This window comes from Durio zibethinus, chromosome 16, assembly GCF_047325235.1.
Source record: "Durio zibethinus cultivar Kanyao isolate XHJ-2024 chromosome 16, ASM4732523v1, whole genome shotgun sequence".
Taxonomy (NCBI): Eukaryota; Viridiplantae; Streptophyta; class Magnoliopsida; order Malvales; family Malvaceae; genus Durio; species Durio zibethinus.
Genome location: NC_143177.1, coordinates 24,203,078 through 24,309,473, shown reverse-complemented (window position 1 = coordinate 24,309,473; position 106,396 = coordinate 24,203,078). Strand labels below are relative to the sequence as shown.

General features: G+C 33.0%; 14 protein-coding genes and 2 pseudogenes across 33 annotated transcripts; 7 read left to right on the top strand and 9 right to left on the bottom strand.

Annotated features, from left to right (window-relative positions):
- Positions 1-2,221: 2,221 nt before the first annotated feature.
- LOC149514466 (glycerate dehydrogenase-like) lies at positions 2,222-3,936 on the bottom strand (annotated as a pseudogene).
- A 4,204-nt stretch (positions 3,937-8,140) lies between these two features.
- Positions 8,141-10,655, top strand: LOC111297978 (chloroplast protein FOR GROWTH AND FERTILITY 2-like). Its single transcript, XM_022892621.2, has 2 exons — positions 8,141-8,819; positions 9,608-10,655. The coding sequence occupies exons 1-2, from the start codon at positions 8,505-8,507 to the stop codon at positions 10,445-10,447; spliced, it is 1,155 nt and encodes a 384-aa protein (XP_022748356.1). The 5' UTR covers positions 8,141-8,504; the 3' UTR covers positions 10,448-10,655.
- A 133-nt stretch (positions 10,656-10,788) lies between these two features.
- Positions 10,789-13,453, bottom strand: LOC111297984 (CDP-diacylglycerol--inositol 3-phosphatidyltransferase 1-like). 3 transcript variants are annotated; one of them, XM_022892631.2, is made up of 11 exons: positions 13,309-13,453; positions 13,031-13,121; positions 12,851-12,935; positions 12,708-12,757; positions 12,443-12,482; positions 12,249-12,293; positions 12,096-12,161; positions 11,888-12,002; positions 11,742-11,798; positions 11,534-11,632; positions 10,789-11,251 (listed from the first exon to the last, which is right to left on the bottom strand). In XM_022892631.2, the coding sequence occupies exons 2-11, from the start codon at positions 13,095-13,097 to the stop codon at positions 11,192-11,194; spliced, it is 684 nt and encodes a 227-aa protein (XP_022748366.1). In that variant the 5' UTR covers positions 13,098-13,121; positions 13,309-13,453; the 3' UTR covers positions 10,789-11,191. The 3 variants fall into 3 exon arrangements, with proteins under 3 accessions (XP_022748366.1, XP_089601723.1, XP_089601724.1); XM_089745597.1 differs by having other exon boundaries at positions 11,969-12,002; positions 13,309-13,433; XM_089745598.1 differs by lacking the exon at positions 11,742-11,798 and having other exon boundaries at positions 11,534-11,608; positions 11,969-12,002; positions 13,309-13,433.
- Positions 13,454-19,906: 6,453 nt separating this feature from the next.
- Positions 19,907-21,481, bottom strand: LOC111298745 (putative BOI-related E3 ubiquitin-protein ligase 3). Its single transcript, XM_022893471.2, has 2 exons — positions 20,845-21,481; positions 19,907-20,739 (listed from the first exon to the last, which is right to left on the bottom strand). The coding sequence occupies exons 1-2, from the start codon at positions 21,202-21,204 to the stop codon at positions 20,164-20,166; spliced, it is 936 nt and encodes a 311-aa protein (XP_022749206.2). The 5' UTR covers positions 21,205-21,481; the 3' UTR covers positions 19,907-20,163.
- Positions 21,482-29,278: 7,797 nt separating this feature from the next.
- LOC111297967 (heavy metal-associated isoprenylated plant protein 26-like) lies at positions 29,279-30,823 on the top strand. Of its 2 annotated transcripts, none has more exons than XM_022892603.2 (2): positions 29,279-29,546; positions 30,255-30,823. In XM_022892603.2, the coding sequence occupies exons 1-2, from the start codon at positions 29,466-29,468 to the stop codon at positions 30,639-30,641; spliced, it is 468 nt and encodes a 155-aa protein (XP_022748338.1). In that variant the 5' UTR covers positions 29,279-29,465; the 3' UTR covers positions 30,642-30,823. The 2 variants fall into 2 exon arrangements, with proteins under 2 accessions (XP_022748338.1, XP_022748342.1); XM_022892607.2 differs by lacking the exon at positions 29,279-29,546 and adding an exon at positions 29,801-30,007.
- Positions 30,824-32,306: 1,483 nt separating this feature from the next.
- Positions 32,307-35,550, bottom strand: LOC111297944 (basic leucine zipper 23-like). 9 transcript variants are annotated; one of them, XR_016328795.1, is made up of 4 exons: positions 35,339-35,478; positions 33,976-34,797; positions 33,091-33,197; positions 32,307-32,691 (listed from the first exon to the last, which is right to left on the bottom strand). XR_016328795.1 is itself a non-coding variant. In XM_089745593.1 (3 exons), the coding sequence occupies exons 2-3, from the start codon at positions 34,751-34,753 to the stop codon at positions 33,190-33,192; spliced, it is 786 nt and encodes a 261-aa protein (XP_089601719.1). In that variant the 5' UTR covers positions 34,754-34,797; positions 35,339-35,550; the 3' UTR covers positions 32,848-33,189. The 9 variants fall into 9 exon arrangements, 4 of the variants coding, with proteins under 4 accessions (XP_089601719.1, XP_089601720.1, XP_089601721.1 ...); XR_002691127.2 differs by having other exon boundaries at positions 33,976-34,930; positions 35,339-35,475; XR_016328797.1 differs by having other exon boundaries at positions 33,091-33,194; positions 33,976-34,930; positions 35,339-35,475.
- A 2,765-nt stretch (positions 35,551-38,315) lies between these two features.
- LOC111297937 (uncharacterized) lies at positions 38,316-40,156 on the top strand. The gene is made up of 2 exons (XM_022892545.2): positions 38,316-38,824; positions 38,916-40,156. Exons 1-2 carry the CDS (start codon positions 38,434-38,436, stop codon positions 39,818-39,820), a joined length of 1,296 nt encoding a protein of 431 aa, XP_022748280.2. The 5' UTR covers positions 38,316-38,433; the 3' UTR covers positions 39,821-40,156.
- Positions 40,084-43,802, bottom strand: LOC111297927 (protein kinase STUNTED-like). The gene is made up of 10 exons (XM_022892534.2): positions 43,017-43,802; positions 42,835-42,908; positions 42,628-42,746; positions 42,423-42,538; positions 41,765-42,328; positions 41,431-41,679; positions 41,178-41,341; positions 40,870-41,097; positions 40,638-40,787; positions 40,084-40,558 (listed from the first exon to the last, which is right to left on the bottom strand). The coding sequence occupies exons 1-10, from the start codon at positions 43,150-43,152 to the stop codon at positions 40,334-40,336; spliced, it is 2,025 nt and encodes a 674-aa protein (XP_022748269.2). The 5' UTR covers positions 43,153-43,802; the 3' UTR covers positions 40,084-40,333.
- Positions 43,803-48,118: 4,316 nt separating this feature from the next.
- LOC111297910 (ubiquitin-conjugating enzyme E2 28-like) lies at positions 48,119-49,199 on the bottom strand. The gene is made up of 4 exons (XM_022892512.2): positions 49,009-49,199; positions 48,786-48,913; positions 48,579-48,683; positions 48,119-48,453 (listed from the first exon to the last, which is right to left on the bottom strand). The coding sequence occupies exons 1-4, from the start codon at positions 49,076-49,078 to the stop codon at positions 48,310-48,312; spliced, it is 447 nt and encodes a 148-aa protein (XP_022748247.2). The 5' UTR covers positions 49,079-49,199; the 3' UTR covers positions 48,119-48,309.
- Positions 49,200-50,113: 914 nt separating this feature from the next.
- LOC111297918 (rac-like GTP-binding protein 5) lies at positions 50,114-54,150 on the bottom strand. The gene is made up of 7 exons (XM_022892523.2): positions 53,850-54,150; positions 52,438-52,525; positions 52,240-52,349; positions 52,076-52,139; positions 50,918-50,982; positions 50,690-50,755; positions 50,114-50,600 (listed from the first exon to the last, which is right to left on the bottom strand). The coding sequence occupies exons 1-7, from the start codon at positions 53,946-53,948 to the stop codon at positions 50,496-50,498; spliced, it is 597 nt and encodes a 198-aa protein (XP_022748258.1). The 5' UTR covers positions 53,949-54,150; the 3' UTR covers positions 50,114-50,495.
- Positions 54,151-56,189: 2,039 nt separating this feature from the next.
- LOC111298416 (uncharacterized) lies at positions 56,190-58,801 on the bottom strand. Of its 2 annotated transcripts, XR_016328791.1 has the most exons (7): positions 58,486-58,801; positions 58,045-58,282; positions 57,270-57,964; positions 57,006-57,146; positions 56,834-56,898; positions 56,671-56,740; positions 56,190-56,582 (listed from the first exon to the last, which is right to left on the bottom strand). XR_016328791.1 is itself a non-coding variant. In XM_089745592.1 (6 exons), the coding sequence occupies exons 3-6, from the start codon at positions 57,095-57,097 to the stop codon at positions 56,456-56,458; spliced, it is 354 nt and encodes a 117-aa protein (XP_089601718.1). In that variant the 5' UTR covers positions 57,098-57,146; positions 57,270-57,964; positions 58,045-58,801; the 3' UTR covers positions 56,190-56,455. The 2 variants fall into 2 exon arrangements, 1 of the variants encoding a protein (XP_089601718.1); XM_089745592.1 differs by having other exon boundaries at positions 58,045-58,801.
- A 1,568-nt stretch (positions 58,802-60,369) lies between these two features.
- LOC111298744 (beta-galactosidase 13-like) lies at positions 60,370-71,111 on the top strand (annotated as a pseudogene). The gene is made up of 18 exons (XR_016328792.1): positions 60,370-60,921; positions 61,032-61,240; positions 61,347-61,413; positions 61,515-61,607; positions 61,677-61,820; positions 61,916-62,010; positions 67,772-67,880; positions 67,978-68,062; positions 68,146-68,264; positions 68,350-68,517; positions 68,620-68,795; positions 68,884-68,993; positions 69,105-69,214; positions 69,305-69,412; positions 69,492-69,596; positions 69,720-69,865; positions 69,972-70,317; positions 70,415-71,111. The product of XR_016328792.1 is annotated as a beta-galactosidase 13-like (transcript).
- Positions 71,112-71,866: 755 nt separating this feature from the next.
- Positions 71,867-81,147, bottom strand: LOC111297903 (E3 ubiquitin-protein ligase UPL3-like). Of its 3 annotated transcripts, none has more exons than XM_089745591.1 (19): positions 81,072-81,147; positions 79,770-80,761; positions 79,250-79,360; positions 79,023-79,139; positions 78,744-78,914; positions 78,499-78,660; positions 77,938-78,186; positions 77,733-77,854; positions 76,213-77,647; positions 75,897-75,992; positions 74,239-75,795; positions 73,904-74,128; positions 73,719-73,823; positions 73,496-73,576; positions 73,331-73,399; positions 73,100-73,228; positions 72,487-72,609; positions 72,168-72,397; positions 71,867-72,075 (listed from the first exon to the last, which is right to left on the bottom strand). In XM_089745591.1, exons 2-18 carry the CDS (start codon positions 80,655-80,657, stop codon positions 72,332-72,334), a joined length of 5,706 nt encoding a protein of 1,901 aa, XP_089601717.1. In that variant the 5' UTR covers positions 80,658-80,761; positions 81,072-81,147; the 3' UTR covers positions 71,867-72,075; positions 72,168-72,331. The 3 variants fall into 3 exon arrangements, with proteins under 3 accessions (XP_089601717.1, XP_089601716.1, XP_089601715.1); XM_089745590.1 differs by lacking the exon at positions 81,072-81,147 and adding an exon at positions 80,889-80,922; XM_089745589.1 differs by lacking the exon at positions 81,072-81,147 and having other exon boundaries at positions 79,770-80,922.
- A 2,877-nt stretch (positions 81,148-84,024) lies between these two features.
- On the top strand, positions 84,025-90,305 carry LOC111297886 (synaptotagmin-1-like). Of its 3 annotated transcripts, XM_089745586.1 has the most exons (13): positions 84,025-84,312; positions 85,195-85,293; positions 85,399-85,449; positions 85,553-85,676; positions 86,218-86,336; positions 86,449-86,550; positions 87,315-87,389; positions 87,726-87,802; positions 87,902-88,148; positions 88,222-88,572; positions 89,164-89,295; positions 89,948-90,081; positions 90,248-90,305. In XM_089745586.1, exons 1-12 carry the CDS (start codon positions 84,202-84,204, stop codon positions 90,074-90,076), a joined length of 1,617 nt encoding a protein of 538 aa, XP_089601712.1. In that variant the 5' UTR covers positions 84,025-84,201; the 3' UTR covers positions 90,077-90,081; positions 90,248-90,305. The 3 variants fall into 3 exon arrangements, with proteins under 3 accessions (XP_089601712.1, XP_022748210.2, XP_089601713.1); XM_022892475.2 differs by having other exon boundaries at positions 89,948-90,305; XM_089745587.1 differs by lacking the exon at positions 87,315-87,389 and having other exon boundaries at positions 89,948-90,305.
- Positions 90,306-90,346: 41 nt separating this feature from the next.
- LOC111297878 (L-ascorbate peroxidase 3-like) lies at positions 90,347-97,332 on the top strand. 3 transcript variants are annotated; one of them, XR_016328790.1, is made up of 11 exons: positions 91,442-91,716; positions 91,890-92,014; positions 93,163-93,212; positions 94,216-94,281; positions 94,355-94,403; positions 95,562-95,644; positions 95,736-95,815; positions 95,901-96,003; positions 96,373-96,441; positions 96,546-96,649; positions 96,824-97,332. XR_016328790.1 is itself a non-coding variant. In XM_089745588.1 (10 exons), exons 2-10 carry the CDS (start codon positions 91,604-91,606, stop codon positions 97,019-97,021), a joined length of 867 nt encoding a protein of 288 aa, XP_089601714.1. In that variant the 5' UTR covers positions 90,347-90,486; positions 91,545-91,603; the 3' UTR covers positions 97,022-97,332. The 3 variants fall into 3 exon arrangements, 2 of the variants coding, with proteins under 2 accessions (XP_089601714.1, XP_022748202.2); XM_089745588.1 differs by lacking the exons at positions 96,373-96,441; positions 96,546-96,649 and adding an exon at positions 90,347-90,486 and having other exon boundaries at positions 91,545-91,716; XM_022892467.2 differs by lacking the exons at positions 96,373-96,441; positions 96,546-96,649.
- Positions 97,333-99,955: 2,623 nt separating this feature from the next.
- LOC111298743 (myb-related protein 308-like) lies at positions 99,956-101,256 on the top strand. Its single transcript, XM_022893470.2, has 2 exons — positions 99,956-100,551; positions 100,672-101,256. The coding sequence occupies exons 1-2, from the start codon at positions 100,289-100,291 to the stop codon at positions 101,165-101,167; spliced, it is 759 nt and encodes a 252-aa protein (XP_022749205.2). The 5' UTR covers positions 99,956-100,288; the 3' UTR covers positions 101,168-101,256.
- Positions 101,257-106,396: the final 5,140 nt, after the last annotated feature.

Here is a 106,396-nt window from a genome sequence, read left to right as displayed (position 1 = left end):
GGCAAATAGCCATAGTTGCAGACTTGCATTCTTTGCAGATAAAAAGAGCTAAAAGTGAAATATACAATTTGAGCTTTGAAAGTTGAGATAAAACCCAGAAAAATCTGGTTGTTTACATGTCATATTCATTTTTCTAATAATTTTTTTATTAGTAAGAATGTAATGGATTGGTCCCTTAATCATTGACTAAGACTAAAGAAGGAAAAGGAATAAGAACAATGGCAACAGTTGCCTTTGGCAAAGACCCAAAACCCAAACCAAGTACTATATAATAAAATAAACCCAAAACTTAATCCATTGTTTCGTATTATTATTTTTTAAAAACTGACCCAAATGGTCGGTTTTGGCAAGTTTCTACACTTTCAGAATAAGACTGATATTCGCTTTATATATAAATTTTCTGATGGTCTGAGCTTCCATGTTTTGTCTTCTTCATTTAACCAAGGACAACAACAAGCCTTGGTTTCGGACAGGGATATTTGATGATTAAAAGAATATAGTGGTGTTTTTTTTTTTCAAAGTTTTCGATAAATAATTAAAATTACTTTTATCATTTACGACGATTTAATATATTAAATCGATTTGATATTATTATTATCATTTTAATTCGATTCTATATTAATTATTTTCTTAAAAAAAATTTTAATTTATTTATAAATATAATAATTCAAGCACCACAATAGGTTCATCTCACTTTTTTTCTCTCATTTCTATTTTTTTATTAACCTATATTTACTAATTTACGTATCAAAATACAAACGTGAAAAACATTATTTAACCTTGCCTTTAACCATTAATTATTTTTGTATTCACAAAAATATTTTTAAATTGAAGCTCCACACAATCAATTTTTATGGTACCATGTAGCAGTCCCTCGTACACTTCCCCTTTGTCCTTTTATTTCTCCCTTTCCAAACAATAATTCATGGGTTATTGGCCTAGATTCAAATTCGGCCAATTCATAATGAAAGTAAGATTTTCATTTTTAATCATTTAATTTATAAGATAATAAAAGTATGTAATAAAAAAAGTGTTTTCAAGTTACTGCTAATCTATATTAAAAAATATCAAAATAATATTTACGATCAATAAATCAATAAATTTATTCAATTGATTTGTAATTATTCAAAACTAATAATAACTTCTACTTTTACAACATATTGGAACATACAAAAATCAAATTGAAATAATAACAATGTTGGTTTGATTGCAAGGGTACTTATAATATTACTAGACATGTTAAATTTGTCCCCAAACTTTTAGCCTAATGATTAAAGGTGTTTGAAGGGATATCAAAATTTTAGTTTCGAATCAATTTTTTTTTCTTATTTGTATTAGAGTTTTACTCTCATGATGTAACCAAAAAAATATGTTAAATTTAAATTAAATTAGATATTAAGTGCATTAATTCACAATTAATTAAATTTAAGGATAGCATAGATTTATTAATAATTAAGTTCATTAATAGTTAGATTTATGTAATTAACTTAATTCGTAATCATATATATTATTTAATAGTAGATATGAATTTAAATCTAAAATTTAAATAATCATAAAATACAAAATACATTCATCCACAATTGAATTCATAAATATTATAAATTTATGAACGAATAATTAGATTCATATAACTTAAAATAAGTAATAAATAATAATCTAATTTTTTTTCAAATATTCTTTAGTACAATAATTTAGAAGTAAAAAAAAATGTAATTAATGAAACTAATCACACTATCACTTTCATAAGCAACATAAAAAAAAAAAGTCCAGCTTTTATCAAAATTTGATAAGTTAAATTAAGACGGGCCTAGTCTTGAATGCTAGACCAAAGCTAGGCCCAGAGGGATTATTTTGGGCAATGAAAGTGATTAATTTCCCCTTCGGGAATTCCTTGACTCTCAAGTTAGGTTAAGTTGGCTTTTCCTGACCTTCCTTGCTTTTAGCATTACATAAATATATAAATATAAAGTTATGGTTTGGGTTTGAAGTGTCTTACAGACTGCTAGTGAAGGAGACTGATCATGGCTGCCGAGAAGGAAGCAACCAAAACTTGTTTTTGGCTCGAGCGAACCTTATTAATTTGTTTGCTTTACTGCGCTGTCGAAGGTGAAAAACAACACTTTATCCTCGTGTTTGTTGGCTTGATAATGCGTGATTTCATAGTCTTCATGGTCAAGGAAGTTTACTCTCAATTATCTCAATTGAAGTTGAGGTCCTTTAATCAAGGGAGCCATCCATCATATAAGCCTGCCCTCGTGAACTCGTCTGCTTCAACAATTCTTCTAGCAGCTGCTAAAGACAGAGAAGTTGCTAGTTCTGCTGTTGTTTCTGTGAGTACCCCCTAAATCAAATCAACACTATCAGCACCAGTAGCTCAACATTTCTATCCCAAAATCACTGAACCAACTTGGTTTGTTGATTCCATTTTCCACTCAATGAGGCTTGTCAGATAATGGAACCAAATCTTTGCAATTCATTTAATGTTTTAGCATTAAAATCCATTGCTATGACCATACAATCGAACATATGATTAAACTGGGGCAGAATATAAGATGAAAGCATAAAGTTATCCGCAACTATGTAGAAAAGTAAACTTACAGGAATGTTACCGACTGCAACACCATACTTGTTGGCAGCATTAACATCAACATTGTTGTAACCAATAGTCATGTTACTAAAAGCTGTGCCTCCTGCTCTGCTTAAGCAGCAAACAAAGTCTCCCCCCAGTCTTCAGCTAACTATAACACAAATCCCAAACCTTAAAAACTAAGAAATAAAATTAAAAAAAAAAGAGGAGCCATGCTTTTGAGTTTTAAGTAGAAACAGAATCGCATGAAGAGAATACCTCTTCAATCACCCCATTGCACTTATGGCCAATCAATGCAATGATATCCTCAACGGACAAAATGGTTTTCCTCTCGGTGCAGATCTGAATAAAAATGAATAAAACTTTATAGGAAAATATTTAACCAAAAAAAAAAAGACGAAAACAGAGGATTTGGGGAAGAGAAAAATATGATTACTTCGACGCGGCAATCTTTTTCGATTAAGAGGTTGAGCCAGCGAGTTCCAGGCATAGGCTTAGTGCTAACAACTCTATATTTCCCGTTTGGGTTCTAAACTTCAATTGACACTGGCTTAGCCGTTGAAACCAGTCACTCAAAACAGAGTATGCGCAGAGGTTTTTAAATTTCAGTCACTCTGTTTCTTGGTTTTTAACGCAATGGTTTGGTGGGGGTAAGGAATACTTGTTTAAAATGGTCTTCACTTGAAAGATTGGTAAATCAAGAGGATCATAGATTCAAAATCATTGACTTTTGATTATAATCATGTGGAGCAAGATAAAGCTGTCGTTTGGTTGAACATGTGATTATGACCCTTTGGGATAGAGGGTGGTCTGATTAAGGGCTGACAATTGATAACATGGCTTCTTTAGCAGATGACACGTAAGAGAAAATCTATCCTTTTTTAAATGACGAAAATAGCCTCCAAAGTCAATAATCGTGGACCAACTGCGAGTTGGGTTTGGACCACCAATGTCAATCGTCTAAGCCCTAAGGAAAGGACTTAAAACAGAGCCATTAACCATTAAACGAGCTCAAGGCACTTGATTCACGACCTTGGGCTATTGACCCAATTCTTCGAGCAGGTGCGTGCGAGCATGTGCCGGGCGTGAGCAGGCGCGAGGAGCGTATGTGTCAGGCTGGGAACGAGCCGTGCGTGGCTCTACGCATGGCCCTCGAAGTGCCAAGTTGTGGACTTCATGTACTTTTGTTTTGGAAAACAATAAAATAAGGATTACTTTATCTGATAATGATGTCCGATACTAAGTCGCCCACAAAGTTCAAAACTCAAAGTCTCACAAGTGCTGCCAACTTCACCAACTTTGTTCCGTCTGCAGCCACAACTCAACCACCTCATACTCTCTCTTAACATTTTTAATTCCCGTCTTAATTGCAATTTCCATATTTATATTATAATTAAAAAATAAAATATACATTTTATTTTATTTATATATAATAATTATTAAAATTTTAAATTACATTATTTTCATATTATATTTATATCATATTATTATATGATATTTTAAATTATTAGATATAATTCAAACTTTCGCTCCTTTCACTTTCTCTGACAATTATTGTTGTCAATAATTTTCGTTACCAAAGTTAGCCCGTTCGGGAGCATAACTTGATCCAATGAAAAATTGGAAGGTCATTGCGCGTGCAGTGATGAGTCTTTTTTACTGCAACTCCAATTCCATCAAACAACATTAAATTTTTTTTTTTATAATTAAAATAAAAAATTTTATATTTTATTACATAAACGATGTTTTTTGCGTATCGGAAAGAGTTGCTTCCTAGAAATCTAGAGGATAAGGCCAAGGCAAGTCGAATGGAAAACGAAAGAAGGGTTGAAGCGTGAAAGGATGAAGACTACTCTCTGCTTAAGCAACTGCTTCTTTTATGAGCGAAACTAGCTTGCTATCCTAGTATTATTATTATTTTATTTAAATTTAAATAAAAATAAAAATTAATATTATTAAATTATTGATATATTTAAAATATATATAATATATAAATAATATAATTAAAATAACAAATCATAATAAAAATAAGAATTTTTTTATTTTGCAGAAAGTTATAAAAAAATTTATTCTATAATAATAAAGTTTTAATAAAATTCTTTTTTTTTTCAAGAATCTTAGTAAAATCTTTTATGATTCCAAGGTGTTTTTAAGTTAAAATATAAATAAATTTAAAATTAATAGTACTAATAAGATTATTTTTTAATTAATTATTTTTTATTTTATTTTTTTATGAATAATAACTTTTTTTATTTGAAATTATGTTATGTGTTTTACAATAAGAATATGAGTTAAAAAATTATTCACTATTTGAATGTACAATTGACACATAAATTTTTATTGAAGGCACATAACTTTATTTTATCAATTAATCAAAGTATTATTTTTATTTTATATGAATGAAAAATATTGAATAAACTAGTTTTTTTAACCCGCACAATATACGAGATTTTTATTAAGTTTTTATAATTTTAAATTTATTTTTTAATTATTTATCTAATATATAATCATATATTTATAAATGCTAGATTACAATTAAATGATAATTTATACATAATATATTATAAATGATATTATTCATCTAAAAAAAATCTAAACTTTTGCAAATTTTAAGAATTATAAAAATATTTTTTCATTAAAAAATATTTTCTTCAATTTATTTGCTAAATAATAAAAATTTTACTACCCTTTTTTTTTTGTTTGATAAAAAATCAAGAATCAATGTTTAAATAGTTGAAATTAATAATTGTTTTTATCATAATGTTGATTAAGTGGTGTATATATATATATATATTTGATTGAACAACAAATCACAATTATTAATTTTGTTATAATTATTTGCTTTCTATTAGTTTTTTTTTTTTTTTATATTTCAAGTAATTATTATACAACTATATTGGGTTAACAATTATTTCTATATATGTCAACAAAATAAAGTTATTTTTTAGATAAAAGGAAAACAAGAATTATTTATGTTATGCTTAAATTTTATTTTTTTTTATATATTTTTTTTATTTTTAATCATTTTTAATAAAAATGATAGTATTTTTTTTGAGTTAGATATAGTAGTGATCATCATTATTCTCATATCATTCATTGTAAACAAAGAAGTTTAACAACAAAAAGTATAGAAAAATAAAATAGAGAATATAAATTTATATATTATTTTGTCAGTATTAAATATATACAATAATAAAAGCAAATATGTTAATAAATTAACAAAAAAAACGCATTGAAGAAATTAATAAAACAAAATAAATATATAATATAAAAAGTTAATTATAATCAATCTAAGTAAAATTAAAAAAAAATTATGGACTAAAGAGAAACAAATAAATTAACCAAATATATACTATAAAAATATTTGAATTATAATATAAATAAAACATTATATTTGTTTTCAAAGCAAAAATATATTTTTATCTAACCTTTTTAATAACATTTAAATGTATCATATTTTCATATAAAGAAGTAAGCTTTTATTACTTTAAAAATAAATACTTTTTAGTCAATAATTCATTAACTTATCTAAAAGTATTAAATTTAAAAAATCTATTAAATGATTTTTAATTTTAATAGATTTTGATTTGAATTTAAATAATTATCTAAAAATATTAAATTTAAATAATTTATTAAATATAATTATTTGACAAAAAATAAAATTTTATTAAGTATATATATTTGGAAATGCCATTAAATTAAAAAAGAAATGATAAATTATAATTTAATATATTTAAATTCAAATCTTATACAAAAATTTCAATCTTAGATAGATATTAATTTCAATTTAAATAATTATCCAAAATATTCAGTTTAAATAATTTATCAAAAAATTTTATTTGATAAATAAAATAATATAAATATTATCATATGTGTCATTAAAAGTGATTATCCACTTAAACATCCACATAAGCAATTTTGATTATGTAACCTTATATGTTGTAATAATATATATATATATATATATATTAGATAATAAGTTACAAGATAAAATATATTACCTAATTGAATAATCCATGAAAAAAAAAAAAGATCTGTAGATTACATGAGTAAAAATATAAGAATATATGGTTTTTTAGTTTTTGTAGTTTTTTTTTTAATCTTATAGCTAAAAAAAATATTACAGTTGATTTTAAAAAAATCTTACATGATGAAGTGAATGGTATGTTTAGTGAAATAGTATCTCTAACTTGATGGAGTAAATAGTATGTTTAATGAAATAATACTTATCATAAAAAAAAAAAAAATTAGTTCCTACAATAATAATAGACTAATAAAAATAGAGACTAAATTAACGGTTAGAAAAAATAAGTTTAGTTTAGTGAGAGTTTGGAAAAGCTATATAATTAAGAACTACCAACAATTAAGACTTTTATGAAATTGTTACGGTATTTATATTTTTTTTTCACATTTTCAAGATATATTTAAAAGCTAAAGATAATGCAATAATTATTTATAAAAAGTATTAAAAATATGAAATAATATTTTTAAAAGTTGTGAAATTTTTAAATACTCATGTTAACTGTAGTTAAATTAAAAACGATAAATTATTTTAAAACTTGTTTTAAATTGAGATGATGTGAAATACAAGAAAAAATTTTCTGAAGTTGTTTTGATATTTATATATATATATATTTTTTCATATTTTTTTTGTGAAATATATTTAAAAGCTGAAGATAATGTAGATATTATTTATAAAACATATTAAATATATTAAATAATAATTTTAAAATGTGTAATAAATTTAAATATTCATGTTAACCGTAGATAAATTAAAAGAGATAAATTATTTTAAAATTAGTTTTAAATTATGATGAGGTGATATATAAGAGAATCTTTAGTAAAGTTACTATGATATTTATATTTTTTTCACATTTTATTTATGAAATATATTTAAAAGCTAAAGATAATGTAAAGATTATTCATAAAAAATATTAAAATATTAAATAATATTTTAAAAATTGTAATAAATTTAAATATTCATGTTAATTTTAGATAAATTGAAAAAGATAAATTATTTTAAAATTAATTTTAAATTGAGATAAGGTTACATACAGAAGAAAAATTTTTTATTAAAATTTAAATTAATTTTTGATTAAATTTTAAAATTTTAGATAATTTAAATATTTTTAAAATATATTTTTTATAAATAATTTGAGATTAATAATTATTTTATGTCTCATCATAATAAAAGTTTTAGAAATTATTTTACATGTAGAAAAAATTTATCTACATAAATACTCACATCAGTAATTATTATCTAATAATTATATATGTTGTAATATAATATATATATATGATTATATTTACGTATGTTTAAATCTTTTAGTATAATTTTAAATTTTATCATCATTTATAATTTTTTATTTCAATACTATAAGTAATTAATTATAATAAAAATTTATATAAAAGTTTACAACTTAAAAATATGAATCTTACATAATTTTTTAATAAATTTCATATAATATTAAATTATAATTAATTAATTATAGACAAGTAATATACTCTCACTTATAATTGAGTATTTAAGATAATAATCATCTATTATTATTTATTACTCCTAACAAACTTTTACAAAAAAAAAAAAAAAACAAACTTATTTTTCAAAATAAAACCTTCATTTCCCCATTTTCTTTTTTTAGAATACCAATTTCACCAAGTTTTTATTCTTCCACAAAGGAATTACACTGTTACAACAACAAACCAAAGGATTCAAGTGACTAAAGCTAGGAATTGGCCAAAATTTAATTATAAAGCCCACGAGAAATTTAATACTAATATAAACCCCATTGTCGATTTTCAGTTAACCTTTTTGGTTTCTCTCCGCCGGAGGTTTGTCTTCAACAAAACCGTCGACTCTCTTTGCTGAAATCTTTACCTCTTAAAGACTTCATTTTCGGAGAGACAAAAGGTAGCCATGGAAAGGCTTCTATACTCGTCTTCTCCAACCCCTTTGGAAATCTCTGGAAAGCCCTCTCCTTTGAGTTATCGACTCGCCAGATTCGACTATCCTAAACTCAATTTCCTTCCTTCACTCACTCGACCACAACTCAGGCGAGTTATCTCAGTTTCATGCAAATCCGAGAACCCATCTCGGTTTTCTTCTCCTCAAACCAATCCACGCAATGAATTGCCTTCACTCGGTTCTCCCCGAGTCGAATCAGCTTATGGGTCAACACCCAGTTCCAATTTCCTCAAGCTTATTGCAATTGGAGCTTCTGCCCAAAGAAAGGTATGATTTTTATGCAAGTTTTAGTAAAATTATTGGTTTTGAGTTAAAACAAAAAGAAAAAAATGGAGGCTTTTTCAGAGCTTTTTTTTCGTTTTTGTTTAGAAGAAAAGCATGATTTGGCAAATTGAGCTTAAGAATTGCGGAACTTTAGTGGTGTTTAATTCTGCTTAAATTAATGGTTGTCTTGGTCAATATTTGATTAAGGATTTATGGTTATTGGATGAAGAAATTTTGTATCCATAAGGTTGTCTTGTTCTTAAAAAAAAAAAAAAAAGAATATATGGGGGACTAGTGATGATGAGGCAAAAATGGACTTCTGATTTAAATAGTTGTTAGGATTGAAGAATGGTTGGGAGGGATATCTAGTGAGGGAGCAAGGGGCAACAAGCAATTTAGCTGAGTTATTCATCCATTATCATTCCATCTGAATTTTCTTATGTTATTGCACTTTTTGGTGTATCGTTTAATGCTTAAAGTAATGTAAAAAGTGAAGAATTTAAAATTACCAGGGAACTGGATATTGAGTTTCTATTAGTTCATTTTCTGGTTCTAGTTAGGGCAGACAACGATGGACTTGTTAAATGAATTAGGTCTTGCCAAACTTTGTGATAAGCCAAAGTAGAGTTCATGCTCTGCCCACGTAGACTTGCGTATGGAAGATAAAAAGTCATTCATGTTATTTGTCTAGAGGCTTACGATAATAATAAAATTCTGTGGAGATTGAAGGCAGCTAAGTCCTCTTTATTTACAAAGAGTAAAAACAATTTTGTATTCTATACATGTTTCAGGCAATCACAGCTGGGACGTTTGTAGCTCTCTCCGCCATTATCATGTTCTTAATCCAACCAATTTTTGCACCAGCAGCTTTTGCAACCTTTCAAACTGCTGCTAAAACCAGTGGAACTGCAGCTGCTGCTGTCGGTGGCAGAGTAATCCGCACTGAAATACTAAGTAGCGCATGGACTGGTTTCTTTGCTGGTTGCTTACACACTCTGTCAGGGCCTGACCACCTTGCTGCTTTGGCTCCGCTATCAATTGGTCGTACTCGAGTGGAAAGTGCTGTTGTTGGAGCTCTGTGGGGCTGTGGCCATGATGCTGGCCAGGTTATCTTTGGATTACTATTTCTACTTCTAAAGGACCGACTTCACATTGAAGTTATCCGGACTTGGGGTACAAGAGTGGTTGGCTTAACATTGCTTGCTATTGGAGCTACGGGTATAAGGGAAGCTTCAGAAGTTCCTGCCCCTTGTGTTGCCTTAGAAAATGGTGAGTGTGATGTCAGCATTTACGAGACAATTGAAAACCCAGCAGTTGGGAAAAAGACGATTGGTTTTGCTACCTTTGCCACAGGGATCATTCACGGGTTGCAGCCAGACGCACTGATGATGGTTTTGCCAGCACTTGCTTTGCCATCTCGCTTGGCTGGTGCTGCATTCCTTATTATGTTCTTGCTTGGAACTGTTGTGGCAATGGGAAGCTATACAGTGTTCATAGGCTCATGCAGTCAAGCATTAAAGGACAGGGTGCCCAGAATTACTGAAAAACTTACTTGGGCCTCTTCCCTTGTAGCAATTGCTCTTGGAATTGCCATTCTCGTCAGCCAATTTTTTGGATACAGTCTCTATTGATCTAACTGACCCAGCATCAAGATATGCACTTTGAGCTTCGTTAGCGTTAGGGAAGGTGTTAGAAAGGATATTCAGATTTGTTTACAGCAAAATTTAATCTGCGAAGCATCTTTGCCTCATTGAGAATCATCATCTTATCTTGTTTACTTTATCAGTAAAGCTGTTCGAAAAATTCTTTTATTATGGTTAAGATTTCATGCTTTTTTAAGCCCTAAGCGAGTTATATTTGCTTGAATTGTTCGATGCAAGTTCACATCAGTACAGTTGCAACACTAGCATTCAGGCATTACATTATAAATTCTTCAGTTTCATGTATGGATTGACAGACGAAGCATGCTGGATTTGATCAAAACAGTATTCATATTTGCCGGAAGATATAGAATTCATCACTTGGACTTTAGTTTCAGGAAAACTGAACCTACATCTCAAACCCAAAAGAAGAAAGGAGAAATATGATATATCAAACAAGTTTAAGCCCCGGATCCATGAACCACATTTTAATAAACATCATCATCAGCACCAAGCTGTTGATTTTTCAAAAGCAAGCAAGCCATGTCATGTGATCAGTTGCATCCACGTTTTTGTAGAACAGAAAAAGTTGGGACACACGTCACCCCATATGATGTTTATTTGGAGACCAGAGAAGTGATTTGAGTCACCACTGTCAACATCTATACCTTAATGTCATTAAGCACTTGAGCACAGAAACAAAACTCTGCTCTTGAAATGGAAAATTCAAATCAACTATGGCTTCTGCTTTTTTTCAGTGTCGTAAAGCACACATGCATCTGCTGCTGTCTTCATCTGAAACCACCAAATAAACTCCGTTAATATCCAGCTCATAAAACAGTTGAATTGGTGAATTGGTGTAACACTTGAGAAAAATAAGTAAACCACTCAACCAATTCATTGGTTAATTACGATTAACTAAAACAAGTTAAGAATGTTTTCTGTTTAAACTGGGAATCAGGAATAGAGTTCCGGTGCTTCTACCAGAACCAGCATCTCATTGAAGCAACCATTTCATTTCACACTGAATATTTTCATACATCCATCTAAAGTCGGGTATCAAGCATAAGTAGCTACCTGTATAACGTTGATGATCTGCTTGATTGAGCATCCAAATAAACTTAAAGCAACTAGAAAAGACAGAGGTGAACCCTGTTTCAGAGTAGTCATCATAACCTGAAAGGAAAATAACATAAAGCAAATAGAGAGAAGACAATCAGGATCAAGGTGCAAATGAATCTGCTCTTCAAAAGCGAAAGGAAACATTCCAAGAATCCAGACTTACATCAATCAAATTTTCAGTTTGGTTCCTCGCAATAAGAAATAAGGCTATGTAAAGAACCTACAAAGTCAAGATAGTTTATTCAAGATACAAGTACCAAAAACACGGCAAAGGAAATAGATGGAACAAGGCTATAAACATATAATTGCCTCGCAAGCCACACAACAATAACCCATAAACATTCGGTTCCCATAGTAAAGCTTGAAAAGCCAACTGGAGCTGTCTCTCACATCTTTATGAGTAGCCTTACCCGCTAGGAATGTACTGCAATTTATATATGAAAAGTTAACAAGACATATCCTAGAAATGAAACAATCAAGAGGCATGAAATATGTATTTCAAGGAAAAAAGAGCTACCTGTACATCTGCAGCCAGTGGCTAGCAATATCTAAGGCTAGCAATGACAGGAAAACCAAGCTAGGCCTGCATAAAAATGTGATTGATATGGCAGGATGCAAACATATCAATTTGGCAATATAAATGCACATGAAAGAATGGAAGAAAACTTACCTATAAACTTGAGAAAGTATAACCAGTAGACAAGCAGTGCTAATCCTGAATTACATAATCAAGCAAAATCACTATGGAAACAACTGTGTAATTCAAAATTTCTACTGAGATCTGTGTAAAAGGAACATACTAAAAGATATGGTAAGACAGCCTTAAAAGTTAATGTCCCTCTAAACTCTACAGAGATAGTTTACCTATCCGTCACCATGTCCAGAACAGCTCCAAATGTTGAAGCTGAAGCATGAAGAAAAAAAGGGAATGAATCAGATTGTGCACCTTACAGATGCCATTTTTACACGACATGTCCCATAAAGAACGGCAATTTAAGTAATTAAATTCCTCTATGTGCTATACTTAATTCTAAAATTGATGAACAAAAGCACACATGCCAGTTTGAATAGAAGTTTCAACTACTCTCATAATCATGAATTTGAGGATAAACAAGAGTACTAATCATACCTTGGTTGAATTTGCGGGCACACCAACCATCCAAAGCATCACAAACAAAGCTGCAATCCCAAAATTCAATCATATTTATGTCTATCAAGTTCATCAATCACAAAAGCAGATAAAGCATCATATATCTTAGCTAAAATACTCACCTTAGAAAATAGAGAACAGCAAAAAGTTTTTTGCTAGAAAAGCATTGGGCAAAGGCATAGCAATTTAAGAGAATTCTTATATAACCTACGATGACAAAAACGAAAACAAGTAAAACTCAAAAAACCCAAAATGAAGATGTTCACTATTACACTCAAAAACTATTAAGAAAAGGAACCAACCAATAATATTGGGAATGTAAAGGTAGACAGACAGTTGCCTTGGTCTGGGTTTAGGCTTGTCGGCCATTGAAACTTATTTATGAAATCAAACCTGCAAGAAAACAAATGGGTTAAAAGAAATTCAAGAAAAGAGATTAAGGGTAAGTGATTGGATCTAGGCACGGCCTGGGGGAGCCAAATGTTGAAGTTTTGGTGTGTGGAGTGTGGGTTTCTAATAAAAACCAAAACCAAATTGATTCAAGCAAAAGAGAAATGTGAGGATTCAGAAAAGCCCTTACCTTTGCAGCTTTTTACTGTTGCAGTGACGCTTTGCCAAAGTTCTTTCTCCACCGCTCTTGAACTGATTCTTTGCTTACTGTTTCGGCTATAGATTTTGTTTAGTTTAATCACAAAATTGGTGAGAAAATTAAAAAAAAAAAGGATAAAATATTATTATTTCAATTACCCAAATAGTCATTATTTTATCCATTTTTAATATTTTATTTTTTAATATAATAATAAGGGTCATGTTAATAATTATAACAATTAATAAACGAAAAGTCCACTTGAATTTTATACCAATCTAACATAAATCTCATATCCATAAAATAATAGCTTAGATTTGCCATTTTTTATATCTTTTTCCTTAATGGTTTGGGAAAAAAAAAACTTTCATAATATAAGTGTCTCTGACAAAAAAATTAAATTTATTTTTTTCAAAAATACTCGAAAAAGAGTAAATAATTATATAAAACTAAATAATAGTCCTTATTTTATTGAAAGAGTATAATAAAAATGGAATCCATATATATATATATATATATATAAGGATTTAAAGATTAAATAATGAAAAGGAAAAAAATAATAATATACATATTTATATAATTTAAAGTATTTAAATATTTACATTAATTAATTTCAATGATATTGAGATATAAAACTAATTCATTGAATAATAATTCATTTGTTGTCATGATTAAATTACAAAAAAAATAATGAAACCTAGCATAGTATTTCACTATAAAAAACAAAAAAAAAAATTGCTAATTCAAAATATTATTCACAATAAAAAGTAATTTTGATATTTAAAAGGAAAGCGAGATAGAACTCTAAAGTTTATTTAAGTTTTAAAAAATTATAGTTTTATTAACAGTTAAATATACAAAAAATATTTATTAATTTACAACATCTATGTACTAAAATTTAAAGGTAAATAAGTTATTCAGTCTTTCAGATTAATGTAAGATATGTCGTATTTGACAATTTAAGACAAGTGATTGCAAATCGTACATTTAAGATAATCCCAACAAATAACTACCTACGAAACTCAAAACCAATATTTTTTCGTCGAAAAAAACGATCTTAACCGATTGAATCAATCACTTTTAATAGTTTACAACATTATTTATCATAAAAAAGTGTTATTGACGTTAAATATTATTTCCTTTAACATTAAAAAATAAAAAAAAAACCTTTGAAATATTTGTATATATCTAAATTAACTTTAAAATCTCTGAAGATATTAACGTATCGAATTGATGTGATTTTTTACTAACCTTACTCTAATCTCATATTAAGAATATTTCATTTGATTTTGATTTGATCAAATATTAAATTATTATTTTTATATCCAACTTTAACCCAACACATATATGTATAACCTATGTGTAAAACTTACCTTTAACTCGTATCTAACTCCCAATTAATTTAATGATTTTAATTTAATATAATATTTATAAAATATCATTTTTAATCTAAATTACATTAAAGTTATAAATTAATATTTTATAAATTAACATCTTAAATTAATATATTAAATAATATTTAAATTAATATATATTAATATAAAATTAAATAAATAATATTTATATATATCTTAGGGGAGTCAATACGAAATACTTTAAAATTCACTTTTAACTTGATCTTTTTTTTAAATACTTGCCTCACCTTTGATCTGACGCTTAATTTAAAATAACAAATGATTCTATAGAATCGAGATGAGTCAAAATTTATCAAGTACAAATTGTTTTACTATTTTAAAATCTCTTTAAATTTAATTAAAAAATAAATTTAACCTTAAAAAATATTAGTCAAAATCTTAAACACCCTAATAAATGTAAGTTAAATGTCTATGTTAACCCTAAATATATAACAAAATATTACAATCAACCCGAAAATTGAATTATAAAATCATATTCCACCCTAATCATATAATACTATATCCTAATTGACAGTTAAATCATTTTCTCTAGCTATCTACAAAAGTTAATGCCAATTTAATTAAGTTGTATTTGATATATTTTACAATATCATTATGATAATGTAATTATCGAAGTGAGTTTATTTCCATGATGATATTATTATTCATAATTTGAAATTATTTTATTTAATTAATAATTATTAAATCTTATGAATAAAATATTATTATGTTTGGTATTACTAAAAATTGAATATTATTTTATTTAAAAATACAAAAATAATCATTTATATTATGATAGTTACACAAATTAATGATTTTAATTTTATTTAAAGATAATAATTTGTAAAATATTATAAATATTTTATTTGTTTTATGATAAAATATAATTAAATTATTAAATTAATAATATATTAATTAATTAATTGATTTTTATAATATAAATTGTGTAAAAAATTTTGAATTACAAAATAAAACTAATCTATCAAATTAATAATAAAAGAAAAAAATTATATTACATATAAAATATTAAAAACATCATGATGTATGATTTTATAGTATTTATTAAATACAATGACTTAATTATTATTTATAAATCATTATAATTTTTAAAATAATTATCTCATATCAAGATAGATTGAATATATTTAAAAAACTATAGATATTTTCCTTAAAAATCTCATGTTATACTGTCACGTGCTTAATTATTGAAACCAAGTCCGTGAACGATTGAAGCAGGGGAGGTTGGTTGGGGTGTGATGTGGCAGTAGCCATAGTCAATATCCACGTCAGACGTAACTTATCCAAAATCCGTTCCCTATAAAATAAAATAAGGAACTATACTAAAAGAATTTGATTAGAATTTGAGGTGAAATGATATATCCATTAATCTATTAATTATATTCTGTTCAAATAAAATTTAAATTTAATTTAATTATTATTAAATTGAATTTGAATTTGAGTAATTTAAAATTTTAATAAATAAATTTAAATATTTAAATATTTGATTTGAGTAATTCAAAAATTTAATAAAATTTTTATATTTTAATATATATTTTTATTTAATTTAATTAAAAATTATTATTTTATTTATATATATATATATTAATTTTAGTTTGAACTTGAGTTTTAAATACAAATAATGGAACAATCCAATCGAGTTCATTTTTTATTAGGTAAATAAATTTAATTGAGTGATTTTGAGTAATTAAATTATTATTTTGAATCGAATTTAAATTTAAAAATTAAAATTTAGTTGAGTGATTATAATTTTAAATAATAAATTTTAAGTTAAATTCAATTTTTCCCACTATATCAATTTGATTTTATTCAATTAAACTGCTAATTTTACCTACTATCACAAAATTGAAGTAAAAAGGTAAAAAATACACGGACAGTAAAATTAGGCAGAAAATAGGAGCCCATAGTTCACCGAGGCTTCTATTATTATAGAATTTAATAGAATTGAGTGTTAGTTTTTAACAAAGAAATCGAAAATATAAAAAATCATAAGTGTTAAAATTTAAAATTATTAATTGTTAATTTTTAAAAATAATTAATAAAACAACTGAGAAATGAAGAGGTTGAAGATCCTTCACCCCATGATTTCAAGCATGACGATTGATAAGTGCTTCATTTAAATGATGGTTGAAAAAATATTTTCATTGTGTGGTATTTTATTGTTTTTGAATTGGATATAATAAGAATCTTTTTTTTTTCTTAACATTCAAATGAAACATAATATATGATCTTACGGGTTTAACTTAAATCAACATAATGAAAGCGATTAGAAAAGAAAAAATTGAAAATTCATCATTTAAAAATGTTTTATTTTTAAATTAAATAATCTTTTTAAAAAAATTTATAACATCTATTGAAATTAAAAATTATTACAATGAGATTGAAATTAATAACAATAATAAGTGGGTTTCTAAGCAGAAGATAAATATAATGGAACTAATTACTAATGCATTATGCATGTTAGATGATAGCTCATTCGTACTTGTTATAACGTTTAAATTTATAAACCTAGCGTTGACATTTACTTGAAAAGTCATCACCAATCTTTTTTATTTATATGCGATTGATCACCTAATCGAATTTACTTTTTTTTTAAAGAAAAATCTTAAGTTTGGCTTAGGTATCTTTAAAAGGTAGATTCAATGTCTGTGAAATCATAACTAGGTCTGGGAGTATGGTTACGTGTGAAGAAGATTATAGCACTCTCATAACGCCCATCGAAAGATGATACCAGCTCAATTTCATGTTATCCAATAAGCCTACAAATTTTACCAAGTAATTAATTATTAGAAATTATTCTTAATTAACTCCAATACTTTTGACAGAAAATTAAAAAAAAATTCTCTCACCTTAAGAGTATACAATAAAACTACTGTTTCTCTTGTAAAAACTCTATTGTCGAATTATTTAACATTTAAAAAACTTCTAAAGAAATAAAAAGACAACATGAATAATGATTCGACTTTTGATATATATATTTTTTGTTGTTTTATAAGAAAATACTTATGCTTTTACACAAGTAAAATTGATACTTTTAATTTTTCTTTAATGCATTATAAGGTTTTTAGTTTCAAGAAAAATTGATACTTTCAACTTTTTCTAAATATTTTTTTCAAATTTTATTTTTAAGAAAAACTGGTACTTTCAACTTTTTATCAAGAAATGTTTTTTTTGAAAATTTTATTTAAAAAAAAATGATACTTTAATCTTTTCCTTAAAAATCCCTTCTTAAAATCTTTTTTTTTTTTTTAAGAAAAATTGATACTTTCAACTTTCTCTCAAAAATATTTTTTTGAAAATTTTATTTTCAAGAAAAATTAACACTTTTAACTTTTCCTTAAAAATCCTTTATTAAAATCTTTTTTTTTTTAAATTGATACTTTTAACTTTTTCTTAGAAATATTTTTTGAAAATTTGTATTTTCAGAGAAAATTGATGTTTTCAACTTTCCCTCAAAAATATTTTTTTAAAATTTTTACGTTCAAAGGAAATTGATACATTTAACTTTCCTTCAAAATTTTTTTTTTCAAAATTTCATTTTAAAGAGATCATTGAAAATTAAATGATATTTAATTAAATAAATAACTTATTTTAATTTAGTCAATAAATAAATAAGAAAAAAATTAATAAATAAATAATAAAACTAAATGAAAAAAAAAATCTTTGGCGCGGTTCAACTGAGCTAAGATAGAATGGCTCGACTTGAGGCACAAAAATCGGCTCAAACGTGTGGCTTGACAGTTGGGTTTGCGGCTTGGCTTGGCTGGAGTCAAAAGTTAGAGACGGGTCGAAAACAGGTCAGTGTTTCGGGTCGGGTTGTCCAGATGAAAAATACGTGAATTTTGGGTCTTCTTAAACACCAAAACGACATTGTTTTGTAGTACATAAAAGCTCAAGTTTCAGCCTATTTTTGTCAGAATTTTTATGCTCTTTCTCTCTCTACTTTCCTTTTTCTCTCTCTTTTATGTTTTCTCCATGTCTCTCTTTAGACACGAAAAATGCCAGTGAAATCTCGTCTGTTTTTTTATTTTATCATCAGAAATTGGATCTTTTGTCGAAAAAGTTATAGAAAAACTCAAATTTCATCGGATTCTAAAAATTTTTTAGAAATTTTCAAAAAAAAAATTGCCAAAAAATCTAGAAAATTTTCTAAAAAATGCTAGGATTCCTGTAGCCCTTCTAAACAATTTCTCCACTTTTGCTTTCTGTTTTCTCTTTCTCTCCGTTCTGTGTCCTCGATTTCTATGTATCAAAGTTATATTTATAGGGTCTCAAATCCGAGAACCTTAAACAGAATAGGACTTTAATCATTTTTGAGTTTTACTTCTGAGTTTTAACCTAACTTAAATTTTTTATACCTTTTCACGCAAATTCAACTCCTATTTTTTTGTTTTTTTATTTATTTTTATTTTTACAAAAATCAAATGTAAACTCCCGAACAGATTGAGGTGTTTATAGTAGTACCCAACAGATTTCGACTCAACTTGAATTTTTAAAGTCGTTTTTTATTTTGAAAATTAATTTAGGGTCAAGTTAAATTAGGTAACAGTAAAAAAAATTCGAAATATGATTTTAGGCAAACCTGCCTTGATCCAACTAATATATATAAAAAATTATATTTTAATTAATTATTTAATTTTATATTTATATTAAAAATAATATTTTATTAATTTCGAATTGAATTGAATTGAATATAATTTTATATAATATCAACTTGAATCGAATTTAAATATAAAAAGTAAAAAAAATTGAGTTGGATAAAATATTATGAGTAAAATAACGAATAAAAACTGTACCGTCTCAACTCGATATCCTCCTATTATTAGCAAATATTGCCTTATTGTGATTAAAAAAGCTGTTGCAACTTGGAATTTACTTTTTTTTTTTTCTTTTAGTTCTGAATTTTGGCAACTTGCTTGTAATTTCCTATTCAAACAAAATGGGTAATCAAGAAAAAGCAACAAAAGTCTAATATAAGAGTTGAATTGTAGTAGCAATAGTATGTGAAGTGTATATAAATATATATAAAAAAGATTAATTTACATTAATATAAATGTTATATTTTTTGAATTATTAAATAAAATATTAAATTTAAAAATATTATTTGATCCAATGAATAATCAAATCAATTTGCCATAATATATACTACCCATAAAAGGGTAAGGCAATGACTCCATGAATGGAAAAAAGATGCTCTGTCATATTCCTGTAAATTTCTGTTCAATTGATTTTTTTTTTTTTTTTGCTTGTTTAAGTGCACATTCAATCTAATTGAATCCCCGAGTACCTAAAACGGCAAAAAAAAAAAAAAAAGACCTAATTTCTGCCATCCACATGGGTTATGTTCATCCATCATTATCAGATTTTCTATTTTTATCCTTTTTTTTTTCTTCCTTTTTGTGTTTTTTCACTTTTCCAGGAAAATTTTTTATCGTGCTTAGGAAATCAAGGCCTCAATGCTAGCTTTCTTTGCTGTTCTACAAACAGGGCAAGAATCAAGAAAAGCTGCACAATCCTTGCATGAACAAAGATGCCTGCAAGGAAGGAACAAAACGCACGTACTTCGAGAATTGCAGGATTTGCAAACCATTGTCGTATGAGTCTTCTTTCTTGTTCTTTCTTCATCTTGTTCTTGTCCATGATTGAGAGCAACAAGCCCTGCAATGCCTCTGTTTTCCTCTGTTTCCATTCCTTCTCTGTCCACTTCACAGCATGATTCTGCATCATCTACTCCATTGTTGAAACAACAATAAGCTTGTTCTCGTAGTTGTTCGAGCGTGTTGTTTAAAGACACAACCATTGCTTCGTTTTCCAGTGCCACTCTTTGCCATACCTGGTTCTCCGTCTCAAGCTTCTTCAACAGATTTTGTAGCTCCATTGTTTTGTTTGTTGCTTTTAGTATCTCTTCATCCTTTTGCCTAAGTAAAAGAGATGCCTTCGGTTCTATTTTCTTTACCAAGACTGTAACTTGTTGCTTTCTTTGTTCTTGCAGTAACAATCTCAATCTCTCATTCTGAATAAAAAAAGAAATCAGGAAGCCAATTTAAAAAAAAAAAAAAACCCCAAAGAAACGATCTTCAAAGAGAAATCCCAATAAACATGGCTTTTTTGTTCTAACCTGTGATCTGATAAACTGATCAATCTCTTGTCTTTGATTCTCAAATTGAGAAACCATGCTTTGGGAATACATCATTGATTCACGATTGTTGCTGTTGTTGTTGCTGGTGGTGCAGGTGGAATTGAAGTTCTTCAAAGAGAAGGGAACAGGACTGTTGTCAAAATAAAGACTTTGATTCTTTGTCTGCTGATTTTGAAGCTGCTGCAACTGTTGCAGTTGTTGTAGCTGCGGTTTCTGTTGAAGACTGAAACAGAATTGATTAAACCCGCCACCAACACCACAACCATTGTCAATCCAATCCTGGGAACCCCACACTGGAAACCCAATATTATCTGAATACAACTGCGCCTGTATGGCCATTCTCTCCTTCTCTTCAACCAACAAAAAACTCCCTCAAAAGAACCAAAAGAAACAACCAAACCCCTAAAACTACCAAACCAAATCAAAGCAAATCAAACCCTTTTTCCTTTTACCAAATATCAGATAAAAAAACTCAAATGGGTTCTTCGGTTTTTCTCATTTGGATCAAAGAAACTCTCTATCTCCCCTTTCTTGCTTGATATTCCAGGTACATATAGAAAACCAACACCAGGCGGGGTGGGGATGTATATCTTTATAAGAGGGAGAGGATGAGGTCAGACATGTGAATATATATATATATATATAAGTAACAGAAAAAACTTGAAAGGTAAAGAGAGAGAGAGAAAGAGACTGCCTAAGGATGCTATTTTCTCATTTTCTGCCATAATTTTCTCTAATAATATATTAGTTTAAAAAGGCATTAAAGGGTTGGAGGGATGCAAGTGTGTGGGACGCGGTATGCAACGACGTCCACATGCAGATTTTGTGACTAAACTATCGGGTCAGAGATTTCACAGGCGTTTGTTTGTTTGTTTGTTTTCCTTTGAATGAACAAAAAAGAAAATTCAATTCCAAAGCGGATTCTTTTTCACCCACTTATTGGGTGGTAAAGACTTTAGAGAAAGAGAAAGTGACTGTCTTAATTGGTCAGTTTTAATTAGGTATAAATTGTGCTTGATAATATACATGAATTTTTACTTTTTAAGGATCAAATCATTGAAATACACAAGATCTCTAGAAACAGTTAAAAGGCAATTTTTTAGGGCTTACAGCAAAGGATATCTTCAAATATTGAGTTTATTTTTTGTGTTATTATATGTAGATTTAATAATTTTAAATACGATAAAATAATATGATATTAAAATAATATGAATAAAAGACACAAAGATGATACGACTTAAAATTTTAATAAAAATTATAAATAGATTTAATAAAATAAATTTTTTTTTTATATTTTTATATCGATACGAACTATAAGATATTATCTTCATATAAAATATGATATGAATATACGAATTATTAATATTTTACATTTTATAAATATACGAATTGCTAGATTTACCTATATGTAAAACTTTTGCACTATTATAAAAAATAGAATTCTACGAATGTTTCCTCTTTTGGATTCGAAGTTTGCAAAAGTATATTAACTTCATGTGTTAATTGAAGGCAAATATGTAGGGGTCAATTACTTGGTTCATGAATCCATGATTGCTGTTATTTTATATACATGCATGTTTATAAATGTAGGTTTAGTTATGGAACTCATTTACCCTAAAAATATTAACTTCCCTTCTCCAAAAAATATCGAAATTTTTTTTAATAGGATCCATTAAGATGCTTATAGATATTGGTTAATAATAATTAAAATATTAATTAAATAAAATATAATTTTTTACAATATATTTTTAATATCACTTTAATAGATACTTGTTAACAATTTTCTTTTTAATAATTATAAAAAGAAAAAAAAACAACTTCCCCTCCCAACATGGATGTCTTATCTGACAAATTTTTAAGGTTTTAATTGATATATATGCAGCCCATGCATGTGATAAAGGTTTCTTATGTTGTTCTTGTCACCAACGTAAAGATAATGATGTCTATGTGTCTCTCATAATTGAGTGCGTTTTGTAATAATCCAAAATTTCCTTCTTCAATTATTTGCTGTTTTAACATCAATAGAGATAAAAAGAACTCCTCAATTCAATTATCAATGTTTCAAATCTCAACATTCATAATTTTTATTTAATTATTATAAAATTTGACAGTTCATGATCTAATTAATTCTCAATTAAATGTTCCTTGCTTTTATGGCAAGAATCCATTATTATTGTTAGAATTTATGCTGAAATTAAGGAAGAATTAAATTAGATTTGAGAGAATCCAAAGAATTAAACGAGTTTGGAGAGAATCCAATTAAAAGAATTTGGGTTTGGGTTGATTTCTGATTTTTCGCCCGTTGAGTTGTTCACTTAACTTTTTTAATCCATATATCAACCGATGATAGCTATAAGTTCAAATTACAATGCAATTATCTTATCATTCTAATTTGAATTTCCTTTGAACAAAAAGTTTTGATCATCAATATCGGCAGTGAGATTAGGTAGGGCTTGTACTCATCAATTTATTGATAAAGATAAAATGGTCCAGCATTTGAATCAATTGTTGATACAGTTGGATTCAAATTCGGCTTTTTCAAATGAAAAAAAAAATTTCTGTATATAATAGCTTATAAGAGTAGGATTATTTCATTTGAAATAGATAATCTATTGTTCCGGACTAGGCAATTAGAATCCATAACTCTTATCCAGGAAGATGATCCACATGCAAGAATTTGCCAATAGAAAACCAAAAGTTCAACAATTTCCCTGTCTTTGAAGGGCCCCTACTGATTAAAAAGGATCCTAAATCACGGAAAATTTGCCCAATGTCGGCAAGATTCTCAAGGGGGTCCAACAATGTAAAGAGATAAAATAAATAAAATAAAGTCCATGGAAAAATCCTGGATAGAGTAACACAGATTCCTAGGCCCTTTTTTTCTCGAACTGTACTGTTGCATTTACATATCAAACAGTAGGGAAACCAGGTGTCGGATCTTTATTTTGAAAGCGTTGTTTCCGTTGGCTTTCGAGAAGGAAGCAGAGTGGAAACATATATGGTGAGAGCAATGTCACGTATGGAGTGGGGGTGGCACCCATGTGCTGCCGTGACCCCATGAAGTTCAATTCCCCCCTTCATCATCGCTTGTCTGGCTGGTTCTTCTGTATCCTTTGGTCATTCTGACAATGTGAAATTGTGAACAACACCAAGATCATCAACCCCAAGTACCTAGCTATCTCACTGCAATTCATTTCCCGGCTATTATTATAAAAAAATTGGGATTTTTTTTTTCTTTTTTTGGCGTGTTTGCAAAAATCAAAAGCCCATTCTCGTATTTGGTGCGAAGTGTTGCTGCAGCTTCCCCAACAACTTCTCTTTGTTTTCTTTTGCTTTCGGCAAAGTGATTCTAATATAGACACGATCTTGGGGGTTCTTCACTCCTCACTTCCCATAATGGAGTCTGTCCCCACTTCAAAAGTTGTCATTGAATGATGCATCTTAGGCCAAAACTAAAAGCATAGAAAGGGCCACCAGGCTTTTCTAGTTTCACGATGTTGTTTTCAAATTGATAATGATTTAACCTTTCTTTGTGTACGAAACAAGGTCATTGCTTGATCAGTGGTTAATATAATAACAATAGACAACCAACGTAATGGAAATTGACCAAAAAAGTGGAGGTGAAACTTTGAATTTGATGATGGACATATTTCAAGCATGTGTTTGTTAAGCATTTTCAGGCTACCTAAAACATCTTTTCGGGGTTTAGTGAAATAACTTGGAAAGAGAGGAAGAGAATCCTGACTATTGTTGTTATAATCAGTCTAAACTCTCAATGCCACCAAAGTTTGATTGAAATTACACTAGCTTTCATTTCTTGGAGCCAAAAATTGGTCAATACGGCAGGTGGGTTGTTTTTCTAGGTGCCTAAGTAAGCATGCATTGACACAAGCCCCTTAATTAAGGGGTCCAGACCCAGTCATCATTAGCTAAAATATGAAACTGGTGGATGATTAGAAATCTGTATTAAATTTCCTTGTTTGTTTCAATTTCTTCAAAACCATTGAAATGCTGACCAGTCTCAAATTTGAACGAATTATATGTATTCTGAAATTACCAACCGAAGATCTTGACAATTCAAGATCATATATATATATTCATATTCATAGCATCAAGGAAAATGCCATTTTTTTTTTTCATGGGGTAAAGCTTTTTGTAAAGTTGAGTTGGTTTTAATTAATGGGTGGACTCTGAAAGAGACGAGACGGTGACGTGAGGAGTTGTTGTTAGACCACCGAGGCTGCACCTAGCTGAGGGCCAGGGTCAGGAAAGATCCCATCCTATCTTGTGAATGAGATAGACTCTCTTTGCCCACAATTTGAGACTTGAATGGCTAGACCATTCAGGCATTCACAACAAAAGGTCTTTAAAAACCACGCAATGCCTCTCTTTCATGACATAAATTTGGCCAAAGAAAAAAGGGTTTTTAAGATAATCATCAATGCATGAACTGAAATGATTGTAACATTTTAACACTACAGCAGTGGAAATCTCCACTGAATTTACAAATCCCAATCTATGGTTGATATTAAGCAGTGGAGAGGATTACAATAGCTTCCCTATATATATGCATTTTGACTATAAATATACATAGAGTGTTAAATGTGATATATATAATCTTCATTGCATAGAAACTGAGTTGATATATAAATAAATTTATTTTACGAACTAGGCTAACCCTAGTGAGTATTGATTATTAACTTTTGAGTCTCGAGAGCGACATATATAGGGGGATAAGCAAATTGACCAGGAGTTTAAAGTATTAATGGTGATATCTTATATGATCTGGTGTTCACAGCAATCTGCTGTATTTGTTGCTTTCTTTGTCTCTTTTTGTGCAGCAGCCATGTATGCAAGCTTGAAGATTGTAACCACTAACCATATAATATAAATACAAAAACAAGCCACTGTTACAGGGAGAAGCATATGGAATTGGTGGAATGGAAACATATAAAGATATACATTCAATCACCATATCATAGGAAGCATGATGATATTGTATATATAATAATTGCAAAGACCGGATCCACTATCTATGCAGTCTGCAACTAGGGACGGTTAGCATAAAAAAAATCATTATTTGAAGGTTATAGTTAAATATTCACTCCCCTAGCTCCTATATTTAATCTTATTCAAATCAAAATTATCAAAAAGTCATTTGAGAAGCATGTAAATAACCATATATTAAGTTTCAAGAGCAGTTGAAGGCTTGAAGATGCAAAATTGATGGAAATTTTGATTATTTGAAGGTTAAGGTTAAATATTCACTCCCCTACCTACTATATTTAATCTTATTCAAATCAAAATTATCAAAAAGTCATTTGAGATGCATGTAAATAACCATATATATAAGTTTCAAGAGTAGTTGAAGGCTTGAAGATGCAAAATTGATGGATATTTAGGGTGAGAAAAAGAGGGTGAGTGATTTTTTTATTTTAAAAAGTTGAATTCATAACTAAAGATTCTCTTATTTATGCATGGGCTATGACAATGAGAGGAGTACAATTATATATTCCTTGTAAACGTAACCATCCATGGCAGCTAAACTTGCGCCTTGCATTACGAATCTTGGTTGCATAAACATGCAAATCTAATTTCACAAGCAAAAACCAGAGAAAATGAAAGCAATAACTTGTTCAAAACGAAAACGAAAGGAAATATGGGACAGGAAAAATCTTTCAAAACATGACATCTGAGGCTCTAATTTACTAACATACGTTTTAGACTTCTCCATTCCGCTCCATGATCAGTTTTCAACTCCAAATTGAAAATTGCAGCAGTTTCAGACGTGTAGTATATATCTGCGAGGGAATAGAGAATATATCCACCCTGAAATTAATTAAGCTTGATAAAAGAAGCCACTGGCTTTATAATTTGGAGATTAATACACCGTTTAATAAGAAAGACTGCATCATAAACCTTTAATAAGGTTTTGTGTGTGTGTGTGTGTTTTTTTTTTTTTTTTTTTTATCATTCTTGTCTCATTTTATCCTGTTGGATTTAAAATTATCTTATCAAATTGAAATTGCAGATGGCTAATCCGAAGTAGTGAACTGATCAGCTTCATCCTTTTTTCTGTTTTTTAGTTTTTTGTATCATGTTGCTCATCTCATGGGGGCAATAAATAATATATATATATATATATATATATCTTGAAATGTTCATCATCAGAAAAGAAAAGAAAGAAAAAAAGAAAGAGTGGGTTAACGTGCTCATGCAATATGTCAGGTGATTTCACATTTCTACATTGGAGACCAGTAACACACGCAAGTTGTCATTATCTCAGAGAAGAGTCAGAGTCGATCTTCATACATAAATGTTCACATTTTTTTTAATTCGTGAAAATTTTTTTATAAGTTAAAATTAAGAGATTCAATAGCTAAAATGAATAATAATTTATAAGCTGACGTGAACCATAATATTTGATATTGAGCTAGACTATTAGAGATATGTCAATCAAAATGATGGACCCTCATTAGAGTAAAAATAAATATTATAATTTTAGAGAAAATCAATGAATATCATATCAATTATATATTATAGTTAATTTTTAGATATAATTAATCATATTATTTTTAATTTATAAAATATTTTTTATAAAATAAAATCATAAAATTTAATTGATCAAAATAAAAAATATCTCATAAATTAATATAAACCGTAACACTAAGTCATATTTAATATAGAGTGGAGGAGTCTCATGCCTATCTTTTAATTCTGGTCCTTTCTCAATGCTATTCACAAAAGGCAAACAAAGAGAAAAAAAAAAGAAGAAAAGTTGCCATTGATCGTGCAACTTTGACTGCATAATTTTGAATCGAAGTGGTACACACACACTCTCTCTCTCTCTTGTCCTTATTCACTTTAGAAACATTGAACTATACCCTTATCCTTTTTGTTTGAATCTCTTGGTTTGGTTTGCAACGTTTCTTTAATGCTAGCAAAATCAACAAGATCTGCTTTTTCTAAATTTGACTCATTCTAGCTTCCAGGAAACTCACTTCCCACAATAACTAGCCACAAACGCAACATTGACCTTTTTTTTTTTTTTTTTTTTTCAGTCATGAGAAATAGAGGGAGTGTCTGGCCTGTTTCTCCTTTTGAAATTTGAAAATCAATCAGGAAATCACCTACTTACAATAAAGTCATTTTTGTAGATACAATAAAGTCATTTTTGTAGATAAAATAATTTGTGTTATGATATTATTTATATCATATTAATATATCGTATTTTAAATTATCATATTTATAAGTATGCAAATTCATATCTATTCTATTTGGCTTTGTTTTTAACTTTAAAAGATTGTATTGTAGATCAGGCAAGTTTTCATTCACAAAAAGCACAAACGAAACTCACCCTTTTATACCTTAAATTAAAAGTAAGATCTTATATTTCCATGGAAAACATGCTCAAGTTGGATTGCGTTTGTTATATTTTAGATAGGGACCAATATAAAATTGAATCATTGTGGCTTAATTATATCTTGGTATGACTTTACCAGGGGACGTTATGCATTGTCTGATGAAATCCCATTGTAAAGTACCATTGATGCATGCAAAGTGCTTCCTAATTAAGTTGTTTACATGATCTTTTTGTTGTTGTGGTGTTAAAAATAGTCTTACATGGTGAATCAATAGTCAAAAGTTTGAAACGAATTCCAATCTTTTGACTTGGAAACGATGGGCTTTGATCTATATATCTTTCTAGAAAAGAATAAAAGTGGGCTTGAACTTGAGACATTTCTGCAAAAAATGAGGCCTGCAAATCCTACTCCAACATCGGTTCTTGACATTGATTTACAATTCTTTCATTGGGAACCAATATGTTCCACTGCCCAATTCAGGGAACTCATTGAAATATTATAAGGCCCACGACTATCTTCTATGGGAATGGGAGAGTGGGATTTAGCAATCAGTAAGGTAAAAAAAATTGCTGTAATGTTTTCTTTACTCAGGGAAAAAAACACAAAAGAAAACCCATGGGGTCCATTGTATCAAAAATTCAAAAGGGCCCATCCACCACTCAGCTTACTGCCGTGCAGCACCCAACACAAAAGCCGAGGTCCCTATTCATTAATACTACTGCCAAAAGCCATGGCCATGGCAATGGATTATGGATGGCAGGCGAGATGGTGAGGTCCATACTCCACAATGAGTGGGTGGGACCACAAACCAAGCCAAAGCGCGTGGATTCATACTCAGATCTCGCGCCAGACAACAAAAGAAGTGCACCCCCCACATTACCGTCCCGACTCAGTGTTTGGTAGTCCCCTCGTTAAAATCAAAATCATAACTCCCTACAATCACCATGTGGTCGTTTGGACACGTGGCGCAAAACTAGCCGAACACAAGAATATAGATTTCTACGAGGACAGAACACACAACTTAAAACTATGTGAGGAGATTCCCAACTGTATAATAATCATACTGTCATAATCACTCCTGGGACGGGAAAGGACACCCTTTTGAAAGGATATTTTGGTTTGCAGCATTCTTATCTTGTGTATACTGAGAGATTCTTCTACTGTTACTTTTGCAGCGTCTTCTCCCTATCAAAAGCAGGTACTTTTGAAAACAATAGGCAAAGAGAAACAAAAAAAATGGGTGCTCTGGATCATGTTTCTGACCTGTTCGACTGTTCTCGAGGCAGTTCCAAGCTCAAGAAACGTAAGCAGTTGCAGGTACAACTCTTAAAACAATCAATCCTTTCTAATATCAGCGTTTTGGGTCTAAGCTGTAGAACAAAAACTGTAATCTTGGTAAAAGCTATATTTCATTGATTGTAGATCAAAGAATCTGCTCCATTTAAATATATCAAATAGCTAAGGAAGCTTTTTTTAGTTTGGGTTTTCTTTTTTGGTTAATAAATGATCATATTTAACTGGTTTATGGTTCAGATCTGCGAATCAGAATGTTAAATCTGTCGTGTGGTATGGGTTTTTCCTTTGTTGATCTAGTAAATCAAATCTGAGAAATCTAGAAGTACTACCACTTACTACTAGCATTTAACCTTGGCGGTTTCAAAAATGGTGGAAAGAGGAAAATCCAGGGAGTCAACACATCAAATCATTAAGTTTCTTGGTTTATTTTTATGGCAATTGGCTCTATATCTATTCTTGGAGAAGTCAGATACCGCTTTCCGGTTTGTATTACATTATTGTTTCTGTTTCCCAGCAATCAGTCAGTATAATTTTAGAAAATCACTGTAAACTTATAAAAAGTTGCCTACTGTTCTTCAATTAGATGGTTATTTTGGTACATTTACTTTAAAACATCAGACATACGGACAAAACACCGTAGGATGATCTTTGCCTTCAGTGGTTAGCCGTTTTTGTCAGTGTTCTAAAACAGTTAATAATCATCAACCAACGGTAACCTTTTTTCATCAGACGGTGGAGATCAAGGTGAAAATGGACTGCGAAGGATGCGAACGCAAAGTTAAAAAATCAGTGGAAGGGATGAAAGGTGTGACGCAAGTGGACGTGGAACGCAAGGCCAACAAACTAACAGTCGTTGGTTATGTTGACCCAGCGAAGGTGGTTGCACGCGTGGCACATCGGACGGGCAAGAAGGTGGAACTATGGCCCTACGTGCCTTATGACGTGGTGGCCCACCCTTATGCTCCTGGGGTCTACGACAAGAAGGCCCCAGCTGGGTACGTTCGCAACGCTGAGGACAACCCGCAGGTCTCGCAACTCGCTCGAGCTAGCTCTACTGAAGTTAGATACACCACAGCTTTTAGCGACGAAAACCCTGCTGCTTGTAGTATTATGTGATTGATTCAGTACAATATCAAATATTTTGTGGTAGTTTGTGAAATAATTTGTGTTGAAAATTTGTTGATTTCGTTATAAATTGTACTGTTGGATCTATTCTGTTTGTGTATTTTGGATATTTGGCCAGTTGTATCAAAATGTTTAGATTTGGTTTCAATTTAATCTATTTTTTAGAGGTCAAATGCTTTCAAGGGTGTATTTCTTTTCATCTTTATGTGGTGGTGCCGAGGGTGAAAATTTTGAAATCACAGAGTTAGTGATGATCCAACAGGGAAGCCACTGATGATGGTTCACGAGTCATTTTCACATTTACTTGGATGTGAAGTGGGAACATTCAGGTCACAATAAATTTAAGCTGCATAAATGGTATGGATCATAATGCCTACAATGGTCCACACTCCACAGCTTTGACCTGCAAAATAAAGTCTGAGAGTGAGGGGCTTTCAAAACAAGCTTTTAGTTCAGTAAGATTGTACGCGCAAAACACAACATTTGCTTCAACTTTCTAGTTTGTAACAAGACATACATAATTGCATGGTTTGGAAACATAAGAAAAACACTGGTTTTGGGATGTCGACTGGCAGATTGGTCTTGGATTTACATTTTCTTCCTTTCCATGCAACCCCAATTGGATACAATTCAAGAAGGTAGATGGTGGTTGGGGGGGCTAAACCCTATTGACTCGAAGAACAAGACAAAAGCAGATGTAACTCTCGGTTCGTTGCTGATTCTATCTTTTTCAAATACGTGAACCAAATATTAAAGCCATTTTAATAGCAAAGACGAGGGGCGAAGAGCCTTTTAAAGGTTATTTTTATGAGATCATAGAAGGAAACAACCTAGAATGGTTTTAAGACGTTTCCATTGATCGATGGAGAATTGCTGAACCAATGACAAAAATCTTTTGCCTGAAAGTTGTTTCCTTCAAAAATAACGTAGTTTGCTTCGTCTTCCAGGACGAGCCTCTGATACCGCAAACGTCCTTTCAATTTTTTGGCACATACAAGTTTCTCAAGAGCATGGAAATGTTGCGGAAGGATGCAATCATAAAGTTTCCCGCTACCCTACTTCCTTAATATCGCCCCTTCCCATATCTAGCTCCTATGATTTAAATGTATTTTCATAAAAATCCATAAAATAAAAAAAAAAAACCAAAAATTAAGCAGAGAAGGGCTCGTTTTCTCAACAATATTGAACTTGCCAACCTAAAAACTTCAAATTTTTTTTTTTTTTTTTAATTTGAAAGCCACATTTCTTTTTCCATTTTGTTTCAATTATAGACTTTAGCAAGAGGCAATAAACCTATTCAAAAATCAGACTAATCGTTAAAATCTAAAAGTTAATCTAAATTTTAAAAAAATTTAGACAAAAATTTAAAAGATTTAAGCGTAACTTTTAAACCGGGTTAAATTTTAGATTGGATTTTGAATTAAAAAAATTAAAATTCAAACTCCACTCAATTTGAATAAACTTTATATAATTAAAATATTATAATTATATAAATATATATATGAATTTTTATTTTTTTACTTTTTTTAAAATAATATTTTAAAATTTTTTTATTATAAATTAAATTTAATAAATAAGCTTAAAATTTATTGAAAATATTTTTTCAATTTGAGTCAAATTTGAAATAATTTTGAGATTTAAAATATCAAATTAAACTAAACCTAAACAAGTATAAAACTATTAATACTAAATATGAATTCGACCTGGTTCATAACACCACTAGAGCGCAGCTACTTTTAAGGGCAATTATCAGTTACAACTATGAGTTTTCATCAGACATTTGTTGATCAAAACCTCAGTTAAAAAACGGCACTTCCCCCTGGAGTTTACATCTCCAGCTTTCCTAAACAGATTGCTTATGGCAAAAGCAAAGTTCCTGTGTGCTTTGTCGATACCACGCAAAACTGGAATAGGAATGGCTGAAAGCTATGCAAGCTAATTTGTAGCTTCCCATGCTACGACGGCAGGCAGTAACACTTGTAACTCACCTGCTATGGGCTCACAGTATGGAAACATCAAAGATATTCCACCTTCCCTAATTCTGTAATTCAGCAATATAACAATTCATAAAGCTTAGAAAGATATAACTAGAACTCAACCCGGGCAAACTTCAACAAAGGCAAAAGATTAAAAGATAACACACTACTCCACACAAGCACTTACAAATTTTTAAGAAAATCAGCAAACCATAGCATCATTGATAGTAAGGCAATTTATTTAGTTGAATTTAGCTTGGCAAGAAAGCAGACCGTCAGTCGCTGCTTATAAATGCTACAGGCTACAATCCAGAAGTTTCAGCTTTACAAGTTTGTTCGGCCTTAAACCATAGACTAAGAACACCATCAACTCACCTTGAATAACCCATAAGTAGGGTTAACAAAATTTTTAAAAGAAAGAACAGGAAATGAAAAGGGTAAATAAAAAAAAAAGGTAATGCAACCTGAGGGAAGAAGATAGGTGATGCATCCTAAGAAAACCGCTTGTTGGAAGACAAATATGTACCCCACGGAACATGGATAATGCTTGTCTCAACAGTTCTTCAACCTGCTGTAGATGGACGAACATTTCCCAAAAAAATAAATATCAGAATCAGAGCCACAACATACTCAAAAGCAGAGTGTTACACATTGTATGCAGCTATATTCAGTTTGGAAACGGTAAATAGAGCTCATAATATTCAGAATTGCAAGAACAAGTTCCAATATCTGTGAAAAGGCCTCTCTCTAACTATGGCTCATACACCATAAGGACTTGGACATGTCCTTTTTCTCTATGTCTTTAAACATTGCTCAGTAATACAAGTGAACCCATTTAAAACAGAGAAATCATCAACATTTTTTGTTTTTAACAATTTATGTGGTTATGAAACAAGACCCACATATTCAAATGATGTTCTAACATTCATGTTGGTTCTTGTTTCTCATGTAAATCTTTTGTCATTCCTCTACTACTCATTCTAAACTCTAATAGTTAATGGGGTTATCAACCATAAGTACTGGATGGTCGATATGTTCAGAACAATAATGAACTCTATAGTTGCAGCAAGGAAAAATGTAATAACTTCATCATATACACACAAGAGAAAAACTACTTACCACAGCCCTAACAAGGTACAAGAAACACAAACTGAGCACAATACTTTTTCTAGAAGAATAAAATTTTTGATTGGAAGTTCCAAGCCAGCAACTAGTGAAGCAAATAACTACTGCCAACATTTACAGATGGTGATAACATAAACTTTGGATAAATCATATCAGAAATTAGCTTTCCAATATCCATCATAAATTATATGAAGAGATTAAGAGCAAGAACTCCTAAATTTTACCTTTCCTCCTTTTTGTCCCAGAAGAATTGCCATTGGCCCCTGCAGTTCCAACCCCACCTGTAGAGAGCTCCTTTGCTCCAGAGTTCTGATTTGCCAGACACTGAATATTGTCGAACTCACACCCATTAAATCCTTGTCCATTAAGTGCTGCAGCTTCTCCTGTTTTACCTTCCACCCCAGGGTGAAGGCAATACATCTGATCATTGCATTGCACGTTGCAGGGATTCATCACATAAGCACCAGGCAAATTCATCATGTTAACATTACCTGTTGATTTCTGATAAGGAAATGATCCAATCTCCCCTTCAATTCTTCCTCGAATATCCACAAGCAAACACTTAAGCCTTGCAATCTCAGCCTCCAGTGCAGCCTGACCCTGCAATCTCTTCAACAGCTGCTGGTTCACTGTCCTCAAGCTCACAACCTCATCCTCCAACGAGGCTGCTCGTGCCTTAACCTTTTCCCTATACTTCCTAACAGCTTCCCGATTACCGGAAGGACGTTTCTTCAATTTCTTCTCCCTAGACCCAGCGGTGTCATCAGTAGCAGCCTTATCTTCGGTTGGGGCAGGCACAATTTTGGTATGAACATGAAGACAGGTGTGTGTATGAGAGTTATCAGGGCCAGGTGGGTTGCAAGTGTGTGTATGGGTACATGCATGAGAATCATTGAGTAATTCATTTAAAAAGCTGTCCATTGAGCAACTGCTTGGAATATCACTCGTGTTATTACCGCAAAACATTTCTTGGTTCGAAAAATCAAGCTCCCCGTCGTCCATCACAAGTAGAAATCCCCACGAGAATCAAAAGGAAACACTTATATCTAGTGAAGGAGAGATAAATTTACGATTTTGAAACTGACCCAGATTATAAATCGTGCCCAATTAACAAGTAGCAACACCAAGAAGAAAATTAAGAATATGTGAAAATTCTAATAGTTCCTGCATATATTATACCTACAAAAAAAAAACCTAATTAGACCAATTCGATTACAACCCAGAACTTTTTGCAAAGCGATCATTACAAGATACTAAAAAAACAAAGATTTTCAACTGAAAACGAATCACACAGTTATCATCAGCAAAAAGAAGAAGAAAAAAACTTACTCAGGAAAAAAAACAGCAAGTTGAACAACGGGGATGACCCAGAAAATTTTATACAATTAAGGTTCAACATGAAACTAAAAGCACAATGAATCGAAGGAATGGCATCGTTATCATAGATTCGACATAATGGAACCCCAGAAAATAAGCCGCGGCTTTTTTTAAAAAAAAAAAGCGAAAAGACTAATGACTAATGAGAAGAAAGGTAAGAATTTAGTGATAAGAAAGTGAAATCTTTTACAAGGAAGAAAAATTCTTTACCTTTAATATTGCTGAAAAGGTCAATGAAAATAGTAAATCTATGGCATTTTGAAGATTCCCAAAATGAACGAACCAGGGACAAAGACAAAATAGAGTAGACCCGCTTTGCCTTTAGTTGCAGAGATTCCAGTGGCTTCTGCTTTCATGGAGTTTTCATTGATTTCAATTTATAGGTACTTAGGGAACTTCAGTGTAAATTAAAAAATTTACATGCGGTTCTTTGAAAGGCTACGGTGTATTGTTATGAATTCAAAGGTGTGCCCTGATGTGAATAATGAGCCACGTGGATGACGAGAGCCTTATAAGTGTTCGTAGCTCGGATTGGATTCGGATCTATACTGACTATAAATAGTTTATATTTTTATTCAAATTCAATTAATCTTTAAATTTTAAGTTTTAAAATTTTTTTAATTTAATGTAAATTAAAAAAAAAAAACTTAAATTTAATTTATATAATAAAATTTTTAAATAAATAAATAAATTATATTTAATAAAATTATATTTAATTTACATATATATATATAAAATTATATATATGTAAATTAAGATTAAATCTGATCAAATTCAAATTTTAAATATTTTATTTAAAATTTAAATTAATTTAAATATTATATCATAAATTTTTTAATAATTTTTAATTTTTTGTTTAAAAATTTTTAAAATTTAAACAAAATTTTGAGTTCAAATCGGTTCAACCCTTAATCAGGTAAAGCGATAGATAGATCTTGATGATATTGGTGAAGACGGTGGGTCTGACATGGATGAGCTCATCCCATTGGAGTTTCATGGATTTTTAAGAAAGGGTGAACCAGATAGAAAACACGTAAAATTCAAAGGAATTTTGGGTCATTTTCATTTAGTAGAAAAATCCGAACCAAGCTGTGGAAAATTGTGGATTTTGGGTTAACATAGAATGGATGAAGATGGATTGGGCCCTAACTACGAAGAAATTTAAGTCATTGGGCCCCATTACAAATATTACGAATCTGGATTTCATTAATGGTTTTTGTATTTATTATTTATTTTTAAACATCGAATTTTTTAATTTTATAAATAAATTAAAATATTGACACATATTTTATTTTTTAATATATCTTAAAAAATATGTATTATCCTTTTAATGAATTTATAAAATTTAAAAATTTCACTAACAATAAATAAAATAATTTTTCTTATTTTTTATGAGTTTTTACTAACGAGTGTTGTTTAACATTTACACTATTATAACTTTTTTTAGCAAAATTTATTTATTTATTTATTTTTTTTCAAAGCAATTGACAGAAAATTATACTAGTATAAACTTTCAAGTTTTAAATTAATGGCTTTGAAAACAATAACTTTCTTAGTCAATGTGGCATGAAAGCCAACTTGGGCCACTAGGGCTAACTAAGCATGTTCGTTGGGAAGCAGCAGGGACCAGCATGGTTAACCATGCTTATGCTTGTTCCTATCATTCCACATGAACGATTAATTCATATGGTGAGATTGGAACATAAAATTATAAAATATTAAATTTATTTTTTTCAATAAATCGAGACTTCATTGATTGTATAATAATCTTTTTCCCATATGATATCATGCAAATTGAGCTCTTTCTTTTGGTCCAAGAGCATGATTCCCTACATGTGTAGCATGAGTTCTTTATGTTTCTAAACTGTGTTTTTCCAACCATGAGGAAAAGATAAATCAAAACCTTACGTACAGTTCATGTTGTTCATGCTATATCTTTTTGAATCACATGGTATCATCTTCTTGCAAACTTCTTGTGTGTGAAATAAATATTTGGCATTTAATTTTAACATGATGGAATCCATTATAGGTGAAGTGCAGTTCCTATATGCTCATTTTATTCAAAGGACGCTCTTTCACCATTCTCTCCCGTTTCTTTTTGGTACACAATTCAAGTATTAAAATCGAAATCCTCGAGAATTTTCCAAATCCTCATGAATTTTCTGTTAATCTCTCTCAAATTCAAAGCTATCTCTTTAGATTTTCATTCTTCGCCTCTTTTGATTAATGTAATAACGAACAAAATCTGAATATCAATCAAAATCTCTCTAGATAAACTTCAAAAGACACCCAAATAACTAGTAACGGAAAAAAGGAAAAAAACTCTGTTTTCTCTTCGATATTTTCCCGGAAAATTTTGTTTTCTGCATTTAAAAGACTGACCACATTACTGGGTATTTGGGTTTTTATTTCGAGAATGTCGAGGTGCTTACCCTTTCCTCCGCCGGGGTACGTGTGGAATGGAGTTAGTGGGGAGGCTCTTTTGGAACTGATTAAGGTTCGTTGTTGAGCAAACTTTTGTGCTCTCTTCGGATCTTGATCAGTTGTTACTAGTTCTAGATATGCATTGAAGTTTAAGCTTGATGATGGGTTGTTCTTTTAGTTCTCTTTCTCTTAATTTAATGGTTCTGGAACATTTATTTCCCACCCTTTTGAGGAGAAGATCAACATTGTTAAAATCGAATGTCAACAAGGATTTGATATGCTTTAATATCCTTGATGAAATTATTGAATTTACTATCGATTTCCACGGCTTTCTTGCATGATCTGTTACCTCTGCATCAATGGCACTAAGGGATTGTCTTCTAATTGTGGGTCTTCTAAAAAGTTTCTTCATAGCATGAATAATTGGTATGAATCATGCTACTGATCTGTCAAGCCTAACGAGGATATGACTGGTTTAAGACATTAGTCTGGTTGGTGAATAAAGAATCAGTCTTTAGTTAAAAAGTTTTCGGGATATCTGGAAGATAATTGAAATTATTTTAACAAAGGAGGCCGTGCTCGGGATAAAGAAAGGGTTGAGATTTGAATTTTAAATATGTTAAATAATAATTTAAATTAATTAAGTTTAAATATTAAAAATGATTGAATTTATATGTCGTAAAGTACCATATATGATCATTTTAAGTTTAAACATATTAATTTTAAATTACATCCGATTTTGTGAAATTTTATTCTAGTGTGTGTTACACCATACAATTATACCATAGAATTAATAATGAAATTGGGTTAAACACACTTCATTGGTAGCTTTATTTTTTTCTTTGCTTAATAATAAGATTTATTATGCTTTTAGTAGATTCATGCCCTATTTTAGCTTGATATTGGTCTCTTCCTCAACTTTCTTTGCATATTTTTTGCAGGTTCAGAGAGAAAGAGTGAAGGCCGAAAGGAAAAAGAAGAAGGAGAAAAGGAGAAGAAAGAAAGAGAAGAAGAAAGAAAGTGAGCAAGGAGGGATTTGGAGGAAAAAACAAGGTCATCATAAAAGGGATAAGCGTTTGAGGAGCAATGAAGGTAAAGAAAGAAGTGAAAATCAAGGTAAAAGTGAAAATGAAACCGAGGAGATGGAGACAAGCAGCCTCACGGAAGAATTTGAGCAGCCTATACCGGAAAGCCTCTACGAATCTTCAGACAACAGTCAAAGCATCCGAAGGAAGAGGAACAGCTTATCCTGCAATGAATGCCATAATCATGGTTAGTGAACATTTTTCTTCTTTATTTTCTAGTTGTTTAGTTATCTTCTGACTTCTGACCATGATATCCTCTCTTCATGTTATCACTGTAGGAAGCCTTGTTCAGATTGATTTCCAGCTGGAAAAGCATAAGACTTCTGAAGCCCTACCCTGCAAACCAGACTGCTCTACCAGGATGATGGATTCTGTAGTTCAGAAGAAGCTTGAATTACATGTTGAAGAGCAGTTTTATTCAGCTTCTATTATGCCAGCTACTGATGTCCAAGAATTTGTTCCACCAGCTTTAAAAGATCTCTGTCATTCCTCTCAGAGAGCTAGGCTCAATATGGACGAGAAATCTGAAATGACTCAGACATCATCACAATTCAAAGAGTTAGTTGTGAACTGGATTCCCCCTTCTTTGCAGATTGAGCACTTTGATGTTGGCGATCAAGAGTGGCTCTTTGAGAGGAATCCACCCAGAAGCCACATTTTGAAGACATCTAAATCTAATGTTAGCAAAGATGTCTTGCATCATGGAAACTCTATGTCATGTCACTATGATTTGTTTTTGCTCCACTATTCCACAATGGATCCTACACCTGTCAAAGAGCAAATTTCATCTGCGTCTAGTGTGCCTGATACTGACGCCCAAGAATTAGCTACACAACCTCTGAAAGTTCTCTGCCATTCTTCTTCTCAGGGAGCTGGGATTGATACTGGTGACAAGGCTGAAATAGCTCCGACGTCCAGCTGCTCTGAAATTGGCTTGCTGCAGATAGAATCTCAATTCAGAGAGTTAGTGGTGAACTGGCTTCTTCCTTCCTTGCAGTTTGAGCCCTTGGAAATTGGAGACCAAGAGTGGCTCTTCAAGACAAAGCAACCCAGGAGCGACACAACAGACACGTCTACTGCTAGTTATGATGCTTTACATCAAGGAAACTTCACTCGGTACCCACATGCTCAATACTTGCCTCAGGCTAACATGTATGCCTTGCCATATACAATACTATACTAAAACTGTTAGAGAAAATGACTTGTGTACAAGTGCAAGACATTGATTTTCCGTTTGAGAATACACATATATGTGAAGTAAAATTGTTGGTTTTGGAATGTGTAACATGCTGAAGAATCTGGCCAGAGGAACTCATCTTTCATATACTCCTGGTTTCACTCTTTATCATTACATGTAAAAATGCTCATTTGTGCATATGATTTTTATTTATTATTTGATATTTCCAGTTTCAAATTAGAACATAGTTGCTGTTGGCTCCATGTATACTATCCCTTCCGTAATTTATGTATCTACTGCACTTCAGTTTAAAGAGGTTCAATCACATCATTATTTTATTACAAGTATCTACTTCTCCAAATCACACCTCAACATTGGGTGCTTATGTTCTTTTCTTTTCTCTCGACAGTAATGGTACACACATATCCCAAAATTGGGTTTGCGGTAAACTTTGTTTTAAAACAGCTTCAGCATGCCAAAAAGAGTAAAAAGAATCTAATTGAAGCTTGATGATCTGCATCATCTTTCTTTCAAATATTCCTCCATAAAAAGATTACTGCTTTGCTCCATGCTACTAAATGATGTCGAATCGTCATCGACATCAAGCATTGCGAGACTTAAATGTAACTCTGCGCTTGAATTTGGATAAACTTCATCATCATTATGGTCTTGGCTTTCTGTGTTCTCATGTTGTGTCTCTGCCCATTTTTCAACAGTTTTTTCCCCTCTTAAGAGCTCCAGAATCTGGCCAAAGGAATGCAAAATGTAAATGAAATTTCAACCGGTTCTTAAACGTTTTAGTATGATACAAAGGCTTTATTACCTCGCTCATCTTTGGACGGAGTCTAGCTGACCTAGTTATGCAGAGGGCTGCTGCTAGAACCATTCTATGCATCTCTGTCTCATTGATATTTCCATTCAAATTAGGATCCAGTAGGCCTTTCACATCCCCACTCTCTATTATTGGCTTTGCCTGAAATCGATGTGCCTCATTAGTATAATTGATGCACATCACAAGAAGTTGAAACGACTTTTTTTTCAGACAAGATTCTTACCCACATGACCAAGCTCTGCTGGCCCTTGGAGTTTTCAAAGCTTATTGGTCTTTTTCCGGATAGCAGTTCAAGCAGAATAACACCATAAGCATAGACATCAATCTTGTTGCTAAGCTTACCATACATAAAATATTCAGGAGCTAAATACCCAAATGTTCCAACAACATCAGCTTGAGTCAGGAATGATGAATCAGTTGGTCCCCATATGGCTAGCCCAAAGTCAGATAACTGTCACATGTAAAAAACAAAGGCCAGGTGATGGATTTGTGACATATTTCACTTTCAAGTAACGATATTTCAATAATTACCTTTGGTTCAAACCCATCCGAAAGAAGAACGTTTGAAGACTTGACATCTCTATGGATAACAGGTCGAGAATACTCATTATGAAGGTAATTTAGGCTTTCAGCAATCCCAACGGCAATTTTATATCTCATTTCCCACGACAAGGCATGTTTTTCTTTGTTCTTCCCTGCAATATATGTTAGCTTGTATCGGTATGGATTAATGAGAACTTTTACGAAGCAAAAAAAAGAAACACTGATCTCATGGAAGCTTTACCATGCAGAATTTCTTCCAAGCTTCCATTAGATGATAAATCATAGACAGATATTAGATCATAATCTTTAATGCAGACACCGATTAGAGGCATGATGTGCTTATGCTTCAGTGAGGAGATTATTTCAATTTCATTGGCAAAATCCTTGCATGCCTCTTTTGATGACTTCAGGATCTTGACTGCAACAACCTTGCCATCTGGAAGGGTACCTTTATAAACACGGTTGCTCCCTCCTTTTCCAATCAGATTCTCTGCTATGAAACAGAATTTTAGCCAAAGAAAAAAAACAATAAGAAGTAAAAAAAAAGAACACATCAGTGGTTGCAAGGCAAAAACCTGAGGAGAACTGAGCAGTTGCAGCTTTTAGAACTTTATAAGTGAACCACTGGCAATCGGATAAATTTGTTTTCGGGAGTATCTCCAAGCATTTTTGCAGCTCATATTGCATAGATGAATTGATCCTATCATTCTCACCTTCACTGCCACTCAGTTCTATTTCCAATGGGTTTTCTTTGATGGTTGAACATTGAGGAGCATGATATGGGGAACGACTTGGTAAGTTCATTACCCATTGGACAACTGACATAGTCCTGGCAAGACTTGCTTGTGGTGTTGCCGAACTAGCCATCATGAGGAGGGGCCAACCAGGCAAATAGTCCATATTTTCTCCTGCAAAAAGAGAAATTGACCGCGAGGAGATTTTCTTGCCTTCATGAATAACACTCAATATCCCACTCTTTGAATCTTCACTACTGGTTCTTGATCCATCTTTGGAGTTTCGGATCCCTTCAAAACTGGATATCTCAGACCCTCCATCAGAGTCACCATATTCTGATTGGCATTCTCTACCAGCAAGGTTTCCAATCAGACAAAGACTTGGTCTTGGATCACCTTTAAGACCTGACATAATTAAAAGTAAATCTATGACTTTTGAAGACCACAGTAGAAACTAGAAACCGTTTCTTTCTTATTCCTAGGACAGGAAAAACCAAACCTGATAGTTGATTATTGTTGAACCTTCTGAAAATAATTTTTCCATTGTTGATGGCCAGAACATTGGTAGTTGTTGGCAACCGCCTTGCGCAATATCTAGCAATGGAAGTCCAACCCCTGAAAATGATTTCTGTTTTTAGAGAAATCAGAAAAGAATCACACCAATTTGAACAACTAAAAAGATTCAATCTTTAACTGCTCCTTACCCAAGAGAACTATGCTTTCTTATACCCACAACTAAAGCTACAGCAGCATAGTTCCTTGCTTCTCTAATCAAAACTTTTCGCCTCGAATTTCCTTTAAAAATCTGGCCTTTAAGATCTACCTGAAACCGAAGTATGAAAAATCTGATTATAATCAATCATGTTTTCATTCTTTGAAGTTAAAATGCCGAGTTGTTGACAATGAACCACCTTCTTTACAGAGCACAGGCCTTCATATGCTTCTAAATAACCGTCTAACAACAACTTCTCTCCCAAACCATGATCTACATTGAAATTTCATATTAGAACAAAAAACCTTTTAAAAGAAAACTACTTAATGAGGAAACCTTTCACAACATGTAAATTGGGTGGTAAGTAATGAAAGGCCTTACCAGAACTCCGGGAAACATGAACTGCAACAACAGAATCTCCAGGTTCTGCAACATTTACAAGAGACCACCTAAGCAAATCCCTGCTTTGACCATCTATTCGAATCCCAACCAACACATTTCTCTTCTCACTAGGCATATTTTCTTCTCTTCTTGCTCAGTTACTACCTCAAATTCAAGCATATAAATATTCTTCTAAATTCTGCAAATCAATCCCTTTTAAGAACCTTACCAGCTTCTGAAATATTCATTTTAATCTCGGCATAGAAAGAACCACCATCACCATGGTCACCCAAAAGCACTAGGCACTTTACAAGTTAACACTTTATGATTATAAGTGGAAACCCCATTAACATATTTTTATCTGAAAACCCAAACTCTTCAAGAAAACAAAAACTCAGGTAGAAGAGATAGAGATAACCATAAGCTATTGTTTGAATCAAAGAATAAAGATAAACAAAAGAAGACAATTGAATTAGTAACTAAATTTTGTACCAATGCATTCTTTGTATAGAAAAAAATGTTTTAAAAATTTTATTGCCGCCAGATAACATCACCCTTTTACCTGCTGCAACCAATTTCAAGACTCATTATACATATAAAGAATTGGGTGATGATAAAGATATTCAAGCTACTTTTTTTTTTTTTTTTACATGTGAATTTAATTCTAAAAAAGGGTTATTAGTGACGAAATTCTTCAGATAAAGTGTCGGTAAAACAAGAGAAAAAGGAAAGAAGGAATTCCCGCGAAGAATGGGCAACGAATTCCAGTGTTGAATTAAAGATAGCAGAAATAGGGACAATTTTTTTTTTATTAATTTTGAGTTCGTTAAAAGAACCGGCAAATTTCGCGCGAAACCCATGGTCTCAGGTCGTTTTGGGGACCAAAACCAAGCAATGAAGTGACGCAAGCGAAACTTTTACCGGCTATTGCGGGTTGACAAGCACTTACTGTTGACTCGTGCTTTTCTACTTTCCATTGCCAACGGTAATTTTATTTTATTTTTGTAGAATTCAAAAAATAAACTAGGTTTTTGGCTTATTATTACTTATAAAATTAAAAATAAAAATTTTAATTAAACTAAAATTATAATTAAGAGCATTCAAACGGTATTTTTTTTATAATTAAAACTTTTATTCTAATTAATAAGTGGTTGATTCAATTGGTTAAGATTCTTTTTTTTCGATGAAAAAATTTCGGATTAGAGTTTTGTTGGTGATCACTTGTTGGCGTTATCTCGAATGTATGACCTATCGCTACTTATCTTAGACTATCAGATACTATATATTTTTATTCTGATATGAGAGATTGAATAGCTTATTTATATTTAGATTTTTTTTACCAAAAAAAAAATTATTCTAACTATAAAAAGTTTGTTCTTTGTATCATGAAATTAAAATAGTGGAAAATCATATCATTATTTTTTATATTTATTGTTCAGTTTTTTTTTAAAATGGAATATTTCAGTGTTTCTTAATTATAAACTATACATTTTTTTTTTTCAAATAGCCAGTTTAATTTCAAAAAAAAAAAAAAATTCATGAACAGACTAGTTTAAATTTTGAATTTTTTTAAATGAAATATTCAAAATTTTATAATTACAATTTTTTTCTCTAAATAATTCCTAGGATGCGTTTTTCTCGATTTAACCTTGATTTTCATTTTCTAGACAAAAATTGATAATTACTTCTCGTGCTGGAGGACAAAAAAAAATTATCAAATGCAAAGAACATTTCACAATACTTCTTTTTCTCAATCGATACGACATGAGAATCATTCTTTATCTGAAAAATAAAAACAATAACGTTGATGTGATTGTTCTGATTAAATATATAAAAAATTATCAAATACATTATGAAAATTTTAAATTTCATGCATGAACGATTGCATATATTTTTTAAAATATATTTTAAAAATTGAAAAGTTAATTAAAAATAAAAAGAAGATATGAACAATTTTTTTTTGGCCAAAGGGTTTTAATATTTGAGATAAGTCAATGAGGTAGCTAGTTATTAATTAATTAGGTGATAAATGATAATAGAAAAGTCAAGAACTAAATTGAATTAAAGCATGTTAATCGTAAGTTTTATAATTATCAAAGCCCTAGTTACCATCATTACATGACTTAGATCCTTTTGGACTAAATAATTAACAATAAATTCGTATTCATTAATCACATTTAAATTATTTTAAAATAAATTTGAGGTCGAAAAATAAATATACGATTGAATTTAAATTTTATTTTAATTGATTTATTTAGTTGATATAATATTCGATAAATTTAAATTTTATATTTTTTTATTTTTATATTACAATAATCAATTTTTTAATATTAAAATAAATAATTAAATATATAATTTAAGTATGAAATTTAAAAGTGACATGAAAAAAGAATCTTTAACTTGAAATAAAGGCAAATCACATTTTATAAATGAGGAAAACTTTGGATGGTGAGGTGACATGACATGACTTGTTATTTTCCCAATTTAATTTTCATCACTCTTAAGCAGGTGGCAAACCTAAGCTAAGTAGCATTTTAAATTTTTTTTTTTTTGGTATACCTATGTATGTATGTAAAAGAATTTAATTTCTTGCAATAATGTAAATGGTGTTAGTACTTTTAATTAAATCGAGTAGATAATACTCTATCTGTTTCATTTTTTTATCCATATTTTTTTTGGAAATATTCTAAAATTATTTTTTTAATATTTAAAATTCTTAATTTTTTATATTTTAAAATTATTTTTTATGATTTTTTCTACTTTTTGATATTAAAAATTATGAAATTTTAATTTTATAAAAAAATTTTAAAATTTAATATTAAATATATTAAAATAAAAAAATTTTTCTTAAATTTCATAAAAATTGATGAATATTTTGAGGGAATAGTATTCAATTTATTTAAAGGCAGAGAAAGAGAAAAAAAAAATGATGACTAGACATTGAAAGAGTAGTGCCAACCACTTGATGGAAAAAACAAGAATCACACGTGTATTTTGCGTCAGCAGATCCGCCGACTAATACCCCACAGTATGCCACGTGTACTTCAACATAAGAGTCAATGCTCGGGAAAGCTAAGCATAATTAATAATTTAAAGCACACAGTTAATGATCAAATTTTTAGGTTGAAAATTTACATAAAAATCTTGATGAGAAAAATAATATAAAGAAAAACCATCTTCATGAACCTTAATCATATTATAATACTTGTATTTTTCACTTTTTATGCTTAAGTCTAATAAAATAATATCGTCTGATAAAATTTTTTTTTATTATGTTATCAAATGAATCTTAAAATGATCAAAAATAATTTTATGCTTAAAAAAAAAAAAACTTTCGTTGAAACAAAGAGAAATAGTATTGAAGTTTTTGTTGATAAAGTATTAAATTTTTAATTTTAATGATAATATTTAAATTTGATAATTTTGAATAAAAAAATGAATGAAGATTAAATTTTTAATTTTGTTATAATCCATGTGGGCATGGAATATATATATATATATATTTATAGAAAAGGATAAATCATTTTATACCAAAAAAATTTACTTTTTTTTTTATAATTATTTGTTTTAATAGATTCAAAAAATAAGATTAAATTGTTTTTTTTTTCATTTTTACTTGTCTTGATTCTTTCCCTATGAAATCGTATATGAATGTTATGTTAATTAATTTGAATACTTATTGGTAGTTTCTACATTCCTATCAAAAATAATATAAATCGTATATTCTTTTTTATAATTGAATTTATTTGAATTTAAATTTTAATCACTGAAATTAAGAATTTAATATTCTACCAACAGATCATATGACCGTCAACACATAAATTATAAATTCTAATCGACAAGTGGTAAAATAGAAAATAAGATTTTCAACAAACCATTCTATGTATAATTATATAGCATCCATGATTTGAGTTTTTGGCTTGTGTTATATAAAATTTGATGGACCAACTACTAGGATACGTTGGGTACTTAATTAGGCATAGTATCCTGAATTAGGAGGAAATGACTCTCATTCCTGAGACTGATAAAGACTGGAAATTTTGGATTTCCTTCTCATTTCTGAGACTGATAAAGACAGGAAATTTGAGTGGTCGTTTGCATTCAAATTGAATAAGAAACAATCATGATGTAAACTGGAAAAAAGAGCATATATATGCTTTTCACTAGGTTTCTGATTGATGAAATTCAGTCTGAGAATGAAGCATCAAATCATGATATTCACTGTATTTTTTCCCCTCAAAGACTCATAAAAATAGCTCCAATGTCCAATTGCAAGACCTGTCAACAAGCTTTTGCGAAGACCATGAATTTTTTTCCCTAACTATGTCATATGCAACTGTTTTACCATAGAGAATATATGGTTCACTTCTCAACATTGAAAACATTCTTCAAAACCTAGTTCTGGGCCTTCTGGCAACTTCGAGAGCAACATCTTTGTCTTGGTCGAGATCAATTAAAAGTTTCATTGACTGATGATGGCAGCTGGCTCGACAACGTGGAGGCCATGTGAGAAAAGAACTTGGTTAGGGCAGTGGGTAATTACTAATTAGCTTAGATTTATAGTGAGTCAGCGATTAGAACGTTCTGAAAAAATAAGTTAATTTGGAAAGAGTCAAAGAGGCAGACTTTTCTTGCTACAACATTACAGATATGATATTTCTTTTCTGCAAAATTTTTCACGGCTTTAGTAAAAGTTAGTCATCTTGCATTAACAATTGGAGTGATGATAACCGTTTTCATTCATGTTGAATGTGTTGATAGTTCTGCGGGATCATTTCATGATTGTGGGTGTGTTTTGTTTTGGCCGCAAATCAGTGTGATTTTGTATCAAAGTCAACGTGCTAGTCTTTCTGAACACAGCAGAAACATAAACTGATCCATTAATTCAGGTTTTTGCCTCTTTTTTTGGTTTTAAATGAGCAGAAGATGAACAAAGAGATCCCCAAAGTTGGCATCAGTTCATCTCATCTCTTTCAATCATTTAATTATCTTAATAAGCACAGCTGAGTAACTAAACAAGACCTTGACCAAAGAGCCAAATAAGAAATCACTGCATTGGCAGCATAAGCCTGTATAATAAGCTCAGAAGAACTGCCAGACGATTTATTCTAAGCAAAGGGGCACTCAATTATTTCAGAACTTACAGCCTCACAACTTTCTTTATTAATGAACTTCTTTTTGTTTGATAATATACCAGGAATACTGGAACTCAAGTAATTAGCTACCTCCAACAAAGTATAGTAGGCAAGAAAATGATGTAGACGAGGAAGGATGTGCAGGTATGGCACCTAGTTCAGCCCATGGCATACTTCTGGGTCCAGCTCCGAGCTGTCGATTCGTACTTGACTTTGTCAGTTTTGTACATATGAGCAATCTCAGGAACAAGAGGATCATCAGGGTTTGGGTCTGTTAGCAGTGAACATATAGAGAGCAAAACCTGGAGGTAGATATAGCTTTCAGTTTTCAAGATTCATTCTTCTAGTTTTGAAGTCCTTTAGATATATGTATTACTGGTTTAAACTTTGTGCAGCGTCAGAATCAACTAGCAAGCTTAATTACTACCTTGGATATGGTTAGCGCAGGACTCCATTGGTCTTTGAGTATGTCTAAGCAGATATTGCCATTGCTGTTTATGTTTGGATGGAAAACCTTGGTCCTGAAGGCAACCTGAAAACAATTTATTGTTGGAAAAGGTAAGGGTGATTGTGCATTCATGTTTTAACTTGCATTAAGTCAATGAAATTGTTCCATTTTCTTGACAATTTATACCTTGGGAGGTTTAAAAGGATAATCAGGTGGGAAATGGATGGTAACAAGAAAAACACCACCAGCATAGGGACTATCATTTGGACCGATAATGGTTGCTTGCCAATGGAACACATCCTCAGCCACAGGACCTGAAATTGCAGCATAAGTAGTTATTTACCCTTCATAAAAGAATGAATTAACTGTTATGGCTAGGCTCAGAAAGACTTTTCTTTTATCACTCTACCTGCACTGCATGAAGTTGGGGGATCTCTCTGCAAGTCCTTCAGCTCCTTCAATATTCTTTTCGACGCCATTAAGAAAATTTCGGAAATGGGAATTCAAGAGGGCGAATGAAAATGTGAATGAAGGGAAAATACTTTATGGACGACCTCTAAAGGGAAGACAGATAGTGCATTTATGGAAGGAATTGCCAATATAGAGGTCTACCATTGCTTTTCGTACTGATGAAAGTGGGCACAGCATAAATTCCCGGAGAAAAAGCTAGAAAGAATCAACTATCAAGAAATTTAGAAAAGGAGATAAAAAGCTTGGTAGATATTTTTCCTTCGGATTGACATTTTCGGCGCACTGAAACTGAGTAATCATTACTTGATCAACGTATCTCTGTTTACAGTTGACCTTTGTTACAACAGACAGATGGCAACAGTAAATCATCTTGCTTAGTAATCTATAGTTTAAATGAGACCAAAAAGAATCATTTGTTTCCAAGTCCATTTAAACTTTCTCAGTGAACCAATTTCATTCCACAGAATTCACCTTTTCTGTTGATAAATTTGATGCCTCAATAGAAAATTAATCATGATGATAGTGATCATATTCGTATAAAGCAGCATATGACAGCAACAAACATCAAATGATTATAGTTCTAAATAGAACCTCCCTCGCCAAAATCGTGCGATGACCAAAGTTTACCATCAAAAAATGAAATCCGATGCTACATCCAGGGGGCATCTTGGAAACTGCTGCTAGATTGCCACTACACTCCACCCAAGTCTCGACAGGAAAACGATTCGTTCTTAGCTAAATTGACTTCTTTAGTTAAGCCTCAAATACCCAAAAGAAAAAAAAAATTCTTTGGTTGAGAATCTGAGAAAGCAAAGAAGCTGACGGGTCCAAGAAGCATCATGGAATTTGATCATTAACAAAATCTTCCAAGAGAATATATGTGGATACAATATTCATCCGGCGTAATAAGGTTCACGGACATGATATTCTGTCATCTAATTCGATGTCCCTGACAACCTTAAATTCAATGGAAGAACAAAAAAGCAAGATCAAGTAGGGGAACAAACAATATTCATTCAAGTAAAAAAATAACCACAAATATATATTAGAAAGATCCTTAAAATATACTAAATCAGATTACATCACAAAATACAAGAGGAAACAATTTTGGTTGTTCTTACAGAGGGGTTCTTAGCATTCCAGTCAATAGGTCATGCAAATCTAAAACCGACAAAACTGAAGGGATAGTTATAACAAACACTTTAAAGGGCCATTAATATACAAATTCAAATACAATGGAGGAGAAAAAGGCATATATTTTGATGCTTATAGAGAGTTTCCCTAGTTCTGTCAGTTCATACTACATACCAAAAGGAGCTGTTTTCTCAAGGTGAGAAGAGATCATAGATGTGGAGAGAGACTAACAGATTAAGTGGCTATTTGGTCATGGTACCAACTTGGCACCCATAGCTCTTCTTTCCATGATCACAATATTGAGCAGGCCTTTTGTGCCTTTCTCTTCTTTTTCTTCTTCTGCTTTGGAGGCTGGAGAACCACTTTGATGGCCGCATCAAAGACAGCTTTCACATTCTGTATTTCAGGAAGTAATTAACACAAATCTCTTCATCGACTCAAAAACAAAAGGCTGAAGATAATAAATTACCCCAATATTTATGTACCTGCTGTGTCTTTGAACTACATTCAATGTAAACAGGTGCTCCAATTAGCTTTCTCAGTTCCTCCCCCTTTCAGTGTGAAAAGAAAAGAAAAATAGAGAATCAAAATTAGGATATGATGCTCTCAAGTAAACATGACACTCTGGTCATGAACTACAAATAGCAGAATGATGAGATAATGCGAATAGCTTAGTAGAAGTTGTTATTACAATGAAAAGAAGCTATGAGTACCTGGGCTGTGGTAATGGGTACTGCACCAGGGTGATCTATGAAGAACTGCTTATCATCCCGAAGATCTACAGTAACAAAATTTAACAGCTGTTCACAAATCATACACTGACAGCTTTAAAGATAAATTTAGCTGTTGTTGATGCCATATCTACTGGGAAAAATGTTCCAGAAGATATTTCCTGGAATATTTACCAAGAAAATTAGGAAACATTGGGAAAAGAATCGAAAATTACAGGTTGAGAGATGGAGTGCTTTCATTAGCTGTAGAAACATTGCTTTTCTTGTTATTCATCTGCCACATGAATTTTTTTATTTTTTTTTACTCTTTTGAAACTTATAATGGGCTTCTTTCCTCCATGATTAATGATTCATGCCATAGGGATTTTGACTATTTAACTAGCTCAAGATAGAGTGATGAACTCATATGGAAGTAAACCCAGGAATACAATTTCAAAGAGAGAACACACAATAGGCCCCAGTTTAGAAATTTTGGGCTTATTTTCTTTCTTTCCCATTTTCTTCGAATGTCTTCCTCTTTTATTGGGTTCATGTTCTACTTCAGCATCTCATAGGATAAGTTCACATCACTTTCATATAATTCCCTAAGATTTCCTTAAAACCCATAAATAATGGTCCCAAAATGAAAAGCTTTTCTGAATAGTTGATAGAACTTTTGTTTCAATTTTGTTTGGTCCACCAGCTAGAATGGGTGGGGGTGGGGAGGACACGAGCATCTAGATTATTCAACAAACTTCTAATATATCCAAAAAGATTACTTTTGATGACTCATTAGGAGAAACAATTTACTGGAAAATAAACAAAATGCAACCGATTATAACAGGGTCTATAAGTTCTGCAGGACTAAGCTAGTAAGTTCCCAAACTTGTCCTGTGAAAGCATTATTTCAAATACATTAGAAAACATACTAATTCAAGGCAAAGTCATAATGGACTGGCTGGAGTATACTCTAGGGGTAGATGCGAAGAGAAAGGTGTCGGAAATATTGTAAATTTACTAGGATTCATTGGCCTTAACAGCAACATATTGTATGACAGCAACATATTGTATGAGGAAAAAATGAAAATTATTGCAGTAAGAGCTGAGGGAAAGGATCAGATAATCAATAAATTCAAAATAAAAGTTGGAGTATAATCTAACCAAGCTTAGTCCCAACAAGAATAATTGGAACACCAGGTGCATAATGCCTCAACTCAGGAATCCACTGAGCATTTGAAACAAAAAATGTATTAGCAAATCAAGTAATTTGAAAGTATCTCACTAAAAAGGAGGTGAAATTTTTCTATAAATAATAATAATCTCACTTTTTTAGCAATATTTTCATAGCTGGCTTTGCTAATGAGAGAGAATGCCAGCAGGAAGACATCTGCTCCACGATAGCTCAAAGGTCTTAATCTATTGTAATCTTCCTGGCCTGTTCCATGATAGAAAAACAAAATCAAAACTACCAAAATAAATATTCCAAGACATGAATAAGGAAGAATTATGGAGTTGAAACTTACCAGCAGTATCCCACAATCCTAGATTAACAGTGTTTCCATCCACAACCACGTTTGCACTAAAGTTGTCAAATACAGTAGGCACATAGTCCTGTTTCCCAAGACATTGCAGAAGACGTGGGGAAAATGTTATAATCACCCTCTACAAAAATCATCTTAAAATAATCGTAAAAATGAAGTAAGAACTAAACAATCATGATTACAAAATTCACATCAATAGACTCTATATGGAGTAAGGTTTACCAAAAAGAGAAAACTCTTAGCACAAAATTTTTTTATGCCAATGAAAAGAACACAACAAAACCCCAACATCATGGCCACCACCCAAGATTCACAGTCATGCAAGCACCTATCATGAAAAATCTCTAAATGGAACTTTCTACCAGCAATAGTTTCAGATATAGCAGTTTGTTTTCGTTCCTCTCTTCCTAGCACAAAACAGGAGAAATTTCCAGTTTTAACCATTTTTTGGAAATCACAATAGAAAACAATTGCACTGAAGATATAAAAGGTTAAAGTTTCAAAGGTTCATAGCATATGTATTGCCAAGCATTTGTATCTTGCTGTTTCAAATAAGCACTAGAAGTCTAAGTCGCAGGCCCAAGAAAAACTGGAACTATTTTGCAACTCCAAATTGACAATCTAATCACATCTGAAAAATGGTAATGGGGATATAAAATGGCAGACCCTCCCAAATTCCTTCCACTTGTGTCGCAAACCGAACACATCAAGACAACTAGGTAAGCTTCTTAGCCTTATCAATAAATTTAAATGTGAGGGGCATGGATTCAGTCTGCATAACACACTAATCCTCTCTTTCCAGAAGGTGAGCTTGATTTTGACATGTTAGGAGTTGAAGATTTTCTTAGATTTCCAGTTTTAACCTTAACTGGCAAATTAACATAAAAACTTACAAAAATAAGCTTCCTTTTCCTAAGATGATTCATCAAAACTCAAACAGACCAAGTAATGATAAGTTATAAATTATAAAAAGTAACAAATTTCAGCAAGTTTTTTATCCAAAAATCCCCAAGAAATTGTTCACTTGAACACAATTTATGAAGAATGATTCAATTATTCAGAATAATATTCTATACCAAATTCAAGATTGTAAAGATAAGTATAACCAAAGAGAAAAAAAAAAAAACAAAAAAGCCAATAAAGAAGGCAACTTTGTTAAAAGGTCAGGAACACCAGAAACCAGCATAGGCTCCGTTTGGTTGCCCATAAAAGAGGGGAAACAAAAATGAAAAAAAAGACCCAACCCATGAAAACCCAAGTCAAAAACATTCTTTTACTTCTTTCTTCATGGATCAACTCTCTTTCCCTTTCCTACATTTTCTCAGGGACCAAACAGAAAATAGAAACCCTAAGAAACAAAAAAAAAAAAAAAGGATGGTTTGTTTTTAACTTACGGTAGGGAAAGTATTGCTGGTGTAGGAAATGAGCATGCAAGTCTTGCCGACGGCACCGTCACCGACTGTGACGCATTTTATAAACCTTGAAGCACTCATTTTTGCGCCAAGTGTAACCGGCTAAAGTGGAGAGTACGGTTAGAGTTGTTCTTCTCCCTACAGGCTAATTCTTTGTTTGTTGTCCAAATAGTGGAAAAGCAACGCAAAGCCTACTTCTTGTTGTTAAGTCACGACATTTTTTCTTATGTTGAGTTGGGAAAAAGACATGAAGTGATCCGAAGTAAACTGAAAGACAATGTCTGAAGGAAGGAGAGAGAGAGAGAGACGATTTAGGGATCGCAAAGACAGCTGTCGGACAGCTATAACGAGGAACCGCTGAAACCCGGGCCCAAATTTCAACTCCTAACTTTACCCACCCTTTCACTTTCTCTTCTATTTTCCATTTTATTATTATTATTATTTAAACATGACAATTTAAAATACCGATAACAATTGAAATTCAGCGATTCAGCTCCTATGAAAGAAAAAAAAAATGAAATTATTGATTAATTTATGAAAAAAATTAAGTGTAAATTTTTTATCGAATTACTATTATAAAAAATTATAATTATAATCAAATTTATATACAATAAAATTTAAATAATTTTTTTATAAGATTACTATCAAATTGATAAGTTCTAAAACTATAATTTACATGATATTTGAACATTTATTTCAATAATAAATATAAGTAATTTTTTAAAAAATTAAATTCAAAATTTTGTTTTTTAAAACAATAAAAAAAATACATTAATAGTGTGGAATAATTATTAGGAACATAAAGCATAATATATGTAGCTGCAGAATTCTTATGCAGAGTCAAATCAAACTCAATTACCCAGGCCACAATCAAGAATGTTAGCAAGTTGTGAATTTTTTTTTTTCTTGATGTAACCATGGAGTTCTTCACTTCAGTCCCACAATCACAAAGTTGGTGGGAGAGCTTTCCCATCTTCTGAAGTTTCCCTTCTTCTGAAGTAAAGTTGAAGAAAAATAAAAAAGTGGGGGAAAAAAAATTTAGAGATGAGAGAATCTTGGTTTTCAAGGAGTCTCAAATAGTAATATAGTCGCTTGAAATGGGGCACCCATTTTCATTAAGAAGAATTGATCAGCTTTGTCTGGTATAAAAATATATTATAATTATTGTAACCTTGGATCTTGTTCAATTTCTTGATAGATTAATATTTCATGTGCATGATTTATAAAAATTAAAATAAAAATTATCATATCATATTATCGTATTATTTTAAAATTGAGCACTAAATCGTTTAAGGGTAGTTGTTAAGTTGGTGAAATTAAACTTCGTCGGTCCATCAACTGCGACATCCCAACAAAGAGGCATCATTATTCGGGGTTTCGGCCAATGGTTTAGCTTTTAAGGTGGCCTCTGGGTGCAACGGTCAAACAAATTGGAGACTCCAGGAGACAGGACCCATATTTTCATTTGTTGTTAGTCTGAAAATCTGTTTAAACAATCGTTAGGTCTACACTTAATCATAAATTGGTTACCAAAGCAAAAACCATTTATTGCAAAGCTGCTATCACAAGTCATTAACAATTCATCACCAATCCACAAACACTTTGCCTTAACCTCTCAATATCGTATTATTTGCCTAATCAGATATAACCTATTTGGGTTTTTGCTGCCCCACGGTTCCTTTCTTTCTTTCCTCTGTAATATGTACTGAGCCAACCTTAGGTCTTTGATTTTATAAATTACTTGAGAATATCTTTCTATAGTAATAAATGAACATATCTATATATAGGAAGTAATTTAGGATTTTGATCTTTAATCCCTGACCATTAAGTTAAATCTTGGTGATTAAAAAGATTCCAAATCATCTAAAATCTGGAATTGGGCCAACTAACAGTATAACTATAACAGTAAACATTAAATTTCTCAAAGCATAGGGGCCGGTTACCACCAACTCCATGTGCATGAATAACCAATTTCCTACTGCTCTCTTTTCTCAATTCAACACCATTGTATCTGGCACTGTCTTGAGATGAGATGCCCTGTCCCCTAATTGCTTGTTCCTACCAATCACCCCTGCAATCAATTTCATACAGATAATACTAATAACAATAATCATACTGTTTTGTTCCAAATATAGTTAGGGCAACTGGATCCCATTTCTCCCTAGTTATGCTTCAATGACTGTCTAACTGTGCATGTGGATCTGGGATCCCATAATTATCATGTTTGATTAGATTCTGAGTTTTATGATAAACTCCAAGTGAAAATAATGTATTTAGTTTCAACTAGAATCATCAATTTTAAGAAATACTAGTATGATTTTTAATTGAAGTAGAAACAGACTGACAACAAACAAAAAACTAAATTAATAGTTGTTCAAAGAAATGAAAACTATAGATTAAAGAGTTGACCTCAGAAAGCAAGAATTAGAAACTCAATTGTTCACGTCCCTGCATGGCCAACTCTGCAACCTACTATGGAGATATGGAGTACTTGAGCCGAAGGATTGTTTACATCAATGCACCAAAGCACTGAATATGACCATGGAACACTCCACTACTCCTGCCTCATCTGAACTGAATATCTTAGGTCAATCATACTTCCAACGCTGATTCCAATTGTCTTCCAAAGTTTTGCCCTGCTCTATTTTCCTTCTTTTTGTATCCAGCTGCTCGTTTCTTTGTAGAGATGTATCTTGTTTTACAGTAGATACTTTCCTGAGAAGTGATGGTGACTCTTTAAAGTAAATGGAAATAAGGCCAGAAATTAAAAATCAATAGCAATGTGCGAAAATGTGTGATTTACCTCTTCTCTGAGGTTATTTTTTGAGCAGACATCTTAGATGCTCCATTAGCAAATTTGGATCTCATTTCCCCTGCATTTACAAAGCATGGACACACATTTTAGGCTGATTCCAATTGCATAGATTTGCAACCAGCATGAGTAGAGAGGGTTTCTAATCTAACACCTGTAACTGCATTAAGAAATCTTATCCCTTGGGAGTGTCTACTTGTTGTCACCTTATCTCCATTTCTGCTCATTCAAGTACAGTTCAAACTAATCAGTTGTTTCTCTATTTTGTTCTATTTTTAAATGGACATGTAATTCCAGAAATATAATTTAAGCTATCCAACACGCACCTCAATGCCTGTTTGAGTGCTTCCACAGACAGTAGTTTGACTGGCTTCTTGGGCATTTTCAAGTTTTTTCTATCAGATAGAGGATCAATCATATATATTCCTTCTCATCTAAGAGGATTTCTAAATGCCGTTTTCAAGTTCCTGTAAGATTAGGGAAAAAAAAAGAATTGTCATTAATGAGGATAAAAAAAAAATAAATGAAGGGAGCAATTTAATTGGACAACACTAAGGACTCAAAAATAACATGGATCATTTGTCACCTACCCTCCCATTAGCTCAGCCCGCTTTGTGGAATATCTTTCCGATGCTTTCTACAAAAGATAAAAGAAAAGACTTATCTAGAGGTGATTTACTTCCAACTTCCAAGATGTTGGTTAAATGAGATAAAGATACATTAATCTCATGCCTGCCAATTTGTGATATTGGCAGTAAGCACTTTGACATCTGAAATAACAGAATGGGTTAAAAGTTAAAATATAAAGAGATAAATTACAAACATTCAGCATAAACCAGACTCCTCCGACTTGATGAGAGTTGAGCATTTTCTGTTCTTCTAACGTGGCAGTTAGACACCATACACTACAAGTAAACTGCAAACAAGGTAATGACTGATATTGCATGGAATTTTAAAATCTTTTTTAGTTTTTTTTAGCAATAATATCCAGTAGAAGCTTGTAACTCTTATATCGCTTAAAATTAAACATTTAATATATACCACTTAGCACAAAACAGATGTTTCTCTCAATCCCATTTCTTGATCAGGTAAAGTCCATGAGAGCCATTGTGCAAAGACAGTCAATAAACAAAAGCACCTTAAGGAAGACAAATAGCATACTTATTTATGACAAGTGTGCAAGCCATTCCATCCATTCTCTTTCCCTTACAAAATCCATAGTCAGCAGAAGCGCCAATTTTTAGAATTTGGTTGGGTGCACTGACACTCAAAGAAAATCCTGATCCTAAAATATGATGCCAAAGGTATTAGTTTCTTTATTAACAGTACACAACATAAGCCAATTAACAAACGAAAAGTTGATACCTTAGTGTCTTTGCGTACGGTGCAACTGAACAATGCAAAGACTGTTCCAGCCTGCTCGTTACAGTTCTGTTGATAAGTGTCACCAAACAAGAAAAGAGCAACAATATTTTCATCTAAACACCCAATTTTCCATATGTTACAATTCTGCCCAATAGAACTAGTCTTTGGATTCCCCTTTTCAATTAACACTCGTACAGTAACCCAACATCCACAAAAAGTGTCTCCCGCCAACAAATTCCTATAAAAAGTAAAAATATCTAGTCACGTATTCCATCGCAGTTTATATCTAACTAGGCTTCATTCAGAGCTTTGCAAGTAAAAGTCTAGCTAAGAACAAACTTGAAGGGAACTCACTGTCCAAAAGCAAGAAAACATCTTCCAAATTTTAATTACTTAGCAATAAAAGCATATATTACAAGCAGAGGAAGAACAATAACAAACTTTATAGTTGATAGCCGAACGAAACGAATATCAGACAATTGCTCACTTAGCTCTGCGGGGCTGACCAATTGCTTCCTGAAAACAGAAGAAAAGCACAAAGTAAACATGAAAAAAAAAAGTTCTGACAGAAAACTATCAAGGCATTTCCATTTAGTACATTTGGCTAGTTTGCTGAGAAAGTAGGAAAGCAGGCATGAAAAAGTGAAGTCTTTTAAGTCATAGTTTAACAATGTTTTTGCCTCCAATAATCAGAAGAGTCACCCAATTCAATCCAAGTATCGTTAGGCTATTGTAGAAGAATTGGAGTTGAACTTGGTTTTACCTTATACGCAAACCTCAAATCTTCTCAACTTGAAGATCATTTGAACTCTTTGGCTTTGACTTGGCAGGTCTCTCAACTGGATTGGGTTCATAATCACGGCAATCTTCGACAACATTCTTGAAGATAGACAAGTCTGGCTTCCCTCTTTGCCTTGCCGATCCGTCATCTGATAGATACCCTACAAATTTAGGCTAACTAACTTGTAAGAAGAAACTGAGAGATACCCATTATCAATTTTGAAAGCAAGACAAAAAAAAAAAGCGAAAACCAGATGAGAAACTGCAAAGAAAAGGAAACTGGGAAGTGCCGAGGCAGAGGCAGAGGCAGAGGGACAAACCCAGATGCAATCAGGGGAGAATAAAAGATACAGAGAAGGGTTTTTCAACGAGCGAATCCGAAACCAAAACAGCCATGAGAAAAATGTAGAAAATTTTCACTGATGAGAAGGAGAAAGCGTGCACGTGCTTACCTGGGGAATGAGAGTGGAGATTTGAAGGGGAAGCTGAAGGCGTTTCCCAGACCCTGTTTTGAAGAGAGAGAAGACTTGTCATCGGTAAATCTTGTTTAAGTAAAAGAAATTCAGTGGTCTTTTCAAAGTAAAAGAAACGATTTTGAAGCTCTCTTTTTATCAAATGAAATGAGATGATTGGGAAAAAGAATCCATGAAAACAAATGCAGGGTTTTATGGTATTCTGGAGGGAGTCTTGAAAGACGTTTTGGAGGGAAATAAGAGGTCCGCCGTTGGCCGCAACTTCATTTAGCCCAAGACAAACGCAGCGTTTTACTTAACTATTACTCCATCACTTTTTTTTTTCTCATTATTTTGACTCTGAGGATAACCTTTTTTTATGTCATCTAAATAATCTCCGAAAAATATATATTTACAAATTTCGTAACATTAATAATATATATTTTTTATAAAAAAAATTGTAGTTTTAGATTAAGAAAAAAATTATAAATGTAAAAATTTAAATTCAAATCTATTAATAAATATAACAATTTATAAATTTATGTCATGTAAAATATTAATAATTCGTGTATTCATATTTTATTTTATATAAAAATTATATGTTACAATTGCGTCAATATAAAAAATATTAAATATATATTTTTTATTAAATTTATATATAATTTTTGTTAAAATTTTAATTTATATTACTTTTATGTCCTTTTTATGATGTCATTATATTTATTTTAAATTATCATATTGACATGTTAGATTTTTTTAAAAAATATAGTATAAATTAATTAACTTTTTTAAATGATAAATTAAGTTAAATATAGACTTTATATTAATAATATATTTTCTCTCCATCACATTCCAAGTAAAAAAAACAAAAAAATTTGCCACAAACATTTTTGTCCTATACATCATGATAATATAATATAAAAAAAAATATAAAAATAATGACTTAAAATTTAAAAAAAAATTATAAATAAATTTAATGAGATCAAAAAATTATATTTTATATATTTTTATTAACTCAAATTTTAATATATAATTTTTATGTAAAATATGATATAATATAAATATAATATTTTACACGAAACAAATTGCCACATCATTGCAACAGATTTACCAAGACCTTTGACTCTGCCCCTCTCCTTCTAAGTTCAAATTCTTTCAGGAATAGCAAATTTCCTCGACAGGATTCGGAAGTCAGTAACAACCAAAGGTTAAAAATAGTAATGTCACAACACAAATCCCCAATTCCTCCGAGACCATACATTCACCGTGTCTTTCCCCTATATCATTGTCTTCCCAAGTCTTGTCATTTGAGCTTCCCCTGCATCTCTCCTGTAAGGTAGAGGCTCCCCAAAGACGGCTCGATTATTTCTGGTTTCCACAAAGATTTTTTTCCTTTGGATCAAAAAAGTTTACTGAAATAGCAATGGTAATATCAGGCCGTGTACTGTTGATAGCCTTTTTGTCGACCTTGCTGGTTACCTCCAGCTTTGCACATGACAAGAAGGATGATGACGATGGGGATGACAATGAGGTTGAACAAAATGCCAACCAGGGCGTGACATATGATGGAAGGTCTGTGATTGTCAATGGCAAAAGAGAGCTTCTCTTTTCGGGCTCCATTCATTACCCTCGTAGCACCCCCGATGTATGGTTTTTGTGTGTATATGCATTGTCAAGTTGATTACTTAATTTATCAGGGACCTTTGATTTTAATGGATGCAATGTAGAGCTAATTTCTCAAGTGACGTTACTCAGGCCTGGGCCAACCTCCTCACAAAAGCTAAACAAGGAGGTCTGAACGTGATTCAGACGTATGTTTTCTGGAACGGTCATGAGCCAGTTCAGGGCCAGTTCAATTTTGAAGGAGAATATGACTTGGTGAAGTTCATCAAGATGATTGGGCAGCATAAAATGTATGTAACTCTCAGGGTTGGCCCGTTCATCCAAGCTGAATGGAACCATGGGTAAAGATTGAAATTTCTTTCTATTTTTATTGAATCCTCATTTCTTCAAAGTCTCTTTTTCTCCATCTATCTGCTTATCAATGGAGTTTTTCAATGTGAACTTCAGAGGATTACCATATTGGCTAAGAGAGGTCCCCAACATCACATTTCGTTCTGATAATGAACCATTCAAGGTAATGTGTCTTCTCCAATCTAATATAGTGGATGCGACTTGGTGAAGGTTTCTATACAAATGATTCAAGATTTGATTTGAGCAAAATTTTACCTTTTGCAGTACCACATGAAAAAGTTCATTACCATGATTATTGACAAAATGAAGGAGGAGAAGCTGTTTGCTTCACAAGGAGGCCCTATCATTTTATCACAGGTTTGGTTGATACACTCTTCTCCTCCTAATACCTATATCAATACGTTTGACGTCTGAGAAATGTGACAGATCGAGAATGAATACAACACTATTCAATTAGCATTCAGAGAACTCGGAGACAATTATGTTCAATGGGCAGGAAAAATGGCCGTTGGCTTGGATACAGGAGTCCCATGGATCATGTGCAAGCAGAGAGATGCCCCTGATCCAATTGTAAGTTTACCTGGTAAATTCTTTGATTTTCTTTGCTTTGAAGAGACCAAACATCAATTTGTAATAGAAAATCTTGCAAAAACTTCGTCGTCAAGATCAATACATGCAATGGAAGACACTGTGGAGATACTTTTACAGGTCCAAATAGGCCCAACAAGCCATATCTGTGGACTGAGAACTGGACTGCACAGTAAGCATGACATTATAGAAGATGTTCACTCGAAAATTCGAGTAAGTTGTGTGTATATAGGCTAATTGTCACTGACTAAGCTTTCTCTCAACAAGCACTAGCCCGTGTGGCATTGAATGGACGCTTCCACCCAAATCAGCCTTCAATAGATCGAGATCTGAACAAATAACCATAAACCATGTTTAGTCTCAAGCATTCACAATAAGGCACAATATATCGAAGTCAATCTCAAGCATACACACAACAAGGCACATTCACATCGAGGCAACAATCGGGCATTCAATCGGGGAATTATATTATAAATGGGAATCATACATCGGGACCTCCCACCATCACCAGGGCCAGGGGGGCAGCCCTTGGTGGGTGGCCTAAGCTCGCATAGCACCCGGTGAGACAGCCCAACACTACGCTGCCAGCTCACCCCCCTTAAAGAGCCTTAGAACTTTTAGAGCTATGCTACCAGTAACCGTTACAATGTTTGAAATGGGGACACTTTTCCTAGCACAAGGGATCTACCCGGCCATGGCCCTATACATGGGTGGCTCATGGCAACCTAAGTCCCGGTCATGGCCCTATACAAGGGTGGCTCATGACATCCTCCCCCACCTATTCTATCGACGTCCTCGTCGACTTGCTGGCTTGAAATTCTTCAATCTTCCTTTGAAATCTCTGGAGGTCGTGTTCTCTCTCCCAGCTGATTTTTTCTAGTCTTAAGCCCTCCCACTTCACTAAGTATTCTCGAACTAGTCTTCGAGATATCTTGGTTTCCCTGTCAGCTAAGATCTCTTCGACTCGACGCTCTGAGGGTGGCTTCATGGTGATGGCGGCTCTGGTTGGCTCCCTTCGGCTAATATCTGTAGGATCTGCATGGAAAGGCTTCAGGTTGCTTACATGAAATACTGGGTGCACCTTCATCCACTTCAGTGGGTCGATTTTGTAAGAAGCGTTCCCCACCTTGGAAATGACCCTTACTGGACCTTCATATTTGCGCACCAGTCTACGATCTCTCTTTCTTAAGAACCTGGTTTATTCTGGAACTAGTCAGACCAAAACCAAATCACCAACTTGGAATTGCTGAGCTCTGCGATTCTTGTCTGCCCATTTCTTCATCCGCTTTGATGCCTTCTCCAGGTAAGCTTGTGCAATCTCTGTGTTTTGTTTCCACTCCTTGCTGAAGTTGAAAGCTCTCGGATTCTTTCCTCCATATTGTTCCAAGGAAGTGTGGGGTAGTCTTGGTAGTTGTCCAGTGACCACCTCAAATGGGCTCTTGTTAGTGGAAGAGCTCTTGTTGGAATTGAAGCAGAGTTGAGCAACGTCCAACAATGAAGGCCAGTCTTTTTGGTTGGCTTGGACAAAGTGCCTCAAATATTCCTCCAACAATCCATTGAAACGTTCCATTTGGCCATCAGTTTGAGGATGGTAGCTCGAAGAGATGTTGAGTTGGGACCCCAAAATCTTAAAAAGTTCCCTCCAAAAGGATCCCGTGAATCTCGGATCTCTATCACTGACGATGTTTTGAAGAAGGCCCCAATATTTGATCACATGTTTGAACAATAGTCGAGCTGTCTCTTCTGCTGTACAATACTTGTGAGCGGGGATGAATGTGGCATACTTGGAAAACCGATCAATTACCACCAAGATAGTTCCAAGATCCCCAACCTTGGGTAGGCTCGAAATGAAATCGAAGGAGATGCTTTCCCATGGTTTGGTGGGTACTGGTAATGGTTCCAGCATGCCCGTAGGTTTCCTCTTTTCGACTTTGTCTTATTGGCAAATGAGGTAAGTCTTCGTGTAGTCCATCACATCTTGTCGCATGTGGGGCCAATAGTATCCTTGTTTCAGTAACGTTAAAGTGCGTTGCCAGCCTGGGTGTCCCGCCCATAGGGTGTCATGGCATTCCCTCATTAGCATCTGTCTCAGCCCTCCTGCTCTCGGCACAAATACTCGCGGCCCCTTGGTCCACAAGACATCATTTTCTTACCAGAAGTATTTGGATTTCCCTTCTTCCACTAGCTTCAAGATGGCACAAGCTTGCGGGTCCTTCTCTAGATGATCTCCAATCAACTTATGAATGTCCGTAGTGGCTCTACTGGTTGCCATTGGGGCCATTCTTCTGAGGGCCGCCAACTCTGGTCGCCTGCTCAATGCATCCGCCACTTGATTGGTCTTTCCAGTGGTATGCTCAAAGTGAAAGTCGAACTCCGCTAAGAATTCCTGCCACCTAGCTTGTTTTACCGTAAGCCTTGGTTGGGTGAGAAAGTGACTAACGGCTGCATTGTCCGTCTTCACGACAAAGTGTGAACCCAACAAGTAATGTCGCCAGGCCCTCAAGCAATGAACCACCGCCAGGAGCTCTTTTTCCTGGGTCGTATATTTCCTCTCTGCTTCGCTTAGCTTTCTACTTTCAAATGCTATCGGGTGATGTTGTTGTAAAAGCACACCTCCAATAGCAAAATCTGAAGCATTCGTCTGAACTTCAAAAGGCTTTTCAATATCGAGAAGAGCTAAGATGGGATCTTTCATGATAGCATCTTTCAATCTTTCAAAGGCCTCTTGGCACTCGTTGGTCCAACACCATTTATGCTCCTTCTTCAGTAACTCCATGAGGGCCGTGGTCTTGTGAGAGTACCCTTCCACAAACCTTCTATAATAGTTGGCTAGTCCCAAAAATGAGCGGAGTTCACTAACATTCTTTGGTGTAGTCCACTTTTTAATGGCCCTAACCTTTTTCATGTCCATTCGAATGTGGCCACGTTCGATAATGTGACCGAGAAAGTGGATTTGGGTCTGAGCAAACGTGCATTTCTCCCTTTTTACATATAACTGGTGGTCCTGCAGCCTTTCAAAAACCCGGCATAGGTGTTCTTGATGTTCTTCCAAGGTAGAGCTGTACACCACTATATCGTCTAAATAAATGACTATAAATTTGTCAAGGTAGTCATGGAACACCTGATTCATCAATGTACAAAATGTGGCATGAGCATTAGTTAGTCCAAAGGGCATAACAAGAAATTCAAATGCGTCATATCGTGTTACATAAGTGGTCTTTAGCTCATCTCCCTCAACGATTCTGACCTGATGGTATCCAGATCTCAGGTCCAGTTTGGAGAAATACTTGGCCCGGTTCAATTGATCAAATAAGTTGGCTATAAGCGGGATAGGATATTTGTTTCTTACGGTGACTTTGTTCAGGGTCCTGTAGTCAACACATAAGCGCAAACTCTCATCATGCTTCTTCTGGAATAGCACTGGCGCTCCGAAAGGAGCCTTTGAAGGTCGGATGAACCCGGCTTGTAGAAGCTCATCTAACTGTTTTCTCAGCTCGACCAACTCTGGCGGGGCCATGCGATAGGGAGCTCTAGCAGGGGGTTTTGCTCCTGGGATGAGCTCAATTTCGTGGTCCACTGCTCGTCGAGGGGGTAGAACCTTAGGCAACATCTCTGGCATCACCTCTCCGAATTCTTCCAACACTTTCTTTATGCCATCGAGTATTGGTTCTACTTTCGACCCTTCTTTGTAGATCGGCATGGCCACAAACGAGGGTTCCCCTCTCTTTACCCCTTCTTGAATTGCAAAACCGAAATCATTTTCTTCCCACTCTTTGGCAAGATATTGGCTAGCACCACATATGGGTGTTCCCCTAAGAACAACAAGCAGCTAGCAGCGGGGATAATGATCGTCTGAGCCAATGTCATGAAGTCCAATCCGAGAACGACATCAAAGTCATCCATAGGGGATACTGTGAAGTCTACCTTCCCTTCCCATGGCCCCAATCGGGTTGTCACACTTTTCAAGCTTCCACTAATCGCAAAGGCTGGCGAATTGACCACCTTCATTCGCCCACAGTCTTTACTAATCTGAAGACCACACCTTTTTGCTTCTTCTGGTGTGATGAATGTGTCGATTGCACCCGTATCCACCATGGTCTTGGTGGCTTTCCCATTGATCGTCAAGTTCACGTACATCAAGCCTCTACTTTGCTCTTTCTTTATAGTGTTCAATTGGGTGCGGAGGGCACTGAGGAACCTTATTGAGCCCATCCTGGCTGGCTCCTCTTCATCTTCTTCAACGCTCTCTGGCGCTTTTACGGACTCTTGGGATGAGGTTCTTAAGGCATTAAGGGCTCCTCGGTGCGGGCATTCAGCCATTCGATACGGTCCCTTGTAAAGAAAGCAAGCTAGCAGTTGTCTGGGCCTGAAAATCCCTGCGTTGTTTGTCTTGGGCTAGGTGCTATCTCGCCCAAAGGACCTCCTGTCTGATCCCCCACTGAAGGGTCGGTCCAACCTAGTCATCTTTCCTCCACTCCCAAGGTTAAAGCTACTGCCAATTGATGAAGGATTTTTCCGTTTTAGGGAGCCATCATTGTAATCATGAAGACGTTCCGCTGCAACCATGGCCGTGGCCACATCTTGCACTTTCTGCCTTTGTAGCTCTGTCCTCGCCCATGGCTTGAGGCCCTCAAGAAAATAGAACATCTTGTCTTTTTCGAACATGTCCCGAATATCTAACATCAAGGTAGAAAAGTTCCTTACGAACTCTCGCATCGTTCCGGTTTACACCAACTCTCGAAGTCTCTTTCGAGCCATATACTCCACATTCTCCGAAAAAAATTGGTTTTTCAGCTCTCGCTTCAGATCCATCCAAGTCTTAATCAGGCACTCGTCATCGATAAACTTGGAGCGCCACCACAACTTGGCATCCCCTGCGAGGTACATCGATGTCATTGTCACCTTGTCTTCCTTTGAACTTGTGTGTACAGCTCGAAAGTATTGTTCCATGTCAAACAAGAAGTTCTCAAGTTCCTTAGCATCCCTTGCCCCCTCATAGCATCGAGGCTCCGGCACCTTGGGCCTTTGTCCCCTGTCCATCGAGCTTGAACCCGATCTGGCCACAGCCATTTGTAGGATGCTCACCTGGGCCCTAAGCTCCTCAAACTCCTTTTAGAGAATGTTCAAGGCATCTCTAGCCTCTTCGCTCACATTGTGGAGAGTATCGGACAACTCTCGCTGGGTTGTCTCGATCTCCCTCACTCGGTCTTTTGTCACCATATGAGTTTTCATTGCGGCCACCGCGGCTTCTAGTTCCTCAATTCTCTGTTGATGATCCGGTCCACCACTTGTGGCCATCTCATCCATTTCTCTAGCACTTCTCAACCGTGCTCTGATACCACGTGTCACTGACTAAGCTTTCTCTCAACAAGCACTAGCCCGTGTGGCACTTGAATGGACGCTTCCACCCAAGTCAGCCTTCAATAGATCGAGATCTGAACAAATAACTATAAACCATGGTTAGTCTCAAGCATTCACAATAAGGCACAATATATCGAGGTCAATCTCAAGCATACATACAACAAGGCACATTCACATCGAGAAAGAAAAAAACACATCGAGGCAACAATCGGGCATTCAATCGGGGAATTATATTATAAATGGGAATCATACATCGGGACCTCCCACCATCACCAGGGCCAGGGGGGCAGCCCTTGGTGGGTGGCCTAAGCTCGCATAGCACCTGATGAGACAGCCCAACACTACGCTGCCGGCTCACTCCCCCTAAAGAGCCTTAGAACTTTTAGAGCTATGCTACCAGTAACCGTTACAATGTTTGAAATGGGGACACTTTTCCTAGCACAAGGGATCTACCCGGCCATGTCCCTATACATGAGTGGCTCATGGCAACCTAAGTCCCGCTCATGGCCCTATACAAGGGTGGCTCATGACACTAATGCTGTGGCTGTCTCAATGTGTTTTAAACAATTCAGGTATAGAGTATTCGGGGATCCACCATCTCAAAGATCAGCTGAAGATTTGGCATACTCGGTTGCTCGATTCTTCTCCAAAAACGGAACTCTGGAGAACTACTACAAGATAGTTGGCTGTCTTCTCCGAGTTCAATTAGTATCTTAATTGGCACTCTTTTTAGACATAGCTCACTGTTTTTTCCTTTTTTTTTTTTGTGTGTTTGCAGTACCATGGTGGCACAAATTATGGCAGAACAAGCGCAGCTTTTACAACAACTCGATACTATGATGAAGCCCCTCTTGATGAATATGGTAGGATTAAGAATATTTTTATCTGATGATCTGTGGATTGAAGTCCTCTATACAACCAATTTCACATGCTGTAAATGCTGTAGGTTTACCAAGGGACCCAAAATGGGGTCACCTCAAGGACGTTCACAGGGCCCTAAATTTGTGCAAGAAGGCTCTGTTTTGGGGGTCTCCTGTTGTCCGAAAGTTGGGTCCAGACCAAGAGGTAAGCCTGTATATAAGACTAATTAGGTGGATTCAGTCAGAGAAATCGATATGGTTTCCAAGAGTTCAGCTATTGTGCAATGCAGGTTCGAATCTGGGAGCAACCAGGAACTTCAAACTGTGCTGCTTTCTTGGCCAACAATGACACCAAGAAAGCACAAACAATCCGTTTCAGGGGTAATGAATATGGCCTGCCAGCTCGCTCCATTAGTATCCTCCCTGACTGCAAGACCGTGGTTTACAACACTCAAATGGTAAATTCCTGACCCTTTTATGTCTGATATCTCCACTTCTAATAACTACAAGCTGCCTTGTGCTTTATTGCCGCTTAACTTATCTTCTGATATTTAACACAGATCACAGCACAACATAACTCAAGAAATTTTGTAAGATGAGCAATTGCAAACAGGAACTTTAACTGGAAGATGTACAAGGAAGTCCCTCCTACAGAATTTGGATTTTGGTCCAAGGAACCATGGGAGCTTTATGAATTGACCAAAGATACAACGGACTACGCTTGGTACTCAACAAGGTAAGATAAAACTTTAGAACATTTAATTGATTTTATCTGCTAGAGAAGGATATTGAAATTTGACTTGTCTATGAAATTCTTGTTGCAGCATTACATTGGGTCAACGTGACTTACCAATGAAAAAAGAAATCTTCCCAGTTTTACGGGTTGCAAGTCTTGGCCATGGACTCCATGCCTTTGTAAATGGTGAATACATAGGTAAGTTCAGCATGCATACAGAGAGGATCAGACATTGATTCAGGTTCATATAGCTTTGAAAACTTCTTTTTCATAGTTATATGTTTATCTAATCTTACTGTTGTTTCTCAGGCACTGCACATGGGAGCAAAGTTGAGAAGAGCTTTGTCTTTGAGAAACCTGCAAAGTTCGAGGAAGGGACTAACCAAATTATTCTCTTGGGGGTTTTAGTTGGACTTCCAGTAAGGCTGCTGCAGTTCTGCAACTTAAGCACTTTTGGACTTGAACGAAATTTAGAACAGCTACTGATTAGATTTTCTTTATTGATTAAGGATAGCGGAGCCTACATGGAGCGTAGATATGCTGGTCCTCGTTCTGTCAACATCCTAGGTTTGAACACCGGCACACTTGACATATCATTAAATGGCTGGTGGCATCAGGTATCAATGGATTTTGACTTTCTATAGTAAGTTCCACGCAAATAATAGTTGATGAAACAGATTTGGTGCCTCTTTTCAGGTTGGACTGGATGGAGAAAAGAAACAAATATATACCAAGAAAGGCTCAAAGACAGTACAGTGGAGAAAGCCTAGTGGCGGAGGAGGAGCTTTAACATGGTACAAGGTAATTCCTGGGAAATTTTATGGTAGAAAAATTCTTTCTAGATGTACAAATATATATATATATATATATATATTCATGTCTAAAACACAAATGGTTGACAATGACATATGCCTGATACCACAGGGATTTTTTGTTGCACCTGAAGGAGAAAACCCAATTGCCATCAGGATGACTGGTATGGGGAAAGGGATGGTCTGGATCAATGGAAAAAGCATTGGCCGATATTGGATGTCTTACCTCTCTCCTCTTCAACAGCCTACTCAATCCGAGTATGTAAACCATGATCACTGAACTATATAACTAGAAAGAAATCTGCATCATCATCAGTAAAAATCAAACTAAAATAAATCCACTTCATTTGTACATCTAATTCAGGTACCAAATCCCAAGATCCTACCTGAAGCCAAGGCAGAATCTCATTGTTATATTTGAGGAAGAGCAAGGTGATCCTAAAGATGTTGAGATCCTATTAGTTGATAGGGATACAATCTGCAGTTATGTAACCGAATATCATCCACCATCAGTGAGGTTATTTGAAAGCAAAGGTGGTAATCTCCGAGCCAAGGTGAATGACTTGAAACCAAAGGCTGAACTGACATGTCCGGACCAGAAACGAATCGTTGCCGTAGAGTTTGCGAGCTTTGGTGATCCTTTTGGTGCTTGTGGAGGCTTCTTTGTTGGAAATTGCACGTCTCCCGTATCCAAGGACGTTGCTGAAAAGGTAAATCTCGCTTTCTACATGTCGTTTATTTACAAATACTTAATTACTGTTACAATAATGCTTTATGTTACTAAATTGCTCTTTGGTGTTTGAACAGTTTTGCTTGGGAAAAACCAACTGCCAAATTCCTCTGGACACTGTCCTGTTTGAAAATCAAAATGATGCATGTCCAGATATGAAGAAGGCTTTAGCCGTCCAAGTGAAGTGTGCTCGGAAACGTTAGACCAATGGCTTGAATTAAGCTGAGACAATTAATTTCTAGGACAAGTCAAAATTATTATTCAACGTTCATTGTATTTCTCAACAATAAATTTCCAACGGGATGACTGTGCAATTTTCTTTTTCTTATTATTCTAATATTCCATTTAAGCAAACAAAAAAGCCAAAAAAAAAAAAGAAAAAGAAGTAGCCATTTTGCATTGGTTATTTTCAAAAGGATTTTTCTTTGGAGACAAGAGTAGACAAGAGTAGCCAAACTCACCAATTACCAAAGGCTTTTTGCACTAGGTTTTTGGTTTTCAAAAGAATTTGTTGGATCCACCCAGCCAGACCTATCCATCTACGTCCTAACGTATTTTTTTCCAAATAAAACAATTTCAGTACATACATTGGAACCCTTACCCTCACTTTTGGTTCACTGTACTAATGAAAGCACAAATCATAATGATTGGTTAAGAGTAAGAAAAAAAATGAAAAATTCAAAAATTATTTGATTTGAATTGATTTTTTTTTATTGAGTTTAAATAAAATTCGGATATTAAATGTATATATTAAATTTGAATCGAATTTTGAATTAAAAGGTGAATAATAAAAAAAATCAAATCGAATCAAGTTATATAATTTTTTTAGTTTTTATATATATTTTAAATGTTTATAAAATAAAAATAATAATTTTATATCAAAATTTATTTAAATGTAATAAAATTTTATATTAAAATAATATATAAACATTTAAAAAAATTTAAAAATCGATAAATCAAATCAAACCAATAAAATTTAATTTAAATTAAATAAAAATACTATTCAAATTTAAATCAAATTTTTAATTTTTATAACATTATATAATATCTGAAAAAAGTTAAATCAAATTCGATGCAAACCCTGATTGATTTGCTGCCATGGCTTTTGCTAACATATTGAATCCACTCACAAAGAAATACGGGCCCAATGAGGAGTGACAGTCTCCAACCATACTCTATGCAGAGTCCGGTATCCATGAACACTTTCTTAAAAGAGAATTTGGGCGAAATAGCACATGAGAAAGGACATCAGAAAAGTGAATCAAAAAGGTCAAGAACATGTTCAAGAAACTCAAAAACTTATCCATTGATGTAAATAAGATTTTTGTAAGAGGGAATCTAAATTCTTTAAAAAGGAAAGTCTTTAGTCTTTACTCTTGAGAGAAGAGGAAGAGGAAGAAATGATAAAAACGATTTTTTGTGTAATAACTCGGGAAGATTTAAGGATAAGAAATTATTGGCTTCAGAAGGATGAGTCCTACAGGAGAATGATATTATAATATGTAAACCCTTTTTTCCTTCTAAGATAGTGAAAATAAACATCAATTTCTTCATTTATTCATATTTTCCTTCCGCAATTTACGCCATGTATGTAAAATATATCTTGCCAGCCAATAAAATTGTCAAACCAACAAAAAAAATTCCTATTTATATACAAATCACTAGCATCTGAAACAGTGCTTCACAAAATACTCCTTGCAATTTCATTTCTTCGTTGTGCTATAATCCCCCGATTCACCTGATCAGAAGTTAAACCAAAAATGTTCACAAATTAAAAAAAGGTTAGGAGGAAAGTTTGAACAGACGTCCACCATTAAAGTAGTAACGAACCTTGCCAATGCCACTGGTATGGAAGACCAGGGAAGAGAAGCCATTATTTGAGCCAAAATAATATGCCACTTTGAAACATCAAAAACAATCGCAGGTGAGAAAATTGACCCAGATTGTGTTGTTCAACAAATATACATGGGTCTGTTTTGGTTAGTCTTATGAACTCATGATAAATCAAAAGATCCTTGCCCTTCGCTGATTGCATATAGCAATTTCTTATACATAATTTCCTGTTCAGATAGCAGCAGTCGTCAATGAGGAAAGATTATACAAAAGGTGATATGGATAATCATGAAAAATCAATCTATACTAATCATACCTTGGTAGAATATGGGGGAAGCTTCAAGTAATTAGCACAAGTCATGACACTGGGCAAGTCATCATCTGCTGATTCTGACGGTCCAGTTCCATTGGAAGCAGCAGCACTTGGGGAAGAAGAATGCTGCATTCAGACAGATAAGTATTAGAATCACGAACATGCTGAAAAAAAAAGAGCTCTGGACACAGCTAAACTGAATGAAACATTTACTGTGAAGCTAAAAATAGTAATGACCAGACACACACCATTAACAGAAATTCCATTGCTGTGTTAACCATACACCATAGAAAGAATAACAGGATTATTTTTAGAGACAAGTAAAATAAAAAGATGCCTTCCCCTATGCCAGAACATTCCCATAGCATTCAAAGTGCAATTCTTGCTTTAGTAGCGATTTTATAAACAGTGGAGCCAATGCATGTAATGAAGACAATCTTCAGATGCGCTTTAAAAATTTGACATAAATGAATCAATATGTAAATACCATTTCCACCTGACTTTCAAAATCATCTTAAAATTTTTCAACTACAGGATGTCATATATCAACATCAAAACAACTAATGTAAAAGAGAAGAAACTTTGATAGAAACTTTTTCAATCAAACTCCAGTTACCTTTCTAACAATGGTTAGCTTAGGATTCAGCACTGCCAGACCGCCAGGCGGAAGTCTGGGCGCTCCAGTAACAAATTGGCAGAAGGCCCGCTGCTGTTCTGCTGTAAATTCTCCCATAATTTCAAGTAACTATGAAATCACAAAATCAAACATCATTATGGATCAAATAAGGATTAAACCAGTAGTTAGATTTCAAAATAATTAAATGACAGTGTTATGAAAGAAACACACATTGATGATTGCAGGGCTCTTTGCGGTATACCCATGATCGAATTTTATGTGATCCGCAAGTGTCTCAGCCTGCATAATTAGAAGTTAAATGTTAAATCAAAGTTGACAACCAATTCTAATCCAAAAAGTTAGCGATATTATCCCACAATTCAAATGCCACAGTACCTCCCACAATTCTCTGCGACCACACAGCAAATAGTCCAACTCGTGGGGAGTAAATATTTGTAAGGATGCAATATCAAAAACCTGCTTGTTATATAACAAATTTATTAACATTGCAATGAATCCCAAAAGCAGCTCTTACGCGCAAAGAATTAATAAGGAAATCCACAATGAACATCAACTGGTAGTTAATCAAGAAAACTCAGAATTAAGAAAGCAACTTGACCTGATTAAATCCAGCCCTAGATGCCTCCATTTGCCGCATAATTCCAGTCTTGACTGTTGCATCAACCACCAAGGATATGTATTCCTCTAAGTTATTGATATCCACCTGATATATTTAACGCAAAGTTAGAATAATCTATTGACAAAAAAAGGCAGGTGGAATAGAATGAGAAGTTGAAGATATACAGTTTCATCCCCTGGCTTCAATATGTAGTCTGGATAGCCTGGAAGAGTAAAATCCAAACAGAGATCTTCTATCGGGGCCCCACGGAAGCATAAATCAGCAATCACATCACTATTGTCACCACCCATTGATTCTAAATATTGCTTTCTACAAACAAGAAGATGCAATTCTTGCAAAGTTTTCCCAAGCTCAACATCAAAAGACATGATATCATGCAAATCAAGCTCCTGCAATGGATTATAAAATGCATCTTTAGCCAGAAAAGTCCTAAGATCATTATGGCAATAATAGGAATTTTATAGGTATTCAAATATGCAATCTAATCCAATCATCTTACTTGACCAAGCACAAGTTTATAAAATGATGTTGACAGAGGCAGGTCTAAAAGCCGTCCATCTTGAAGAGCTTTTGCCATCACACGCCCAACCAGCCGGAAATATTCAATTACTTTAAAAAACTGGCTGCCTTCAGAAGCATCAGCATTTGCTGGCCAAGGTCGAGGGAACAACCCCAGAGGAGCTTGGATCATATCTCCCTCAACAGTAGCAGAACCAGCGGTTTTTCCGTTTTTCTCTTCATCTCCATCAATTTCCATTAATGAATTATCCCATGTAGAATTCGACCTCCACATTCCAAGTCCAACCTTTTGCAAGTCATGACTTAAAAGTGTATAGAACTCCAAGGTCGGACCCAATCCAGTGCCAACTTCTCCAAAATATTCAACTTCAAGAACGGCTTTTTGGCTAGAATACATCTCCATTACTTTTGCAGCAGAATCCAAAATGCTGTTTCGGGAGACACGAACCTTTTGCCGCTGTAATCTTCCAACCCTCACCTCTCTTTCATTAGTTGATCCATGCCCATCGGCACCCTGCTGCTGCTGAAGACGATATAATGCACGAGACAACCCGAAGGCAGTTGAATAAAAGTACTGCCTTCGTGTCTCAAAAGGAAATAAAAAAGGGCATGCCTTTGTCAACTGGTAACACCAGGAAGGAAGACTTCCACTGCAAAGAGCAAGGGCATCCTGCATTTGCCGAGCCAGTTTAGGAGTAAGCTTACTATTAATAAATTCCTCATAAGGAACTCTAGAACCGGCGATACTCAACTCATCCACATTTAAAATTTTTCCCTCAGCAAAATTGTCAGAAACTATCTGAGCTCTCAAACGAGGAGCAAGCTGATTCAAACCGTCTAACACACGCAACAGAGCCAATATAGTGTAAGTAGGATTAGATCTTTCTAGATCACAAGGAAGTTCCCCTTGCAAGATGCTATCTAAAAGTGACATTCTATGAGTTTGGGGATCAGAGTTGGAGTTGGAAGAACCAGATTTAGCAGATTTAGATGCAGTAGCAGAACCTGATCCCCCTACTGATGTTCGGTCAGCTTGACTGTCTGCCCTCTGATATGTTATTGTGTAGATATCACTCCACAGCCTGCTTCCATCACTAGATATAAAATCACTACCAGCATCTCTTTCATCATCGTCCTCTTCCAACACAAGCTGTCTTTGAATGGCCTGATAGATTGTCAAATGCCTGTTGAGCTGCTTACCTCCAGCAGTAAATATCAACTTTGGAGGCTCATTAGAGCTGCCAAATGGAGGTCGTCCTTGTCGATCTCTACCTCCCCTAATACCTCTACCATTCGCAGATCCAAACCCAGCCATGGCAGCAGCCGCAAATGACATTGCACCCCTTGAGCCATAAGCACTCCTAAAATCAGCATCCAAACCCCTAACAGCAGCAGCTCTGCTGCTAGATCCTGAAGCTGCATTAGTTTGGCTATCACTTACGGCTGGGGCACGTGTGCCATCTTCAGCTGGATCACCTAATTTAACATCCTGTACTTTATCTGGCATGCAAACAGGAAGAGAATCATCTCTGAGCACCTGGGAAAGAACAACGGTTCCATCAAGCAATAGTAAGATTCAATGAAGTTTAGTATCAACAAGAAAGGTCTTTGCATTTATAAAGGCGCAAGATAACTTACATCATCATGATCATCATCTTCATCATCAGAAATATCATCATCTTCAATCACCAAAGCATCATCAATCTCCACAGCAGACATATCCAATTCTTCATCCTACCAAAAAAAGGGGACAAAATGATCATCATGGAACAGGAAATAGGGGAAAAAAAAGGCACAGCTCCATGCAAACAACAGAAAGGAAAGCACAAGCCAAAAATAGAGTCTAATGTCAAATCAAATGATCATCGATTTAAACTGACTTCGGTATGTGCGCTTATAGAATACAAATAACTCAGCCATGTGATAATTCATATCTACGGATGAAAAAGCAGACCTCAGAAGTAGAGTCACCATTTACAGGCTTCATTGGAGAATCTTTATCCATAGAAGCTCTTCTACGAGCAGCATTTCTTGTTTGAGGGCCTCTTGACTCCTCTTGTGCAGGCTTCAAAACAGCCTTACCTTTGCCCTTGGACGAACTTGGGCTTTTCTCCCGTGATGATGATTCCTTTCTGGCCACATCTCCAATATTAACAGATGATCTGGACCTTGAAGAATGACGCCGAGTGGTCAAAGCAGGAGCTGAGGTAAATGGAGAAGAAGCACCAGCGCCACTAGGTGTATTCCCAGACTCAGAATTTCCTACAGACATAGAGGGTTTCTGAGCAGTTTCACCTCGTTGAACTCGCGGCCAAAGAAATCCTTCAACAGCTGCTAGACTTGCTAACGGGTCAATCAAGACAACACTTGAAGAATAATCACGAAGAGATTTCTCTCCTTGGGCTCGGCAGAGGCGTAACTTAAAAGGCTGAGATAACGCACTTAATCCAGAAGAGAGGCGTGAACTCCCACCAGATGACCTAGATGAGTGGCTAAGAACTACAGGGAAACGCTCTACCGATGATAAAGCATTTTGAAGCTTCTGAACCAGGACAGTCATAGGAGCAATACTTCCTTCATCCATACCTGAAGGAAGTGCAACAGCAATAAATGATTTGAATCTTTTAAGGGCTTGGTGACAAAGCTTTGGCAGGTTTACATCTGAAATTCTCTCTTTGGAGAAGTGCCCACAAGAAAAATAGTTTAACAAGGCTGCAACAACACCACTACCACTAAACTCGAAAGTGGATACACCATCCCCCTTGCTTAGCTCTGCTAGCATCTCAGAGATCACCCCAATCAAATACTCTTCCTTGCTAGCAGAAAAATCAGCCAATCGAGACCCTGAAGTCTTAGATTTTCCTTTTGCCTTAGTCTTTTGATCATCAACACCAGCATTTAACTTCATGCAAAGATTTTTTAAGTGTAAAAGATCATCTGTTACACCAACTTCAACAGCCCCAGGATCAGAGGGGAAATACTTATCTTTAAATGCTTTAGCACATGCGCTTACTGCAGTACGAAGATTGGAATTGGCTGTAGGAATTTCAACTGAACTTGGAGGTGAGCCAATATTTACAGATGCTGGATTATTGGACTCTTCCACTGAACTTCCTTCAGGATTTGAGTTACCACTGCGTCGTCTGTAACGCCTGGAACGCAATGACGTTCCAGATATAGAGTCATTATCCTTTTCAACAGAAGATGCTTGAGCAGGAGTGGTATTTTGATTAGCAATTAATACAAGCTGGTCCACAGCATGAACCACACCCTCTCTGACAAACATTTTGGAGAAGGTTCCAGGAAGCTTTTCCATGAGGATCTCAGCAATTTGGAGGGAAGGAACCAAGACGTATGGATCTTTCCATGCTAAAACACCAGCCAAGAAGCTACAAGATCAAACATCATAGTAAGTTTCTATAACCAAAAGTTGCATGAAGATGTAAATTGCTCTGTTTTACTTAAGGTGGATACCTTGATATGTTTGTCACGCTCAAAAGATTCTGAATCATCTCTGTACTGCTGAAGTACATAAGTTTTCCAATAACTGAGAGACATTTGTGGCGAACAGGGCTATTGACACTGGAACCATAGATCTGCTTGACAAAAAGATAGGAGATCCTAAGTACCAACAAACCAAGAGAAAACCAAAGAATTACCATCTGCAAAGAAAACTTACCTGTATGAGAACAGGAAGGAGATCCATGCCAAACTGCTGAAGAAGTTCAGGTTGATCATTCAACAATTTCTCTCGGGCTGAAACCTCAGGAGCATTTCCATTGGTGTTGTCTAGCTTTCCAGCGCTGCTAGCAGAAGACTTCTTCATGATAGATCCTTTAACAAATATATTAGAGCTGGCAGGGAGGGAGACAATTCCTTGTGGCAATGGAGGAAGAAGCTCATTTGCCAGATTGACAATCTCGAAAATCTATATGATAAGATAAGAATTACAAGGCCACCAAACAAATAGGGGTAATGTGCATAAGCCATTACTATGCCCATGACAAAATAAAGTGAAAGAAATAAACAGAAATATTCAAAACAAGCGACTTTTAACCGCAATAAAAAAGCATGGACATGCAAGGTTTACATAAACCATCTAAAACTAGGATACATTGTGTCTTGAGGGTTATACCATTTTCCTTGGCACTGCTTGTATTAATATAACTACAAATATGACATGTACACAGGTACAAGCAACAACAGCTACCATCTCTTCGGCTTGAATTAAAAATATTACCTGCTCAGCTGGTCGGCTTAATGCTGGCGGAACAGATGAATTAGCAAAAATGCCAGAACCTGATAGTATATCTTTAAGTATGCCACTGATTCCAAGCAGAAGTAAAGTTTTTGCTCCCAGAGGAGACCCACTTGCACACGTTGAAAGCAGTCGGATTAATCCCTGATTCAAAAACCCAAATGTCATGATGTTGCACATAAAATGCATTGGCATACAGATAAAAAAAAGGAGTAACATCTATTCACCGTATATGTTGGTGTGCTCAAAGATGCCTGTCCACCGCCAGAATTACTTGTGGATATGAGAGATGCAGCTTGAGTAACCAATCCATGATTGCATAGCTCGTCTAATTTATCCGGGGAAGATGCAAAGGCTTCAGCTATGCGGGTCAAACAAACAGAAGCATGCTCCAACACCTACAAACATAACAAAATGTACAAGATGAAGAAGTAACACAATTTTAACACAAACTAAATGTCATTTTTACAACTAAATAATTGTCATTAATATGACGTTCAAGTTACCTTTGAATCATGATACTGCAAAAGATTTGTTAATAGTGGTACAGCTTCCATGACGTAATCAGCTGCATCTGAAGGGAGTTTCTTGCACATATTTGCAGCAGTAGATAGTGCCACTCGCTGAAACAAGGGATTAAATAGAAGAAACAAACTCATAAGATTGTATAAAGCAAGAAATTTTCTTCACTCCATGTATCATTAAGACTAAAAAGTTTTCACAAAATATTTACCTGAACCCCAGTAGAGAAGAAATCCAGGTATGAAAGCACTGCCATGAGAGCACCAGCTCGCAAACAGGCAGTTGGGTCTTCTTGAGATATCTTCTTTAAAGCTTGCAGAGACTGTTTCCAGCATTTCAACCAGAAAGATAAGAATGCAGACTAGAGTACACCTATCATTTTGAACTTTCTAATTCAAGTCTACAGTTATGAACAATGTAGTATACACTTTAGTATGAGCAAATCCCACAACAGTGAATTTTTATTGGTTAGTTAGAAACAAGCAAATTTTCTTAACACAGGCTGTCAGCAAAATGCTTAATCAACTATCTCAAATTGATCTCCATTCACGTCAATTGGACCCAATTCTAGTATAATTAGCAAGTCGAACTCTAGTTTACAATGACATGCAAGATGCAATTGAGTCAACTCAAGGAAGTTCACGTTTAATCACATATTCAATTACAATCATTTTCTAATAATATCCTTTAATCATATATTATTTCCAATATAACCAAAAAACAAAACCAACCTGTTCAGCCAAGTCCATATACTCTATAGTAAGCAACCTAGCACAAAAACACGACACCGCACCATAATGCACCACAGCAGCACAAGAAGAAGGCAACACATCACACAAATGAGTAAGTGCCCTAGCCGCAAGCAGCATAATATCAGGGTTACTCTCGTGATTAAGCAATCCAACGAGCACGGGAACAAACGAATCCACAGAAAATGTGCTCAAGGACTCCTCAGTCCCAATTGAAAGCATCTCGCACAGCTGTGTCAACGCGTCCACTTGCTTCCCTTCATCTCCATCGGCACGCAATCCAGACAGAATCTTCTTCAACTTCCCGCTTTGATGAGACGATGACGCCGAGCCCATAGCCGATGAGGGCAGCAAATCATCAAGCCCGGCACCAAGCTTCCTCAACAAGCCTTGTAACGCGCTGCTTGCCGACGTCACATTCTGGTGGAAAATTCCCACGCCGCCTTCGCCGTCATTATCATCCTCATCGCCTCCGGAGGTATCCATATTTAACCCTAAGCTTCTCTCCGGATGATTAGAATTGTTGTTGTTGTTATCTATATTATCCCTATCTCTCTCTCTCTCGCGAATCCTTAGATCATGCTCCTTTTCTTTGCCTTTATTGGAGGCCAGATTCGGACTGTCACTTGTTGCGGTTTGGTTAGCTTTGCTGGCACGACGATCGCGGCGGGAACCGGAAGAAGACTCGGTTGTGGTGGGGTCCATTAAGGCAACAGCAGCGCGTGGTGTGCGAGAGCGAGTCGTGATGGCGGCGGCAGCAGAGGAGGAAGAGAGACGAGCGCGTTTGTGAGAGCGAGTGGTGGGACCAGAGGGAGAAGATGAAGGGGCAGCTGAGGAGGCCTCCGCCCGCTTCCGGCTCCGAGTTTCCATACAAAGGGGACCACCGCCCCTGATTATCAGACGGTCACCACGAAAAGATCAGACAGTTCCTGGTCCGATTATTCCTTGCATCCAAACAACACCTGCTCGAAACCCTATAAAATAGAAACAGAAATTCACACTCGAATAAAACAAAAACCCTAGAATTAACAATCAGAGAAACAAGGCCTTTGTCTAGTTTTTAACGAAATCGAAATTGAAATTCGATGATGAAACCAAAACCTGCAACCCTAAGTGAAGAAGAAAAGAAGAGAACAAGTCATACTAAATTTTCTTCTTATTATATAAATAATTTATATACATAAATATTTTCAGAAAAAAAAAAAAAACTTTTTTCTTTTTGGATTCTAACATAACAGTAATAAAAAAAAATAAAGAAATAGTAGGAGTAGTGTAGAATAAAACGTGGATTCATTCTCCGCTTGAACCGTCGCTATCGGGTAATGGTTTATGAGGTGCCACGTAGACTTTCGCTCTTCTTTTTCCAGTGTAGGGATGTCGTACATACATAACAAAATAAAATGCAATACACGTATTAAAGTAAGTTTAAACAATAACAATCTAAACATAAGTAATAAATCTATTCTATATTTATTAAATATATATAAACAAAAAAAAACTTCTTGTTTAAGTAATTATAAATAGTACATTTAAAATAATTCAAACAAATAATTATTAACAAAACTCAAGATAACTCAAATAAATAATCATCAACAAAACTCAAATTTAAAATTTTTTTTTTTAAAAAGATAAATTTAATCGATTGAATCAATTAATTGTTAATTTTTTTATTCATATTATAAAAGAAGATGTTTGAAATTTTATATCTTCTTTTATATATTTTAAAATAATATAAAATATCAACACCAAAAAATAATATAAAATATTTAAGTATAAATATTCTTATTTTTATATATTTTAAAACAATATAAATTATTTAAATATATGTATATATATACATACCTATATATGAAAATATAAAAATCAACATTTATCTTTTAAATTGCTTAACCTTTCGATTTAAGTATTTCAATATTGATTTTTAAAGTTATTAGTTGTTGGATTTTGTATATTTCAATCAACTTATATCATTGGAATTTTAAGAGACGCTGACGTTTGTAATATATTATTCTGAAGATTTTAAAAATAAATTTAATTTTTTATTTAATAAAATATTTGTAGCTATCTATCGGTGTCATATATCCTTGCTTTTTAAGTTGTGGCCGTGACACTGGACGAATGCACTAACACTTTAAGCTTCACCCCCCCCCCCCCCCCCTCATTTTCTCGTATTTTCTAGGTAAGTTTGTCTGTAACGTAAGAAAAAGTAAAAGGGTGTGATAAGGGGTGGGCTTTCGTATTGAAGTTATCATGGACCCCTGGTCGTGATAAAAAGGGGTCCACTTTTCAGGCATGGTGGATTTTAAACCCAGTTCGGCTTACTAGTTGGGCTTCGGTTTGACATTTGTCCCATTATGAATTTTACAAATTATTTGGGCTTGGAGATATTTATAAAAGAAAAATAAGAGCAAATTTTTTTGAAACTATAGTGATCTCAGAAATAATAAAATTTATAAAAAATATTATATTATTAATAATTAAATAAATTAATTAACAAATTATAATTTAACTAGATAATCAACATATGCCTTACTCATAAAAATGCAAGACTAGGCTTCTTTGCCTGTTGGAGTTTGTTATATTTTTATATTTTAACAATTATTTATAAATTGTTAATGAAATTAATTGAGTTAATAAAAATTAAATATTTTGCTTGTAAAATATAAGTTTATTTTTGTTTTCAAAAATTATTCATTGATGGATAATTTATAAATCTAATATAAGTATTAATAAAATCTAAGGGTATATCCTAATCTTAAAATGAAGTAATCCTTTTTTATTTATATATAATAATTTAAATTACGATATAATTGATATAATTAAAAAATATAAAAAATAATATAAGAATTTAATTAAAAATAAAAATTTTAATATTTAATATATTAACATAAATTATAATAAAATAATTTATATATTTTATATGTATTAAATATAAACGAACAAAAACTTGATATGTAAAATTGTATATTAGGGTTGGTAGCCCAACTTATTTTTGATAGGTTCTGACCTGATTTGATCTCATAAAATTTTTTTTTTTTGAAAATTTAGTTTCGGGTCAAGTTTGATCAAATAATGTTAAAAAAAATCGAAGTCAAGTTAAATTTGGATTTTAGATAAATCTAACATGATATTATATAAAAATTATTTTTAATTAATTAATTATATATAATTATATAATTCTATTTAAAAAATAAAAATTTTATATTTAAAAATAATATTTCATTAATTTCAAGTTAAATCAAATTGGATACTATTTATATAATATCAGTTTGGATCAAATTCATATATTAAAAAAATAAAAAAATTTAAATTAAATATATTTTAAATTTTATGAATATAAAATTAAATCAAATTTAAAATAAATAAAAATTTATTCCGATCAAACTTATTATCATTCTTACCCTTAAAACTAAAAAAACATATATAATTTGTCGAAAAGTTTCCCTACTGCCTTGCATTAAAAAATGCACAAATTTTTTAAATTAATTAAGAAAAAGAGTAAAACAAAAAGGGATCTCGGTTTACGATAGTGACCGATTGGGGAAGATTGATAGGGAAAAATAAAAAATGAAGGAGACAAACTAGATAAGAAGATACGTCAAACGGTCAAAGTTTTAAATGCAGAAATTTTAGACAAACTATATTTCCTTTTTAAACTTTTTCCCCCCTTCGGAACCATCCAATTATTGTTGACTTTTTGTTGGGATGCACTATTTGGTGTTGAAAAGACATTCACACCCATGTTAAATTTTATAGATTAATTGAATCAAATGGGCAATTTCGGTAACTTGATTTCCGCAGTCGACAACCCGTGGGCACGTATTTTACGCGGCTGGGCAACCGACCTCTTGATAAGAAAGGTCCAATCCATGTGACATAACACGCGTCAAACAATCCATCCATTACAAGTTCCAATCATTGCTCCATCCAATAATTTATCGCCACGTGTAATGCTCCACTGGACGGTGGTTCCGACAATTCAAAATTAATTATACCTAGCTTTGATCATCCGTCACTCTCCACTGTTTAAGAAACACCTGTCGGAAGACTCTGTTGCCTTTTCACCTTCATTTCCTTCGGATATTCACAATAAATTACCGTTAAGATACAAAAATAAGTTGATTTTATTTTTAACTTTTGAAATATAGATCGGTGAAGGACAATTCCGTCAGTCCAAATTTTCATAATCTCGATTTTCGTTTTCCCTATTTTTTCTCATTAGATTTGATTTGGCGGTGCGAACGGTGAATTCTTTAGGGAACACGACGAGTTTTCATCGAAGAGAGTCATTGATCCGAAGAGAGTTGTGACTTTAGGGATTGTTTGACACAGAGGGGAACTTAAAAAAGAAAGAAAAAGAATTACCGTTTGTGTTATTCCTTTTGCTGTTTTTTTTTTATTATTATTTGAATTGATGGGCTTTTTGAGTACTGTGTTGGGTTTTTGTGGATTCGGAGTTGGGATTTCAGCGGGTCTTGTAATCGGTTACTCCTTCTTCATCTACTTCCAGCCTAGCGATGTCAAGGTAATGATTGTTCTATGTTCTTTTGTGATCAAATGCAGTAGTTCTTATTAGATTGAAGTTGTTTATATTTGTATATTGTCAAGGTAATGATTGTTCTATGTTCTTTTGTGATCAAATGCAGTATATAGGATGTTTTAAGCTTAGAGTTCTTGTTAGATTGAAGTTGTTTATATTTGTATATTTATGTTTGTTTTAATCTTTTTGGTAACTAAACGCAACATAGTCTGATGTTATGCATGGATTGCATATATTTGTATATTTAGATTGAAGTTGTCTATTAGATGATTGATAGATACTTATTAGGAAGAAATGGCTTTTGAAAAATTTAAGATTGCATAAGAAAATAGCATGTCAATCACCAGACAAAAATTTGACTAAGGATATGATTTAATTATGCAGATTTGATGCTATTAGGTTGACAGTGCATGAAATGGTTTCTTTAGCGGTTTTGCATCAGGAATGAATGGATTAACTAGTTAAATTCTTCAGTCTGGTAATGGGTGGGAATCTTAGCGATCAAATTCAATTCAAATCATATTAGATTAATCACATGCATATGCATATCTTCTTTGAAATTTGCAATCCTTGTTTGAGTTTTGAGGTTTTGTTATAATTCCAGTAGCAGGGTCCTCTAGAGCTTTTTTAACAAAAAATAAGCCAAAATGGGGTGACTAGAAATCAGGGTACCTTCCCCCATTTTCTTGTTGCTAAGGAAAATAATCAAAATTTTTGTAATTTGTTCTTGATAAATGGGGAAAAAGGAACACACAGGGAGAGTTGAAGGAAAGAATGTTTGATGTACTGCATCATGTGAATAATTTATATCTGTCACCTTTGTTTTCATTTTCTCGAATTTATTTATTTACACATTTGCCTTATCAGGATCCTAAAATCCGGCCATTGGTTGATCAAGATTCAGAGACATTACAAAAGATGCTTCCAGAGATACCTCTCTGGGTAAAAAATCCAGACTATGATCGTGTATGTAAATTTCAATAGTGTCTGTCACATTCTTTCCATGTCCGTTTCCTGCATTGAAATCTTAAAACTACCCTTTTTTTTTTTTTTGTTCTGGTTTATGTGAAGGTTGATTGGATAAACAAGTTTTTGGAATATTTGTGGCCTTATCTTGACAAGGTTTAGCTTCTAGTCCCCACTAACGTCTATCTTTTCTTGGTATCTTCTCGCTTCTTTATATGTTTGTTCTTAGCTCTTTTCTCGTTTAATTACCCTTTTGTAGGCGATTTGTACAACTGCCAAGAATATTGCCAAACCCATAATTGATGAGCAAATTCCAAAATATAAAATTGATGCTGTTGAATTTGAAACACTTACATTAGGATCTTTGCCGCCAACTTTCCAAGGTTAGTCAATCAATTACTCTTTAATGGTTGTTCTACCACCAGCCAATGCTATGTCACTTGTCTTTTTTTCGGAAAGGCGTCTTCAGGAGAAGCTGAGTAAATTTTGAGAACTCTGCTTGGTAATCTTGAATAGGTATTGAAGATAGCATAAATTGTATTGTATTTAGCATGAATAATTTTTTTTGGAACGCCACTTTCTAGGATGTGGTAAATTATTTGAGAAGTCAGCATGTCACATAAAAGACGAGGATAATGTATTTATCTATATTAATTGAAATACTTTGCAATACAAGATAGATTTTGGGCCACACAATAAAAGGTAGTTGCCCTTTTTCCTGTCTCCCCAAACTAGAGGAGTAGCTCCTGGATGTTTAGATGTGGGAGTAGCATATTCTCACCCAAATGTTTGGTGCCCAAGTCATTAGACCGGAGCCTAGATTTTCAGATCAAAAACCATATTTGTGCAGTTTTGATGCAGTTGATTTCTTTTATTTTTCTTCAGATTTCTCACTGATCTTGTCATTCTTCTTCTCATTGATAGGTATGAAGGTTTATGTCACAGATGAGAAAGAGTTAATCATGGAACCATTAATTAAATGGGCTGGAAATCCTAATGTTACTGTTGCTGTAAAGGCATTTGGTCTGAAGGCAACTGTTCAGGTTGTTATTTTTTCCTACCATAACAAGTAATATTTTTCTTTTACACTGAACTACTTGTGTTGGAGAACTGAGAGGAGGTTGTTTGTTAATTGTGTTGCTTGGATAATTTCAGGTTGTGGATTTGCAAGTGTTTGCTCTACCACGTATTACCTTGAAGCCTTTGGTCCCAAGTTTTCCATGTTTTGCAAGTATCTTTGTGTCCTTGATGGAGAAGGTTTGTGATTATGGATGAAATTAAATATTCTATTATTTAGATGTTTGATGTTTCAACATTTTAATGTGATAAATTATTTTTTAAATTATAACTACAAATTTGTGGCTATCAACATAAAATATATGCCAGATGTGCCCTTTCTCAGACACATATTTAGTAGGTAAGTAAATTAATGGAAAATGAAATAGTTTTCAATATGCCAAATATAATGGTAGCCAGAGTACTCTCATCTAGCTTCAGGTAGAAACTTTTGTACACTACTAATGAGTTTTCACTTTAATATATCATGTTTTTCAAATTTCATGCTGGAAATGTTACTGAGTTTCAGAATGATATTTGAATCTCCAAATTGATAAGATAATTTTTTACTTTGTCACCTTTTTGGTATTCAGCACTTGATATTTTGAATTTATGACAAACTAAATTAGCCCTTCAAAAAATTAATCCTTGCTTCCCCTGGGAATGCTTTCAACGCCATCTTTTATCTGTAGGGATGTTTATGTAATATTCATATGTTCAGGTACTCTCATAAAAGCATAAGAGGAATTTGTATGGATTACCGTCAATGAATGATTTAAGTATTCACATGCAAAAATTATATTTGTGAAATGAGAGAACCTTTTTTTTCTTCTAGTTTATTAGCCTATATATATAGTAATAAGTTTGCTTTCTTGCTTTTGGATGTATTGCCTCTTCCTCTCTCACTTTTAGATGAATAGCGATTAGTTCTTTTCTTTTTTAACCATATCTCTTCTAGTCTGCAGCCCCATGTTGACTTTGGGTTGAAGCTTATAGGGGCTGATCTCATGTCAATACCTGGTCTCTACAGGTTTGTCCAGGTAAAATGCCATATAATGTTCTGTCTCATTCTCAATTTTTTTGAGTTTCTCACCTGGCAGTTGCTAAATGAGGCTTTATTAAATGTTTCAAATTGCATTTCTTTCACCAAAAGCTCAATCTGTTGTAGGCACCTTTTCTTTAAAAAAAAATGCGCAATTTTTATCCTTAGAAGTTAGTGGGCCTCTCTTCAGTGGTGGTTTTATCTATGCTAACTTCTTGAAGGATGAGACCATTTTTTTTCCAGCTGTCAGAAAAAAATTCTCCTCATTAATGCCTCAACTGGCTTTGTCTATATGAATCATAGCTTTGAATGTTAATGAAGCAATGCAATGCAGGAGCTCATCAAAGATCAGGTTGCAAACATGTATCTATGGCCTAAAACCCTGCAAGTACAAATTCTGGATCCAGCAAAGTATGTTTCAAGATGTTCTCATATTTTATTATGAGTTATGTTCTCATTTTTTACTTTCACTTTTTTGGTCGTGGCTTAGAAATCCAATTGAACTTGCAGAGCTTTTAAGAGACCTGTAGGAATGCTCCATGTGAGAGTTGTAAGGGCAATGAAGCTAAGAAAGAAAGATCTTTTGGGTGCATCAGACCCTTATGTGAAACTAAAGCTAACTGAGGATAAGCTCTCATCTATGAAAACCACTGTGAAGCACAAAAACTTGAACCCTGAATGGAATGAGGAATTTGATATTTTTGTTAAAGATCCTCAAACCCAGGCCTTAGAGCTTCGTGTTTTTGACTGGGAGCAGGTAAGTTTTCAGAATTTTTTTATTGATATGGAGTTTTATGTTTTGTTTCTATAATATTTGTTCTCTTTCTCAGATTGGCAAGCATGAAAAGATGGGTATGAATGTGATTCCTTTGAAAGAACTTACTCCTGAGGAGCCAAAAGTTATGACCCTTGAACTCCTTAAAAATATGGACTTAAATGACACACAAAATGAGAAGTCACGTGGCCAGCTTGTGGTGGAACTGACATATAAGCCCTTCAAAGAAGATGAAATACCAAAATCTTTTGAGGAGTCAAAAACAGTGCAGAAGGCTCCTGAGAATACACCTGATGGTGGAGGTGTGCTTGCAGTCATAGTCCATGAGGCACAAGATGTTGAAGGAAAGCACCACACTAATCCATATGTGCGTGTTCTCTTTAGAGGCGAGGAGAAAAAAACTAAGGTATATTATGACATTGGCATTTAAAATTTCTGTTTTCTTTGACAAATTAATATCTCTCTTTTCGTTTGTTAATTTATTTCCAACTATCCAGTATTTTGCTTCACATTCATTTGGTCCTGGCAGTTTGCACTGGGGAGCTTGCTGATTCCTTCCTAATTCATGCCTCTTATTTTCTATTACTAATTATATCTTCTATGGAAAAGACTCAATGATGGTGGTGATAGCTATCTTTTGCTGAAAGATAATCAATTCAACTGGATGAAGAAAATATTGAACAGCAAGGAGACATTAGTGGAAGGAATCCTTTTAGATATTCATGTTTTCCTTTAAGGTCGAATAATTTGGTTACTGAAAGTCTTGAAAGAATCCTGAGATTTTCTTTGTCTTTATTTGGATAAATCAATTTTTTTTTTCATCCAAATAAGTAGGCAAAGCCTACTACAGTTATAACAGACTTCCAAACAGCAGCAAATCAGTTTGAGTACATCAAGGAAACAAAATAAAGAAATACAAGCATCACACCAAGATCATTTCCTTGTCAGTTGTTTGTCTTTCCTATAAATGACATGTTTTGTAATTTAATTGGTGCAGCATGTAAAGAAAAACAGAGATCCAAGATGGGAAGAGGAGTTTGTATTTATGATAGATGAACCCCCCATTAATGAGAAATTGCATGTGGAAGTTCTCAGCAATTCATCAAGGATAGGCCTGCTGCACTCAAAGGTACTGTTTGCACTGTTACTTGCATGCCATGTAGTACTCTTTCAACTCATCTTTCTTGCCAAATTTCAGTTTGTTGCTTTACATCCATAGTTATGTTAACCATGTGGCTTGGACTTGGATTTGGGTGTTGGACATGGTCCCATGGACCCATGTTTGTCTTTGCTGTGCAATATTTCATACTTCATTTCCTTGGACTTGGATGATTGTACCTGAATGCATGTCTATTCCCAGGGATGCTTTGTGGATGTATGGAGAGTTCAGGTCTATGTAGATATTAGATTATAAAAATTGTCATCGTTGTTTATTGTGTTTGAACTTTGAAATGTTTTGAATGACATGGATTGTTGTCTAGAGACTGGATTCTTTTGCTGTTTTATTTTCTTTACGAAAAATGATAAGCTGACACTTATTTTCATTGGAGCTTGGTTGAATTTTGTGATGTTGTTAGATAATGATGATTGTATTTGGATATCTAAGGATTTTTACAGTTTCAACTCCAGAATCATATGTACAAATATATACATAACACACATGCATATATGTTTGTATTTTAAATGTGTGTGCATGTTGGTATTGTTTTTCGGTATTCTGGGTCTGTTTTCAAAGTTTGCTACTATAACTTACTATTAACCATATTTCTTCCCATTAACAGGAATCACTAGGTTATATCGATATCAATCTTTCAGATGTTGTTAACAACAAAAGAATCAATGAGAAATACCATCTCATAGACTCAAAGAATGGACGGATCCAGATTGAGTTGCAATGGAGAACAAAATAAGCTTAGTGTGTTTCTTTCTTTTCTTACCTTGAATATTGTTGGACTTTTATGAATTAAGGATACTGCATCAAAGGAAACCATTTCTCAATCTGTCATCAGATTGAAGATTGAATAGGTCATTTTATTTGTTTGTTTCTATACATGATTGTAATAATAGCACCAACGACGCAGGATTTCTAGTTCTCAAGCTTGTAAGATAGAAATGAAAACAGTTATGCTTTGGACAATATATGACGGTTTGAGGTCTTCATAAAAACGCTTACCGGATCAGGGCTTGACCACCCACAATACTAATGGTTCCTGTTGCGGCACGTAAATGCCTGGTTTTGGGCCGAGATTGGCAGGTCGCTCCACCGCAAGCCTGCTTTGCTCGTCTTCTACGTAACTTTCTTGGGAGGTACAACACAAAGGTTAGGCAGTCTTATAGTCATAAGCGAAACATTTTTTTAGCTCTATTCGTGAGTCTTGATTGGAAGATTATCGTTGAATTAAATATTATAGGGTACATTTTTGTGGTTGAATTTTTAAAAATTTAATCATAAAATGCAATCCATCTAAAAAATGGGGATAAAATTTATATGAAAATTTTTAAGTAAAATTGGTGAAATTTTTTATTAAAAATGATTTAATAAAAATTTTAATAAAAAATTTAAATCGATAACTTAATAAAGCTTAACATGAATATCAATAATACGTAAAAAAAAAAAAAATTATTAAAAATATTATTTATAATTCAAATTGAATTGATATTTAATTAACGGTAAAAATTTTATTAATATTTTTATTAAAAATATTTATATCAAAATATATATATATTAAAATTTATTAAAATTTTTACACTAAATTTATATAATGAAAATTTTTAATATATTGATTTTATTTTTTATTTTAGTTTTGTTTAATTATTTTTAATAAAAAACTCGTTTCACCTAAAATTTGTTGTTTGAGTCTTTCCCAATAAATGGATCTTAATAATACTAACTATTTACCATTATAATTTTTTTTTTTTATAAAAAAAAATTGCAAAAATCAGTTTACAAGAATTTGTTGAAAATAGGGTTCAAATGACACGTTATGTGAGATATGTAGGTTTAACACACTTGGTTTGCCAAACAAGAATAAAGTAATTTTTTTTTAATTTCATGGCTAATTTAACGACTAGATAATTTGAGAAAATGAAATTAACATTGGCAATTTAAGGACGAAATCTAGAATAGGAAAACTTAAGTAAGAAGCAAAGTCAAGCATTGGAAACGTTGTGAACTTACCAATCTTAGAATGAGCTCGATCACGCGTAACGATCGCTCTCGGCCTCCGAAATAGTCCAACCCATTTATACCATATCTAATCCCGTTTGATTGGCTTATCTTCGTCTTCCAAATCCCCAAAAAAAAAACAAACCAAAACAGAACTATTCTTGCAGTTTTATCCTAACATTGAGTCTTGACCATTTCCTCACTTTCTGCAGTTGATAGTTGCTACACTGAAGAGAGAGAGAGAGATAGAGAGAGAGAGAGAGAGATTTCAATGGCGTTTCCTGTTGTCGATACCGAGTACCTTAAGGAGATCGACAAAGCTCGTCGCGAACTTCGCGCTCTCATCGCCTTCAAGAACTGCGCTCCAATCATGCTTCGCTTAGCGTATTTCTTCTTCTTCTTCTTCGTTTGTTTCCATGAAAGACGCAAGAAATATAGTAGGAAGGAAATCGAATTAAGAAAGAACAAATAGAAGCAAAGGATTACTATTATTTTTAGTAGTTTTAATGATAATTACTTTTTGAATGGATTGATTTTCCGTTATTGTTTTCTTGAAGGTGGCATGACGCAGGCACGTACGATGTCAGCACCAAGACCGGTGGACCAAATGGCTCCATAAGGCATGAAGAAGAGTACACTCATGGCTCCAATAGCGGCTTGAAAATCGCTATTGATTTTTGCGGTCAGACTCTAATTCCTTTTCTAATATCTTTGCTCTTTTATCTAAGTATCTAACCATAAAATTCGTGTAAAATGTTTATGCAATAGTTGACTTATCTGCAAGATTGGAAAAATATAGATCTTCTCCTTACAACATAATCTTAAGGATTATTATCCTATCTACAGTGTTGGAGTCTGAAAACTCCACATGGGACTTTTTACATTTCAACCATTTGTCTGTTTTACTGTAAATGAGGGAATTGATGTTGAATGATGAAGTTAATGTGTTTAATTAAATGGACATGTGTCAAACATTTAAAATCACTTGTTGAGTTTTTAGATTCGACTATCCTAGATATGATAGTTATTATAATTTTAAAGGAATGAGAAATTTGAGTTGCATTGCTATTACTTCAAGTTCATTCATGTTGATAGAGCAATTTCGGAATCTGGAATGCTGAAATAATTTTTAATATTTAATTTTTACTCACTGGAAAGGGGGTTTTGTTTTCTTTGTTTTAAAGGTTAGAAATCTTATGAGGTGGAAGCAGGGCCTGGCAAGTATGTTGGTTAGTGTGTTGACATAGGGTTTAACAGAAGAATCATTTGCTTCAAAATCTCACATACTAGCACGGCATGATTATTTGACAAGGATTTTGGAAGATATGCTCAAATTGCTTAGTAAAAGTTTAAATCAGGGCAACATAATCTGTATGCCTGTTTTGCAGAAATGGAAGATATTATTAGCTCAATGTGATTGTAGTGATTTTATTTTGATCTTACAGTATAAGGTTGAACTTGCATGGCTCCATAAGGTTTGAGCCATTGAAGTTTGGGTGGTACATTGTTTGTTGCCTTGGTTGACAAAGAACCATCCCTTTTAAGGTGAACTTCTGTTGTATGGTAGTCAGTTGTCTCCTCCATCAGAAGTTTGTGGTAGAAAGACATCGATCTTCACAATTAATTGGTGCAAATGTTGTAACTTCTATCCAAGTCTGAATTGCTAACAAGTTTTTGAATATATTTTAGTACATTTGTGTTTTCATGCATGTAACATATCTTCCTATGTATGGTTTGGTAGTTTATGTTAAAATATTCTTCTAAAAACTAAAAATGTTTTTATATTTTTATTTATGTTGACTAAAGAGTATTCTCTTTGAAACATTTCAGAGGAGGTGAAGGCTAAACATCCTAAGATCACACATGCAGACCTATACCAGGTGATTATGGAGTCAAAAGAGTTAGCATGCATTTTATTTGAGATTTGATTGCATCACTAGGGAATTAAAAAGTATATAGTGTTTTCTATTTGATTTTATTGAAAGAATTCTGATATGAAAAAAAATTAAAGATGGATCTATAGCATTAAGAAATCATGATTATGTTGCTTGAGAAAGTTTTTAAAACAATATCTAGATCTTTTGCCAAAGGATATCATTGCATGCTTCCTGCAACTGGACTTATACGAAAAAGGGCTCTGCTACTGTCTTGCTATGAGTATTAAGAAATCATGATGCTGTTGCTTGAGAAAGTTCTTAAACAATATCTAAATCTTTTATCAAAGGATATCCCTGCATGCTTCCTGCAACTGGACTTATATGAAAAAGGGCTCTGCTACTGTACTTCTATGAGCACATTGGGGAAACAAAGAAACATTTACACACTGATTAGATCCAAAAACTTAATCTAAAATCCTTGCTGGAGTTTGAGGTGAAGGCCTCTGGTTTAGGTTCTTCAGATGAAGACATTTTGTTTGTTTACTTAAGTAGACTCTCTCTGTAATACATTATGTGGATTCACTATAATATAAAACTTATATTTAGCTAGGTTAAATGATTGGCCTGATAGAATTGTTTTATGAAAGATCTTGGAGAGTTAGAAACAGAGAGGATTGCTGGTACTTAACAAGAAAGAAGCTATTAATTGTAGTATCATGTTATAACGGCAAAAAAAAAGGGCTATATATTTGATTAAATTTTTGTGATTTGTAAAAAAAAATAGATAGAAACATTGAAACCCAAACTGCATAAGAAATTACTTGAGTTGAGAGGTGTTGTAGATTTTGAGACTGTTTGTTGCACTTACAGTAGCAACTCTTGTTTCTTAACAGCGTGTGTTCTTCATATGCCACACCACACAAATGACTGCACTTAGATTAAAACCAAAGTTGTTGATTTTTTGTTGAATGATGAATGACCCATGATTTATCATTTTCATTTTCAGCTTGCGGGTGTTGTTGCTGTTGAAGTCACCGGAGGTCCCTCTATTAACTTTGTACCAGGAAGAAAGGTATGTTTTTTCGGCTTATTCTTGCAAATGTAGCTTGTTTAGTTCATTTGATTAAGTATGCTTTGTTTAATAGGATTCAAACATTTGTCCCAAGGAAGGTCGACTTCCAGATGCTAAAAAAGGTAACATAATTTCTGAAGCCATTTATTTGAATTTCTGATTCCACACACTAAGAACTGTAAATTCTGATTTCTGGGTAATTGGGCACTTTAAATATTTGTAAATTTTGATGCTTAGACGATCTACATGGTTATATCTAGTCATATCTTTTGCTACTTTCAGATTTCTTTCGTTATGTGTTTCCTCAAACTAGATGGAAGATATAGAACTGAAGGCATTTGGAATCATGCTACTATTGTCTAATGGCTAATATTTTTGTGACCTTTGTGGCTTCTTACATTTTCTGTTTTTTGCAGTTCTAATGAACTAATTATGAGATTCATAGAATACGTTATGAGTTATGACTGTATTGTTGTCATTACCTGTTTGATAGAAAAAGCCATTTACTCTAAGCTTTTATTTCTGTCAGTTATCAAAGTAAAAATTCTCTTGAAGAATTCGTAGTTTGGATGGAGCATAGGTTACTCTTAACTGATCAAAAGATTATCACTGTGCCACCTTCTATTTCTTTATCACAGCTTGGATCTTTAAAATTAGATTGGCAAATAAATATCTGGATTGGGATCGTTGACCACATGTTCATCGCTCTCTTTTGGTGGTTTTAGACTCCTCTAAGAGAAACGAGTCCACAAGTTAGTGGTCTGGTTTTTCTGTCAAGTTTGTCTGTCTAGAGCCAGGAATGGGAGTATTGGAACGTAGTTACCGGAAGCCTTCATAACAGCTGCAAACTGTTCCCTAGGAGCCTCTTCTGTACTGGTTGGGTGACACCAATTAGATTTTTTAACAATAGTTACATCTGATCAGTATTCTATACAAGGAGAGATTGGCTTGGTACTTGGATCCATGCAATTTTGTTCATTGACCAATCATTCTGTTGGTTTTAGAAACTACTATAGACAAATTCCAAGAACTTTTGTTTTTTTTTTTTCCTTGGTCAAGAGTTCTGGAGTAATCATGTAGTCAATTGTTGCACCTAATAAGGTATCCGTGGAAACCAAAATGAAATTAATTAATCTATTAGTTCGGCAGACACTTTTGAGTATCCTCTTCCACATGTTTATCAGCTTACATTCAAATGCATATGTAATCTTATGTTTCTATTGTCTGGAGTTGTGGACTCTAAAGTTTGCATTTTTTTTTTTTGTGAATCCTGGTGTTAGGTGCACCTCATCTGAGGGACATCTTCTATCGAATGGGCCTATCTGACAAGGATATTGTGGCATTATCTGGGGGTCACACTCTGGTACTTTTTTTTTTACATGTTTTTGTCTATGCCTGAGTTTGTTGGTTATAGATTCAACATCAGACCTTTTGTGTTGGCTTTGGTGTTACAGGGAAGGGCTCATCTAGAGAGATCAGGTTTTGATGGCCCTTGGACCAATGAACCGCTGAAGTTCGACAACTCTTATTTTGTGTAAGATTAAATCTGTGATTTGCAAGCTATTATATTTCCTTCTTACTCAGAATTCATATGAATTCATTTACTATTATTGTCCCAGGGAGCTGCTAAAAGGGGAATCAGAAGGGTTATTGAAACTTCCAACAGACAAGGCTTTGTTGGATGATCCTGTGTTCCGCCAGTATGTACAGCTTTATGCAAAGGTAATAGTTTAACCGAATGGCTTCCGTTTGTCTTACCTGTACATCCAGAGAGATCAAGGGGACGTTGCTAAATTTGTAATGTAATTACTTGAGTATTTATTACGGTTTTTTGTCTTCCATTTAGTAGACCCTGTTCTTGGTAGATCTTTATCTTTATCTTTGTTGGTATGTTTAGTGCACAAGATTATGATAAGATAGAATGTTGCTTTCATTGTTTCTGATTGGGCCACTTGTGCACTGATAGAAATGTCAGAATTTTATCTAGAGCCTATCCTGCAAACCTAATTGAAATAACTAGATTCAGATTAAACCAATATTTGAATAGGAAATTTTTTGTCCTCGTCTAACTGAATTCAACCTTGCTTCAAGTGGGCTTGTGCTGTTATAAGGACCCTTTGCATACCAACCTGAGACTGGCCTGTGCTTCTTTCAAATTAGGTAATTCGTTGGGTCTATATGATGTTCCTGTGCAATCCTGGTCTAATCTTAGCCAAACTGAGTCAAACACAGGCTAATGCCAACTACTATCAAATATGCTGCAGGAAGCATCTTTTTAGGTGATATAAACCAATCTTGGATTGAGACATTATGCAAATAAATATCTGTTCTGCTATGATTCCTGGACTACTAAATGCCCAACTCCTAGGTTGGTACATGGTTAAATTGATTGCAGTTGTTGGTTGGCATCCTCCAATGCTCTGTTATGATATTTTCTTCAATGAGGCTATCATTACCATTCTATTTCTTTTGAACTTCATCTTTCCATGTGATTTTTTTTTTTTTTTAGAATTTGGCCAATCTTATTTCTGGCATTTGGCAGGATGAGGATGCATTCTTCAGAGATTATGCAGAATCTCATAAGAAACTTTCAGAACTTGGGTTTACTCCTAGTTCTTCTCGCTCCAAGCTAATTGTGAAGGACAGCACCATATTGGCACAGAGTGCTGTTGGGGTTGCTGTCGCAGCTGCTGTGGTGATCCTAAGCTACTTTTATGAGGTCCGCAAAAGAATGAAGTGAAGCTAGATTACAAGGTCTTTCTACAACAGAACATCCATTATCAATTAGCAGAACTTGGTCCGATCATCTGGCTAGCTATGTAGTTCTTGTTTCTCTGACGTGATATCCCCTCCTACATGCCATAGTTATTGCCATCTAGACATATTGGTAAAAGATGAAAATACATAAGTTGTTCCATTTGAAGTAAAATAACAAACACATGGATAAATTCTCCAGAGCCACTTCAATCGTGGCATTTCTATTACAAACCATTCTCTTGTACTTTGGTATGATTAACTTGGCGGTTGCTCTTCACGGTGATTGGTTTTCAATGCTCTCTGGTTTTCAATGCTCTCTGGTTTTCGAACTCTTATTGAGCCACCTCGTTGAAGCCCAATCAGGTCTGGGCTGTGCCCCATGGTTAATGTAACCAAAATACATGGAAATAAGGAAAAAATTTTTAAGGTAAGGTGTGGATTTGGATTGTCTGAAACTGATCTTCCGCCAAGGTTAAGAGTCCCACATGGTGGGGGGGGCAGCCAAAAGAGAAACGAGGAAGGTAGGTTAGGGGTAAGGGTCTTCAGCCTGTTTAGGACATCTCTCCTTATTCCTCAAGTCTTGTTCAATGCCTAAGCACGTGACATCCACGGGGCGTCACCAACAAAATCTGATTATTGACAATCCCAAGTCCTAACCAAGGCCTTAACCCACTTTTATGACCTCAACTAATCACCTAATTATAAAATTCCATTGCATTCTTTCGAGTCTTTATCTCTCTATATTTTTAGGGCAGCCATGTTGTTGCGTAGGGGAAGGCCGGTGAGGAAAAAAACTTGATAAAAGGCCAACCTAACTGATTGCGATGATGAGAGCCATCTGATTGAAATAGGTGAGGAACCATTCAATTCATGGGTGTAGCTATATGTTTGATCCATCATTTTTTAGGAGTAAACAACACATTGGTTTCAAATTTCTTTCTCCTCCCACTCTCAATTTTTTTTCTCTTTTAAATGTACTGTTTGTTCAAAATTTGAAAGGCAAAAACAGATGGATAGGCATTAAGTGGGTTTTTCGTTTTTGTTAAAAAAATTAAAAATAATCGAGTCGTGTCGATAAATAAAATCTTAATTGGTGCCCCCACCCAGACGGCTCAACATCAAAGTGAGGCCAGCGTTGGACTAGTGCAAGGATAGTCAAAAAGGTTAAAAAAAAGGTGGGTGAAAATACAATACAGATTGTTTCATGGGTGGACCTCTCCCTCCTTCCCTTGGAAAACAACTTCTGCTCTTACCATTCAGTCGAATTTCATGATGAGAAAAGAGGGAGAAAGAGAGAGCACAAGGTGGGACACTCTCATGTGCGGTAGCGCGAGGGAAAGATTGAAGATAACAACGAAAAGGTGAAGTGAATCAACCTTTCCCGTAACCTTTGCTGCCCTTTTTTGTTGCCTAAACTTACACCGCAAGATCAATAAATAATGATTTAATTTGTTAAAATTTATCCTTTTCGATAAAAAAAAATTAAATTTAAATTTTATTGATAATTACGTACTAAAATTATTTTAAATGTATAATTTATAATTATTTATTTTAATTTATCAGATATAATATATTTTATTTTAATTTAAAAAATTAAATTATTTATCTATTACGAAATTTATCCTAATAATAATAATAATAATAACTTACTCCACAAGGTTTGGGAGACGACAAAAAACCAAAACAAAAGAAAAGTGGAAGGTGAACCACAGGCCACATCCAACCACAACCACACCCACACATATGATATTTCTTTTCCTATTCTTCCCTTTTCTTTCGTCATCCCGCCAATGACCCAACCTCGATCCAAGTCTTCTAGAAGCTGTGTCACTCTCTCTCATGCATGAATACTATACCAATAGAATAAAGATCCGCAACCACCATGATCTCTATATTATGATTTACACCCAAGAATTACCAATTATCCTTGTAATCATATTTATGATATTTGAAAATTATAGATTTAAAAAATTTAAATACATAATATTTTTTCAATCAAAGATATAACAAGACAAAAAAAATTTTTAAAAAAATTAAAGACCTGAAAAAAATAGCCATTCAATCACCCGCTACAGCTAACAATATAGCAAGATTATTCATATTTTCTCACAAAAAACACACCGACGTGTACATATGCATATGCATATATTTTCAACTTTAAATTTGCTTTGATTTTTGTGTAAGCCAAAACTATTCAACAATTAGTTATATGTAATATTATTTATAATAGTGATATCTGTTGATAAAATATATCTTATCTTACAGACATATGATTACAGATCGTGCATTCGATATAATCTCAATAAATAATCATTAATATAACTCAAATACAAAATTTTTTCGTCAAAAAACCAACCACTTATCAGTTTATACCTTATAAATTTCAAATATTTGTTTGAGTCATGGTAATTCCCTCTTATTTCTTTTGCATTTACAAAATTCTATTAACAATTACAAATAAAAAATGCACTTTAGATATGAAGCTCGGGTTTATAAGTAATATATATTTCTTATTGTGATTGAATAATTATAGTATTACAATAAAAAGAATTATAGATGAAATATTTTTCGAAATTAGGTTGATATTTGAGGAAAACGGATAAGCTTTACATCGAAAACCTATCCTAAGGATGTAATTAGTTTCAATAACATAATAAAAATATAAGTTGAATATGAATTCTGGTACATGTTGTGTAGTGAAGTTGGGGGAAAGATTATGAAAGCAAACTAAATTATTAATCAAAAGTAGTACAGGTTTAGAGAAAGGGGCAAAGGAAGAAATTAGGGGACCAAATGTCATACTTTGTCCTGCCCACACTTTAATTCCTTACTTTACACCTACCTGAAGGTTACCTACAGTTAAGATATATAGCCCTTTTAACTTATTATTATATATGATTGATGGTAATATTATCAAGAGAAAGGCTCCACCAGCCACTCCCTCAAACTTGTCTCACCAACTCATATCTAGAAGCAAAATTTGGTTCACTGCCCTCTCTCTTTCTTTATCTTTCTCTCTCTGGGTTTGTTGGATTAATAGTCAAAAGGCTATAAAACCACATCTAAAGTTCTCTCGAAGGGCCGGCCTCCATGTTCCAGCAACACAGAAAACAAGTCCTCCATTCCATTTTCCACCCTCAATACTACTTGTAAATTCTGAATTTTTTGGTTATTTATAATACTATGTACTATTGAGAAACATCCAAGCGAAGGTACTTTAGTGCTAGTTTAGTAGTTTTCCACAACTCAAATGGGAAGGTCTCCTTGCTGTGAGAAAGCTCATACAAACAAAGGTGCATGGACCAAAGAAGAAGACGATCGCCTCATCGCTTACATCCGAGCCCATGGTGAAGGTTGCTGGCGCTCACTCCCTAAAGCTGCTGGCCTTCTCCGCTGTGGCAAAAGTTGTAGACTTCGCTGGATCAACTACCTAAGACCTGACCTTAAACGTGGCAATTTTACTGAAGAAGAAGATGAGCTCATTATCATGCTGCATGGCCTTCTTGGTAACAAGTAAGTATATACATATTCAACTTTCCTATTGTCATATGTGTAGTATTTGAAAATCTTGATTGGTTTTTGATGGTCTTAATTTTTTTTTTTTTGGGGGGGGGGGATTCTTTGAATTTATAGGTGGTCTCTTATAGCTGGGAGATTACCAGGAAGAACAGATAATGAGATAAAGAATTACTGGAACACACATATAAGAAGGAAGCTATTGAACAGAGGTATTGATCCTGCAACTCACAGGCCACTCAATGATGCTGCTCGGGATGTAACAACAATATCTTTCAGTGGTGCTAAAGAAGAGAAAGAACAGAGTAATAACCCTAGTGGATTTGTCAACAAAGATGATGAGAAGAAAATCCCAGTTCAAGAAACGTGTCCAGACTTGAATTTGGACCTCAGAATTAGCCCTCCTTACCATCAAAGCCAGGCGCCAGAGCCATTGAAAACTAGGGGAAGGACTCTTTGTCTTGTTTGCAGTTTGGGAGTGAAAAACGGCAAAGGCTGCGCTTGCAGCATCGGTGGTACTGCTGGTAGCAGCAGTAGCAACAGCAACAGTGGTTATGATTTCTCACGCTTGAAAACTGGCTTCTTGGATTATAGAAGTTTGGAAATGAAATAAGAGGGAATTTCAAAAAAAAATTTTAATCATTTAGCTCAACAGAAAATGGAAAGAAATGACAAGGAGATTAAATGTTCTTAGTTTTAAAATCCCTCTAATTTTCTCTTTATCTCTAATTTCTATTATTATTATTATATCAATATATATATAGATATATAGTAATAGTAGTCCAGGTGACCATTATTGGTGAATGTTTTTGCATTTATTGGATTATACACTTTCTTTTCTTTTACCTTTATAATTTTGCTTTTACCACTCTTTTCCAAGAAAAAGTTGAGCTTTGTCACACCTCAATGATCATTGATCAGATCTTCAAAAGGGTCATGGCTCAGGCTTAATTTGTTTTTGTTGTTGTTATTCAGAAAGAGGAAAGGAGGGAGGGATTTTTTTTTTTTCTTATTTTTATTTCATATGCAAATAGAGTGCTAGTCTTGAAGCAATGGTAAGATGTAGAAAGAAGGTTATGTACTATAAACCCTCACCCAAACTTTCGTCAAGTTGAGAGTCTTATGCACTACAATTTGCCCTTTATTTATTTCAAATACAAATGATGACTCTTTCTCCTATTTCACAAACAGAAAATTGTAATTCAGTTGCATGGTCTATAAAATTCTTCCAAAAGCATATTCCCCCTTTTTTTTATTTTTTTTCAAACTTTTGTGAATTGTGATGTATGTTGATTAGGAGAGGATTTCATAACCTCTTTTTCCATTTCAGATTTTTTTTTTTTTTTTGGGAAAGGGGTAGATAATTTTCATTTGGAAGCAATGGATAAGCCGTGAGAAGAGGATGGAGTGGTGGATAGGCAAAGATTTACATAAAATTTTATGGGCGAAGTTCGTAAAATTTATTATTAAAAATAAGTAAATAAAAATTAAAATTTATATATTAAAAGATCTTATCATATATATCACGTATGCAAATTTTAAAAAAAATTTAATAAATTTTGATATATTTATTAAATATAAATAATATTTTTATATATTATTGATTTACACAGTAAATTTATTAATCTATACGTTTAAATTTTTTATTAAAATTTTTATTTATTTATTTCTAATAAAAAATTTCACAAATATATTTTGCTCGTAGCTAACCTATTTTTTCCACTCTAATAAAAGCTCTCTTTCACTAAAAAAAAAAAAACCACTAACTTTCCCTTGTACCACCCTTCTACCAATCTAACATTAATCACTTAGGCAATGACATGAGCCCCAACCAACCAAACTATTAGGTATCATACCCCATCCCCGCCTTTGGTTCCCAAGTTCCACCTTTCAATTCATATTCTATTTCTTGCTCATTCTACATTATACTCGTCAATCTATCATGTTTTGAATTTATTGTTTTTGAAGGTACCTAATAAATTCATTTACATATCGGATTAACGAAAGAACAACAACAAAAATAATAACAAATAAAATATTCGTTAATTTTTTATTGTATGAACTCAAATCCGATTAAATTTTAATTATCAATATATCATCGGAATCCCATTAAATATTAATGCTTAATACTTGATTATATAAAGTACCCATTATCGTCCTTAAACAAATGCGATAAAAATGATTGGACATGCTAAACACTTTGCTAATTACTTTATTAGTGTATATGATTTAATTAGTTGAAGGATCAGTACTGTTTGCATTATAATTGTTTATGTTACAAGGTTTGACAAGAGGCATTGTGCCGTCTAATTAATGGAGGATGACGAAGGTTTGATGGCTTCAACAATGGCGCAATCCAATTTTCATAGGTTTGAAGAGATCAGAAAACAATATAAGAATTGCAGTGATGACTGATGAATGAGTGTTGTCTTTATATATTTATAAAAGTGAAAAAATGAAGTCGGAGTTGGTAGAGAGAACATGGGTTGTTGATGAATGCAGGGGGTTCGAGTGTTGACTTTAAGTAAAGCAAATATTAGGTATTGAGACTCGAATTTCAATGGTTACTTTTCCCGAATCAAGTGGAAAATCATAGTTTATCATAAAAAATATTACTCATATGTTTAATATATAATATTATGATAGAATATAATAAAATAATATTATAAATAAAATAATATTAAATAATATTATTTTATTTTTATTTTTTATGTATATAAAAATTAAGATAGGATAATTTATTTATTGATCAAAATTATCATTTTTTAAAGTTTATAATTTAAATGATTGAAATAATTTTTAAAAATATAATAAAATATGTAAATTTAATCTCATGAATTAAAAATAATCGTTTATTTTTTCAAATGATAAACTTATCCGTTCGATATAAAATATTTAATTCTTTCAATAATTTAATTTTTTTCATTCAAGTGCATAATAAACATATGATAAAATAATTAGTATTTTATTTTTCAACTAACTTCATGTTTTAAACATAGCATTTAGCCTAGTGGTTAAAAGTACTTGAAGAAACATCAAAGATCTGATTTCGAACCAAACTTTTTATTTTCTCTTTACTTATATTAAGATTTTACCTTCATGATGTAACAAAAAAAAAAAAAAACATAGCCTTTATATATATAATATTGGAATCAAAACTTTACTTATAAAAAGGTTTTCAATCCAACTACTAAAGACAAATTAAGCAACAAAATTACTTTTTAATAGTTGTTGTGATTATTATTACCAAGAATCATATTTGAATGTTTGATTTAGTGATAAGTTGAAGTACTTTCAATATTTAAAAGATTAGGATTCAAATTTTTTTTCTTTAAATAAAAGTTATCTAAATTAAGAAAAATATAAATCTCTTTTATAAATAAGTTTGAAATTTAAATTTTAACAATTATAAATATTTTTTTATTTTATATCGCAATCCTCGAGTATGATTAACCTATAGTTTATACATTTATTTTTTTATAGTAAATTGTATCTGCTCAAGGTAAATTTAACTCATTCGCGAACTTATTTTTAAAATATTTCATTAAAAAAAAATTTAAATGTAATAAAAAATAAGTATAATTATCAATGAGTTAAGTATTCAATTATATATATTTATCGAATTTTATTTAGTACTTGAAGTTCTAAATGCTTTATTCAATAACCCTACTAACCAAAATTGAAATGGCAATGGCTGCCAGAATTAATCCATGGTTATGTCATTAAAAGGTTGTTAAAGCTTAGCCTTTCATCAGTATAAACAGGGGTGGCTGGCTGGCTTCATCAACAACCACATAACATACCAATTATAAAAATAGCAAAAATACTATCTTTTATGGATGTTGCAACAACCAAACATTAAATCAATTTTTATTAACAAACATATAATAAATAATTTAAAAGAGAAAGAAAGAAAATAATAAATCTCCCCACTCCCAAAAAAAATTATAAATAAAAATAAAAATTTAAAATTTAATTCAATTATTAATATAATTATTTATAAAAATAAAATACAATAGATTTGATATTTAAATTTTAACATTAATAATTTTTCTCTGAAAATATAATTTTTTTATACTTAAAATTACAAAAACACGAGAATTAAAAAACCATTCCTTGAATGGTAAAGCTAAAGAAACAAAAAATAAAGCAAATAGTTATTAAAAGATTTAGTTATTCATGTATTCGTATCATGTAAAATTTTAAATTTATATATTTATATTATATTTTACATAAAAATTATATATTATAATTTATATTAATATAAAAATATAAAATATATATTTTTTATTTTATTAAATTAAATATAATTATTATTAAAATTTTAAATTATATTATTTTAATATTTTATATTTATATTATATTACCATATTATATTTTAAATTATCCCGTTAATTTGGTTAATTTGGAAAAGGGGATCACTTTTCCACAATTCACTTCTTCTTCTTCTTTTTTTTTTTTTTTTTTTTTTTCATTTTAAAAGGTGTTAGGTAGAGCCATTAGAAGCTTCCATAAGATATTTTTTCCCCCTCAACTCTTTTTCCTCACTTGCTCTTAAAGAAAATTATTTAACAAGTCTCAAGTTATTTAATAATAATTATAGCTGCTCTGTCCCTCAATCAATAGGGTCATAATAATTGTTTCATTTTAATTTTTAATACTTCTAACTCCCACCAACATCACATGCATGACCTTTTCAGATGGGACCTTTTGGTTTTTTTTTTGTCTTACCTAAATCACCCTCCTTTTTCATATATATATATATATATATTTAATTATTAATATTAATTAGGTCTTTGATAAATTTTTTTATAATATTATATTTTAAATTATATATAAAAAATATTTTTTTATTTTATAAATATTGTAGTACTATCTTTTTTTTCTAATTTTTTAAATTTGAAATAACATAAAAGTTGATAAAAATTTAATTATATATTTTTACATTTAGACATAATATTATTATACTTTTATTTTTATTATTTGTTAATTAAAACCTTAAATAGTTAGTTCATGAGAATAAATGCTTTATCATACCAATATTTAGTCTTTAGTTAGGTGAAAAAAATGGACCCAATGGAACCTAGATTGGGTTAGGTAGCTTCTACAATTTAAATGCAATCACTTTCATCATTTTTTTTTTTTTTTTGGTAACATTCAAGTAGACCAAATTTGATTAAGACAAATACAACAAAATTATTAGTTTAAAAAAAAATAATTTCATCATCTAATAATAAAATTTTTAAATTTTACATGTAAAATTAGTAGGGTAATACATTTTTCTTAAAATATATTAAAAAATTAATTAAAATATAAGATATAAGTTAATCTTTTAATTTTGCTTGTAGAATTATAAGATTATAACGATAATGTATTAAAAATAAATTTTTAAAAAATTATGATATTTTAGATTAAACACAAATTCAAAAAATTATAAGAATATAATTAAAAAAATTTTCTTTTTTTTTTTTGGTGGACATTATGATTAGCAAGTACATGGTGGATTTATGAATGGAAGTAACATAAAATTGTGCTGCGAAAAGATGGTACCACTTCTAAAAGGTAGGTGTGCCTTCCTTTCTTAACAACTACCTTATTATTCTTTTGAAAGCAACATGTTATTGAATTAAACTTACGAATTTCATCGGCTTCTGGTTTCGTTTTCATTGTTCTTTGTTCTTCCCTAGCGTCACATGTATCAAATTTAGCATACTCAAACTTTTATACTTCATCTATCCTATTTTTTTATCTTTTTTTTTTTTAGATATCTCAAAATTATATTTTTTTTAATATTTAAAATTCTTATTTTTTATATTTAATTTTTTTTTTACTTTCTGACATT

Coding starts and splice junctions, on each gene's coding strand:
- LOC111297918 (XM_022892523.2), bottom strand. CDS start 53,948: ATGAGTGCTTCAAGGTTTATAAAATGCGTCACAGTCGGTGACGGTGCC. Junction 52,350..52,437: donor AGGATTGTGGGATACTGCTG/GTAAGTTTCAAC, acceptor ATCATGGAACAG/GCCAGGAAGATTACAATAGA. Junction 50,601..50,689: donor GTAGTTCAAAGACACAGCAG/GTACATAAATAT, acceptor CCTGAAATACAG/AATGTGAAAGCTGTCTTTGA.
- LOC111297937 (XM_022892545.2), top strand. CDS start 38,434: ATGCCCTATTTTAGCTTGATATTGGTCTCTTCCTCAACTTTCTTTGCA. Junction 38,825..38,915: donor CAATGAATGCCATAATCATG/GTTAGTGAACAT, acceptor TTATCACTGTAG/GAAGCCTTGTTCAGATTGAT.
- LOC111297878 (XM_089745588.1), top strand. CDS start 91,604: ATGGCGTTTCCTGTTGTCGATACCGAGTACCTTAAGGAGATCGACAAA. Junction 91,717..91,889: donor CCAATCATGCTTCGCTTAGC/GTATTTCTTCTT, acceptor GTTTTCTTGAAG/GTGGCATGACGCAGGCACGT. Junction 95,645..95,735: donor TATCTGGGGGTCACACTCTG/GTACTTTTTTTT, acceptor TTGGTGTTACAG/GGAAGGGCTCATCTAGAGAG.
- LOC111298743 (XM_022893470.2), top strand. CDS start 100,289: ATGGGAAGGTCTCCTTGCTGTGAGAAAGCTCATACAAACAAAGGTGCA. Junction 100,552..100,671: donor CATGGCCTTCTTGGTAACAA/GTAAGTATATAC, acceptor TTGAATTTATAG/GTGGTCTCTTATAGCTGGGA.
- LOC111297927 (XM_022892534.2), bottom strand. CDS start 43,152: ATGCCTAGTGAGAAGAGAAATGTGTTGGTTGGGATTCGAATAGATGGT. Junction 42,539..42,627: donor AGAAAGCATAGTTCTCTTGG/GTAAGGAGCAGT, acceptor AATCATTTTCAG/GGGTTGGACTTCCATTGCTA. Junction 40,788..40,869: donor AGCAGAGCTTGGTCATGTGG/GTAAGAATCTTG, acceptor CATCGATTTCAG/GCAAAGCCAATAATAGAGAG.
- LOC111297944 (XM_089745593.1), bottom strand. CDS start 34,753: ATGGACGACGGGGAGCTTGATTTTTCGAACCAAGAAATGTTTTGCGGT.
- LOC111297967 (XM_022892603.2), top strand. CDS start 29,466: ATGGGTGCTCTGGATCATGTTTCTGACCTGTTCGACTGTTCTCGAGGC. Junction 29,547..30,254: donor AGAAACGTAAGCAGTTGCAG/GTACAACTCTTA, acceptor TTTTTTCATCAG/ACGGTGGAGATCAAGGTGAA.
- LOC111297978 (XM_022892621.2), top strand. CDS start 8,505: ATGGAAAGGCTTCTATACTCGTCTTCTCCAACCCCTTTGGAAATCTCT. Junction 8,820..9,607: donor GAGCTTCTGCCCAAAGAAAG/GTATGATTTTTA, acceptor TACATGTTTCAG/GCAATCACAGCTGGGACGTT.
- LOC111298745 (XM_022893471.2), bottom strand. CDS start 21,204: ATGGCCATACAGGCGCAGTTGTATTCAGATAATATTGGGTTTCCAGTG. Junction 20,740..20,844: donor ATCAGTTTATCAGATCACAG/GTTAGAACAAAA, acceptor TTTTTTATTCAG/AATGAGAGATTGAGATTGTT.
- LOC111297903 (XM_089745591.1), bottom strand. CDS start 80,657: ATGGAAACTCGGAGCCGGAAGCGGGCGGAGGCCTCCTCAGCTGCCCCT. Junction 78,187..78,498: donor TAAGCCGACCAGCTGAGCAG/GTAATATTTTTA, acceptor CTTATCATATAG/ATTTTCGAGATTGTCAATCT. Junction 73,577..73,718: donor CTAGGGCTGGATTTAATCAG/GTCAAGTTGCTT, acceptor TATAACAAGCAG/GTTTTTGATATTGCATCCTT.
- LOC111297886 (XM_089745586.1), top strand. CDS start 84,202: ATGGGCTTTTTGAGTACTGTGTTGGGTTTTTGTGGATTCGGAGTTGGG. Junction 85,677..86,217: donor TTTGCCGCCAACTTTCCAAG/GTTAGTCAATCA, acceptor TCTCATTGATAG/GTATGAAGGTTTATGTCACA. Junction 87,390..87,725: donor GTCTCTACAGGTTTGTCCAG/GTAAAATGCCAT, acceptor AATGCAATGCAG/GAGCTCATCAAAGATCAGGT.
- LOC111297984 (XM_022892631.2), bottom strand. CDS start 13,097: ATGGCCGACAAGCCTAAACCCAGACCAAGGCAACTGTCTGTCTACCTT. Junction 12,483..12,707: donor TGCCCGCAAATTCAACCAAG/GTATGATTAGTA, acceptor TTCATGCTTCAG/CTTCAACATTTGGAGCTGTT. Junction 11,252..11,533: donor AGATCATCAACGTTATACAG/GTAGCTACTTAT, acceptor TGGTGGTTTCAG/ATGAAGACAGCAGCAGATGC.
- LOC111297910 (XM_022892512.2), bottom strand. CDS start 49,078: ATGGCGTCGAAAAGAATATTGAAGGAGCTGAAGGACTTGCAGAGAGAT. Junction 48,914..49,008: donor CCCAACTTCATGCAGTGCAG/GTAGAGTGATAA, acceptor CTGCAATTTCAG/GTCCTGTGGCTGAGGATGTG. Junction 48,454..48,578: donor CTGCGCTAACCATATCCAAG/GTAGTAATTAAG, acceptor ATCTACCTCCAG/GTTTTGCTCTCTATATGTTC.
- LOC111298416 (XM_089745592.1), bottom strand. CDS start 57,097: ATGATTGATCCTCTATCTGATAGAAAAAACTTGAAAATGCCCAAGAAG. Junction 56,899..57,005: donor GCACTCAAACAGGCATTGAG/GTGCGTGTTGGA, acceptor TTGAATGAGCAG/AAATGGAGATAAGGTGACAA. Junction 56,741..56,833: donor ATTTCTTAATGCAGTTACAG/GTGTTAGATTAG, acceptor TTGTAAATGCAG/GGGAAATGAGATCCAAATTT.